This window comes from Orcinus orca, chromosome 19, assembly GCF_937001465.1.
Source record: "Orcinus orca chromosome 19, mOrcOrc1.1, whole genome shotgun sequence".
Classification (NCBI taxonomy): domain Eukaryota; kingdom Metazoa; phylum Chordata; class Mammalia; order Artiodactyla; family Delphinidae; genus Orcinus; species Orcinus orca.
The window spans coordinates 29,146,480-29,259,536 of record NC_064577.1 but is presented as its reverse complement, the minus strand read 5'-3'; the positions used below and the strand labels follow the sequence as shown (position 1 = coordinate 29,259,536).

Here is a 113,057-nt window from a genome sequence, read left to right as displayed (position 1 = left end):
GGGCTTTAGGCTCAGGCAGTTTCCTGCTCCCTGGTGGAGTGAGCTTCAGTTTCCTCATCTGGGAAATGGGAACAATAGTCCTACTTACCTCTAGGGGTTGTTCTGAAAAGTAAATGAGCTAACGCATTCAAAAGTGCTTGGATGGAGTTATTGTTCAAAATCGATTATTCTTTGTAAGTATTTAACTAGTCATTTATCTAATGACTCTTACCCATACGGGAAACGATGTGGCCAGTCCTTCTGGGGGATTCGAAGAAACCTAAGGCCAGGGGTGTGCTGGCAAACTGGCTCTGGGGAGTGGGGGAAGCCCTGATTGGCAGCATTTGATGCTTTCTGTGGTTTAAATAGTCCCATTATGGCCAGTTTCAAGCTACTGGCCGTTTCACAACTTGGCTGGCAAAATTCCGAACAATCAGCTCTGGAGAGCAGGCCCCAGCCCAATGGGCTTTCTCTCTAGTTAGCAGATGACACATAAATGAAAAGTTAACAATGGTGGCTCACAGATACACAGCCCAGTCCACAGATGGCCTATCTAGAGGGCCTTTGAGGGTGACATTCACTTCCAGTGCAGACACTGGGGCTGCCGTGCGTTGGGAAGAAGGAAGGGGTGCAGGCTGGCTTTTTATCTGGCCATTCAGGAGCCCACAGGCGTGATGGCGGAGATGTGTTCCTGGCAGTTTGGGTTCCAATGGCGCAGAAAGGGGGTGTCTCAGGGGATCCAAGCCCTGGGCTCTGCCTCCCTCTATTGTAGTTCTATCATCTGCACTATGAAGGCACGGGTTTGTTTTTTTTTTTATGTTTTGGCCGCGTGGTTTGCGGGATCTTAATTCCCTGACTAGGGATTGAAACTGGGCCCCCTGCAGTGGAAGTGTGGAGTCTTAACCACTGGACCGCCAGGGAATTCCCAAAGGCAGGGTCTTGAATGCACATCCTGGCTCAGAAATCCTGGACCCCTGACTTTAAAAAGTTATCTTTTGGGAGCTTCCCTGGTGGCGCAGTGGTTAGGAATCCACCTGCCAATGCAGGGGACACGGGTTCGAGCCCTGGTCCGGGAAGATCCCACATGCCATGGAGCAACTAAGCCCGTGTGCCACAACTACTGAGCCTGAGCTCTAGAGCCTGCGAGCCACAACTGCTGAGCCCACGTGCCACAACTACTGAAGCCCGCACGCCTAGGGCCCGTGTTCCGCAACAAGAGAAGCCACCACAATGAGAAGCCCGCGCATTGCAACGAAGAGTAGCCCCTGCTTGCCACAACTTGAGAAAGCCCGCGCACAGCAACAAAGACCCAGTGCAGCTGAAAAATAAATAAAAAACAATTATCTTCTGGAATCCAATTGCTTCATAACAATATTTTTATTATTGAAGTTTAGTTGATTTACAATGTTGTGTTAGTTCCAGGTGTACAGCACAGTGATTCAGTTATATATATCTATTCTTTTTCAGATTCTTTTCTCTTATAGGTACTAAAGATTTTTTAAATTAAAAAAACGTTAGCATTTATTGAGCCCCTGCTGTGTGCCAGGAACTGTGCTAGGGCTTTACATAGCTTGTCCAACTGAATGTTCAGACAGCTCTTTGCTGTTCTCATGTTTATTTATAGAGGAGGAAACTGAGGCTCAGAGAGAATGAGGAAATTTCCCGAGACGCACAGATAGTAATATAAGAACTGGGCTTAGGACCTTGTTCTGATTGGCTCCAGAGCCTGATATGCCTTTTGCCTTTGGAAGCTGGGGACATCCTGCATATAAGTACATATCAAGTGAGGTATACAGAAATTTATTCACACAATAAGACTTCTGAGAAAAGAAGAGCCAACTGTGGGCCACAGTTCTCAGAGGCGGCTTCATGGAAAAGGTCAGATTTCAGCTAAGTGGGATTGACCTCAGCACACAGGTGTGACACAAACCAGGTTTTTTATGCGCAAACACATGAGCTGGAATGACAGCTGTTTTCAGGGTACGAGTGGTGTTTATTGGGACACAGAGGGAGAAAAGGGCTCGGGGATAAAATATCTGTCTTGTGTAGGGTAATAGGGAGCCACTAAAGGTATACGGGCAGTAACACGATGACAGGTGTGTATCAGGAAAGTTAAGCAAAGAGTGATTTTTAGAATGTATGAGAGGAAAGAGGGCCAAGATGCAGGAAAAGCAGAGAGGAAGCTGATGAAATTGCTAGGCCTCTTTTTATACACAGATAGCATCTTGGACTATAAAAGGTAACAGTACATGACGAAGCAATATAATAAATATACACCTCATGGTACATGAAAGAGATCTGAGGCTTCCAGCAGAACCACAACAGTAAGTGGTATCTCCGTTTATTACTCTGACAGGCTCAACACATGATCTTTGAAGTGTCCCTGATGAAGATAGTAGGTGTCACCTAAATGAACAAGCAATTAGCTCAGGAATAAATGTGTCTTTGTAAACGGAGTCACGGAATTGGCCAGTGCTCAGACTTTAGCAGGGATGCACCGTGAGTGTGTATGTGACACTTTTCACCTGCTTGCTAAGAATCTGATCTAACCCTCGGTGGTGGGTCTCACCCCCTTTCCTCATCTGCCCTTAGGTTCCCGTGCCTGGGAGGAGATGAATGACTGATCTGACCTCAGCTCCAATTTCAGGGGAGTAGAGGGAGTGTGTAGGGAGACTCCAGCTGAGAGAAGTTCTGTGGCTTCCTTTCGCCAGCTGGAGCTCAGGATTGGATAACTTCCACGGCAGGGTGGTTTATTGTGTGTGGGCACTGGTATCACAACAGGTGAACACGTGTTTGTGTTGGATTTCTGAACTTATTCCTTGAGTTGATTTGTCCTCTTATACCAGCTCTAGAAGTCAACCTACCTTGCAAAAAAAGAAACCAAACCAGCAATACGGGTTTCCCACAGCGAGGCCCAGTGCACGAAGCCTGGGATCCCTGGGTTCTGAGCCAGGCTTCCACTGGCCTGGCCTTGAGAAAGTCCCTTCCCCTCCCCAGGCTGTAGCTGCCTCATCGGTCAGGTGAGGGAGCCTGGACTAGACGGTCTTCCAACTTCTTTCAGATCTGATGCTCCAGCCAGGACTCGTGTTGTCAAGAAACCCTGGGAGAAGGAAGAGAATTTGCTCTCAGTTTCTCCCTTCGATTTTCTAAGTAACCGCAGTTGAGCATAGAGGTGTGGAGGCTGTCACCATGCTGCCTCTTCCACATTCTGGTTTCTCTGGGTAGCAGGAGACAGATGCTGGGCTTTTTGCCTGCCTGAGTGTTTCCCCAGGAAGAGCAGAGGGGGCAGCGGATCCAAACTGGGCTGAAATGTTAGTGGCGCCTTCTTTCATGCTGATTTTATCACACAGCATGTGTGGCCCCAGATGGGGCTGAGCTCAAAACCAGAAGAAGGGCAGGGAAGTGAAGGGAGAAGCGAATGTACAGAAACGAGCTTTACGGGCTCTAGTGTTTGATAGAAACAATCTGGGACTAAAGTAAAGCAAAATAGAACGAACTCTCCTAATTTCTTTAAAGGAATCCTTGCATGGGATTAATGTCCCAGGTCTTCCATTTCTCCAAATGCCAGATGCCTGGGCAGCAGGGCTGCAGCCAGGGTGAGGCACCTGTGTGACACTAACAACGAGTGCCAACTTCAAGGTCCCACCCCAGGCACCTCACCCCACCCAAAGCCACACCAGTGTAAACACTGTCTTTCATTTCAATCTTAACTTGAAAAGTAGATTAAGAAGTTACAAATCCAACTGTAGTCTGAACAGTTCTCCTTTGTTAGGGTCACACAGCTGAGCAGGAAATTAACAATGAAGAATTCACCCTTGGCAAGAAGCGAAATGTGAAAGGCCGATTGCTGATTGCCTAATGGGCAAGGTTATTTTCCTCAACAGAGAGCCTTAGGTCGTCAGAGGAACCGTTTGCTGGGTCTCAAAACACTTAGGCTCAGGCCCCTCTGTCAGCGTCAGCGTAGCACACTGATCTGAAGCAGGATGTGAAATTCCCTGCTTGTGCTTTTAGCTTTAATCCATTTAAGCCATGAGCTTAAGATCAGGGGCTGTGTGTTGTGACTGGGCCCATCTTTTGGATACTCAGAACAGCCGGGGCTCTAACCTTCCTGTCCCCCCTAGCCCAGGCAGAAGGGCCAAGCCAACAGCCAAGAAGGGGCCTGTCTTAGCTCCTTCAGGTTCCCAAGGTATTCCCTGCTCTGCTGCCTTAGGAGCGCTGTGCTACATACAGAGCAGCGTCCATCAGCTCTTCACCTGCAGGCTCTCTCTCCCTCCTGATACAGGAATCTGTGCAAATCTTCCAAATGAATGGATGTGTTACAAAGGTGGAAAATGCACATCTGAGCTGAAACCGGGACAGCCAAAATGAACAAAATTAAAAGCTCAAGGGGACTAGCTGACCTAGAAATTACTCATCCCTCTGTTCCCCTCCCCACAGCCTTCTCCTTTCTCCCTTGGACCCAAGGTTGAGAAGAAGGGCGAAGACCTGATAAAATAGGTAGCTTTTACCTCCCTGCCTTCCTCGGATGCTTAGAGGAAACCCCTGAGACCTTTAAACGCAGGGCTCTCCGCTGGGCTGCATCCACAGCGTGGAAATGGATAGGACGCCTTGAGGCTATTCGCCCAAAGGATGCATGGCATTTGCATGTAATTTCCCTATGCGCTCTGCGCCACCCCTCCCCAGACCATTCGTTCAAGTTAAAAGTATTTTTATGGCTCTCTTGATGGGAGTCATTTCTGGATTTTTCCTCTTGTCTGTGCCATCTTCTCCCTCAGGGCCTCTCCTTGGCCCAGATCTCTGGCAAGGGAGTCAAGAGGCACCAAGGAAGGACCTGGGAGGAATGCAGTGGCGGCTCTTCCAAGGGTTTGCTTATCTCGCTTGCACCCTGAGCACCGGTAGAGGTTTTCTTTTCCAAAACTGTAACATTATGTGATTAGTAGACGGTGGGACTCTAATTCAATTCACAGAGAGTCTCTTTGAGCTAGAATTTTCCCTCCTTTTCTCTTCTGTCTCATGACCCTAGGCAGGGACAAGAACAGATCCTTGCAAGCAACGGGATGGCGCTGTCTCATTGAGCCACAACCTGCCTGGCTCTGGCTGGGACAAAGAAACCTGAAGACGTGGGTAAACCCATTAAGGGGATGGTGCCCCCTTTACCAAATGCTGAGGGCAGGAAGGACAAAGCCTTCTTAACAGGGTCTAAGATTATAAGACATTTTACTCTGTGAAGTGCTGAAGGCCTTCTGCTTTGAGGCGGTTCTAGATGACTTGTATTTTCCCTTTACCCAATAGTTACAAGGTGGGCCTATGTGTGGTGAAAGGAGTATCCAGGAGGTCCCTTCCAAAGGTATGTCCAAAAGCCTTCTAGTGATGAGGGTCGAGGGCTTGGGGGGAAGGATCTGAACTCCTCTAGGGAGACCTGGTACTTGGGAGAGGCTGCCCATCCGCTCGTCTGGGCCAGGGACTTGCCCTGTCGCTCAGGCCCTCCTCGGCATCAGTCGAAAAAAATGACAGGGATGTGTTCCTGCCTTCCTGGGGACCTTGGAGAAAACCAAGGCAATTGGGCGTCAGTATCTTCGTCACCAGGTCTGAAGCTGAAGAGAGGGCGATGAAAACTACAAAAGACAATCAGGAAAGAGACTCTCTGGTATGGCTTTGCAAACCTAATCAAGGGAACTCGAGGCCCCAAACTGTACTGTGTGTAGAGACGCTCTTGAAATCATGTTCTAGCAGTTGAAGTTCTTGCTGATCAGTCCACCCTCTCAGAAAAAAACACCAGACACACACTCAAAAAAAATAAAAGGTTTAAAACACAAATGTCTGTAATTAAGCTCTGGAGTGACGTCTTCTGCCTGTCCAAGCATCCCACTGTTGTTGGGTGTGTGCTCTCATCCAGAGGAGCCCCTGCTCTGCCTGGCCCACTCGCGTCCCACTGCGTCGACTCTCCTCGCTCGCAGGGCTTTCCAAAGTTTCCAGAAGGTGCAGAGTCCGGGGTTGAATGTCTTGATCTTCCTTTGGCTTGATGGTCCCCTAACTTCAGGACTACATGAGCTGCCCAAGGGACCCATAAACAGAACATGTATAGCTTTCTGCGCTTTGAAAGGAGCTAAGTGACAGGGACGGCGACCTCGTCCTAGCGGGTCCCCAGCACTCACCAATCTCCCCGCCCCCTGGGAGCCCCTTTGGGGCTGAGGCTCTGGGGGCGGGAACCCACCCGAACTGCCCCGGCTGGGAGACCGGGGCGCCCCTCTGCGGGGTTTCTGACCACTGGCTTTGGCAGATGCTGAGGGGTGGGGCTGGAGAAGCCTTCCCCCGGGCCGGGAAGCCGCGTGCGCCTTTCGGATGTTGGGGGACAATGGTGACCAAACTCCCGGCCTCGGCCTGGAGCGCGGCGAGGAGGCGGCTCCCGCGCGGTCACCTGACGGGGTCAGCGGGCTCCGCGGGGCAACGCATCCTCGGCGCCTTCAGCCCGCGGAGGGCCGCGAGCCCCGGGTCGGCCCCGCGCGCCCGGCCGCCGCTCCGCCGCGTCCCGCTGCCCATTGGCTGGCGCGGCGCGGCGCGGCCGCTCCCGCCCCGCCCCGCCATTGGCCTTGGCCGCCGCGGTCCCCGCGCGCGAGCCGCCGCTGACATCACCAGGCCTGAGGCGGCGGCGCCCCCGGCCCAGCCCGCAGCCCCCCTCGGCACAGGCGCCGCCGCGGGGCCCGGCGGAGGATGGTGCGCGGCGCGCCGGGGGCTCCTCGCCGCCAGAGCCGCAGCACCGAGGCGGAGCCGTCCGCGGCGGGCAGCCGACCACCGCATCGGGCGCGGGTCGAGCGGCCGCGGTGAGGCTCCGAGGGCGGCGCGGGCGCAGCAGCCATGGGGGCCCTGACCAGCCGGCAGCACGCGGGCGTGGAGGAGGTGGACATCCCGTCCAACTCCGTGTACCGCTACCCGCCCAAGTCCGGTGAGCACGACCCAGGGCCGGGAGGAGGTCGCGGTGCTCCCGCGCGAGGGCTCCGAGGGTCCCGGGGACGCAGAGGCCGACGTCGCTGCAGAGCTATCTCGGAGGGTGGGAGGTGTTGGAGGAGGTCTGGAGGGGTGCTTTAGGGCCCTTGGCCGGGTCGCTGGAGTGGGCAGCCCTTCCGCCGGGGGACGGGAGCGGCCCCCACGCAGTCGGTCCTGTGACAGAGACGTGCGCTCGGGGCACTGCGGCTCCCGAGGGGCGGGGTGTCCGCGGCGCAGGCCGGGTTCCCGCTGGCCGCAGCGCTGCATCCCTTCCTTCCCGCCCGGTGGTCTGTTCCCCTCGGGAGCTGAGGGTTAGGTCAGGCGGGCTTGGCATCCGAAGCAGGCGCCTGTGCCAGGTGCTGGCCCTGGTGGCCTCCGGAGAGGGAGGGACAGACACAGGTTTGAATTAGGTTTCTCAAGGGAAAGCTCCCGTCGCCTGCTGGAGGATGGAGGCCGAAAATGCGTTGGCTGTACTGGTGCTTTTTAAGAGGCTGTCAGAAGAAAGAAGGTGTTTAACAGAAATGTTGAGGAATCTAGTATCAGAGTCACTCGGGTTGCCGCTTTGCCAAAGTAGTGGCAAGCCTGGTTTTTGGAATGAGGATAGCTCTGGGACAGGGCACAGGTATTTAAAATGTAGAGAAGTATTATGTTTGTTTTCAGAATCATTAAAAAGATGAATGTCTCCAGCCTCTGGTTTGTAGCATAAATATTGGAAGTGTAGGAGAATTTTGACAGCACAAAGAGGATGACTAGTGGATCGAGCACCAGCCAATTCTGAACTGCTGGCACGTGACCTAACTCTCTGCTCTTTATTTTTCCTTGCTTTTCTCAAAACTTCTGGGGACCCATGGCTATCATCTTCTCTTTGGCTAGGACCTGATGAGGATTTTCGTGATCTTGGAGAGATGTCAGAATTGCAGCAGGAGAATAAAGACATAGTAATGAGATGAGCTGGTTTCTCAGCAGTCTGTCCAGTTTGTGCCAGCCCAAAGTAGGGACCAGACAATGAACCTGCACCCTGCAGAGTGCCTGCCAGAGCTGTGTTGCTCACTGATTTGTGCCAAAGAGTGAATCCTTGCAGAGATGAATATGCTTACGAGCTTGCTTTAGAACAGTCTAAGATAAAGCCGTGCATCATTGGTGTTTTAATAAAGCTCTAGCTGATTATGACTATAGGAAACCAGGGCTAAAGGAAGCATGCATTTTGCTTTTTAGTAGACAAAAATATGCACAAGTATTGTGGATTTTTCTTTTCTGAAATCACTTAGCTTTTATTGCTCAGAATATGGAGCAGGTTTTGCTGGCTTGGAGTTTGCAGTAGAATTTGCTGCCTCAGAAGAGTATTCACCCCTCCTTCACTTATGGGAATAAGCAAAGGTAAATCACTGGAGGGCTAGTCCTCAAAGGATATTAATACAAGTATGAATGTTGGATGGTGGTAATCAAAGGATAATGGACCAAACTAAAACTTTTCTTAACCAGCACCCTCCATACCTACAGTCTTAAATCATCCTCTCCACTCTATCAATCTTTTAAAAGTTTTACCTAATGGTAACTCTTTTTTTTTTTTTAAATAAATAAATTTATTTATTTATTTATTTTTGGCTGTGTTGGGTCTTTGTTGCTGCGCGCGGGCTTTCTCTAGTTGAGGCAAGCGGGGGCTGCTCTTCGTTGCAGTGTGCGGGCTTCTCATTGTGGTGGCTTCTCTTGTTGTGGAGCACGGGCTCTAGGCACATGGGCTTCAGTAGTTGTGGCCCACGGGCTCAGTAGTTGTGGCTCGCAGTCTCTAGAGCGCAGGCTCAGTAGTTGTGGTGCACGGGCTTAGTTGCTGCGCGGCATGTGGGATCTTCCCAGACAAGGGCTCGAACCTGTGTCCCCTGCATTGGCAGGTGGATTCTTAACCACTGCACCACCAGGGAGGTCTCTGGTAACTCATTTTTAGTCAGAGCTTTTGCATGAGAGAAATCTTTGTATCAAGTGGACCAAATTATGTATGTTTAAGATAAACCACGGAAAATAGGAATCAGAACATTCATGTCCCAGTCAGCAAATCTTTGTGTACGTGAAAATATGCTGTAGTCTAGAGGCATCTCCTGTCCTTCATCTGATCTTTAGATTCACCTGACTCTTTATTGGATTATAGCATTTTATTTTATTTTTTTAAATTAACTAATTAATTTATTTATTTGGCTGTGCCAGCTCTTATTTGCCGTGTGCGGGATCTTTGTTGCCGCGTGTGGGATCTTTGTTGCTGCATGTGGTATCTTTAGTTGCGGCATGCAAACGCTTAGTTGGGGCATGTGGGATCTAGTTCCCTGACCAGGGATCAAACCCAGGCCCCTTGCATTGGGAATGTAGAGTCTTAGCCACTGGACCACCGAAGTCCCTGGATTATAGTATTTTAGACCCAAAGGAACCTTGCAGAGAATTTGGCCCCAGACCCGTTCATTTCACCGGTAAGAAAATGGAGGCCCAGAGAAATGAACTGGTAAGGCCAGGGTTACCCAGCAAGTTAGTGCTCTTCTTACCAAAGCCTCTGCCTTTTTCAAGGAATTGAATTTTGAACTTGTCCTTGATGGTTTGTGGAATGGAGGCTATTCTGCATCAGAATTGAGACAAAACTCAGAGGCCTGTCTCCCTGTCGAAAAATCAGACTGGGTTGATTTTGAGGTCTCCCTATCTTGAGTACGGAAAGTAGAACAAAGCAAATAGCAGAGTCAGTTTTCTCCAGGTGACTAAACTGGCTGAGCTGAGACCGCCCTCTGGCTCAATGGAAAGTCTCTGTTACTCGATGGCCTTGGAGTAGTTGTTTCAGCAAGCACATGGTCATCTGTCCCTGTAATGATGGTCACAGTGCCCAGAAGAAATTGCTTTTTCTTTCTTTTTTGTTTTTTGGCTGCATTGGGTCTTCGTTGCTGCGCGCGGGCTTTCTCTAGTTGGCGGCGAGTGGGGCTACTCTTCATCGCGGTGCCCGGGCTTCTAATTGTGGTGGCTCCTCTTGTTGTGGAGCATGGGCTCTAGGCAGGCGGGCTTCAGTATTTGTGGCACGCAGCCTCAATAGTTGTGGCACACGGGCTTAGTTGCTCCGCGGCATGTGGGAACTTCCCGGACCAGGGCTTGAACCCTTGTCCCCTGCGTTGGCAGGCGGATTCTTAACCACTGTGCCACCAGGGAAGTCCCTCTTTTTTGTGTTTTTAAAGGAACCCCTTAGTTTTGTATGCACATTGAACTAGAAGCATTTAAAAAGTATTGAGAACAGCCGATTTCATGTTGGAACTTGGGTTTACAGCTTTTTTTTCCTTTAATAGAGATAGGTGAAAATAAAATAGCCTAAAATTACTTAGAATCATTTTTTTTTTTGAATAAGTAATATGGTCACGTGGTTCAAAGTTTAAAAGAATGAAAAGGCGTACAGTGAAAGTCTAGTTCTCACTGTAGCTGTTCATCCACCCAGCTCCTCCCCATACACCTCCCGTACATACGTAACCACTTTCTGGAATTCTTCCAGAGTTTCTTGTGTAAATACAAGCATAGCATGCTACTTAGACTGCTCTGCACCTTGTTTTGTATTTGTTTTGTTTACTTTCAAACATATTGGAGATCTTTTTATATTATCTCCATATTAGAGAGGGTTTTTTTTTTTTTTTTTTTTTTTTTTTGCGGTATGCGGGCCCCTCACTGTTGTGGCCCCTCCCGTTGCGGAGCACAGGCTCAGGATGCGCAGGCTCAGCGGCCATGGCTCACGGGCCCAGCCGCTCCGCGGCATGTGGGATCTTCCCGGACCGGGGCATGAACCTGCGCCCCCTGCATCGGCAGGCGGATTCTCAACCACTGCGCCACCAGAGAAGCCCTTAGAGAGGGTTTTTTGTTGTTGTTCTTTTTATTAAAAAAATCAACTGTATAACATTCCTTTGTGTGCACATGCTATCAGTTTTTAACATAGTCTATTGGTGAACATTTGGGAGTGGTTTTTTTTTTTCAGTCTTTTCCTATCGCAAACAATGCAGCAATGATTAATGTTATACATATGTTCTTAGGTGATTTTGGGCTTTGTTAATAAATACATAAATATTACTCATTTAAATAGCAGAAGGTATGATGGGAGTTTGTTTCTGTAGAGTATTTCTACATTATCATAGAAAGCTATTTATAGCACTGTTCTGCATTTGGTCGTGCCTTCGTAATTTTTCAGTTGGAAACCATACGTGCTTTTAAATCCTTCTCTGAGATCTTTGCGTCTTTCAAAGCCCATGATCGTTGGTTCAGCAAAGTTAGGGCTTTGCTGAGGTGGTTGTTTTTATGCGTGTAGGCCCGACTTTTGAAAGGGGTCCCCATGTTGATATGAGTCATTATTTCTGTTTTCTCTGTCTAGGAAGAAATAAGCATACTATAAAGACAATTTAATCCATTTTAATTCAGTACCTGATAAATCTAGTTCATTTTTCTCTTACATATTTGAGCAAATTGGAAAATAGGAGTAATTCGTTTTGCTCAGGTGTTAAGAGGGAAACCTATTATAAAAATTCAGAATGGTAATCAGAGTCCTGAGCAGCTAACATCATCATCTTCCAAATTTTTGTTGTACACATATGCTTGTCAAGTGGGTCTGTCCTAGGGCAGACCACATTTCTAAAGCGTGGGTACTGAGCCTTTGCTTATCAAATAGTTATAAAAGTTTCTCTTAGCTTTTAGGAGCATCAGGTAAATATGTTTCGAAACCAGGGGCTTTCAAAGATGGAACTTACTGCAGAATAAAGAATTATTTGGTTTTGGCACATTTTGATTGGTACGTTGCCTAAAATTAAGTAGGTTTCTGAAATTCATAGTAAATACATTTAATACCATAAAAAATGTAAAGGTTCTTCCATTTAATGATGGAATCATCAAGATCAGGAGTTCAAATGCTAGTATTATTATTTTTTTAATAAGTTTATTTATTTAATTTATTTATTTTTGGCTGTGTTAGGTCTTCGCTGCTGCGCGAGGGCTTTCTCTAGTTGCGGCGAGCGGGGTCTACTCTTCGTTGCAGTGCGTGGGCTTCTCATTGCCGTGGCTTCTCTTGTTGCGGAGCACGGGCTCTAGGCACGTGGGCTTCAGTAGTTGTGGCACGCGGGCTCCGTAGTTGTGACTCACGGGCTCTAGAGCACAGGCTCAGTAGTTGTGGCGCACGGGCTTTGTTGCTCTGCGGCATGTGGGATCTTCCCGGACCAGGGATCGAACCCGTGTCCCCTGCATTGGCAGGCGGATTCTCAACCACTGAGCCACCAGGGAAGCCCCAGTATTATTTTTGAACACTTAAAACGTGGTAATTCTTCTACTTTCGAAACCTCCAGTATTTTTGCTTTATTTGTACTTTACTTCATTAAGAGCAGACTGATTTCTTTCACTTCTTGATTTTGTCTTGTGATTTGGGGCCTTTCACTTACTTATATGATGGTGGTTGTGTTCTTTTGTTCTTGAGCGTCTCTTTTCTCTTTCTGTTTATTGCCATCAGTGCACATTCTTGGGCACCTGCTACGTGTTTATCATGCGTTGTGCTGTGCACCAGTGTATAGATTCTGATCCTGTGATCTTGATGCCTGTGGCAATCAGCAGGATAGAAGCCCTCAGAATCAACTTTGTAATTCATGATGTGGGTCACAGAAGGGAGGATTAACAATATAAGCTCTTTGATGGCTGTATCAGCCAGGGTTCTCCAGAGAAAGAGAACCAATGGGAGATACATACATATAATTGGCCTCCATTATTGTGGGGGCTGGCAAGTCTAAAGTTGGTAGGGCAGGCCAGCAAGCTGGAAGCTCAGACAGGAGTTGACATTGTATTCTTCAGTCTGAAATCTGTAGGACAGTCTGCCAGATGAGAAACTCAGGCAGGATTTCTATGTTAGTCTTAAAGCAGAATTTCTTTTTCTCCAGAAAACCTCAGTTTCTGCTCTTAAAGCCTTCAACTGATTGGATGAAGCCCACCCACATTATCAAGGGTAATCTATTTTACTTAAAGTCAACTAATTATAAATGTTAATCACATCCAGAAAATATCCTTGCAGCAACATCTAGATTAGTGTCTGGACGAACAGCTGACCACCACAGCCTAGCCAAGGTGACATAAAAATTAACAGTCATAGTGGCTTCTTTTTTTTTTTTTTTTGGCCATACCCCGCAGCCTTATGGGATCTTAGTTCCCCAACCAGGGATTGAACCCACGCTCTCAGCAGTGAAAGCACAGAGTTCCAACCACTGAACTGCCAGGGAATTCCCAGTGGCTTCTTTTATTTATTTTTTTTATAAATTTATTTATTTATTTATTGGCTGCATTGGGTCTTCGTTGCTGTGCGCAGGCTTTCTCTAGTTGCGACGAGCGGGGGGCTACTCTTCGTTGTGGTGCGTGGGCTTCTCATTGTGGTGGCTTCTCTTATTGTGGAGCACGGGCTCTAGGCATGCGGGCTTCAGTAGGTGTGGCATGAGAGCTCAGTAGTTGTGGCTCACGGGCTCTAGAGTGCAGGCTCAGTAGTTGTGGTGCACAGGCTTAGTTGCTCCGCAGCATGTGGGATCTTCCCAGATCAGGGCTTGAACCCGTGTCCCCTGCATTGGCAGGCAGATTCTTAACCACTGCGCCACTAGGGAAGTCCCCCCAGTGGCTTCTTATTTCAACAAGTTATTCTTGCTAAATAGGTGCTGAGCTCAAGTTTTTAGTTTCTGAAAGCTCAAGTTTTTAGTTTCTGAAAGAAAACAAGTTATTCTTGCTAAATAGGTGCTGAGCTCAAGTTTTTAGTTTCTGAAAGAGTGCTTGTGCTGGGAAAACATATTTTTAAAAGTCTAAAAATTGCAGTCTTTAAAAATCATTATTTAAAAATTATGCTCCTTCCTGGACTTCCCTGGTGGTCCAGTGGTTAAGAATCCGCCTTCCGATGCAGGGGACACGGGTTTGATCCCTGGTCGGGGAGCTAGGATCCCACATGCCGCGGGGCAAGTAAGCCTGAGAGCTACAACAAAGAGCCCACATGCCGCATGAAAGATCTCGTGTGCCACAACTAAGACCTGATGCAGCCAAAAATAAAAAAATAAAAATTACACTCCTTCCAAAATTTCAGTGCTTATCATCTAGTATCAAAGATAGAATGCAGGCATACAGAGATAAATAAGAATACAGAATATACCATGACCAGGGATCTATCTCAGGAATGCAAGGTTGGTTTAATATCTGAAGAATCAATCAGTGTTAATACACCATATTGGTAGAATAAAGAATAAAAACTACATGGTCATCTCAATAGATGCAGACAAAACGTTTAACAAATCCAACACCTTTTCAAGATGAAAAACACTCAGCAAACTTGTAATAGAAGGGTACTTCCTCAATCTGATACAGGGCATCTACGAAGAGCTCATAACTACCACTCTACTTAAAGGTGAGATACAGATGCTTTCCTGCTAAGATCTAGAAGAAGACAAGGACGCCTGCTTTTGCCATTTAGTATTAACTGGAGATTCTAACTAGTACAATAAGGCAAAACAAACAAACACATTTTTAAAAAAATTTAAGGCAACCAGATTGTAAAGAAAAAAGTGAAACTGTGTTTATTCATAGATGACATGATCCTGTGTATAGAAAATACCAAAGATTCCACAAAAAAACCTACTAGAACTAAAAAATGAGTGAGGAACATTGCAGATACAAGATCAGATCAACACACAAAAATCAACTGTGCTTTTATATACAAGCAATAATCTGAAAATGAAATTAAGGAAACTGTTGCCATTCCCAGTAGCATCAAAAAGAATACAGTTCTCAGGAATAAATTTCACATAGTAAGTATATGATTTGTACAATGAAAATTCTAAAATGTTGCTGAGATTGATGCTTTAACTAAAAAAGTTTAAAGAGATCTAAATAAATAGACGTTTCATGTTCATGGAATGGAAAACTCAGTATTGTTGAGATGCCAGTGTTCTCCAAATTGATCTGAAAATTGAGTACATTTTCTGGTAAAATCCCAACAGACTTTTTTTTTTTTTTGCGGTATGCGGGCCTCTCACTGTTGTGGCCTCTCCTGTTGAGGAGCACAGGCTCCGGGTGCACAGGCTCAGCGGCCATGGCTCACGGGCCCAGCCGCTCCGCGGCATGTGGGATCTTCCCAGACCAGGGCACGAACCCGTGTCCCCTGCATCAGCAGGCGGACTCTCAACCACTGCGCCACCAGGGAAGCCCTCCAACAGACTTTTTTGAAGAAATTGACCAGCCAATTCTAAAATGTATGTGGACATTCAAAGGACCTAGAATATCCAAAACAATTTTGAAAAGGAAGAACAAACTTGGAGGATTTTCACTACCCAATTCCAAAAATTACTATCAAGCCATGGTGTGGTATTGGTACAACAAGAAGCATATAGATCAGGGACTTCCTTGGTGGTCCAGTGGTTAAGACTTCACCTTCTGACACAGGGGGTATGGGCTCGATTCCTGGTCGGGGAGCTAAGATCCCACTGGCTTGCTGCCAAAAAACCAAAACATAAAAGAGAAGCAACATTGTAACAAATTCAACAAAGACTTTAAAAATGGTCCATATCAAAAAAGAAAAAATAAAAGAAACAGCATGTAGATCAATGGAACAGAATTGCAAGCCAGAAATAAATCCTTGTATTTACGCTCAGTTGATTTTGACAGAAGTACCAAGACAATTCAACAGGGAAAGGATAGGTTTTTCAGCAAATGGTGCTAACACAACTGGATATTGACAAGCAAGAAAATGAACTTAGACCCTTTCTCCACATGACCAAAAATTAACTGACAATGGATCACAGAATGAAAATACTACCCACAGAATGGGAGAAAATATTTGCAAATCTTATGTATGGTAAGGGATTTATATCTAGAATATATAAAGAACTTGTACAATTCAAAAAACAAAAAGACAACCTGATTAAAAAAGGAGCAAAGATCTTGAGTAGACATTTGTCCAACAAAGATATACAAATGGACAGTAAGCATGTCAACAATGAAAAGATGCTTAACATCATTGGCTGTTAGGGAAATGCAACTCAAAACTACGGTTAGATAATACTTCATATCCATTAGGATAGTGATAACTTAAAAAACAAATAGTAGGGCTTCCCTGGTGGCACAGTGGTTGGGAGTCCACCTGCCGATGCAGGGGACACGGGTTCGTGCCCCGGTCCGGGAGGATCCCACATGCCGTGGAGCGGCTGGGCCCGTGAGCCATGGCCTCTGGGCCTGCGCATCCGCAACGGGAGAGGCCGCAGCCCGCATATCACAACAAAACAAAACAGAACAAATAGTAAGTGTTGGTGAGGATGTGGAGAAATGGGAATTCTGGTCCCCTGCTGGTGGGAATGTAAAACGGTACAGTTGCTATGGAAAACAGTTTGGTTTTTTTTCCAGATTTAGCGCTACAATCTTTTATAACCATAGAAGGTAGCTGGAAATACTAGATGCTAACAGACAATATGATACATAACCCCTGGGGTAGGAGTCAGCAGGGAGTTTGACAGAGACCACCTGTTTAGACTAAGAGCCTTTCAGTGGATTGCTAGATGGATTGGATCTGCTGCTTCAGTTGTGAGCGTTCTTTGATGGTGACAGAGCAGGCGATGACAGGCCTGGAGACCCCACCGGCTCGCCCCAGGGCCTGCCTGGAACGCACAAACACACAGGGCACGTTCTTGTCCTCACATAGCAGTGGGAGGTGCAGCATGATCTCCAGGGGCTCGGCATCTGCAGCCATCGCAGTGAACTCAGAGATGTCTCTGTTGAGGGTTTCGGTGGCCTCACTGGCTCCTTTTCGAAGCTGCTTGTAGTTACATGATGGCTGAATGAGGTCCAGTAGTTTCTTGGTGAGGTGGGCATCTGCAAGAGGGTAGGCCTTCAGATTTACATCAGCCTCAATCTTGGCTCCAGTTCCATGGTATCGTCATTGGTCAAGGAGCACAGGCGATGTCAGAGTTGGAGCCCTCACCGCTGCAGAAAGCTCTATGGAAAACAGTTTGACAGTGCCTCAAATGTTCATTACTTCATAACTCAGCAATTACAGTCATATGTTACACACACACACATAATATATATATGCCCAAGAAAAATGAAAAAAAAATCCACACCAAAACATGTGCTTGAATGTTCGTAGCAGCACTGGTCGTAATAGCTAAAAGGTGGAAACAACCCGAATGTTCATCACCTGGTGAATGGAACAACTGATAAAATGTGGTACATCCATGCAGTGGAGTGTTACTTGGCAACAAAAAGGAATGAAGTATTGATATTTGCTACAGCTTGGATGCAACTTGAAAAGCACTGATGTTAAGTGAAAGAAGCCAGAGGCCATATATCGTGTGATTCCATTTATATGATGTGTCCAGAAGCGGCAAATCCATACACAGAAAGGAGATTAGTGGCTGCCAGTGGCCGGGGGAGGGGGAAATGAGAAGTGACTGCTAATGGGTTTCTTTCTGGGATAATGAAAATGTTCTGAAATTAGATAGTAGTGAATAGTTGCATAACTCTGTGAATATACTTAAAAAACCATGGAATGGGGCTTCCCTGGTGGCACAGTGGTTGAGAATCTGCCTGCTAATGCAGGGGACATGGGTTCGAGCCCTGGTCTGGGAGGATCCCACATGCCTCGGAGCAACTGGGCCCGTGAAGCCACAACTACTGAGCCTGCGCGTCTGGAGCCTGTGCTCCTCAACAAGAGAGGCCGCGATAGTGAGAAGCCCGCGCACCGCGATGAAGAGTGGCCCCCACTTGCCACAACTGGAGAAAGCCCTCGCACAGAAACGGAGACCCAACACAGCCCTAAATAAATTAATTAATTAAGAAAAAAAAAAGTAAATCCTATTAAAAAAAAAAAAAAAAACCATGGAATGGTACACTTTATTTTTTTTTTTATTTTTAACATCTTTATTGGAGTATAATTGCTTTACAATGGTATGTTAGTTTCAGCTTCACAACAAAATGAATCAGTTATATATACACATATATTCCCATATCTCTTCCCGCTTGCGTCTCCCTCCCTCCCACCCGAATGGTACACTTTAAATAGGTGAATTATATGGTATGTGAATTATAGCTCAATAAAACTTTTTTATTGTTACTTTTAAAAATATTTATTTATTTCTTTGGCTGCTCTGGGTCTTAGTCGCGGCATGTGAGATTTTCGTTGCGGCGTGCAGGATCTTTTAGTTGTGGCGTGGGGATCTAGTTCCCTGACCAGGGATTGAACCCAGGCCCCCTGCATTGGGAGAGTGGAGTCTTACCCACTAGACTACCAGGGAAGTCCCAAAGCTGTTTTAAAAATGGACCTAAATGCAAGAGCTAAAACTATAAAACCCCTAAAAGAAGACATAGGAGAAACTATTTATTCGTTTCAGATTGGGCAGAGTTCTTTGATACATTGCCAAAAGCAAAATCCATAAGAGAAAAAACTGATCAATTGGATTTCTTCCAAATTAAAAATGTTTCTACTTCAAAAGACAACATTAAGGAAATGAAAGGACAAGCCACCTTCTGAATGAAAACATTTGCAAAACACATAAAGGATTTACTTCCAGAATATATCAAGAACTTTTTACAGCTCAGTATTAAGAAGACAACCCAATTTACAAATGGACAAAAGAGTTGAATAGACATTTCACCAAAGAAGATACAGGAATGGCCAATAAAGACATGGAAAGATGCTCAGCGTTAGTAGTTATTAGGGAAACACAATTAAAACCACAATGAGTAGCACTTCAAAACCACTAGGAGAGCAACAATGAAAAAGACAATATCAAATGTTGGTGAGAATGCAGAGAAATTGGAATCCTTGTGCGTTGTAGATGGGGATGTAAAATGGTAACAGCCAGTTTGGAAAAGAGTTTGGGAGTGTCTTAAAAAGTTAGGGACTTCCCTGGTGGCACAGTGGTTAAGAATCCACCTGCCAATGCTGGGGACATGGGTTAAAGCCCTGGTCTGGAAAGATCCCACATGCCGCGGAGCAACTAAGCCCGTGCACCACAACTACTGAGCCTGCGCTCTAGAACCCGCGAGCCACAACTACTGAGCCCTCACGCCTAGAGCCCGTGCTCCACAACAAAAGAAGCCACTGCAGTGAGAAGTTCATGCACCACAACGAAGAGTAGCCCCCGCTCGCTGAAACTAGAGAAAGCCTGCACGCAGCAACGAAGACCCAACACAGCCAAAAATAAATAAATAAATAGAAAAAGTTAAACATAAATTTACCTGATGATCTAGCAATTGCACCCCTATGAATCTATCCAAAAGAAATGACATAGATACACACAAAGATATGTATGCAAATGCTCATAACAGCATTGCTCATAACAGCCAAAAAGCTGGAAATAATCCAAATGTCCATCAGCTGGTGAATGGCTTAACAAAATGAGGTATATTCATACATTGCAATACTATTTAGCAGTTTAAAGGAACGAATTGATATATGCTACACGATGCGGGTTAACCTCAAAAACATTGTGGTAAGTGAAATAAGCCAGATACAAGACGATGCATTATTGTGTGAGTCCATTTATACGAAATGGCTAGAAAAGGCAGATATGTAGAGATAGAAAGCAGAGCAGTGTTTACCTAAGGCTGGGGATGGGAGTGGGAATTAGTTGTAACCTGTCATGAGGGAGAATTTCGGGGTGGTGTTTTCAACTGGATTGTGGTGATAGTTGATTGTAGGATGGATGAATTTTATTCTGTGTATATTATACCTCAATAAAGCTGTTTTTAAAAATAACAGTACAGGGCTTCCCTGGTGGCGCAGTGGTTGAGAGTCCGCCTGCCGATGCAGGGGACACGGGTTCGTGCCCCGGTCCGGGAGGATCCCACATGCCGCGGAGCGGCTGGGCCCGTGAGTCACGCCCGCAGAGCCTGCGCGTCCGGAGCCTGTGCTCCGCAACGGGAGAGGCCACAACAGTGAGAGGCCCGCGAACAGCAAAAAAACAAAAAAACAAAAAAACAACAGTACAGAGTGGTTTATGCCAATTGAATAAAATAAAGAGAAGAGCTTCATCATTAAGGGTGGGGCTCTTGAGAGCTAATGGCCTTGAAGGTAGACTTTGAAGGCAGGTAGAGCTCTCCAATAGTCCAATGTGGAGAATAGTATTAGTAGTGGGTAAAGGTTGCCGATGGTATTGATAGATACAGAATTACAGGTAGGAGCCAAATTTGAGAGGAAGCAAATGGTGTTTTAAGGAAGATTTATCTCTTAGAGGGATAGGTTGTGGGGAGAAAACACTGGAAGCATAGAGACTTGCTAGGAAAGTTACCTGGTAACTCACTGTAATCAAACTTGGAAAGGGCTGAGGTCTTGACGGGGTGCTTTGCACGAAGCACATGTTCACGGTTTTTGTAGCTTTGATGCCTATACTGTTTTTAGCTTGGGAGCCAGAGAAGTGAGGCCCCGTTGACAGAAATTGGGAATATGGAGCAGAAACTGCTTTTGAATTGATTCCCAAATGTCGGCCAGGGCTTTACCGCTCCTCAAAATCTAGGTAGATTTGGGACTTCCCTGGCGGTCCAGTGGTTAAGACTCCACGCTTCCACTGCAGGGGGCGTGGGTTCGATCCCTGGTTAGAGAACCAAGATCCCGCATGCAGCACTGTGTGGCCTAACTAAATAAATAAATAATCTAGGTAGATTAGACAGAAACCCACCTATTCTCCCAAATCAGAGTACAGACTTCTGATGCCCCCTCAGAGATTTCTGTGAATTCCCAGGTGACATGTTATGACCATGTTGGCCCCGGAGCTCCAGCTTGCTGTCTTGGCCTCATAACAAATGTAACATCGGTCCATTATTCAGTTTCTCCAAAAAATTCCATTCACATAAATTATTCGAAGTGTGGATTCTAGGGCTTCCCTGGTGGCGCAGTGGTTGAGAGTCCGCCTGCCGCTGCAGGGGACGCGGGTTCGTGCCCTGGTCCGGGAAGATCCCACATGCCGCGGAGCGGCTGGGCCCGTGAGCCCTGGCCGCGGAGCCTGCGCGTCCAGAGCCTGTGCTCTGCAACAGGAGAGGCTGCAACAGTGAGAGGCCTGTGTACCGCAAAAAAAAAAAAAAACAAAGTGTGGATTCTAGTAAAGATTTGTAGGGGGATGATGAAGTTTGGGCTTACATTGGAGAAATACAAACTCCCTAATTGTATGTCAACTAGGGAGTTTTACTGGCTCTTCAGCTCACCAATCCCGGCCTTCCTCTGTCTTAATGTCTCTTTTCCTCTTACCTCTCCTTTTTTGGACTCTTCTCTTTATTATTTCCCCTGAGAAAAAAAACAACTTACTGGGACTTCCCTGGTGGTCCAGTGGCTAAGACTCTGTGCTCCCAACGCAGGGGGCCCGGGTTCAATCCCTGGTCAGGGAACTAGATCCTGCACACCGCAGCTAAAATCCTGCATGCCACAACAAAGATCCCACATGCCACAACTAAGACCCGGCGCAGCCAAGTAAATAAATAAATGAATAAATAAATAAAACAAATTACAAAGTAGTTTGAGTGCCATTAACAAGCAACAAAAGCACCCATACTTTTGGCGTGCCATTCTCCATTCTAAGTAGCTCGTGAATGTATATTCCAAAAAAAAATCAAGCCTTCCCTAAGAGGAGTTCTGGTGCCAACTCTTAAGATAAAATGCCTTTCATTCCACCTCCTTCCAGAAGAAAAGGTTATTCACTGAGTTTGAGGCAAAGAAGGGATACCCAGGTAAAAAGATACGGCAGGTGGTTAAAGATTTGGACTGAAACTCCAAAGAAAGATCAGAGACAAAGGTTTGGGAGTTGAGGATGGCAAAGGAGGGCCAACGTGTACTAATTGCCCGCTGGGCCTAGCCACCTGCATAAATGTTATCTTATTAGATCCCAACAGCAATCTTTGGAAAGGGGTATTATTATCTCCATTTTACAAATAAAGAAGCCAATGCGGGACTTCTCTGGTGGCCCAGTGGGTAAGAATCCATGCAGGGGGCCTGGGTTCGATCCCTGGTTGGGGAACTAGATCCCGCATGCATGCCACAGCTAAGAGTTCGCATGCCGTAGAGAAGATCCCGTGTGCCGCCAACTAAGACCCGTTGCAACCAAAATAATAAATAAAGCCAATGCTCAAAAAAGTTAAATGATTTGTCCTAGGTCACACAGCTAGTAGACGGTGGCATCAGGATCAAATCCAGCTCTGTCTTAAGTCAAAGCCTTTGCTTTGATTCTGTGAGGAAGAGAGAGAGAGGAAGAATGAAAAAAAAAAAGCAGAGGATGGGGCTCTTAGAGACATATCCATGTTTGGGGCTGGGTGGAAAAGTGGGGCAAGAAGAAGAAGACTCAGAAATTCGTGTTGAAGTCTTCTGAGCGTTCGTAAGGTGAATGAATTGTGGGAAAAGACAGTTGGCCTCTTTGGTATTCCAGAGAAGAGTTTCAGTGCAGTGGTGGAAACAGTTGTAAAGATTTGAAGGGAAAAAAAAAAAGATTTGAGGAGTTGTTGGATGTGGGGTGGGAGTAGACAGAGGATGAACTGGTGGATGGATGGATGGGTGAGTGGGTGGGTCTTAAGGCAAGGCAGATGGAACTTGTTTTTGTATTTGTTTTTTTAGTCAGGGAGGGAACACATTTGTAGAATGAGGCAAGTGGCCAGCGGAGAGAGGGGAATAGAAATCTTGAGAAAGAATGATGGTTTTTGATGAGGTCTGGAGGACATAGAGGCAGTTGGGAATGAGAACCCAGGTGAAGAAGTTAACCTTGGAATGGGGAAAAGAGGAATATCTTCTTGAGACGGGAAGAAAGTATGAATAGAAGTATGGGGAGGTTGTAAGGTGATGAAACTTTTGTAATGGAGAAGGGTTTGGGGGTTTTTTGGGGGGCTGCGCTGTGCGCGGCATGCAAAATCATAGTCTCCAACCAGGGATCGAACCCGTGCCCCCTGCAGTGGAAGCACGGAGTCTTAACCACTGGACGGCCAGGGAAGTCCCTGGAGAAGGGTTTTGAGGGAGTGCCACAAAAGAAAAGGAAGACGGGTAGAGGGGTCAGGTTTGGGGACTTGAGAATGTGGGAAAGGTTTGGGTCCATTGATATGTGCCTTGCTGTAAATACTGTAAAGCTACAGTTGTTAAAACTATATTGTACTAGTTCAGAATAGAATAGAATTCAGATCTAGGTATATATAGCATGATAAAAATAGCATTTCAAATTAGTGGGGGAAATGGAATAGTCAGTAAATGGTGTTAGTAAAATTTCCTATTTGGAAAAAAAAAAATTCTTATCCCATACAGTCCGTGAGGACAAATTCCAGATGTAAAAACAATCAAATAGAAAGAAAAAAAAAAAAAAAAAGCAGGCAAGCAACATAAACTAGAAAGAATAGGGAGTGTTTATCAGTAGGGAAACAGTTAATTCAATGTGGGCACTCATTGGGATTACAGTGTAATGGTTAAGAGTACACACAGGCTGTGGAATAAAAATAGCTGGATTTGGGGCCTGACACTGCCTCTTACTAGCTGTGTGACCTTGGACAAAGTACTTAAACTGTCTGTGCATTCAATTCCTCTTTGGTAAAATTAAAAGAAAAAAAATTAGTAACACCCACCTTATAGGATTTTGAGGGATAACCTATATAATACTTGTTAGTACAGCACTGGTATAGAGTAAGCCCTCAGTCAGAGGTGGTTATTATGTAGTCATTAAGAACAATGAGGTCGGGAATTCCCTGGCGGTCCAGTGGTTAGGACTCTGGTGCTTTCACTGCTGAGGCCCGGGTTCAGCCCCTGGTTGGGGAACTAAGATCCCGCAAGCTGCTCGGAGCGAACGGGTCAAAAAAAAAAAAAGAACAATGAGGCAATGAGGTCAATCCATAAGTACAGACCTGGAACGATGCCTACAGTACATTAGGGAAAAAAGCAACATGCAGATCAATATCCCAATTAGGTTAAATATCAAAATAAAGCAAAACAGAAAACCTGAATGTGTTTATATATGTATAGGAAAATCTGGAAGGCTGCAAACGGATTGTTAATAATGGAGTTACCTTTCATAGTGTTGGATTATTACTTTTTAAATTACGTACTTCTTTGTATTATTTTTTTTTTTGCCAAAGACAGGTATTACTTATATAATTTTAAAATTTTGTTTATTTAATTTATTTTTGGCTGTGTTGGGTCGTGGCTGCTGGGTGCGGGCTTTCTCTAGTTGTGGCGAGCAGGAGCTACTCTTCGTTGCGGTGCATGAACTTCTCATTGCAGTGGCTTCTCTTTTTTTTTTTTTTTTTTTTTTTTTTTGAGGTACATGGGCCTCTCACTGTTGTGGCCTCTCCCGCTGCGGAACAGGCTCCAGACACGCAGGCTCAGCGGCCATGGCCCACGGGCCCAGCTGCTCTGCGGCATGTGGGATCTTCCCGGACCGGGGCACGAACCCATGTCCCCTGCATCGGCAGGCGGACTCTCAACCACTGCGCCACCAGGGAAGCCTGCAGTGGCTTCTCTTGTTGTGGAGCACGGGCTCTAGGCACGTAGGCTTCGGTCATTGTGGCACGTGGGCTCAGTAGTTGTGGCTCGAGGGCTCTAGAGCACAGGCTCAGTAGTTGTGGCGCACGGGCTTAGTTGCTCCGCGGCATGTGGGGTCTTCCCGGACTAGGGCTCCAACACCTGTCCCCTGCATTGGCAGGTGGATTCTTAACCATTGCACCACCAGGGAAGTCCCTATAATTTTTTTAAATAAGTGAAAAACATGAATAACAAAAGCAGCATTGTAGCATTAGAATTGACTTGAACAGTTAGAGATGTTTAAATACAATTTTGTTACTTTCCTTTTATTTTTGTGACCTTAAGCTTAAAGTATGTTATTGAAATGCCATATAGATGAAGATTTTTCAAATATATGAAAACGTAATAGGATTTCCATAGCCAGTTTTTCCATAATTTTTTAATTTATTTTTTAAATTTTTTCCCATATTTTAATTTTGTATGAAGTTATTTTTAAGTACAATTCCATTTTCTACAATAATCAAGGATATAACTCCATTGGTCCAAAAGTAAATAGGTGAAGATTAGTATTTTTCACTTATAGGCAGGATATCTAATTTATTTTACTGTGACCTCAATTTTTAAAAAAATACCAAAAGAAGGGAAGATTGATTAGAGATCTTGCAATAAAAACTCCCAATTAGCATGAGATAGTGACTAAAATCCAAAATATATTTTGCTTCATCTTTTACTCTATACAAATTATCACAATTTTATTGCTTCCTCAGCAGCGTCTTTGAATTTTGTTAGTTTTATAAAATATAAAGTTTCAAAAACCTTAAAATCTTTGATTTGGAATCATGCCATGACAATAAATAAATTGCTATTACCTAGAGGCCTAAACAGTTGGGTTTTTTCCCCTAACCCTTTTTCTGTAGACCAGCATATTTCAGTAATATCATAGATTTGGAAAGAAAAGTTATTTTAAATTAGAATAAAATTAGAGTTTCTGTTTGTTAACATTTAGGGAACCCTTTAAATACAGAGTTGTAGAAAGACGGGAAGGAGGTTTAACTACCCTTTATTGCGTGATGTGGTAATACATAGTGGTTTGGTGGCAAATGTCCGAATATCTCACTGGGACAGACATAAATTCTGGAATTCACTGAGCAACACTGAATTTCATTGTGATGTTAGGAATATGCCCTAATATCTTAATTCACTGGGTAAATTATTTAAGTTGGTGAATTCTAAGATTTTTCTCTTTGTTCTCTTGCTGAGTAACAAATAGTTGTATTTTTCTTCGTGGATAGTTGAAAAAAGAATGTGAATAACTCCTTAAAAGTTTTTATATTGATTACCTATTGAAATAATATTTTGGATATATTGGGATATTGGAATATCCAACATTGGGATAAATAAAATATATTCAAATTAATTTTGCTTATTTTTACTTTTTAAAAATGTGGCTATTAGATAATTTAAAATTACATATGTGGCTTGCATTTACGGCTCATGGCATACGTATATATTTTTTTGGCCACGCCACGCGGCATATGGGATCTTAGTTCCGGGACCAGGGATTGAACCCACTCCCCCTACAGTGGAAGCGTGGAGTCTTAACTATTTGACCTCCAGGGAAGTCCTGTGTTAGCATATCTTTGTTCAGTGCTGATCTGGAAGAACAGTACTAGTGTAATTTTCTTCCCTTGTAAGTAATTTGATTTTTGTTTGTCTAGATGCCTGTTTTTCTTTAATACTTCTTTTAAAATACTGAAAAAATATTGTATTAGCACTGGTCATTCTGGGCCATACGTTATGGTTGTTTTTTTTTTTCTTGATATTTATTTTTATCGTGGTTAAAAATACATAACAGTAAACTTACCATCTTAACCATTTTCAAGTGTCCAGTTCATTAGTGTTAAAATCTCTAGAACTTTTTCTTCTTGCAAAACAAACTCTGTACCCATTAAACACTAATTCCCCTTTTCCCCTCCCACTCATACCTTTTGTTTTAAATATAATTTGGTTAAGAAATTATAGCCAACTAATAATGGAAAGCTTGCAAGATTATCTACTAGTCATGTGTGTTTTTTCCCATTAGCAAATAGGCAAAGAAGTGTTTTAGTGCTGTTCTTTTTCCCCTCCCATTTCTGATTTTAGAGCGCAGTTCACACTAAGAAGCAAAAATGTGTGCAAATTGTCCAGAAGGCATTTTTTTTCAAGGATTGTTAGTGTGTTTGGTGTTCCCATCTGCTGATGTGGCCGCTCTCGGTCGCTGTGCCCTGATCCACACCTCTGGGCAGCCTGGGCAAACAGGCAGAATGCTTTAGCTAGGCTGCAGATAGCAAGTTTGCTCTCTCTCTAGTCTAACTGGGGTTATTAGCGAGGTGCATTTCAAAGAGAGGAAAAAACAAAATTTCGGCTGTCTTAAGTTTAATTTTCCTTTTACCTGATGGTAAGTGCACCAAGGAAGATCAGCTTTTCCCAGGAACTTGGCATTGACGCTTCTCCTGAAATGAAAAATCCCCTTTTCATTTGTGGATTATTGACCTTAATTTTAGGTCTTGGTATATGTGTGCTCTTGATTTCTAATGCCAGGCAAGGCTACAGTTAGCTCTGCACTGCTTTCTGGATAATTTCTTTTAATGTCACAGCTCCCCCCAAAAATGGCATTTCCACTAGAACACTGTCATCTTTAACTCTTTAACCCTGAAGCCATTAGTGCTCTTCTCTTGCTAGGATCAAATCTCCGTGGATTTCATTGTCCCCACATCCCTCACCTGTGTGTCCCACATTGAACTCAACCTGTACCACTGCAGACACCAAACCTGCTTCTCCAGGTTCTTTATTCATGATTTGGGCAAGCCATCCATCCATCCATCAATGTAAACATCTTTCCCTTTTCTAATGTCACCTAATGTGTAATAAATGTATAATGTCTAATGTCTAAAAAATATATTTTACTAAGGTTCAACAGTAAATGACAGATTCTTTGAGATGGCTGCCTCTGCTTATGGCAACTAGGCACCTCCCCTCTCTATAAATTATGCACGTGGAAAATAGGGCTAGTAAGTGCTAGACATAAATAATTGATAACCAAGCTTTCCTAAATGATGAATCGCAGTGTTGTATCACTGCAGATGGCTGCCCTGTGTGTTTTCGTTCTGATGGGTAACTTTCAAGGGTTCCTCAGTGATTGCTTTGGTTTTGGCAGCTGTTACTTTCAAATAATGTTTTCCTGCCTGTTATTTAATGAAAGAACTGCCTCACTTTGTGGCGAGTGATTTTATCCACGTGGTTTTGTTTAATAAGTGTTTCTAGACTAAAGCAGCTCCATGTGTAGAAAATCCAAAAAATGAACATTTGGTTCCGTTCTTCTGTTAGAACATTCTTCTCTGTCTTCCTCGCTGTGGCTTCTTCACAGGCTGAAAGTGCTGAATCTCGTTTTTTTTTAGAGTTTGCTGTATACCTAAAACATTGAAACACTTACCCGAGCCGTATAACACGTAAAGAAGACTTTTGCCGATTCATCAGTTCTTTTTTTTTTTTTTTTTTGCGGCACTTGGGCCTCTCACTGTTGTGGCCTCTCCCGTTGCAGTGCACAGGCTCCGGACGCGCAGGCTCAGCAGCCATGGCTCACGGGCCCAGCCGCTTCGCGGCATGTGGGATCCTCCCGGACCCGGGCACGAACCCGTGTCCGCTGCATCGGCAGGCGGACTCTCAACCACTGCGCCACCAAGGAAGCCCGATTCATCAGTTCTTTGTATTAATCTAAGAACTGGGGTGTATGAGAGCATCGATAAAGTATGTTATGGTAGGAGTCGTTCACTTTGAACAGCTTGCCTTTGTGGGGGAATTAGATTATAGAAATGTGGCTTAAGAAGCATTTTTTTTTGCTGGAAGGGGTGTGGTGAAAAGGGAACCCTTCTGCACTGTTGGTAGGAACGTAAATTGATACAGCCACTATGGAGAACAGTATGGAGGTTCCTTAAAAAACTAAAAATAGAACTACCATATGACCCATCAACCCCACTACTGGGCATATACCCAGAGAAAACCGTAATTCAAACAGAGTCATGTACCACAATGTTCATTGCAGCACTGTTTACAATAGCCAGGACATGGAACCAACCTAAGTGTCCATCAACAGATGAATGGATAAAGAAGATGTGGCACATATATACAATGGAATATTACTCAGCCATAAAAAGAAATGAAATTGAGTTATTTGTAGTGAGGTGGATGGACCTAGAGTATGTCATACAGAGTGAAGTAAGTCAGAAAGAGAAAAAAAAAATACCGTATGCTAACACATATCTATGGAGTCTAAAAAAAAAAAATGGTTCTGATGAACCTAGTTGCAGGGCAGGAATAAAGAGGTAGGCATAGAGAATGGACTTGAGGACTTGGGGTGAGAGTGGCATTGACACATATACACTACTGAATGTAAAATAGTTGGCTGGTGGGAAGCAGCCGCATAGCACAGGGAGATCTGCTCTGTGCTTTGTGATGACCTAGAGGGGTGGGATAGGGAGGGTGGGAGGGAGGCTCAAGAGGGAGGGGATATGGGGACACGTGCATGCATATGGCTGATTCGCTTTGTTGTGCAACAGAAACTAACAGTATTGTGAAGCAATTATACTCCAACAAAGATCTATTTTTTTAAAAAAAGCATTTTTTAATTGAAGTATAGTTGATTTACAAAGTGTTCATTTCTGCTGTACAGCAAAGTGACTCAATTATACATATACATACATTCCTTTTTCTATTCTTTTCCACTATGGTTTATTACAGGATATTGAATATAGTCCCTTTGCTATGCAGTAGGACCTTGTTGTTTATCCATTCTATGAAAAGCATTCGTTTAATCATCAGATTTGGAAAGTGTTCCCAGATGGAATGTGCGGTGTTACCTAAGCCTCCCTTGGTGACTTAGTGCCATCAGGTCCTGGCACGGTTCTTCCTTCTATCTGGATAAGGCAGATGGGGATTCTGACCCTGACTGCTGATCGCATCTGGTTAGTGTAGAGTTGAAAATAGCCCTGCCTCCTGGCTGGTCAAGGTGGGGCAAAGAGAGCCTGTGTGACTGATGTCCCTGTAACCTTGGCCATCAGCACTGCTAATGAACTTGAGACTAGGGTTTGTGTATGTGTCTGTATCTTTCATAGCACTAAACCTGTCCAATTAAGCTACATAATCTATGTGGTAGTTGGTAGGTAAAGCCTGGGACAGTATTATTTAAATTTGTATTTTCCTATTAAACAATCATTTTGAAACAAATATGAAAAACAAAGAGCCTTCACTGTGGAGGGTTATGGAGGTATACACATAGGTAGGTAGGTGCTGAGACTTCTGTGTGTAGTATGAGCTGGCTTATGACAAATCTAGGCAAAGAAACGTACGTGTGTATGCATGCTGGTACCTGCAGTTAAGATTCCTGAAGAGGTGGAGAGCAAAGAATAACCGCTTCCAGTGTAAGGAAAAAAATCAGGAACAAAACACATATATATGTTCATTAACATACATATACCATAGATATGTTCATACATTACATGTTCATGTGCATTGCGGGGCCTTCTGGTCTTTTGCTTCATGGTATCATGGGCAGATCATGGTAAAGATTCAATTAAGAATGTCACAAGGAATACGGTGATCTGTTTTATATTTGGTGTCTTGGGTTCTCACTGCTATGATTTTGTTTGTTTTGTGCCATTATCCCCAATCAAGAGAAGAACATTTTCCTAGGGTTAGAAGCCGCTCTAATTGTTTGTTGAAGGGCTAACCTTTTTTTTCCGCATCAGCTTTCTCGCTTGGCTTAACTTGACTGGTTTCTGTTTGATTTTTCTGTCTCTCGCCCTCTAGGAAGCTATTTTGCCAGCCACTTCCTTATGGGAGGAGAGAAGTTTGATTCAACTCATCCCGAAGGCTACCTGTTTGGAGAGAACAGCGATCTGAACTTTCTGGGGAACAGACCAGTTGCGGTATGATTGTAATCCGTTTACATCCACGCGGGGCTAAGTGGCCCAAGTCAAATGGTCTTGTCAAAATAAGTTTGTAATTGCTGGTTCAGCAGTGTTTGTAGCTTGGTCTGAGTTGAGAGGGGCCCTGGGAGCCAGACCGCAGCCTCTTTGAGGGATCAGGGTCTCCTGGCACTCGAGGCCGCCCCGTGGAAAAGTACAGAGTCTGCCTGAGGGCGAGGACAGCTCACAAACCCCAGCTCTCCTAGGGATCTGAAGCTCTGCCTAAATGCCACCTCTGAGGACTGCCCTTGCCCCGCCCCTAGCTTGCCCTCACCTTGCTTTTCGTTCCTCTTCATAGCACTTAATACCATATAAGCGCTTTTATTTCTCTGTCTCCTCCTGTTTAGTATCTGCCTTCCCCATCAGAAGGTACATTTCACAGGGCAAGGGCTGTCCGACTGCTGCATCCCAGCACCCAGGACAAAGCCTGGGGCATTACGATAAGCCCTTAATAAAGATCTGTTGAATGAATGACTCAGAAAGCTCCCCTTGATATCTGACCTGCTATCAGACTGTCTCTCTCTCCATTCATTCAACTCATTCCATAAACGTTTAGGGAGCACTTTCTCTGCACCCAGCCTGAGGCGTTGTAATCATAGCTTCCATATGGCTATTGAGTGGCTGCTGTGTGCTAAGGAAGACCCTAGAGACTTCTCAGGCATTATTCCTAATCTTCACAAAGACCCACCTGACAGAGGATTTATTATCAGTCCCATTTTGTAAGCGAGAGAAGTGAGGTTGCGAGAAAACTGAGGTTCCGAAAGATGAACAGCGGTAATAGCCTTTATGAAGTGCCTACTATGTTCTGGGCCCTGTTCGAAGTGCTTTACAGAAAGTTTTCCCAAAGTCACATAACTAGATCTGCCTAGCCAGAGATCCATAACCTTTCCACTGCTTCTCATTGCTTCAAAATATCCTGCCTTTCTCCAGAAACTCCTAGTTTAGTGGGGCAGACAAAACATAGGAACGGGAAATGTTTCAGCAGCACCCAGGGTCTGAAGGGATGGGGTTCTGTAGGGATAGGGAGTGGGGGAGGAGAGCGGCAAGGGCAGATGCTTCGGTGCTGGTGTGGAGAACAAGGCCTTGGAGGATGGCTGGGTTTTCACAAGGCGGGTGGGAAAGGGGCTTCCCGGGAGTGAGGTGCAGAGCACAGGCCTGAAAGCATTCACGTTTCTGTTGAATGGGCAACCATTTACTGAGAAACTACTGTGTACCAGGTACTGTGATAGGCGCTGGGGATACAAAGCTGAAATGAGCATGGTTTGTTCCTCCCCTGGAACAAATAAGGAGGCCAGTCTGGCGGGAGTGGACCTTTCCTGATGGCGAAACAAGATTGGAAAGGTAGGTGGGGACTCCATTACCTCCAGACGTTTTCCACTCTCTCCTGTAGGCTCTGGGGAACACTGAAGGTTTTTAGGCAGATAAGTGCCCTGGAGAAATTATTTTGTTTGTTTGTTTGTTTGCTTTTTAGGAAGGTTAATCTGGTGATGATCTTCCATCTGGAGCTTTAATTGAAAAACGTTGTTGTTGGTGGTGATGGTTTTCATTGTTTTCTTCCTTTCTATCTGGGGTGACAGTCCCCCTCTTCAACACCTTCTAATTCTTAGTCCAGTAGTACTTTAGAAAATACCAAGTCCTTTCTGCTTCAGATTCACTTCTGACAGCTCACACTTACCAAATGTCTGTTCTCTGATTTTGCTGCTACTACCTTAGCCATTAGAGTGGAAAGATCTTTTTTTTCTGATGGAGCCAGATAAGTACTCTTCCTCATTCACTGAGAGTCAGCTTATGCCTGGAAAAATGCCCTTTCTTCTCACATGGACTTGACGTTTGTGTCCATTTCTTCCTCCCTTTTTTCTTTCCTCTGGTGTCAGAATAGTTCATGTACTTTAAAAAAGTGTAGTTGTTTTGTTTTTTCACCTTTTCAGGCCATAAAGATTATGTTATTTTTTTAGTTTTGGCTGCTTTGGGTCTTTGTTGCTGCACGAGGTCTTTCTCTCGTGGCGGTGAGCGGGGGCTGCTCTTCGTTGTGGTATGTGGGCATCTCACTGCGGTGGCTTCTCTTGTTGCAGAGCTCGGGCTCTAGGCACGCAGGCTTCAGTAGTTGTGGCTCAGGGGCTCTAGAGCGCAGGCTCAGTGGTTGTGGCGCACGGGCTTAGCTGCTCTGCGGCATGTGGGATCTTCCCGGACCAGGGCTCGAACCCGTGTCGCCTGCATTGGCAGGCGGATTCTTAACCACTGCGCCACCAGAGAAGTCCCAAAGATGATTTTAAAACAAGGGAACACTTCTTTAGGTTCATTTTGAGGTTTCTGCCAGCTAACGAACCTTCGCAAAGCTTAACCGCCTTGTTTACACTTCTCTGTGAGCCTGTGAATGAATGAGCTCTTCCAGGAGCACAGGAGAGCAGACTTGACCTTCACTTGCAGGCGCTCTCCCGAAGGAGTATCAACACTGGCCGTTCTGTTGTTTTTATGAAGTAATCATTAACTCTGCTTCATGTTGCACAGAGCAAATGTTCTCAAAAGACATCATGATTTCATGTTAAGGAAGGAAATCAGGGTCACTTCAAAGAGGGAGGTAGAAGCAGAGAAAACAGAAGAAATGTAGCACATTTCCCTTTGCTTTCCCCCTTTCTTAGTTGATAATAATAATAGCTAACATTTATTGAACACTTACTGTTTGCCAGGCCCGGTTGTGCTAAGCTCTCCGTACGTGTTCTCTCGTTGTGTTCTCACCCTAACGAGTAGGGTCCTGATTTGACAGATGAAGAACAAAGAGACACAAAGAATTGAAACAAAGATCGCAAAGCCTGGAAGTGACTAAATCAGGATTTGATCCCAGCAGTCCAGCTCCAGAGCCTGGGGTCCTCTGCCCTTTCCTGCTGGTCAGGTGAGGTGCACTCAGGACCCCTGCGCGTGTCCTGTCTGTGAGTCTGTCTAAGTAGATCATCAAGTGAGGTTTGTGAGATATGGAGAGACAACCATCCGAAAGTAGCCAGCATGGCCATGACATGTTCTCCTGTGTGCCTCTTGACAGAGTCCATAGCTGGTGTGTAATTCCACCTGCTGACCTGACCTGGGGAGTTTGCCGTTACCGCAGGTCAGCTTGTTTAGGGGAAGGCCCATCGATTGAAGGTTGACTGGTCGCTTGAGTTCTGCAGAGCTGACCTCTACTCTCTAGTAACGTATCTCGGTGTCGGTAAATGGGCGTCAGGTTGCAGAGGAAAGCAAACAGCCTTATAAAGCCATCCAGCAGCTTCAGGCAGGAACAGCACCTCTTTCCAGAGAGATGGGGACAAAATATGTTGAAATACATTATTAGATTAAATTATAAATGCCATAGACTTCCTGGCTTCTGGGTCTTGTTTTTCCTGTCATTTCTGAACGATCAGACTAAGATGAGTACCATTCAGTTATCGCTCAGCCTGTAGTTTTTACTGGAGCTGATCTCCCACTTAGGATAATCATCAAAGTCAAATGTATTATCAAGTCTTCAGGTCAGATTTAAAGAACCAGAGTGTGTGTATATATGGAAGGATGGTTGAAGAGAGGTTGGAATCAAGATTGGAAGTTTTATGTACCTTAAACTCTTTGCAACCTTGGCAAGTCCATCACTCAGGCTCTCAAATTACCCACTTGTAAAGTGGAGGCAGTTCTGACTTTATAGGAATGTCATGCTTGAAAAATGCGTTGCAACTGCTGGATGCAAAGAGGTATGGAGCAATGTTAGCTGCACTCACTAGGCTTTCAGGTTGGTTATTTCTGCAGTTACTGATAGTTCTGGGTGGAGAGAATACCCACTGGTTTTTAAGCAACTGTCTTAAGTAGTGAACAGGGCTTCTGAAGGGCTTTCTGCCCTGGTCCCTATATAGAGGAGATAAGATGGTTGTGTTTGTACATCACAGTTGAGTAAAGGCCATTCCTCCCTTTCTTAGGTGGCAGAAGAGCTGGTGCTGATTTTTTTGGTCCTTTATTGCATTAGATCTTAGTTTGTTGAGGTAAATTACTGCTAAAACTCTAAATTATCTGGAGGCTTAGTGACCTTAGGATTGTCAGATATCAAGTGTTCTCTTGCTCTCCGGAGTTCAGATCTCTCCTGTCATCTGAGAGGAAGCAGCTGAGTTTTCGTTGGGCCCCTAATACTCCACAGCCTCTTGTGTGTTTGGTCGCTTCTTCCTCACGCTCCCTACAGCCAGGCTGCACAGCTGGTGTTAAGAACCAAGGCGCACAGAGGTGGGCTTTCCTTCTTCCTCTCATAGAGATGTACCCCAAAGTTGTGCTTAAATCCAGTTGCCATAAACTGAACCCTTTTATTCACATATGGGCAGGGAGAGCAAGTTAGTTAAAGGAACTTGGCGGTATATCCATTTATGAAGCAGGCTTTTACACATATAGAGCTTTGTGTTAGCCATGGTGCCGTTTATTCATTCAGTAAATATCTGTGAGTCATATATTGTGCTCACAACGGGGAATGCAAAGGCGAGAAGGACTTGGCTCCTGCCCCGAGGAGCTCTGGCGGAGTGGGGTGGGCAGATTGCCCCTGACTGTGATGGGTCGTGGTAAGTTCTCCGAGAGAGACAGGGCCAGAGTAATCTGAAAGCGCAGGGGAGTGGGGATGCCCTCCGCCCAGGGAACTGGCTCTGAGAGAGGAGTCCTGGAACCTGGAGTGATGAGCAGGACTTCCTGGGTGGAGACTGGGAAGGTCATTAAGGCAGAATTAACAAGCACTGCAAGGAAGCACAAAGATGCAGAAGTGCACATCGGGCTTCCAGAATGGCAAGTAGTCTGTAAGGACTGGATCGTGAGGGATGTTGGTGGGAGATGAGGTTGGAAAGACAAACTGGGCCCGTGTTCGAAGGGCTGTGAATATTGTACTGAGAAGCTTATCCTTTCCTATGGCAGTAGAGAAGGTCGTAGTCATGAGTGGCTTTGCCATTGACTAGCTTTGTGGTGTAGGTTAAGGTATTGGCCATCACTGAGCCTCTGTTTCCCCATCTATAAAAATACCCATCTTGGGGCTTCCCTGATGGCGCAGTGGTTGAGAGTCCGCCTGCCGATGCAGGGGACACGGGTTCGTGCCCCGGTCCGGGAAGATCCCACATGCCGCGGAGCGGCTGGGCCCGGGAACCATGGCCACTGAGCCTGCGCGTCCGGAGCCTGTGCTCCTCAACGGGAGAGGCCATGACAGTGAGAGGCCCATGTACCGCAAAAAAAAAAACAACAACAAAAAACCCATCTTGGGAATTCCCCGGTGGTCCAGTGGTTAGGACTCCACGCTCTCACTGCTGCAGGCCTGGGTTCAATCCCTGGTCAGGGAACTAAGATCCCACAAGCCACATGGTGCAGCCAAAAATTTTTTTAAAAAAGTTTAAAAAAATATCCATCTTGCTGGAATATTTTCAGAATTCAAATAATGACAACTCTTGTGATTTGATTTCCATTTTAGAAAGTTAGCTCTTTAAATCAACTCACAGTGTAGAGTGGATCAGAAAGGGAGGAGATTAAAGAGACCAGTTAAGAGGTCGTAGTTTTAGTTAAGAATGAAAAGTACCTGAACTAGGATAGCGGCATTAAAAAATAAGGATGGTGGGTTTCCCTGGTGGTGCAGTGGTTGAGAGTCCGCCTGCCGATGCAGGGGACATGGGTTCGTGCCTCGGTCTGGGAAGATCCCATATGCTGCGGAGCGGCTGGGCCCGTGAGCCATGGCTGCTGAGCCTGCGCGTCTGGAGCCTGTGCTCCGCAACGGGAGAGGCCACAACAGTGAGAGGCCCACATACAGCAAAAAAAAAAAAAAAATAAGGATGGTGCAGATTCAAAAGTTGTGGGCAGTGTGAGTTGAGGGAAGGGGAGAAGTTGAGTCAGAGGACACGGAGGAGGAGCCCCTGGGGGCAGCTACCACTTAAATGGGATGCTCTGCACGGGTTTTGTCTGCAGGTTGGTTTGTGCCCAGGCCCCAGTGTAACCAGACCGGTTGGTCACAAGTACCCCAGTATCTACTGCCTTGGAGCCTGTATTCATCTGCCCAGGCTGCCGTAACAAAATACCACAGGCTGGGTGGCTTAAACAACACATACTCACTTCTCACAGTTCTGGAGGCTGAGAAATCCAAGATCGAGGTGCTGGAAGACTGGGTTGCTGGTGAAGGCGCTCTTCCTGGCTTGCAATGACTGCCTTCTTACTGTGTCCTCACATGGCAGAAAGAGACTGGGAGTTCCCTGGTTGCCTAGTGGTTAGGATTCCGGGCTTTCACTACCGTGACCTGGGTTCAATCCCTGGTTGGGGAGCTGAGATCCTGCAAGCCGCACGGTGTGGCCAAAAAGAGAAAAAAAGAGAGAGACTGATATCTCTATTTCTGTTCTTATAAAGCCACTAATCCCATCTTGAGGGGCCCACCCTTATGACCTTATCTAACCCTAATTACCTCCCAAAAGCCCCATCTCCAAATATAGTCACATTGGAGGTTGGACTTCAACGTATGAATGGGGGAGGGGGACATGAGTCCATAGCACAATGTGAAGTCCATGGAAGGAGTGGGCCTCTTTTCCGAGTGAGTGTGTGTGTGTGTGTGTGTGTGTGTGTATTAGATTGGATTTTTTGCCTTTTGTCTGCTATCTTCTTTCCTTCTTCCTTCCATTATAATTGTACTACAACTGTTTTTGTTTTGGGCATTCAGTTTGGCAATATTTAGTAAATTTTCAGCTGTGGCCCAGCTATTTCACTTCTCTGAGTGTCCATGTAAAGGAAAAACATACTCCTGTGTTTCCTCTGCTCTCAGTATTCTACTGCAATGCTGATTCACATATTTAAACTTAATTAATTAATTAATTAATTTTTATTTATTTTATTTTTGACTGCGTTGGGTCTTCGTTAGCTATGCTCCGGCTTTCTCTAGTTGTGGCGAGCGGGGGCTACTCTTCATTGTGGTGCACAGACTTCTCCTTTCAGTGGCTTCTCTTGTTGTGGAGCACGGGCTCTAGGTGCACGGGCTTCAGTAGTTGTGGCACGCGGGCTCAATAGTTGTGGTGCACTGGCTTAGTTGCTCCACGGCATGTGGGATCTTCCCAGACCAGGGCTCAAACCCATGTCCCATACATTGGCAGGCGGTTTTTAACCACTGTGCCACCAGGGAAGTCCCCTGATTCACTTTTTTTTTTTTCCGATTCACTTTTTATTTATTTATTTATTTATTTATTTATTTATGGCTGTATGCGGGCTTTCTCTAGTTTTGGTGAGCAGGGGCTACTCTTCGTTGCTGCATGCGGGCTTTGTTGCTGCATGCGGGCTTTCTCTAGTTGTGGTGAGCAGGGGCTACTCTTCGTTGCAGTGCGCAGGCTTCTCACTGCGGTGGCTTCTCTTGTTGCAGAGCACGGGCTTCAGTAGTTGTGGCACGCGGGCTTAGTAGTTGCGGCTCACGGGCTCTAGAGCACAGGCTCAGTAGTTGCGGCACACGGGCTTAGTTGCTCCACGGCATGTGGGATCTTCCCAGACCAGGTTTCAAACCTGTGTCCCCTGCATTGGCAGGCAGATTCTTAACCACTGGGCCACCAGGGAATTCCCTCCTGATTCACTTTTGACACCAGATGTGTGTGGGTTTTCCACACGTCAGGCAGGAATTGTTAAATAAATTGTAGTGTGTCTATACTATGAACTGGTATTCAGCCAAAAATAAAGTAGAGCTGTATCCACTGAGGTGAAAATATATCTATGACCACATCGTTTACCAAAAAAAACCAAGTTCCTATATATAATGTAGAGTCTGGTTTCATTTCTTTATTTTATTTTATTTTATTTTATTTATTTTTTTTTTTGCGGTACGCGGGCCTCTCACCGCTGCGGCCTCTCCCGTTGCGGAACACAGGCCCCGGACGCGCAGGCCCAGCGGCCATGGCTCACGGGCCTTAGCCGCTCCGCGGCATGTGGGATCCTCCCGGACGGGAGCACGAACCCGTGTCCCCTGCATCGGCAGGCGGGCCCTCAACCACTGCGCCACCAGGGAAGCCCTATTTTATTTTTTTAATATTTATTTATTTGGTTGCACTGGGTCTTAGTTTCTGCAGGCAGCCTCCTTAGTTATGGCTCACTGGCTCCTTAGTTGTGGCATGTGAACTCTTAGTTGCGGCATGCATGTGGGATCTAATTCCCTGACCAGGGATTGAACCCGGGCCCCTTGCATTGGGAGCTCGAAATCTTAACCACCACGCCACCAGGGAAGTCCCTGGTTTCATTTCTGATAAAAGTAACAGTGTATAAAAATATATGCGTACATTTATGTTGATATTTACAGGTGCATAAAAATACATGAGCACAATGCATCTTAACCTGTGATGGGGTAACTCTTGGGGGTGCATCAGTGAGGGGAGGTACTTCCTTCATATTCTTCTATGTTGTTTGAATTTTCCCCAGTGAACATGGTTTCACTTTTTAATTAAAAGCATTTAAATTTTTTCTAAAAATAGAGAAGGGATTACTGCTGAGCACAGGAAGGAAATAAAATATATAGAGGAGAATATATAGAGGTAGGAAAATTAAGGAAATTCATAGAATAATGGTTTTAATTTTTTTTTTAATGAACTGCAAGAAGGGTGTGGTCTGCTGAGTGGTTACGGGCTTGTGGAAAATGAGAAAAACATCAGAATAAGCATGGAGAGGGATGGAGCGTCAGCCTTTGGGTGTCAGGCCGCGATGGTTCAGCTTTAGAAACGTCAGATTAGGTGTGGATGTGGCCTGCTTTTAACAACCTGAGAGTAAAAGAAAACCCAGATTATAAAGAGCTAAACTAGGAAATAAATATTCATACTTTTAAAAAAATTATTTATTTAATTTATTTATTTTTGGCTGTGTTGGGTCTTAGTTGTGACATGGGAACTCTTAGCTGTGGCATGCATGTGGGATCTAGTTCCTGGACCAGGGATCGAACCTGGGCCCCCTACATTGGGAGCACGGAGTCTTAACCACTGCACCACCAGGGAAGTCCCAGATTTCTTTTTTTTTTTTAATTGCTCCTTTCTTAACTGCATATTAGATCTACTGCATTGCTTAGGGATATAAGACAGGGATCATGGTTCTGTGTGTCTGGTGTGTAGGCTTCAGGGTATAGTTTTATGGATTAGAGCTATAGAAAGGGGTTGTAATGTAGCCTGAAATTATGAGAGAAAGGAAAAACAATTCTCTGGAGAAGAAACTTTGCTGGAGATGATGAGGAACAAGAACAGTGTTTAGTAGCTGTTGACCTAGTGGGTTACCTTCCCGATATAAGAATTTCAAAATCAATTTGGAATATAAAATTATGCACTGGGAGAACAAAGGAGAGAAGGAGAAAGAAACAGTTTCTTCTCCGTTCTTATCATAATTTGCTTTCTGTCCTAGTTGAGAAGATAGTTTTCTTCGATAATCATGAGGCCATGACCGCGTTGATCTCCCCCCGCCATTACACAAATCATTGATTGGTTAACTCATTCAGTCATTCCTTCATAGGGGTTCATTTGACTGAACCCCTATCATCCTCCAGGCTCATGTTCAACACTAGAGATACAAAGATAAAATGAAATCCCTGCCTGAAGGAACTTACTTTATAACCAGGACATATGCACGAGTTGGAGGAGGGGCCGAAGAGCAAAGGCAGAGAAGCATCTAACCAAGGTGACAGCTCTGCTCTACAGATGATTCAATAAAATTAAAGTATAGGGTCCAGAGGGTGCAGGGGAGACACAGCAAGAGATAAGGCTGTGGATCCCGGCCTAGACCAAGGGGCCTTGTGTGCCTTCCTGCAAACTTTGGACGTTTATCCTATAGGCATGGGGAACCATTCATGGGGTATAAACTGGGAGTCATTTAATATACATTTTGAAAGCTCACTCAGACGACAATGTAGAAAATCAATTAAGAGATTATTATTATTACGGTTGTCCAGATGAGATCTGATGAGGTCTGATCTCAGGTTGCAGCTGGAATAATGAAGAGGGCCCTGATCCGTGAGGCAGAATCAGTGCTGGTAACCAACGTAAGAGGCAGAGTCTAGGCTTTGGTACTCAGACTGTATCTCCCGGGCCCTCCCAAAGGGTACGGCCAGGTCATGGGATTCCCTGCTTTATGTGCCAAACCCATTCTAGCGTGCCGGCTCCTTCAAACCTTTTGGTCTTTGCTTCCAAAGACGTCTGTGCCAGTTCTGGAATCACTTAGTGTGGTCCATTGCTCTTCCAAGCTCCTAAGAGGCCCCCTCCCCCAGCACCTATGAGACCCAGGCCTTGGCCAGGGTGTTAATTTTGAGTCATGAGAGGATGTCCTCGGGTCAGCAGCTCCTCCTCATTCTGCTCTCTAGGCCACACCCATGGCCAGCACCCTGAGGACCCACACATCCTTCCAGCTCCTGCCAACACGTGCGTCAAGCCGGTCCCCTGGGATGTTTGGAATAATAACTCCTCCTCTCTTAGCCGGCCCAGCTGGCCCCGAGTGAGTGATGCAGCCAGGAGGAAGATGGGGGCAGTCCATTGTAGGGCCAGTGGTGTCCTGGAAGAGGCTTGTCTGGTTCGAGACTGCTGCCGTGGTCTTCAAGCAAGGGGGATTCCTCTATTTTCCACTTTGCGGGCCCAGAGAATCTGGGGTTCACAGTTCTCAAGTAAATAGATACAGACATCCCCATCTCAGGCCTTAGAGTTCACCCTTTCCAACAGGGCCCTGACTTTGACGTAGGAGACTTGCCTGGGCTGAGTTCAGCCTTCTTAGAGCTGCCACCCCTAAGCGTCAGGTCCTGAGCCCGAGGGAGGTAAGTGTCTTTAGGCTGGCTGACAGTCACACTTGGCTTCAAGTAGCTGGTGGTTGTATCCGAGACTGTCTTTTTCCGTTTTCACTGGGCAGACGGCTCTTAACAACAGCCACCCAGTTCCACAGTCCTTCTCGTGACCATTTCTTCTGCACCTCCTGTACCAGAGACGTTAAACCAGTCAGTGCGTCCCCAGCCACAGGTCGCACTACTACAGCACCCCAGGGGCCGTCACCCCACTGATGGGTCCACGTTGCCAGCTGGCTGGTAAGCGACCCACCCCCAGAATTCCACCTGCTGAAGCCACTTCCGTAGGCAACTTCTGATGCCACCTGGTCTAAGGCAGACTCTGGAAGCAAACCTGCGCTGGAGATTGTTGTGAAAACTCTTTATTGAAGAAGTGCTCTTTGGAGAAGGGGCGTAACGGAAGCCAGACGGGGCAGGGGAGCAAAACTAAGCAGCAGTGTGGTCTTGGCACAGACTTGCTCCAGCCTGGCCCTTCGGGAAAGCTCTGGAGTACAGCCTGCACCACAGACTCCCCCCATCTCGAGGACAGGGGGCTGGCCTTTTGTACCCCTCGCCGTGCTGTCGCGAACATTCTATTGGGTTGGCCAAAAAGCTCGTTCGGTTTTAAGTGAAACTGAGACAGTGTTCATGTTCACGAAGGACTTTATTGAACAACGAACGTACTCACTACCCGAACGAACGCAATATTGTGTGTATTTTGTTCGGCACGTGTACGCGTATTTGTAGGAGTGCGCCCACAGTTGGCATTGCTGGGGCGCACAGCACACTGTAGAAGATACTGCCAAGCAGTTTTCCAAAGCAACGATACTAATTGTACTCCTATCAGGAGTGTTTGGAGTCCCCGGCACCTAGTATTTTCCATCTTTTTCATCATAGCCCTTCTGGTGGGAGTGCAGAATTAACCTCCATTTTCCTGATGACTCATGAGGTTGAGCACCTTTACATATATTTATTGGCCGTTTGGATCCCTCCTTTGCGAAGCGTCAGTTCAAATCTCTTCTCTTAGCTGAGCTGCTTTTTCTTTCTTAGTGAGGAAATAATAAGGAAAACATGAGTCCTTTCTCAGGTAAATACATTGCAAATATCTTCTCCTAGGCTCTGCTTGCTTTTCACTCTCTCTTTTTAAAAATCATTTATTTATGGAGTTCCCTGGCGGACCAGTGCTTAGGACTCAGTGCTTTCGCTGCTGTGGCCCGGGTTCAATCCCTGGTTGGGGAGCTGAGATCCCACAAGCCGCACAGCGTAGCCAAAAATAAAAAATGAATACTAATTAATTTATTTTTATTGAGATACAATTGACGTAGAACATTGTGTTAGTGTGAGGTGTACAATGTGTTGATTTGATAAATGTATATATTGCAATATGATTACTACAAACGTGTTAGCTAACACCAGCATCAGGGCCCGTAATTATTATCTCTTTTTTGTGGTGAGAACATTTAAGATCTAGTCTCTTAGCAACTTTGAAGCTTATGCCTTTTCACTCTCTTCCCAGTATCTTTAGTTGAACAGAAGTTCTAAATGTTAATATAGTCCAATTTATCAGTTTTTTCTTATATGGTAGCACTTTTTGTATCCTATTTAAGAAATCTTTCAAATACCAAAGTCATGAAGATGCTCTGATTTTCCTCTAATAGCTTTGTTTAACCTTTCACACTTAGGCTTGTCATCCATCTGGAATTGATTTTGGGGTGTGCTGTGAAGTAGGGACCAAGGTTCTTTTCCTCCTTTTTCTTTTGTTTAAATTGACCCAGCACCGACCGTGGAAAAGACCATCCATCATTTCTCACGGCACTGCAGGATCGCCTTTGTCATAAATCAGGCGACGGTAACTAGTTTCTCCAGTGAAGAATCCACTCATGTCCAGCCTGGGGGTGGGGGACAGAGGGGAAGGGGTTGAAAGTCTGACGGCCGGGTTCCAGGAGATGAGCGGGGAAGGGGCTGTGTGGTCTCAGCAAGCCTCCGTATGGAGACCTTGACTTAGGCCCGTGTTTTCAAAGAGCTCCCTTGCCCTTGGTTGTGCCCGGTGTCCCTGGGACTGTCAAATCCTCTGATTGATAAACGTCTTCTCTTAGAGAGGGGACAGGTGGCCTCCTGGCCACCTGGCGTCTGGGAAAAGATCTCAGAGTCGAAATGCTCTTCATTCAGACCTTCCCAGTCTCCTCTTTCAAACCTCAGTGTACCCCGCTTTTATGACGACCTGCTGCCTCCAATTCCTAAGCCTTTCTGGGATTCTGGGCATAAATATGTTTCTACTGTTTCGAATTTCAGCCTTTTCTGTTCTCCTAAATCAGCTTCCACTTGTCTGTGTGTGATACAGCTTCCAATTATTTATTTCCTCTCCCATTCTCTCTGTTCTTGTGGTTTTAGACTTTTTTTTCTTCTCTTTCAATCCCTTTGCTGTCATTTCAGTGGGAATTCAGAGGGAGCAGAAGTCAGTACAAGTGTTTAATCTGTTGTGGGCGCTGGGAGGTCTGTCCTAAACCTTTGCATTCATTTCTTCACATTTTCAAATCTGTGCTGATGGGAGCTGGGAAGCACTGTTTGACTTTAAATTCTCTATCATTTCTTCAAACTACATCTCAAATTTTTTAATAAATTTATTTATTTTTGTTTTTGGCTGCATCGGGTCTTTATTGCTGCACGCGGGCTTTAGTTGCGGTGAGCGGGGGCTACTCTTCGTTGTAGTGCGTGGGCTTCTTATTGCGGTGGCTTCTCTTGTTGCAGAGCATGGGCTCTAGGCGCACGGGCTTCAGTAGTTGTGGCATGCGGGCTCAGTAGTTGTGGCGCTCGAGCTCTAGAGCACAGGCTCAGTAGTTGTGGCACATGGGCTTAGTTGCCCCACGGCATGTGGGATCTTCCCGGGCCAGGGCTCGAACCTGCGTCCCCTGCATTGGCAGGCGATTCTTAACCGCTGCGCCACCAGGGAAGCCCTATACATCTCAAAATTTGATAGCTAACCACTTATATATCTAATATGAAATATAAGATATAATGTAAAATAATTTATTACATAGAGTAGAGAGGGAATGAGTAAGCAGTATAATTGGGGCTTTGAAATTATAGGGCAAGGATTTTCTGTGCGTAAAAATTTTAAATTAAAAAAAAAAGCTGTAATGTGACCTTGTTTTGTGCTAGAAGGTAATTTGCAATTTCCCTCGCTCTCGATTTGCCAGGGAACTCGAAATTGTCCCTTTTTTTGCATTTATACGTTCTTTGTACTCCGCTTCATGTTAGCCTGAAGTTGTGTAGGAAGCTCTTGAGTGATTCTTAAAGAATTCAGTAAAAGTTCAGTATTTTGCCAGGCACAAAATAACTCACTGTGCGGTCAAGCCAAATCTGATAGGCTGGAAGGACATTCTACTTTTTAGCTTTTTAGCTTAACAGAATTCTCTTATTAATCTATATTATTAATATAGTTCTCTTATTAATAAAGAGAACTATATTATTAAATATAATTATTTATAGATATAAATAATATCTATAATAATATAGATATAAATCTATATTATTATATATATATTATATATATATTATATATATTATATATAATAATATCTATAATAATATAGATATAAATCTATATTATTAATATAATTCTCTTATTAATCTCTTATTAATCTATATTCTATTTCAGCTACAGTAATTTATGTTTTCTTTTAATACCAAAAGCTCAACCAAACCAGAAGGAAATCTGGTTGTGTCTTGTACCATACGATCATGGAGGAAGGAACCCGGATATTCCATAGAGAGACAGTTTAAAATAAGAGGTCTTTGTCTTTGGATGTAGAAGAGCTGCTTCACAGCTCACGAAGACGCCTCCTGCGCTCTGTAGAGTTTGTGAAGTCATCCATGCTGCAGTGAATGTTGCCGCCCTTTGCACCCATCAGACCCTGTGTTCTCCCCTCCAGATATACACGAGGGGCTCATAGGGCAGCTGAACATACGGTGATCTGTGCAGAGTTCAGTGAGGCCTTTGGCTATTTTATTTAAGCATGGAAAGAATGTGTCTTGTCATTCTGGAAAGGACAAAACTGTAGGGATGGGAAACAGATGAATGGTTGCTAGGCACTGCTGGGTGCAGGGAGGGGTTGGCTGCAGAAGGGAATGAAGGAACATTGTGGGGGGATGGAAGTGTGCTATACCTTGATTACAATGGTGGTTACAGAGCTGTATGCGTTTGTCAAAATTCATAGAACTGTACACTAAAATGGGTGAATTTTACTGGCTGTAAATTACACCTCGATAAACCTGACTTTAAAAAAAAAAAAAAAAAGGAATGTCTTGGAAAGAAGGAGTGGTTCACAGACATGCCAGTGCTCTCTGTGGCCTGGTGTCCACGTGGCCCAGGGAGCCCCTGCTTATGGCCATGTACCAACAAGAGGCGGTGGACGTGTGCCCCAGATGCCGTGTGTGCACGTGGCAGTAGCGGGGGGGGCCAGGGGGCGGGTCAGCATTGCTTCTGCATCAGCAGCCCTCAGCCAGAGGGGTCAATCCTAGTACCCCAGCAGCAGGGAAAAACTATAATGGAAAAGAATATTAAAACACGATTGTCTATATGCATAAAACGGAGTCACTCTGCTGTACAGAGATTGGCACAGCATTGTAAATCAACTACGCTTCAATAAAAAGGTAATAAAATAAAAAACATAAAAACACATGGCAATCTGTTGTTTAGTTATTTTGTGAGTATTAATTGTGCCAACGTGCCATTCAGGGCAAATATGCACAACCCAGATGGTCACCATGGGCACACGCTGTGCTCTTCTGAAGACCTTATTCATATATTCAGTCTACACATACCTAGTTTTATCTTTTATGTGTGCTGGTCTAATCACTCTGGGTGATACAAAGATATCTCTAACCTAGACTTTGCCCTCAAGCTTATAATCTCGCAGGAAGCTCAGACACTATATACACACAAAGAGGGAAGTGATAAATGAAGTGTAGACAGAGCTTCCAGAAGCTCTGAGAAAGGAACTTTACTTTGTGACATAAGTTTTGCTGACTTGGAAAGTACTGCTTGAACTTTTGGTTTGTTGTTTAAGGCTGTGTTTCTTAACAAACCAGGGCACAAAGAACTGCTGCGGTTTTCAACAGTGAAACTAAAGCATCTGTGTTGTAGGAAGTTCCTCGACATTTCTTTGAAACCTACTGAAACTTAAGTGTGCACACTCTCACCTCTGTTTCCTGTTGTCAGGGTCCGCCCCAGCTTACGGGAAACTATATGTATTGGCGTTGCATTTCAAAGAAAAATTTGGTTAACTTTTTCAGCTTTTAAAGAGATGCATAATGGCCTTAAATTGTAATGAAAGTGTTCTTACAAAAGTCTATAAAAGTCAAAGACTTCTGGGTCAAATAGCCTGGTTACATGTAAATAGCATCCCTGAGCAACACACTTATTTGACTCAACTAAAATAGTAGCCCTGACTATTACAGAAATGAATCAGGCATATGCTTTATCTTTAGAAGACAGCTCTGACAAAGCGAGCTTTGCGGTAAAGGTTGCTATAATTATAGAATAGAATGTAGTCCCATATTTTCCATTTATTAAAAATTTAAATGCTTTTAACACCAAAGGTGCATATCCTCTGTTAATCCATACTGTTAAATATTTTTTAAAGAAAGAAGGGGAGAGGGCTTCCCTGGGGGTCCAGTGGTTAAGACTCCGTGCTTCCACTGCAGGGGTCACGGGTTCAACCCCCTGGTCGGGGAACTGAGATCCCCGCAAGATGCGTGGCGTGGCAAAAAAAAAAAAAGAGGGAGAGTTAGCTCAGGCACTTAATAGAAGTAATGAAAATAATAAGTACCAGTGGGTAACATTTACAGTCTACAAAGTTGTTTCACAGTTAACAGTTCAGCTGTTGTCTCTCAGTCCCAAACCACCCACTAACCTGGGCTGGGTAATGCTGGGGCAGGGACTCTTCGGCCAGGTTTCTCCATTTCCAGGCTCTGCCAACAGAGGGCGCCATAGGGTCTGCAGGGCTGGAGGAAGAGAAAGGGTGGTACCCAGAGACCAGAGTCCCACCCCCAGGGGGCCTCTAGGCTGATAGCCCCCACCTCTCCCCTTGATTCCCTCAGCCCCAGGGGTTGTTGCCGCTTCCTGAGGTGACTCTGTGTCAGCTCGGTGTCCCCTTTTTGTGTTTTGGTTCTCCGGTGCCTGTTTAACCAGTTCGATTAAATTCTCTGTTAAAATACCTGGTGTGGTTTGTTTTGCTGACTGGACTAATACAACCTTTATTTTTATTTTTATTTATTTATTGGCTGCATTGGGTCTTCGTTGGAGTGCGGGCTTTCTCTAGTTGTGGCGAGCGGGGTCTACTCTTCGTTGTGGTGTGTGGGCTTCTCACCGCGGTGGCTTCTCTTTGTTGCGGAGCATGGGCTCTAGGCAGGCGGGCTTCAGTAGTTGTGGCGGGAGGGCTCAGTAGTTGTGGCTTGTGGGCTTAGTTGCTCCGCGGCATGTGGGATCTTCCCGGACCAGGGCTTGAACCCGTGTCCCCTGCATTGGCAGGCAGATTGTTAACCACTGTGCCACCAGGGAAATCCCTAATACAACCTTTAATCTCACAAATTATAAGGTAGCTATTATCAAGCACATTTTACTGGTGAGGAAATAGAGACTTAGTAGGGTACAGCAATTTGTGTAAAATTGCACAACCACTAATAGAAGGGCCAAGACCTACACCTTCCACTTTGGGATCCTTTGCTCTGCATTTCCTCTCAGCACTTCTCTTGCTGAACTTTTTTTTTTTTTTTTTAAATACTTAACAGAAGAATTGCAAAGGTAGTAGGGAATTCCCATATTCCCTCTCTGATGTTAACGTCTTACACAACCATGGAGCATGTATCCAAACTAAAAATTAGCATAGGTACATTACTATTTTTCAAAACTACAGATTTTATTAGGACTACACCGGTGTTTCCACTCATGTCTTTTTTTAGTCCCAGTTACCTTTGGTTGTCACGTCTCCTTCATTTCTTCCAATCTTTAACAGTTTCTCAGTTTTTCCTTGTTTTTCATGACCATGACAGTTTTGAGATGTACTAGTGAGATATTTTGTAGAACTCCCATCAATTTGGGTTTTCTGATGTTTTCTTGTGATTAGACTAGGGTTATGGATTTGCGGAAAGAATATCACAGAGGTAAGTGCCCTTATTACATCATATCAGAGGCACGTAACAGTTCATGACATGCTCCCAGTGATGGCAACCTTGATAGCTTAGTGAAGGTGGGGTCTGTCAGGTTTACCCACTACAAATCTTTCCTTTTCCATAATTGATTTGTTTAGAAGCCAGTCACTGAATCCTCTTGCTGAACTTCCCACTTAATCCTGGGGCTGTGCTTTCTTGGCACATTATTAAGTAGTGCTTAAAGAATCTTTGAATTGGCCAGGCTGAGAATTATAAACCTAGGAGCCAGACTAACTGTGTTAGGAGATATGACCATGTATTGCTTCTTGGGAAATCATTATCTGTTTTGCCGTCTTTTTTCGCACTACGTTTAAACTTGGAACTTGGCTCCTTTTAGTCTCAGAAAGCTTATGGTTAATGCTAGGACACCTGTTTTTTTCTTGATGAACTGGAATCACTTCTGACAAGCCTGTAAAGATGCTTAGAAGCCCAGGGTCTTAATAGCATGCAGGAAATCAGTAAAAAGAGGAAGAGCCGTAGAGAAGTGTTGGCTGAGAATAGGAAAATCGGAGATGTTGAAGGATGTGGTTAAAGGAGTGAAGACTTACAAGGATGGACTGAGAGGTGATAGATGACTGGTGGAGGGACACAGAGATGTCAGGTAGGAGGTCAAGGAAGGGATGAGGATGGAACACAGGATGAGAGAGAAGCCAGTGACGTGAATCAACCTTGGGCTTGGACTCTGTGCATGATATATTGTAAATACTTGTATTTTGTCTCTGAGATTCACCATCTAGAACATAAGAGTTATACTTCTAGCTCTAGATTTCATTACAGACAGACTTTAAGTGAGCTTAGACTTTAATATATTTAATATATATTTAATATGTAAGCCAAAGAAATTAGTTCAGTTGGTTTATATAACCTTGGCTACTCACTGCTATTTTTTAAATTTATTTTTGGCTGTGTTGGGTCTTCGTTGCTGCACGTGGGCTTCCTCTAGTTGCGGCAAGAGGGGCCTACTCTTCATTGCGGTGCGCGGGCTTCTCATTGCGGTGGCTTCTCTTGTTGCAGAGCACAGGCTCTAGGCACGCAGGCTTTAGCAGTTGTGGCGTGCGGGCTCAGAAGTTGTGGCTCGCGGGCTCTAGAGCACAGGCTCAGTAGTTGTGGCGCACAGGCTTAGCTGCTCCCTGACATGTGGGATCTTCCCGGACCAGGGCTCAAACCTGTGTCCCCCGTACAGGCAGGCGGATTCTTAACCAGTCCAACGCACTGCTATTAAGGAGTGAGTGAAGAATAATCAGAGCTCTCAAGACTTTTGGAAGCTTAGCAGGGCAAAGTGAAACAGATTGGTACCTTGTTAAATTAGCTGCAAATTACAGATCTTTTTTTAAATTAAATATTTATTTATTTATTTTTGGCTGTGTTGGGTCTTAGTTGTGGCACGCGGGATCTTTCATTGAGGCATGTGGGCTTCTCTCTAGTTGTGGTGCGTTGGCTCTGGAGTTGTGGGGTGCTGGCTTTGTTGCCCCGCAGCATGTGGAATCCTAGCTCCCTGACCAGGGATCAAACCCCCGTCCCCTGCATTGGAAGGCGGATTCTTAACCACTGGACCACCAGGGAAGTCCCTACAGATCTTAGTATTAACAATTTAGAAATTAAAACTATCATACATATGCTATAGGGTTTTTTGTTTTTGTTTATAAACAGCAGTAATTTTTTTAATTTTTATTTTATTTTTATTTATTTATTTATTGACTGTGTTGGGTCTTTTTTTATTTTTACATCTTTATTGGAGTATAATTGCTTTACAATGGTGTGTTACTTTCTGCTTTATAACATATAGGTTTTTATTTTATGCTATTTTGTTCTAGTTATATGGGGTTTCCATATCTCATGATGAGCTAACCAAAATAAAATCTCATTAGGGTTTTTGAATTACTAATGGCCTTCTTCCTGGGCCTAGGGCTGTATCTGCAAATAGGTAGCTTAGCCAAAGAAACTGACCTTACCTGGGCTTAGAATTCTGTATTTGATTGGCTTATAAACTTAAATGTTTCTGTATTTCATACTATTCTTTTTCTGAAGCTGAGATTCCTAACATAGCAGACTTCAGCATATTTTTTTTAAGATTTATTTATTATTTATTTATTTAATTTATTTTTGGCTGCATTGGGTCTCAGCTGCGGCACGCGGGATCTTCGTTGAGGCGTGCGGGCTCTTCGTTCTGGTGCGCGGGCTTCTCTCTAGTTGTGGCGTGCGGGTTTTTCTCTTCTCTAGTTGTGGTGCACGGGTTCCAGAGCACGTGGGCTATGTAGTTTGCAGCACGTGGGCTCTAGTTGAGGCGCGTGAGCTCAGTAGTTGTGGCGCATGGGCTTAGTTGCCCCGTGGCATGTGGGATCTTAGTTCCCTGACCAGGGATCGAACCCCCGTCCCCTGCATTGTAAGGTGGATTCTTTACTGCTGGACCATCAGGGAAGTCCCTCAGAGCGTATTTCCTTCCAGAAATATGAGATGGAGACTTGAAACTCTTGTAATTGATCTTGGCTCTTACAGAGATAGTTTTAGGGTCAGTATATTTCAGGAGGGGCACAGGTGGGCAGCTTGGAGTTTTTCAACTTGAAGACCAGCTTACAGTTTTTAGTTTTTAAAATATAGACTGAGGAGGACTTCGGTCCACTTGCTCTTCTTAATAACTGGCCTACTGAAAACACCTCTGTTAAATAAAATGACTGGAAAACTAATACTTGGTGGCATTAGAACATTCATATGCTTCTTTGGAAAAAATATATATGTTGTGTATTTTATTGTTTTAATTATTTTTTAATTTTTTTAACATCTTTATTGGAGTATAATTGCTTTACAATGGTGTGTTAGTTTCTGCTTTATTGTTGTGTATTTTAAAATACCTGTTTTAGGGCTTCCCTGGTGGTGCAGTGGTTGAGAGTACGCCTGCCAATGCAGGGGACGTGGGTTCGCGCCCGGTCCGGGAAGATCCCACATGCCGCGGAGCGGCTAGGCCCGTGAGCCATGGCCGCTGAGCCTGCGCGTCCGGAGCCTGTGCTCCGCAGCGCGAGAGGCCACAACAGTGAGAGGTCCGCATACCGCAAAAAAAAAAAAAAAAAAAAAAAAAAACCCAAAAATAAAATACCTGTTTTGGCTGATACTGGTGTTTGAGCATATTCTTTACCTACACTATTAAGCATCTCAAAATCTCTTACTTAAAACTGGATTCTTATTTGTGAGCTGGGTTACCAGTCTCCTGACCAGATGAAATCTGGAAGTCAGGCATCTAGAATGGGGTGCTGGTCTGAAAGGAGTCGTTTCTCTGACCATTAGTCATTATTTACCAACTTGCTGGAGGGAAAAGATGACAGTGTCTGCTTTACTAAAAGCCCTTTTTTCCCTTTTAACTCTCCTTAAAATGAGCTGGTGTTAGTCAGAACCCTTTGTATCTAAAAGCAGCTCATCTTCAGAAAGATACTTTTATTGTAGAAGCACAGGATGACTGGGTAGTGTTTTATCCCGATGGGAGGGGCTTTCAGTCAGGGGAACCGGAAGTTGAGTAGGTTTCACTTGTCGTCAAAGCAGCACACGTAGCCCTGGAGGTGCATTTGATGTCAGCGTGTACGCAACCTGTTGCCCGGTCTGAGTACTCCTGAACGATATGAGTCAAGACCCAAACCATAAGTAGAGGGAGGAAATGGGTCTGTGACGGTTGTTCACAGAGACCAGGGCGATTTTGTGATGGGTGCTTTGCTCTGCAGTGGATCCTTCATGCTCTTGTTATCAAAGAGAACTGGTTAACTGGGCATACTCGTAGTAGGGTTTAAATATTTTGGAAAGATCAACCTTAGAGGTGATGTCATATAGCCAGGACATTGGTCCCATGTGCACCCTGCCAGGGGACCCAGCGGAGGAGTTAACAGACTGTAAATAGACTGCCATCTTGAGTGGATTCCTTTGGTAACCAAACCTGAACACAGAGCATCTTTGAGTTAAGGTCATCATGTGACACCCTCGTGGTATCTCCCTCACATCTTTGATTTGAGTGGAAAAAATGTCTTTTCACATCTTGTCAGCTTTGTGGTCACCAGCCTTTCTACATGGGTGATTGACTCCCCACGAGGATTGGATGGAAAATTAGTGAAAAGGGGTTTTACTGCTGTAAATATAGCTCATTGATGTTTTGGTGGACAGCAGGCACAATACAGTCTGTCCCAGGGCTACAGCTGGTTAAATAGGCAAATTTGTATTCATTTCACATCATTCAACCGGAGTAAACTGTTCTCCCTGATGTGGATCTAAGAAAATGTTATAAAGTATCACAAGTCTAAATATATCCACTGGTAAGTCTTGGACACACTACATAGCTGAGAAGAGGGGAAGTAGAGAAAGCTGAGAAAATAACCAGGCATCAAATAAGAAGGAACTGAATTTTAAATATAAAACCCCTAAAATCTATAAAAGCAAGCGCTTATGTAAATGAGTGCTGTAAATGAGCTATTCATATGATCCCAGATGTTGATTTCCATATTAACTATTATTTCTTTCTCTGACACAAATATTACATGTCTATGTGTAAAATGAGTACTTTTCTCTTTTAGTCATAAATTGCCTAAAAATAATTTCCTTTCTCTTCAGAGGCAGATTTTTGGCATTTGGGGCTTTTTTCTTCTTAAGTAAAAACTGCATTAGGCCATATTCATTTGTTTTTCTTTTACATCACCCCCCCTCCTTTTTCCTATTAAGTTTCCTTTCAGGGAATGTTTATTGCATCATTGTTTGTAATATTGAAAACTGGAAGCAGAGCAAGTGTTCACTGGTAAAAGATTAGTGAATACATGGTGGTCTGAGGTAGACGTCTCTAAAAAGGAACCAGGGATCCTTGGAGACATGATCAATTCCAGGGAGGGGACAGAAAAACACAACATCAACTTGGATTATCTTGTGGTGCCAGAAAGTAAGGAAGTGCTCAAAAAGTGATGGGGCAAGTCAAAAGGACACAGGAGCCAACTGAGGGAGTTCCCAGTGGCCAAATCCAGGATGCTATGTGTGTATATGGTCAGGCCTGAATCTAATAGCAAATGTTAGCAAATTATGTACCTTAAAAAAAACCTTTTTATGGAAATTAATTATTTATTTTTATGAATGGGTTATAGGTCCTTTTACAGACTACTGGGAATTACCCAATAATTTACAATTGAAGTAAGATCCTTTTATCGCGTATGCACTGGGACCATATTTTCTACAGCAAAAATGTGAGTGCAGACATGGGGGGTAGTTTAACAAAATACTTGAGATTAGAATGGTTAGAAAATCTAGGATACATGGTTGATATATACATACATATATATGTGTATATGAGTATATACATATGTGTACCCCGCCACACACACACACACACACACACACACACACACACACACACCCATATCCGGTCTATCTGAACCGGCAGTTCCACATTTGGCCGCTAAGTGGCACTTTGCTGGTGTAAGGAAAACTAACAAGGAAACTGACGAGCACCAGGATAAAAGGTCAAAGAGGCGCTTGCTCTGTATTCATATGAGCCTTGATCGCCAACCCCCTGGGGCCCATTGAAAGAGTTCCTCTGGCTGAGTGGGTACTATACCCCCATCCTGGGCTTGAGGTGCTTGGGATTTAAATTATTCTGAGATTTAGGCTTATTTCAGCGCGGACACAAGCAGGCCGGTCCTGGGCGGGGGCGGGGCGGCGGGGGAGGCGGGGGGGCGGGGGGGGGGCGGTTCGCTGCTGGTACCTGAGTGCAGGGCGCCAGATGCAAGCTCTGTTGTGGGCCCCTTACAGGTGGAACTAAGAGAGGCGTGCCTGGTCCATCACCGAATCCAGGCTAGCATAGCGCTCAGGGCATAGTGAACATGTTGAATGAATTGGTAGATGTCTTTGTTCTTCAAAAATAATTTAGAGGAAAAACCACCGTACTTTAGGAATATCTATCAGTAACACATATTGGAGCATCTTGGGCAGAAGGTAAACGGTGATGAACATCTCCCCTGCTTCTGCTGACGTTCTCTGACGTCACACCCTGAATATACCTTTGTATCTTCTACAGGTGCTGTTAGCTCTTACAGACAAAGGGAATTTGTCATACAGTGCTCCAAGAAAGCTTTCCTCTGAGAAGACCTTAGATACTCCTGTTAAAATTTAAAACGAGTGTGGCATTAGATATGCTGTTGTATGTACTGCTGCCTAAGCATAAGGGTGTAATCCAGAGAGTTTCGACCAGCCTCTAGAACCTGAACAGGATTCGGTACCTTTTGCAGTGATCGTTTAACGTTCAGACTCTCTCTACACTCTACTCAGGTACCTGGAACACTCCTGGGATCAGAACAACATGTAGCCTTGCCCTGCTGTAGCCAAGGCAGCTGCAGGACAAACAGTGTGGCTTTTGGATTCAAATCCTGGTTCTGCTACTCATTAGCCCTGAGACCTTGAATAATTACGTGAATCTTTTGAGTCTCAGTTTCTTTATCTGCAAAATGGGGGTGTTAATACTGATATTCTTCATTTATCCAGTCAACGAACATATTTCTTGAGGTCCTCCTTCATTTCAGACTCTCCTCCAAGAGCTTACAGACTGGTGGGCATGGCCGACATGTCTACTAGTGTTTAGAATATTAAGTAAGAATGTATCTAAACCAGAGCTCCATGGTAGTGATGATAGCACAGGACATGTGAATGCATTTGCTGCCACTGGACTGCGTGCTTAAAAATGGCTAAGGTGATACATTTCATGTTATATATATTTTATAAATGAAATAAAGTAAAATGAAAAAAAAATCTAAAGAACCCAGCGTGATGCCCGGCCCATAGTAAGTACTCAGTAAACGTTTCCCTATGTTCTCTTTTTTCATGGATGGGCATTGGCAAGCTGTCATTGCAACAGTTACCCGAATTTTACCCCATTAAGAGGGCTTTCTTCTGGCAGCATTTCTGCTTAGATGAATAGAGTGGAGGGACCTGAGCCTTAATTCTCTGTCAACACATTACTGACCCGGCAGGTTTGGGCCACAAGTCCCTGAGCAGACCCGATTTCATTCTTTGCACATTAGTCTTTATAAGCCTGTCTTCATTATGAAAAGTGAAAGAGAATTCTGGAAGCTGTTTTTAAGGTCCTTAGTAAGGTGGTGAGAGTTTATTTACTCCAGGATGTTGTCTGAGAAACGGGAAGACGTCTCCTAAGCCCATACTGAGCTTGAGGCAAGAAGTGAGGATACGGCTTGCAGAAGGCCTGTGGGTCCTCCTCCATCTGTGCGCCTGGCGGCATGTTGTGTGCAAGACAGAAAAGGCCATTTCTCCCCATTTACTGGCCTAGTTATGCCAGAGCGCTTGCATCTGAGAAAAATAAATTCTGTCTGACCTTTCTTGTCATCACTCACTCCCTAATGAGGTACAACTGGGGCTGAGAAAATGACGGTTCCAAGGTCATAAGAAAGCAAGTGGAAACTGTGGATGTGAACTGAGAAACGGTTATTGATGCTGTTCTGAGCACAGTGGAGTGACCGGTGAGCGGCTCCTTCGGGGTGGTGCTTGGACCCGAGTCCATCCTGACCTTCATCTCCTTCGGTCCCAAGAAGATGTTACTTTGCTTTCATGTCACACGTATCTGTTAGCATAGGAGTGAAATCTCTGGTCTTTAAGTGAACTAAGATACTTTTTCTTGCTCTAAATATAATACAGTAATGGTGCATGTGTTAAAGAGGTACTGTAGGCAAACAAAAAAGTTCATCAGTGCCTTGCTAAGAAAAAAGAATGAACAAAGACATAGGTTAGTGTTTTCAGATCTTTTTTTTTTTTTTTTTTTTTTGCGGTACACAGGCCTCTCACTGTTGTGGCCTCTCCCCTTGCGGAGCACAGGCTCCGGACGCGCAGGCTCAGCGGCCATGGCTCACGGGCCCAGCCGCTCCGTGGCATGTGGGATCTTCCCGGACTGGGGCACGAACCCGTGTCCCCTGCATCGGCAGGCGGACTCCCAACCACTGCGCCACCAGGGAAGCCCCTTCAGATCTTTTAATAACTGGTACTTCAATCCCTTCGTCATCTCTAGGTTAAGCAGCTGTATCCAGGAGTATCTTAGAGAAAGATGGAGGTAGAATGTATTCAAACCTCAACTCTTCTCCCTAAAACTTGTGGGACTTTGGAAGGTGATACTGAACCTGTTGCTATGTCAATGTCCTTATCTGCAAAAAGGGAAGAACTATCTCTCCCTCACAGGATTGTTCCAAGGATAACTAAGATAATGTATGTAAAGAGCTTAGTATAGTGCCCGGCACCTAGTAAGTGCTCAATAAATGATCGTTTTAAAAGCGAAGACCACAAAGAAGCTTAGAGTCACGGTGGGCTAACCTGGCCTAGAGAGGTAGGGGAGGCGACTCTAAGAGCAGATTATTTTCTTTAGTTTGCCTCTGTTCCTGCTGTCTCCTCTGTCTTCCCTGTCATCTCTGAATTTACAAATTACGTTTATCCTTCAAGATCCCAGATCAAATACCACCTCCTCCATGAAGCCTTCTGGATTACCTCAGCCAGAAGCGATCACTTCCTGTATCGTTGCCCTTTTTGTGGCATTTCTGTTTAGTGTTACAGTTATTTGTGCAACTATATCATCTTCCTTATAATGCTGCTTCCTGAAAGAGCAGGACCTTATCTTTTCCACTTTAAGTCTTTCTTTACACCCAGCACTGAGTGTTGCCGGTAGACTCTGATTGGGTACGTGAATGGCCACTAAGGCAGAAGCTTTGGTAGGTAAGAGCCTACAAACAGGATTAGTTTCTCCGAAACAGATTTTCAATGGTTTTCTTTTGGCGGGGCAGAGGGTAAAGAGTTAAAAATGTAAGTGTGGATTTATTATACTGTAAGGATAGTTTATGTATATAAACAATTGATCCCACGGTTGCCTTTCCCTGAGCAGCGAATAACTTGTGTTCCATTGCCAGTTATCATCAAATGTAATATTCTAAACGGAAGGTGAAGAACACTAACTCCCCCCCACCCCCCGCCTTCCTTTTGTTTTTTTTTTTTGCGGGGGTAGGGAGGATATAGAGGGGAAAGGGCAAAGAGTGAAGGGAAAACCTCTGGGGTTTTTTTGAACTCAGGTAGGAGTTAAGGATAACTCCCAAGTACCCGTGCAAATGAATATGATTAACTTCGCTACTCCAGAAAAAAATTTTAATCCCGAAGTCATTTATTTTGGCTTTAGAATAGACAAGCATTTGTGTTGAGTTTTCCTGCCTAATTACTTTTTGCTTAAGCTTATTTAAAAATTGTTTTAAATTCTTTTAGTGTGACAGCCCAGCAAAGGGGGTGGGGTGTGTGTGGAGAAATGGGCCACAGATGGGATCTGAACTATAGGATTTCAGCTTTCCTGTATAAAAGCCTCCTGATACGCTGCAAGCAGGAGGGCAGAGTTGCAATCAGCTTTTCCGGAGAACAATTTGGCAAAATAGTTTTAAAAGTCTTAAAAATATGCTTACTCTTTGATCCAGTAATTCCACTTCTAGGAATGTCTTAAAGAAATAATCAAAGAGGCACGCAGAAATGTAGGGACAAAGCATTCACCACGACATTTATATCAGGAAAAAAAAAAAAAAAAGTAAAACCAACAGAAAACACTGAATAATGTGGAATTGATTAAAGTAGGCCCCTGTCTCTAATGTGTGTAGTTATATTGTCAAATTATAGGCTTTAAAACATTTGCCACATCTTTCTAAGTGAAAGAGAGACAATAAAAGAGTAGGTACAGTTTGAAACAGTGCAGAGAGATAGAGCGGGGGGAGGGAGGGAGGAGGTGGGTGGGTGGATGGATGCCTATCCCAAAAGACACATTCTGCAAATGTTAACTTTGGTATCACTGAGTAGTGAAATTATGGCTGGTTTTGTACTTTTTTGTGTTTTTCAAGTTTTCTGCTTAAACGTGTATTGCTTTGTAATCAGAAAAACCAACTGTCATATATTTTAAAAGAATATATGTTTAAGGTGAGAATTCCCTGGAGGTCCAGTGGTTAGGACTCCACACTTCCACTGCAGAGGGCCCAGGGTTCGATCCTTGGTCGGGGAACTAAGATCCCACAAGATGCGCTGCATGGCCAAAAAAAAAAAAAAAAAAACAGAATATATGTTTAAGGTATCAGTGAAAAAATAAAATGTTGCTACACAATACCCACAAAGCAATAATCTGAATGCACAGCTGATAGTTTGGATTAAATGTATTTTCTTAAGGGTCACATTCATGCACATGAAGTATCAGGGATCACAATACACAAAATCAGACGTACCATAGGTTCAATTATGTTTCCCAAGTAAAACAGCAAAAATCTGGGAAGACACAGAGTTTCATGTGGACGTTCTGTTTTCTGAGACCCGCACGAGGGGGTAGACTCTTCAGAGCTAAGAGGACCACGGTTTTGCAAAGCTCCAAACACTAGTAGGTCTTCTGGGAATCATATGTAAAAAATGTTTCCTGCCCAAATGACGTTATAAGAATAGCGGGAACATTTTAAATCACTCAATCTTCTCACAGCCGTTCCCAGTGAAATGTTTTACTGTGTCCCCTTTCTCATCTCCTCATTGTCATCAACTCACAACTCCAAACCCACATGTTTAAACAGGGAAAGAGAGTGAAAGCGTGAGGTAAGTGATGGGCAACCACAAACCTTTGATGACCCCAAAAGAGCTCTTTGGCTCACGTTCTTTTAAGAAAACTCTCCTTTATATGATCAGCTGCGGAGGAAATTTGTTCTTCACTGTTTGCAGACCTCCACTCTGTACACATGATGGGGTTCTCTTGTGTTTGCAGTTCCTAAATTCCTCAGACACCATGTGGCTTCACTGAAGGAAAATCCTTGCAGGTCCGGCTCCCCGTTGTGTAAGGTCAGGTGGAAAAGCCTTTTGTGATTAACTCGGCCACCGTGTGTCCCTTGGTATTTGGAACTTCAGTGGGAGTTTTTATTAGGTGTCCGCATTTTGAATGCTGACTCACATAAGCTTCATCTAATGGGAAAAGCAGATAAATGTAGCGCTTTGGACACCAAGTCGGATCCCAGCTCTCCCAGTAGCTGTGACCTCGAGCACGTCCCCTTACTATGGTTATCCGTCTTTCTAAACACAGTCTTCTCCCACTTTGTTTCCGACACAGTTTCCTTACGCTGCCCCTCCTCCCCAAGAACCAGTGAAGACTCTGAGAAGCCTGATCAACATCCGAAAGGATACACTAAGACTCGTCAAGTAAGTTCAAGTTCCCAGCCGGCGGGGGCCAGGTTCCAGGGGCCCTTCTTCGTGAAGGGGCAGCCGACTCCCCAGGGGACCCACAGAGCGGTTTCTGTCAGACCCGGAGCCCGGCCTCTAGGCCTCCGGGCCGTGGGCTGCTGGCATGAGGGGTCTCCGCACCTAGATTGTTCAGAACTTTCTCTGATAGTCAGTGTTTGGGAAGAACTTTCACTCTCCTGGAAGCTGTCATGATTACCCCGATTTGGTGAACCTTCCAGAAAAAGAACAGTTGGAGGAGAAAGTGAATTCTGCAGATACCTCGACAAGCCTGTGTGAAGATGGGATGTTTGAACTTGGTGCAGGAAATCCTTATTTTATTGCCTATATTTCCTTTGTAATTTATTCTTAATCTCATGTGCCCTTCCTCTGGTGCACTGGGTTTGTTGTTTAATCACCACTGTCAGTACTAATTATCATCAGCATCTGTCTTCTTTGTGCTGTCCCTGAGATAGCACAATTTTTTTTTCTTTTTTCTTTTTTTTTTTTTGGCTGCATGGCAAGGCTTGTGGGATCTTAGTTCCCTGACTGGGGATTGAACCCGGGCCCCCTGCAATGGGAGCACGGAGTTCTAACCCTGGACCACCAGGGAAGTCCCAGAGGTAATGTGATTTTTAAACAGATGCTGCTCTCCAGATAGCAAGTCTGTCTACTAAGACTCACTGGTTCCCTGGGGAGACAGATTTGGTTAGGGCAAACCAGAGGTCCCACATTCTTCTCAGTTGACAAAGGAAGATGACTCGGAGAGCATTTTATGCTTGTATAGATCAGGGAGTTTATTTCTCTCTGATCATCTTTTTAAAATACAACCACTTCGGGGACTTCGCTGGTGGTCCAGTGGTTAAGACTTCCAATGCAGGGGGTGTGGGTTCGATCCCTGCTCAGGGAGCTAAGGTCCCACATGCCTCGAGGCCAAAAAACCAAAATATAAAACAGAAGCAATATGGTAACAAATTCAATAAAGACTTTAAAAATGGTCCACATCAAAAAAAAAAACTTAAAAAATAAATTTTTAGGAATAAAATATAACCACTTCATTGAGATATAGTTCATATACCATACAGTTCATTCATTTAAAGTGTACAATTCAGTGATTTTTTTTTTTTTAGTATTTATTTTTTTATTTGGTTGCACCAGGTCTTAGTTGCGGCAGGCAGGCTCCTTAGTTGTGGCATGCAAACTCTTAATTGCGGCATGTGAACTCTTAGTTGCGGCATGCACGTGGAATCTAGTTCCCTAAGCGGGGATCAAACCCGGGTGCCCTGCATTGGGATCGTGGAGTCTTATACGCTGTGCCACCAGGGAAGTCCCCCGATTCAGTGATTTTTAGTTATTCACAGAGTTGTGCAACCATCACTACTATCTAATTTTAGAACATTTTCATCACCCCGAAAAGAAACCCGATACTCATTATTACCCGATACTCATTATTACCCGATACTCATTATTAATCATCCCTCATTTCCCCCCGAAACCCCTCTTCCCGGCCTAAGCAGCCACTAATCTGTTTTCTGTCTCAGTTTTTTAATATTTTATTTGTCCCTGAGGTTTTCAACTGCCTCCCCAGCCGCTCACACCCCCGGGGTCAACCCTGGGGACGGCGCAGCCAAGGGGAAACTCTTTTGCTGCAGAAGAGTCTGCAGCCGGCCGGCCCCCCTCCACCGGGGAGTTCCTGCCGCAGCAGGATAGATGGAGGCTACTGAGGCCTCAGGAGCCTGCCAGCTGTCAGCTGCTCCGGCTACTTGTTTCTCTCATCACATATGGTCTGCTCGCGTATTTGATGGAGATGGATTCAGGGGTCTGAGCCCCCTTGAGGTCCTGGCCTCGGATGTGGCAGCCTGGCTGCAGCTCTAGAATAAAATGAGGCAACTGCTCTGAGCTTCTGGTTCTCACCTGTAAAATAGTGAACCAACCTTACCTTTCATGGCTGTTGTCAAAATTAAAGGGGATAATGAAAGGGAAAGCACCTGGTGATCAATAAATGTTAAGATGAAGGGTGAGTTTTGATTTTATTTTTTCTGAGATGGAACTAAAGTAAATTCTGATTCTCAGATTTCCAGGTAAAGATGGAGGATTGAACATGTACCTTTGCTTCCTCTCCAAACCCCACTAAACAATAATGAGTATTTTTAAACAGCACAAATCCACAAAAATTGGGAGAGTGGGAAAGGAGCAACGGCAACAAAATTTTAGAGGCTGGGGCTTCCCTGGTGACGCAATGGTTAAGAATCTGCCTGCCAATGCAGGAGACATGGATTCGAGCCCTGGTCCGGGAGGATCCCACATGCCGCGGAACAGCTAAGCCCGTGTGCCACAACTACTGAGCCTGCGCTCTAGAGCCTTCGAGCCACAGCTACTGAAGTCCACGCGCCTAGAGCCCATGCTCCGCAACAAGAGAAGCCACTGCAATGAGAAGCCCATGCACCGCGACAAAGAGTAGCCCCCGCTCGCCGCAACTAGAGAGCCCACACACGGCAACAAAGACCCAACGCAGCCAAAAATAAATAAATTAATTAATTAATTTAAAAAATTTTAGAGACTGGAAACAGGTGGTGAATGTTAAATAACTTACTAAACCTGAGAAATCAGGATCCTGAACAAACAGAAGGAAAAGCTGAGAATCACCAGTTTGTACTGTGGTTTCCCCCAGAAGGCTCAGGAATTGGCAGTTCCAGGTACCTCTGGACATCTTGGGGGTCGGGGTGGCTAAAAGGAGGGAGGTTAGTGGAAAGTCTGCTTGAGAGGTATTCAGATCCCCCCTCCCTTAGACTACACAGCCAGAACTGCCCTCCCACACCCTGGCAAAAGGCTGGCAGACGATGCTCACTGGAAAAGTTCAAACAAAGAATCTCTGGACTTGGGGGACCGAGGCACAGCTAAGGGCTGGACTCAGTACTGAAATCAGGGGGTTAAGTGAATTCAGAAACGTTGGATGCTGAGCCCTCCAGCCTGCCCCCCAACCCCAACTCTAAGCCCAGAATGCCAGCAGTCAGGCCATTGTTAGAAGAGAGGAAAACTGTTCTTTGGACAATCAGACGCCCCCAGGTGGGAAGACCAAAGAGATTGGTTTTGGAGGTCCCTCTCCTGACCCAGATGAGTCCCCAGGGAAGCCTAGCATCCCCAAGCCCCACCGTGCACTCAGTTCTCATCAGGATTTTATTATTTTTTTGGCCGCGTGCCATGAGGGATCTTAGTTCCTTGACCAGGGATCGAACCCATGCACCCTGTAGTGCAAGCGTGGAGTCCTAACCGCTGGACCGCCAGGGAAGTCCCCATGGACCACAATTAGGGGGTTTAAATGTCTTAGTATGAGCAGACAACCAAAGATTCTCAGATGTATAAGGAACGCCTATCGTATGAAAGACAATTGTAAAACAAGCCAACAGGGGGAAAAAGTGGAAATAAAAACTGCAGGAAGAGGAAACCTTGATTTGTAGCCTCAGAGACATAGAGAAGATACTGCCTTCTTATTTCACGGACGCAGTGACACAAAGCGTTTAGCAAACAAACAAGGCTCTCAGAGCTTAAAAACGTAGAAATGAAAAAACCAATAGAATATCGGAAGAAAAGTTGAAATGTTCTAGGAAGTGGAGCATAAAGGCAAAGCTATGGAAAACAGAAGAGGAAAGATACGAAGAATAGAAGGTCCAACAGCCAACTAATGGTTCCAGAAAGAGAGAATGGAGAACATAGAAGGAAGGAATCACCAATGCCGTACATAATTTAAGAGTTTCTACAAAGGTCCACCGAGTGCTCGACCCTGGGAGCTAAAAGATAACGCAGCAATGCTCTGAAATGACTTTTTTAAAGTATTTATAATCCAGAATTCTTTACTCAGCCAGACTTTTTTTTTTTTTTTTGGCCTCGTGGCTTGCAGGATCTTAGCTCCCCAACCAGGGATTGAACCCGCATCCTAAGCAGTGAAAGCACCGAGTCCTAACCACTGGACCACCAGGGAATTCCCTCAGCCAGACTTTCAATGACGTGTGATTGTATAATAAAATCTCTCGAAAAGTTTATCCCTCCAACACACCCTTTTCCAGGATGCTACTGGAAGTTGTGCTCCAGCAAAAGGAAAGTGTAACCCAAGAAAGAGGAAGCCAGGAGGTGCAGGAAGCATGCGATTCTCCGGGAGAGAGGCAAAAGGGACACACAGGGAGATGGGACAGGGAGATTCCAGGGTGGCAGCCGTGTGCAGGTACGGAGGGATCAGGGTCCAGATGGAGCAGGTCAGAAGGCTCCATAAGTGTCCTGCTCAAAAAGACAAGGTGCACAGAATACCTGGTACGTCTGAACGTCGAGATGTAGACAGCCAAAGAGTTTGAATTTGAATTAGTGACTAGTGCATAAAAGACTAAGCAACTGAAAAAAAAGCAAAATGAGCACAAGCTCTAAGAAAAACTTACGCAGGAAAGGAAAAATTATTAGAGATTACTCTGTGGCTGAACTGTGAATAATGTTGATGGACTCACAGTCGTATAGACGAAGATGTCCTGAGCTAACAAAATCATGGTGTATCACATGGTGGAAGGGGTGTCTCAATATGGAGCAGAGTGAGGAAAGAGGAAGTCTCATTTCCATAGTAGGAGGTCAATAGATAATGCCTAAAACTGAAAAATTAACATGCAGATAAATGCCAGAATGGTCAGCTACAGAGGTAAAGGCAGTTTTCTCTAAAGAAGAGGAAAAGGGACAGAAAGAGACCTGCTGGTTTTTTGTCACAAGCCTTGTGGAAACTATTTAAACTATGTGATTAGTAACTTTGATTAAAATTAAAAACTTTTTTTTGTAAAGCCTGGCAAACGCACAAGGATGTTTACTGTGGCACCGTGAAATATCAGAAATCCCCTAAATGCCCCCGATAGTGGTAACAAAGTGCTCTGCCGTCATTCAAAATGAGGATGGAAAGTGTATGATCACAGAGGGAAGCCCACAATACGTTCAGTTAGAAAAAGAAAACAAGGGACATCCCTGACGGCGCAGTGGATAAGACTCCTCGCTCCCAATGCAGGGGGCCTGGGTTCAATCCCTGGTCAGGGAACTAGATCCCACACGCATGCCACAACTAAGGAGCCCTCGAGCCGCAACTAAGACCTGGTGCAACCAAATAACTAAATATTGAAAAAAAAAAAAGAAGGGAATTCCCTGGCAGTCCAGTGGTTAGGACTCTGCACTTCCACTGCAGGGGGCATGGTTCCATCCCTGGTCAGGGAACTAAGATCCCACAAAAAAAAAGAAAAAAGATTACTTTTAAAATATTAATTTGCTACTCCCAAATGCTGAGTCTTTGTGGTTTTCTAGATGTGCCGAGGAAGTGAAGACCCCGGGGGAAGAGGCCGGCAGAGCGAAAGTCCACTACAACGTGGAGTTCACCTTTGACACGGATGCTCGGGTGGCCATCACCATCTATTATCAGGCCACCGAAGAGTTCCAGAATGGGATTGCCAGGTAAGAACAAAGGACCAGGGGAGCCACATCCTTCCTAGACAGGTTAGGGTCTGTGCCTGACGTGCTCACCTGTGGAGGAAAACATTCTTTTTCTACACCCAGGTGAGAGCTGGTTCCTGAATTTGGATTTTCTTCTACACAGCCTTATTTTTTCACCTTTCCCCTTCAAACTATGTCATCTTGGTACAGTGACAGATAGCAGCATAGTCCTTCAGGTCGCCATGATGCTGTTAAAAATCTATTAAGCTACCTTTCTGTGGATATGCGGGTTGAATAGATAACTTTAATAGCATTACCAAGCAAGGGCAAAGGAAAGAGATTATAAAGAAGATCTTTTCTTCTCTTTTCTCTTCCACTCTATACTGAGAACCTGTTGATAACCGAGAACAGGCATGAGACAGAGGAAACTGTCAGTAACTTTTGCTTTGCGTCCCACTTTGATCAACAGCTACATCCCCAAAGACAACAGCCTGCAGTCAGAGACGGTGCACTACAAGCGTGGGGTGTGCCAGCAGTTCTGCCTGCCCTCCCACACCGTGGACCCCTCCGAGTGGGCTGAAGAGGAGGTGAGCTGCTGGCTGGCGGAGGGGCCCGGCCACTGGGAGAAAGCGCAGGGCAGGTTCTGCCCACAGACCCACAGGGCGTGGGAGCTACGCAGGACCCTGGCCAGCAGCAAAGGATGGGCCCGGGTACTCGAAGGCCACGCTCCCCTTCAGCCTTGTAACGTCTTCACGCCCTGGGAAGGATACATCTAATTTTTCTATCCCAGAGTAGCCCATTAACCCAGGATATTTTGAGAAAGCCGTGCCCAAAGGAAAGACCTGCAGGTTAGAAGCCTTTACATCTAGGGGACTTTTTACAAAGAGATTGGTGGCCTTCAATTCTACGGACTTAGGTCGTTAACCAGGTTGATGGAAGAGGAACAGAGATGAGGTTCAGGCTTCCTGACGAGACCTCCCTTTTCTGACGGATTACTGTGCCCTTTAAATGTGTTAAGTCCCTTGTGTTTTTTCTTTTTCCTTTTCTTTCAGCTTGGCTTTGACCTGGACAGAGAGGTTTACCCATTAGTGGTCCATGCTGTGGTGGATGAAGGAGATGGTATGGGCGCTTCCTGTCTTCTTGGGCTGCACACGTGCCCGTATGTAGCATGCAGGCCTGGCAGCGGCTGAGGCCTCAGAACAGCACGCCTCCCCCGTGGGTATCAGGCAGTTCCCACATCCCCACGCACTTTTTCTCCCACGCTTCTCGGGCAACGAGAGTCCTACTGGGTGACGTAACCTGCCCCTTCCCGTGACAGCCAGAGGGTTCGTGTTGCCAGACTGTGGGACCCGGGGAAGGTGAGTGGAATCGAGGTGTGTTGTGGGCTTTCTTCTTCTTCATCCATGTGCCTTTATTTGTTTCAGAGTATTTTGGCCATTGCCACGTCCTGCTGGGCACTTTTGAAAAGGTCAGTGGGTAATGTTACAGGGCCTCACTTTGGTACATGTTGCTCTGTCTTTCCTGTGAGGACACGTGGATCCCTGTTCGCTGGCTGCCTGGGCTCGGCAGAGTGGGTCCAGCTCCGAGGCTGCGCAGGGAGCTGGGGGAAGCACCACACCGGGGGCTATGCCACCAACTTGCTGCATGACCTTCAGCTCCTTAGGCCTTATTTCCTCTTCTTTTTTTTTTAATATTTATTTATTGGCTGCGTCAGGTCTTATTTATGGCACTCAGGATCTTCGTTGTGCTGCCAGGGCTTCTCTCTAGTTGTAGTGCATGGGCTCAATAGTTGCGGCGCTCGGGCTTAGTTGCCCCACGGCATGTGGGATCTTAGTTCCCTGACCGATTCTTAACCACTGGACCACCAGGGAAATCCATCATTTCCTCTTCTTAAAGAAGAAGGGCTAGACTATGTGCTTGAAGACCCTTCCTGTATTAGGAGTCTGTCATTCCACACTGGCAGGGTAGGGGGGAGCTGGGGGCGCCTCCAGGAGGTGTGTAATTGAGAGAAGTAACAAAAGAACAGCTGATCCTCGTTGCCCTCCTTCATAACTGTGTATTTTCACTCCAGCACACAGACGGGACTTTCTGTGTCAAGCCCCTCAAACAGAAACAAGTAGTAAGTATTCGAGGGCCAGGGACTGTTGGTGTACCCCCTTCTCTCTCTCCACTCTTTTGCTAAAGCACTCTTCTTTCCCTTCCACCACCACCCCCCTTTTTTTAAATCAAAGAAGAAAAGCAAACAGGGAATGCTTTTCTGTGTTGGAAACTACTTGGGTGGCCTGAAAGGAATACTGATTTTTGGTATCTCTGTTGTTCCCGAATTGTTGGTGGTGAGGTAGCCATTATCTGAGCAGGGGACTTTAGAAAATGAAAGGACAAGATTTATCTCCTGACTTTAGGTTTAGGGAGAATGTTTTTATTTAAAATGCCAGGGTGAGAGACATTTCCAGCTAAAGGATAAAAGTATTGGGATCCAGTTCAAGGCCAATTGGAGCTCTTGGCGTAATTTATCCCAACATTCCTTTTCTCACATTCCAAGTTTGCTGGCCATCTGCCCCCTTCCAGAATGATCAGGCAAGTTATGCATATGTTGCTGGAAGTCCTAACCCCCGCTGTGTGCCAGCACTTTCCTTCCACTCTTGCAGAGGCAGGAGGAGGGTCATGGAAGACAAGGAGGGGAGAGGTGTCAGTGGCATTGCCAAGGGAAGGTGTGTCGTCACACAAGGGTGTGGAGCAGTCGGGTGGGGGGCAGGGTAGACCTCGGGTTGAGATGCAAAGAAAGCCCCCCCCCCCGCAGATGGGTGACAGATATCTGAAATTCTACATCATTCATTCTTCAGGTATTAAGTGCTCTCCACCCTTAATGAGGTCAATAGTAGTCAGTAATACTTTAGTATGAATTTGTTGATAATGTCCTTTCCAATATAATCACTGTGTTATAAAGCAAGTTTTAAGAGAGGCAGAGGAGATAACAGATCCTGAGCCCAGGGTACGGCCTGGAAAGGCCTGGCCTCAGTGAGTTGCCTCATGGGAAGGCCTGGTTCCCCAGGACTCCTGGATGGGATGGAAAGGCTAGGGTAGCTCAAGGGAAATGGTTTATCTCTTCTTCTGTCGCTAGATTGGCATCAGCAACAGCCTTTGTCAGACTGGAGAGTGGGATGCGACATCGGTGACAGGCTGGGCCTTAGGGGCAGGGATAACTGGGACAGCGTGGGGGGCAGGGGAGAGGAGTGAGCAGGCGTAAAGAAACAAGGGAGGGGCCAGCTTTGGCACCAACATGGCCCAAGCTAGTGGGAGTCAAACGGGGCATTGAAGTTGAGGTTCTCATGTTTTTTGGTTTTTGGGGGGTTTTTTTTGGCTGTGCTTCGGGGCTCGCGGGATCTTAGTTCCCTGACCAGGGATTGAACCCAGGCCCCCTGGCGGTGAGAACGCTGAGTCCTAACCACTGGACCGCCAGGCAGTTCCCAAAGTTGAGGTTTTAAGGAGCAGGGCCAACAGAGGTCATATTTTGCTGCGTGTTGGAGATGGGGTGGCTCCGTGGCCCTGGAGGGGGCGCAATCGGCCCCTCCTTCAAGGTCCTGCTCTCTCTTTGCTTCTGCATTTTCCCTTCCCCTCTTTTCCTTGCCCATTTCTTCTCTTTCTTTCCCATTCCCATTGCTTCCCGTTTGTAATGTCTAAACTTAGCTTTTATTATTACATAGCCAATGCTTCTGACACGTGGTCTTCCATCCTCTTCCTAGTTCCTGCCTTCCTTGACTGTCCGTTATAGCGACCTGCAGTACGAGTGTTACTGTTGTATTTGCGCACGTTCCCTGTTGGGCATAAGGGCGGGTGAATGAAGCATTTGATTTCCGTTCCCCTCCCAGAGAGAACACATTAGTAAATAAGAGCTTCCTTTACTCTTCTAGGCCTTTGATGTTTTTCATTGTGAATCAGTAGTCCTTGGTTACCGAAGGAGGTTGGGGGGTGGGGGGTGAGTTCCCACTCATCTCTCGGTGGAACCAGCCTCTGCCCTTGAACTTTTCCATTGGCTCTTCAGGTGGATGGGGTCAGCTACCTCCTTCAGGAGATCTATGGAATTGAAAACAAGTACAACACGCAAGAGTGTAAGGCAAGTTCCCACCGCAGTTCTGAATGTACTCTTCCCAGGAGGCAGAGTGAGAACTTCTCTGATCCAGCCAGGATCTAGGGACTTAGCATGCCAAGCTCTGGAATCCATTTGGTCCTAGAAGGGTATTCCTTCTTCCTCGTTTCAGATGATTATACTTATATAACATTGGAAATGAGAATATAGGCTGGTTTGGATCGGTTCTTCGGCAGGGCTCTGCTCACTCAGTTCATTGCTCCCCACTTCCCTGGGTGGCCTCCTGGGCCCCTTCAGCTCCGACTTTCAGACAGGACCAGATCTCAGCCTCAGAGGACGAGCTTGAGACAAACAGTTGCCAGAAGAAGTGAAACTGAGTGTGCCAGTGCACTTGGTAAACTACCAAGTTCAACGTAGTTTACCAAGTGCATTGTCTCAGCTCTGCAGGCAGGCAGCCTTCGAAAGAAGGTGTGTGACGTGAGGGTCTTTGTGACACTGGCTAAATTTCTGTCCCCCGGCCAGGTGGCTGAGGATGAAGTGAGTGATAACAGTGCCGAGTGTGTGGTGTGTCTCTCAGACGTGCGGGACACCTTGATTCTGCCCTGTCGTCACCTCTGCCTGTGTAACACCTGCGCCGACACCCTGCGCTACCAGGCCAACAACTGCCCCATCTGCCGACTGCGTAAGCCCCGGAGGCCCTGCTGGGTCCCCGAGGTCAGCCCTCGGGGGGAGAGGGGGTCGTGGCTTCTGTGCGGGCTCTGGTCCATCCTGACTTCTGCATCACCGTGTCCTGATGGCCTGTTTTCTTCTTCACAGCCTTCCGGGCACTGCTTCAGATCAGAGCCATGAGGAAGAAACTGGGCCCTCTGTCCCCAACCAGCTTTAACCCCATCCTCTCATCCCAGACATCCGACTCAGAAGAGCGTTCAGTAAGTTGGGCTTCTTCCACCTTTTGTCCTTCTTCACGTGACTTTGTGGCAAGTAATTAAACCTTGGCGTTCTGAAGTACTGAGTAAGCTGGCCGAGATCATGTTGTGTTAAAAACCAGCCAATAGTACAGTGGAAAATGAGGTTCTGATCATTAAAAGCTCCCCTTTCCACCTTGGGGACTCAGCGTCCAGTTAACATTTACCATCCCTAGAGCTGTCAGCTTGCTGTTTCACTCCAGTGTCCAGGAGGATGGGGGTGGGGATGGGGTCCAGCTCTGGAACACCCACAAGCAGAAACAAGGGGATGATTGTTTGGGATTTACGTACAAGTTACCATTTTTATCTGAATCCTCCGAGAAGGTAACTGTTTTTTTTTTGTCTTATTTCGTGACTTCAGGGACTGGGAGCCACGTAGATGAAATAATTCACCTCTGTCTCGTGGTGTAAGTGATGGTGTCAAGCCTCCACGCTTTGTAGTTATAGACCAGAAGGTCTTGTCTTTAGGTTAACACGCTAGTGGAAGAGATTAATTACCAATTATTCACTAAATGGTATTGGAATGATTAGGTAGTGCTTTAGGGAGCAACAATGAGTTTAGCACTTCAGTTCTTACCAGATGACAAATTCCAGGCGGAGTAACTAGTTAACTGCACTAAAAACAGAGCAAGCCAAACATTAAAAACCTAGAATAAATTGTAGATGATTCTTTAGTTGACTATGGATGGGAGAGGGCTCTCTAAGCTTGAAAACAATGGAATGCTACCAAAAAAAGAACCTGTAGATTTTTTTTTTTTTTTTTTGGCCACGCCGCGTGGCAGGTGGGATCTTAGTTCCCCGACCAGAAATCAAACCCGCACCCCCTGCAGTGGAAGTGCGGAGTCTTAACCACTGGACCGCCAGGGAAGTCCCGAACATGTAGATTTTATCGCATAAAAATTTTTTTTTTTAGATGTGTAAAAGATGACCAAAGTTAAAACCAAACAGCAAATCAGCTAAAGAAAAAAAATGTACTCACAACATTTGCATCAGAGGAAAGGCTAGTATCTTTACCATAACTCACTTGAATGAAATAGTAGCTAAATGGGCAAAGGATATATAAAAAATTTCTCAGAAGAGGAAACATAGCTGGTCAACAGTCATTTTTTAAAAAGTCAACCACGTTAAAAATCAACAACATGCAAATTAAGATGAGAGACCATTTTTCACCTTTCACCTTTAAAAACTTCCTTTTTTAAAGATACCCCATGCTGGCCAAGAAGCAATTAAAACAGGTAGTCTGTACTGCTTGTAAGGGTGTAACTAGAAAGATCACTGAAAATAAACAAAACAGCTGTATATATTAAGAGCCTTAAAAACATTTGTACTTGGTAATCTAAGGTCTTAGAATTTAATACCCAGAAAATGATCTGAGAAAAAGAGATTTATGCACAATAGATGAACAGATGTTCATCAAAGTGTTGTTTACAGCAGGAAATGGACACAGCTAAATAGCCAACACCAATGGAAGAGTAAGGAAATGTATGGTATCTATGAAAAGGGTTGCATGTGAAGGAAAATATTTATGTTCCGTGAGGTAAGCGGGGTATAAAATTATCATTAACACATTGATCACAACTGTGGAAACAGTACAGAGGAAAAAACACTGGAAGAAAATAACACCAGAATGCTAACAAAAGTTATCACTTTGGGTGATTTGATGGTTGATGACTCTTTTCCTTCTTTCCACTTTTATGTATTTTCCAAATTTCCTGTAATGAACATATATTTCTACCGTAATCGGAAAAAATAAACAGTATTAAGAAGAAGTTCATCAGTAAGCAGCGTCAAGGAACACGCGGTTCTCTGATAATTTATCTTTCTTCTGCTTCTAATACAGCTTCCCTTTGCCAGAGCCCCAGACTAGATGTAAAAGAAAGCGTTTTTCCAACGCAGAGGAAGAAACAACGCTCATACCATAAAAGGAAGAGTATTTAATTAATTTCCCAACCTGTCTCTGATTCCCCTAGTCCTCAGAGAACATTCCACCGGGTTATGAAGTGGTATCTCTTCTGGAGGCCCTCAATGGGCCCCTTACCGCATCCCCGGCAGTCCCCCCACTCCACGTGCTTGGAGACAGACACCTCTCGGGAATGCTGCCTTCCTACGGCAGTGACGGCCACCTGCCTCCTGTCCGGACGCTCTCCCCCCTCGACCGCCTGTCCGACTGCAGCAGCCCAGGACTCAAGCTCAGAAACAGTCTCTCCAAGTGAGTAGCCAGCATGCAGTAGTGTTGGCCCTGGGGTCCTTGATGAGGTGCTTTCAATCCATCTTTCACCTCCTCGGTGCTGGCTCGAGTCCCAAGTCCCAGGGCAGTGTAGACCCTCTGGGCTGTTCCCAGAGCTGCTCACTGCACTGAAGACCTGGGCTAGCACCTGAGGGGTAGTTATCCCATCCCTTGGGAGAGGAAAATAAGATGGTACATGGGTACTTAGGAGGATCCAGACGGACGAACCTCTCATGGGTTCTGTTGTGGGAGGAGAGTATGGGGTATAGGGACGATGACAGCGTTAGGGTCATTCAGGCCCCTGGGAGCATCCCTTAGTCTGAGGACCAAAGAGACCTTGTGATCTGTGTTTCTTAGGCGTTTACATCCAACTAGGAGCAAGTCATAATAAGCTTCCGCGGCAGAGGAAAGGAAAGTATTTAACACATGAAAATATTGAAACCCTAAACATGTCAGTGGTTTTCCCCCAGTTCAGACACAATTGTCTGAAAGAGCTAAAGGTAAAACTCCGATTTTCCGACGCCCAGAAGAGGTCTCAGACCCTCTGGTGCCCTTTCTCACGTCCCCGCTCCTTCCTAAGATTTAGGTTCCCCTCAGGGCCCTCTTCTCCCTGTGATGTCTGGTTAATGGGAGTGCGGGCGAGTTCTGTTCTTTAAGGGGCATTGGCTGCAGCTGCTTCTCCCTCCGGGCTTATGCAGGTCCATCTCCCAGAATTCTTCTGTGCTGCACGAAGAGGAAGATGAGCGTTCATGCAGCGAATCCGAGACGCCCCTGTCGCAGAGACCGTCAGCCCAGCATCTCAGAGAGGTGATGTGCAGTGTCCTTCCTTGTTTGGTTTTGGACTCCAGGTGCTCTGCTTCCTGCCTGCTGGCCTCTTCCGGCCTGTCTGCTCTCATTCATTCATCAAACGCCCTTTGAACACTCTCTGAGACAGCAGCAAAGGTGTCACCAGACTCAGTCTTTTATCAGTGTACGGGGCCTGTGTTACTGACCAGGCATATGATCCTTTATGCAGAGGACAGCAGCAGTGGGGACACACAAAAGTCCTGCCCTCCTGGCACTTACAGGCTTCATGGTTGGGGTGGGGTGGACACAAAAGACAGTCGGTACAAAACGTATGTGTCAGGTGTTACCGGCGATCCGTGTGTCACGTAAGGGTCGGGAGGCTCGCTTTAAAAAGTGGTCCATGGGGCTTCCCTGGTGGCGCAGTGGTTGAGAGTCCACCTGCCGATGCAGGGGACGCGGGTTCGTGCCCCGGTCTGGGAGGATCCCACATGCCGCGGAGCGGCTGGGCCCGTGAGCCGTGGCTGCTGGGCCTGCGCGTCCGGAGCCTGTGCTCCGCAATGGGAGAGTCCACAACAGTGAGAGGCCCGCGTACCAAAACAAAAAAAAAAGTGGTCCGTGGACAAGGGGACTCCCCTGGCAGTCCAGTGGTTAGGACTCCGTGCTTCCACTGCAAGGGATGTGGGTTCGATCCCTGGTTGGGGAACTAAGATCCCACATGCCACGCAGTTGCAGGTAAAAAGAAAAGTGGTCCATGGGCAGAGGAGGTGAGATGAACTGGGAAGATGTCTGAGGAGGGCGGGTTCTGGACGCAGGCGCAGCCGGTGGAAAAGCCGGGCGGCTGAGTGGAAGATGGGATCCTCTACCCTGTGCGCCTCTACCCTGGCTTTATGTAACAGAGGTCAGCGGGCTGTCGAGCCCATCCCTGGTAAGGCGGTGGGCTAGGTGCAGCGGAGCATAGGGAGGTGAAAAGCGGTCCATGTCCTGAGGAGCTCATGGTCCAGTAGGAGACAGGACATGTACATGAATAACAACACCACACCTGGCACATAGGTGTTAGTAAGTGTTTGTTGAATGAGTGAATGAATTTTAACCAGAGAAAGGAAGTGCTCCCAAAACAGAGACACTGACGTGCTGTGGAGGATCACGCTAAGTGGAGGGAGCCAGAAGCAGTGTGATGGCGGGGCAGCGTTTGAGCTGAATGTCAAAATTTCTTAGACACGAAGAGACAGGTGAGAGAAACATTCCTGGCGGCAGGGACAGTACACGCGAAGCACGGAGCAGAAGTGGGGGCCCTGAGCAGGCCAGTGGTACAGTGGGAACGTGGCTTCACGAGGGCCCACCTGGCGGAGGTGTGCAGACTGGATTAGGCAGGAGGCAGACCAAGCCAGGCAGGAGGGTTGCCTGAACCAAGTTTTTTTTTTTTTTTAATTTATTTATTTATTTTGGCTGTGCTGGGTCTCCGTTGCTGCGCGCGGGCTTTCTCTAGTTGTGGCGAGCGGGGGCTACTCTTCATTGCGGTGCGTGGGCTTCTCATTGCGGCGGCTTCTCTTGTTGCGGAGCACGGGCTCTGGGCACGCAGGCTTCAGTAGTTGTGGCACGAGGGCTCAGTAGTTGTGGCTCACGGGCCTAGTTGCTCCGCAGCATGTGGGATCTTCCCAGACCAGGGCTCGAACCCGTATCCCCTGCATTGGTAGGCGGATTCTTAACCACCGCACCACCAGGGAAGCCCACAAACCAAGGTTTTAAGAAAAGAAGACCTGGAAGAGGAACACAGGCTGTAGAGAGAGAATCCGTAGGCCTTTGCATCTGCCCTGGGGTGCACGGAGGTTGCGAGCCCAGGTGACTGATGGGGGTGCCGGGCGCGGGCTCGGGGGCAGGCGGTGTTTGTATTAGATCCATCGAGCTGGAACTAACCCTCCATCCCAGAGGAGAAGCCCAGCAGGTACCGGGGCCTCCGCCGGTTTTGTGTTCTCTCCCTTCAGAAGGAGAGCTGTTTGTAGTCCTGGGGAAACCTGGGGTATTCCCGTGTCACAGCTGCTGGGTGACCTGTGTCACCTGAGCTGCGGTCTTTGTGTGGCTCCAGCAGCTGCTGGGCCTCGGGCAGGATGTGCTTGCCCCCCCCACCCCACACCCCCACACCCCCCCACCCCCCACCCCCCACCCCCACCCCCCCCAGACAGCCACTCAGGGTCAGGGCTGCATAGAAGTGATGAGAGGAGGAACTGGCCCTCCCTCTGCATGTCGCCTCCTGCCGCCCTGCCCCGATCTCCCCCCTCCCAGGCCCCCCGCCCTGACCCCGCCCTGCCCCGATCTCCCCCCTCCCAGGCCCCCCGCCCTGACCCCGCCCCGCCCCGATCTCCCCTCTCCCAGGCCCCCCCGCCCTGACCCCTCCCCTCTAACATGTTTGGTGCTTACTCCTTTGCCCCCCAGGAATGTGGCATCACCCCAGAAAGTGAGAACCTGACCTTGTCATCGTCAGGAGCTATTGACCAGTCGTCCTGCACGGGGACACCTCTCTCCTCCACAATTTCCTCCCCAGAAGGTACGCGAGGGTGGGCGGGAGCAACTCCAGGTCCTTGCCCGTCAGCCGAGTCCGTAGTGCTTCTAATATTTCCTCCCGGATGGACTGGGGAGCAGCAAATTAATACCTAAGCAGCAGACAGAACAGGCCCCGGCTTGAGAGGAAGTGAGACTCACTCTCTTGCAATGAGAGGGTGGTCTAGCGGCTGAGCTGGGGGAGAAGCAGGCATCTCACTCCCAGTCCTGCTGTCGTAAGGTTTTCTTTAACATTATGACAGGGAAAAGCAAATCCCTCATCCCTGAGGTTGAGTTTGGAGCTCTAAAACGTAAAGGAGCCAAACCTTGGAAAACCTTCCATCTAAACCCTATTTGGTGAGGGCAAGGCCAGGCCGCTGGTGTCCTCACTGCCTGGGTGCAGCGAGAGAGCTCTGCCCCCAGTCCTCTCACAGCAGCCAGGCCTGACCTCCGTGTCCTTCCTCCAACTCCTGTCTCCAAAGACCCTGCCAGCAGCAGTCTGGCCCAGTCGGTCATGTCCATGGTGTCCTCCCAGATCAGCACCGACACCGTCTCCTCCATGTCCGGCTCCTACGTCGCCCCCGGCACGGAAGAGGACGGGGAGGCTCTCCCCTGCCCCCGGGCCTCCAGCAGGACCCCCTCAGAGGAAGGAGAGGTAAGAGAGGAGCATGGGCTCGCCCTCGCCGCTCTGCTCTGCTCTGTACTCGAGTCCCAAGGAGCTCAGTCCAGGGCCTGCCAGGGAGGTCAGCAAAGCCCCGCAGTGCTCGGGAGGGGGGCCCCGGAAAACAGGGTACCGTGTCGTTGACTCAAAGGCTCCCTCAGATGTGATCTTCCGTGTGGTACCCCTTCTGTCCTGAGGACTTGGTTGGGGTTTGCTGCCAGGCGAGCTGGGTAGGAGGGCCGGGGGCATCTGCACCTTGACTTCTGTCGCTCCTTTGCAGGTGACACCAGCGACGTCTCCAGACTGCAACTTCGCGGGCCTCGCCGCCGCCGCCGAAGAGCAGGATGCAGAGGTGAGAGCAAGGTGGACGCTGGTGCCCCCTCCCCGGTCAGAGGGACGGCCGGTGCCGCAGAGGATGCAGATAGCATGGGGGCCGTTCTGGAAGAAGCCTTCCAAGGGGGCGCACTTGGATCTGTTAGAGCTAGGGTGCAGAGCAGAGGGACTGTCCGATTAGCAGAGGGCGCTGGCCTCAGCGTAGTAGGCGTGGGGTGAGTTCTAGAGGGAAGTCTTCCAGGCCAGACCCTTGAGAGGGTGTTTGTCCTCCAATTCACTTAGTATTTACCTGGGACAGGCATCTCACGTCTTCCTGGCACTGGGGGACACCAAGACCGAGTGACATGGCTTTTGCCTGCCCACCCCCCACCAATCCACCCATCCCAGAGCTCCATCTGATGGAGGAATCAGAGTTATAACTCAGCGTGAGAAGTGCTCTGACGGAGGTGTGGCCGAAGTATGTGGAACGCCCCGCTCACAGTGGGGACTCTACAACTTTCTCTTGAGCCAGATGTTCTCAAAGGAGCATCTGGATAGGGTTGGGGATCCTAAAGGATTTCTGGAAGTTTTATGATCTCACGGTTTGCTTTTTCATTTGACAACTTTTATTTCCACCTGAGAGAAACAGTGTGAGCTGAACTATGACCAAGGGTATTCCTGACAGTCCTAGGGTCCCTCCGTAACGTGCCTCAGACCTGGTCCCTACAGGCCGATCCTGCCTCGCCCAACAAAATCTGCCTCTGCTGGGCCTCCCAGCCATCTCACACCGACAGGAAATGTATAGACACCATGAGGGTGACTAGTTCTGTCTTCTGACGATCAATAGACTCATTTCACTGCTTTCTGGACTCATAGTGCCTTCCTTCTGTCCTAGGGAAATGATGTTCTAGAAGAAGAGGACGGATCACCCACACAAGAAGATGGTAAAAGACCTGGTCTTTTGCTCCCTTTTATTATATTTCTTTCCCGGGTATTGTCTAAAGGGTACAGAAAGGGGCCCTGGTGTGACTTGGTGGCACTGCTCAAGGGTGTGGCTTTGGGGAAAGGTGGTCTTCTTGGTGGAATATCAAAGCGAGCAGGGTATCTGAGGACCTCAGCACCCTTCCCGGCTCTCTCTGGGCCTCTGAGCCAAGGCTACAGAAGATACATGGAGTTCTCCATTTACGTTGAGTAGGTCCTGAGGCTTCTTGGGCAACTCCCATCACCTTCCTTCCTGCTTCAGCTTCTCAGCTGAGTCTCACAGAACGGCTCTGGCAGCCCCAGAGTTCAGCTGCAGCAGGAGAACAGCTTCCTCCCCTTGGGGGAACCGACTGTTAGGCAGTAGGTTTTCCTGCCTTAGTGAAGAAAACGGCTGATGTTACAGTAGCAGAAGGATCACAGCCCTGGCGGCACAGCGAAGGTGAGGTGAAGAGACGTCAGCAGCTCAGCGTAGACTAGTGTTTGTAGGCTGTTGGAACGATTCTCTTTACCATCTTCAGGCCTCAAGTATATATTTTTTTAAATTGGAATAGTTGGTTTACAATGTTGTGTTAGTTTCTGCTGTCCAGCAAAGTGAATCAATTATGCATATACACATATCCGCTCTTCTTTAGATTCCTTCCCCATACAGGCCATTACAGGGTACTGAGTAGAGTCCCCTGTGCTCTACAGTAGGTCCTTATTAGTTACCTATTTTATATATAGTAGTGTGTATATGTCAATCCCAATCTCCCAATTTATCCCTCCCCTCCCTTCTCCCCCCCATAACCATAAGTTTGGTTTCTACCTCTGTGACTCTATTTCTGTTTTGTAAATAAGGTCAATTATACCTTCAGTCGGAAGAATTTTGTTTCTAGTAAGCCAAGAAGCGAAGGAACGACCTACAGCTAGAGCAAGGAAGCAGGGGGGGCGGGCTGGGAATCCCACCTGGGAGTGCAGGAGCAGGCATCCCAGGAGCCGGTGTCTCTTCCCTCTGCTCCTCTGAGGTGCCTCCGCAGAAGGGCAACCTCCAGAGCAGACCTGGATCCCAGCCGGGATGCAGATGGCATGCTAGTCGCTTCCGCTTTGGCCCTGGCAGTTGCTTGGGGGGCGGTGTGGTGTGCAGGGGGTGCGCATGCACACTTGACCACTCTCTCCTGGCCAGGTAGTGCCGGAGGAGGGGTGGTCGCCCAGGCTGTGCCTCTGCCGCACGCGTGCGCCAGCCAAGCCGGGGTTGGGCGCCGCCTCCCCTCGGTTGATGTCTTCAGGGCTCAAGGCTCCGAGTTCTCCATTGTGATTGTCGCCCCCCCATAGAATATTTGCTTCTAAAAGGCACAGGGCAGTACGTGGTTTCCACCTCACATTCCATATGTGGTTTCCGCCTGACATGCCATACGCAGTAGATGTATGTTTCTTCCTCTCCCTTTCACCAAGGAAACAAAGCGGGGCGGGGGGCTTGAAAAAATAACATCTAAGACTGTCCGCTTCCCATCTTACACGACTGTAGGTTTCTGGTCAGCCCCTTAAAACATACTCAGAAGAGCAAATTAAGTCTCAAAGAAAATAAATCATAATTTTGCGAACGAAGCGATTCTTTGATTTGAGGTGCAAAATATGGAACCCAAGAGCTTTAATTGCCGTTTTATGTATTAGTCATTTCGCAGAGTCTTGTGGTCATGAACACACCCCACGTCCACCAACAGACACAGGCCGGAGCCAGGGTCGCTTCCCCCGTGGCTCTCCTAGCTCTTCCAGCCTGGCTTAGCTCTGCTCTGGGCCCGGGTCTGCGTGTCCGTATCCCACAGACCTCCCCAGGGTCTGATTTCCCAGGAACGAAGGCTGGAAAGGGGCCAGTTAAGGAAACAGAGCAGAACAGAGCGAGAACACAAACATACCCACACAGTTTCCTTTATTGTCCACTCTTTACCCACGTAATTATTGTCTTTTTTTTAACATATGATTTGATTTTTTTTGTGTCCATCCTTAAGATTTTTATTTTAAGGACAGCAAAGCAGAGAAAAACACAGCCAGGCCCTCTCTAACTGCCTTAACTCCGTTACAGGCCAGAGGACATTCGCATTTCTAGGTATGGAGTGTGACAATAACAATGACTTTGACATCGCCAGCGTGAAAGCACTGGACAATAAGCTGTGCTCTGAGGTCTGCTTACCCGGTGAGTGGCAGTCTGCTGAACATGAACTTGGTGGGAGACGCTCCCCTGCTCGCACCCCTGCTCTCACCCTGGGACACCCATCTCCTGCCCTACAGTTCCTGCAAGAAGGCATGGGCTTTGCTAAGATGCTGGGAGCCAGTTGCTGAAAGGAAGTGAGGCGGCCTCGGGAGAGTCCTTGGGCAGAAAGCGACTCTGCTCTAAGCGAGACTATTTGGGCATGAAGAAAGGCGCAAAGATCCCTCCAAATCCTTCCGATTTGGCCTGACCGTGCCCCCTCCATCATGATCTTGCAGATGCCATGGCAGGGGGCCTGGTCTTGTTTCCATCAACAGGCAGTTTAAGGCAGACACGGCCTCTGTGAGAAGGTCTTGGAAAGAGAGCCTGAGCCCTTGAAAAGGGAACCTGTAGCTCCTCAGAGGAGAGTGTTTAGTTAGGATCAGAGAGGAATTTCAAAGCCAGCGTCTTATAGACTAGCTCTGTGACCCAGTGAGCCCTGGGCTACCACCAGTTGCCTTGTGCTCCCTAGATTTGGATCCCAAAGGAACGATCAGGGGTCGAGGGTGACTCTTCTCCCTGGAGCCCTAACTCTATAAATTCGATCAGGGCCGTCAACATGCCCCTTATTCCTTCTCATGACACTAAACTGAATCTGGGATGAGTTCTCAGGAGGAGCCCGCCTGTCAGCCACACTCTGGGCACTGACGTCCCTCTGCTCCGTGCTCACCAAGGGCTCCACCAGCCATGGCTCTAAAGCCACGTCTTGCCCAGTGGACTAGGTCGAAATTGCCCCTCCTGGGTTCACGGCAGAGACTGCCTTCATGTTGCGTGGTTTGTAATCTCTTAAACATGCCCTGGACATGTTTAAGCTTCAGGACAGCCACGTCTCGTCGTGGGTCCAGTGCTTTACTCTCTCGGCGACGTGGCTACAGGTGCTGGAGGGACACAAACTCCTGTGGTTGCCACTCTCCATCAGCTTGCAAAAGACCCAGGTCCTCACCCCTCTGGCCCCATGCAGGCTTGTGGTGGAGGAAGCCGTAATCCCTGGAGACACCTCCCACGGCCTTCCCAAGGGCTCTCCGGTCCCTTCCCACTTAGCGTTGACCCAGCCAGGCCTGGGCCAGAGCGGCTGAGGTCCAGGGTGCACTTCACTTCCTGCCTTCCCACTCTTTACCTGGCTTCTGTCTGTCCATTTGTTTCTCATGTCTTTTTGCCAAATGTACGTCTGTCTGTCCAGTTTGTTTATTTTGAAACTCATTTATGTTATCCAGACTTCGTGTGAAAGTTCATGTTCACCCACACCCAACCCCAAGCTTGCTGGGCGTGCGCACATCCGAGGGGCTCTCGCTGAGGCTTCCATTCCTAACTGGCAAGAGCCTGTATTTTAATATGCTGAAATTTTCCAGGAAAGAGAAATATTTGTGAGAATAGATGAATCCCTGTTCCACAAAAGCGGGGATGCTTCTGTGGCAAAGGTTACAGGCAGGATTTGTTTTGGTCACTAGTTGGGGAAGATGACATCTCTGCCCTCACTCCGCCCTGTGTCTGTGGCAGCTGTGCCGGCCAGCCGCTCACTGGACTTCAAGAGAGGAATCTAGGCTCCTGCCTCCCCCCAGCGGCTCCCCACCAACCCCCGTTTTTTGGCAGAGAGAGCTACTGGGATTGTTTCAGCCACCCATGCTGGTGGAAGCTGACCCCAGGCCTCTGCTTCCTCCTGTCCCTAACTCCCCAGGCCTCTGCTTCCTCCTGTCCCTAACTCCTTCCGGCCAAGCTGCTGGTCGATGTTTATTCCACTCTGGGATTGCGACAGGGGAGTGAGACCTGGAAGGAAAACAGTGCCTGGGCTTCCTTACGGTGATCTCGGGAGCCAGCCATTCTCAGATTAAACTGGCTTCACCCTTCAGGCCAGACGTGAAACCCAATGACAGTGGCGGCTGCCGGAAGAGGGACTTGAGGGTCACATCGTAGCCTCACCCCGAGGTCTCAAGGACTCTTACGGAGAAGGAAAGTGCATCTGCTCTCTTGGTAAAATGTTTCTCGGGTTCTGCTGTTAGCATCACACTGGTAGCAAAGTGCTGGGGAACTCTCTGGAAGCATCTGTCGGGTTAATGACAGGAGTATCCACTTTGGTAGGTCCCGTGGAATCAACAGGCCTCACCACGCTCAGCTGTAAGTTCAAAGTTCCATCCTATGACTGAGGTGCCTCAGGCTGGCTTGGCCGTCAGGACAGCTTCTCAGGCACTTGGTCCCCCTCTCCACGCTGTTTCCCTCCCCACACGGATGCCACTCCCCTCACGGAGCGCCCACAAGGAGGGAACCCAGGGAGCATCCCATGGTCCACCCTCCCCAGGCCCACACGTGCTCTGCCAGGAGCCCCAGCTGGCGGCAATGATGGCTCAGGTCCCCATTCTCGCTGCTCTCATCACCCTTGTGGGAGTGACGCTGAGAGAGCACCTGTGTCATTCCAGCCCCTCTTCCCCTAAGAAGCCTCTGGGTCTTCTTTGGCCCCAAGACCAAGGTCGGGGGGCGATGGTATGTTCTGAGATTGTTCTGCAAGGTTCTCAAAGGGAGGAAATCTGAGTTGACCATTGTAGGTGGTGAGCCGATTAGAATTGCGAGGCCGTGCTAGGTAGACGGGGCTCCAGGGAATCTGATGGAATATCACACAGGCGGCAGGATAGTGGTCAGGGGACCAGTGACAATCCTGTGAAAAGGCTCTGGGGAGTGTGATGGGAAAAAGCAAAGGTAATTTGGGTTTATTAGTGGAAATACAAATTGTGTGTGTGTGTGTGTGTGTGTGGTACGCGGGCCTCTCACTGTTGTGGCCTCTCCCATTGCGGAGCACAGGCTCTGGACGCGTAGGCTCAGCGGCCATGGCTCACGGGCCCAGCCGCTCCGCAGCATGTGGGATCTTCCCGGACCGGGGCACGAACCCGTGTTCCCTGCATCGGCAGGCGGACTCTCAACCGCTGCGCCATCAGGGAAGCCCGATACAAATGTTTTTAAATGACGGCATTGGACGGGAGTGGGCATACCGATGAAATCTAAAAGTACTTATGGAGGGCATTCCCTGGCAGTCCAGTGGTTAGGACTCAGCACTTTCACTGCAGTGGCCTGGTTCAATCCCTGGTCGGAGAACTAAGATCCTCCCAGCCACTGCGCAGCCCAAAGCAAAACAAACAAAGAAAAGTACTTATGGAGACCTGAACTAACCCAAGACTAAGACGCCACTAGGAAGGGTTACGCTTCGCAGATACTAAGGAGAAATCTGAATTAACTTTCTCTTTTCCTGGAGAGAAACTCTACAAGATGGTGGAACTGTTACAGACCTTAAATTTAATTAGTGGCTGGGCAGAGGCAGGAAAGAGCTGTGCGGAATCCCCCTAGATGTGCTACCCAAACCTGCCTCTAGAGGTCTCTTCACGCCCCCATTTCTGAGCCTGAGGATGGAATTAAGTGGGAACCACCTTTCTCTACCTCCCGTGAAGGATTGTGAATCTCCAGGCCCCCTTTTCTGGCTGAGGTCTGGACGGAATGCTAGCACCCGCTCAGGAAGTCCTCCTGCGCCTTCCAGGCTTACCTTCTGCATCCAGGATGCGCGGAGCGGCAGGGTTTTGCCGAGGGTCTGGCAGAAGCCTTTTTAGAGGAAAGAGCACCACCGACTGTACCAAGAAGCCGGGAGAACAGAAACTTCAGGTCTGAGTCTTGAGGCTGCTTCAGAAGGAGCCAGTTTTCAGCCCTGGCTGAGAATCTGGACCGGTGGTGTTTGTAGCAAGGACTCATGAATTAAGAGCCAGGCAGTCTGGCAGCCAGTGGTGGTGGCGGCGAGGCTGTGGCAGTGTTTTGATTTGACTGTGTGTGTGTGTGTGTGTGTGTGTGTGTGTGTGTGTGTGTGTGTATGTATGTGTGTGTGTGTGTGTGTGTCTTCTCTCCTGTTTACCATTTGCTTTTGGTCTTTCCTACCAAACAGCTGCAGTTCCTGAGTCCTGCCCCATAAACACTGAGGAATAAGTATGAGATCTACCAAATGAACGAAAAACTTATTTCATCTGGGGGTTCCTAACTTAAAAGGGCAATCTTGCCTGCTCTTCATCCTGTCACCCTTAGAGGGGAAAAGCACTGTGGACCCATGTGCCGGACTCCGGTGCCCCCAGGGAATAGAGATCCCCACATTCCGTCTGGCTGTGAGAGATACCTAAAAATTTCCTGTCCCACTCACTCCCCTTCCCCTGGGGTCCACCTCCACAGACTATTATTAGAGCCTTAGGATGGATTATCGCACCAGGACATTTATGGGAAATACACAGTCTATACCCACTTAATCCTAGTGTTTCTGCCATTAAAGGGTTTCGTGTCTTGGGCTGGCCTAACCTGAAGCTGACCCCAGACATTCGTGAGTGGCCTCCCTCAAACGTGACGCAGTGAGCCTCACGCCCACCCTCCAGGGTCGGCCAGCTCCGTCCACGAACTGAGCCCTCTGATGGGCCAGGCATGGCTCTCGGCTCTGCCCGGGAGGAGATCACAGTGTGATGGAGGGTTCAGCAGTTTCCACACGGCATGAGAAATTGGGTGGTGGTTCAGGCCGGTGGGGGGGGAGCACTTCGGAGCACGCTGGACCCCATCTGGCTTGTGGGGGGGCCTTCTGGGGGCAGGTGCTGGGAGAGGCAGCTCAGCAGTCCTCGGCCAGAGGATGGAAGGCTTTCCCCAACCTCAGGGGGTTAGGGTTTCATTCTATCCCTTCAGAAGGGGCATCTCGCTGCACTGGAGGGAATGAATCAGATGGAGCCAGTCTGTGGGCTGGAAGGACGACTGGGGGGAGATGACTGTGGCCTGAACAAGGCCTGGGGGGCGGCTGGTTGTCACGCACATTCTATGAGTCAGGCGCCCTGCTCACCGCTCTCCCATGTCGCCTCACTTAGTCTCACAGCACCCCTGGGGGGGGGGGGTAAGTACTCGTCTCCCACCATCTGATGGATGGGAAAACCAGGGCTCCAAGTACAATGACCTGCCCAGGGTCACACAGTCAGTACGTTACAAGCTGGGGCTGTACCCCGGTTTTCTGACTACCGGTTTAGACATTACTAGAGCTTGAACAAGCAGGAGGTCGTAATGGATTGGATACAGAGCACAAAGGAGAGAGAAGCACCGAGAGTGGGTTTCCAGCAGGGGCAGCGGGTGCTTCTTGTGCAGGAACTGCAGTACAAGGGGGGAAGATGATGAGTTTTGTGGATGGTACCCGGGGGACCCCAAAGCTCTGGAGCTCATGTCTCCTGGGGTTGTTGACACCAGCTGATAGCAAATCCCGGTGGGCTGTTCGGGTGCAGAAAGAGAGGAACAGGCGCCACTCTGTTCTCCCCCATGCCATTTGGTCCCTGGCACCCTGCTGGGCAGCCCGTCACTTCCTGCCCCACCCTGGCCCCCACAGCAAACACTAACTCTGAGCCCAAATTAACACACTCTTCTCCCTCCCCTTCGTCTCCTCCTGCTCTCATGAAAGTCTCAGCCAGACTCAGTTTCTTTTCCTGTAACACTTAGGCAAACTTCAAGACCAAATAAAGACACAAAAGTGGATCCTAGGGCAAAGCTCACAAAACAAGGACCATCCTGCATGTCCCTCCATCAATGGGCCACAGTGGCCATGACTGTCCCTAGCCCAGTGGGCGCCAGTGCTCCCAAGTTTCACGTGCTGTGGTTTGCACCCTGTGGGAGTTCCAGGTAACGCGCGTCCTGCCAGTTTTCGTGCCAAACTCCCGGACTGTCCTGCCAGAGACACCATCTGGACCAAACCAAAGGTCCGGTAACCTTCCTTTCCTCTTCTCAGGTGCCTGGCAGGCTGATGACAACGTGGTCAGTCGTCGGAACACGCAGCGCCGACGCCTATCTTCTGCCAGCCTGGAGGACCCTGAGAACAGGCTCTGCGTGTGGGGTCCTTTGGCCATCTGAGAGCCCTAGCCCCTGAACCAGGGCTCTCCTCCCGCCCTCGCATCCCATCCTGGCCTCATGGCACCACTGACCTCCCAGGCCTCCTCAGCAAAACACATGGAGACTTTTTAGACCCACGTGAAAGCTGGATGCTGAGGGCACCTGCCCCTTCTCCCAGACTCATCTTCCACAACCGCGATCCTTCCTCTCTCAGAAGGGACCGGAAGCGTCTTTTCTCTTTGTGGGCTAAAGCCACTCAATGAACTGCAGCTCATGAGACCCTTTGCAGAGAGTCTCTGGAATGTTTCCACTGCATCTTGACCTTCAGGTGGAGCTGTGGTCCACAGACTGGTTATTTCTCGTGCATCTTTTTTTCTCCTTAGGAGGTAGACCAAGAAGACTCAAGAGTTTGGGTGACTTCATTATAAACACCCATCTGGCATTTTCTAGTCTCTGGGACATCATAACCAATCTGAAGCCTGCAGTTTGGGGTGGCGTTGGGGGATGACTCCTGTGAGAAGGGAAAGCCATATTGCACTGTAAGTGGGGTTTCCCTCAAAATGCGTTAGGAGCTCCTTTCTCAAGGACAAGAAGCAGTGGCAACCACCAGAAGGTCGGTTGGGAAAACAGTTCTTGCTTCTGGTAGCAGAGGCTGTGCCTCGTGTGTCTGTCTGCTTAGGAAGGAGGCATTGAATCTGAGAATCCCTCCGTTAAATGATTACCTACCGGGGAGTTATTTATGATCAAGTGCACTCAGGAAGGCCTGGGGCTCCATCCTAAGGTGACACTGCAAAGGTATTTTTGACGCCCTCTATGTACCAGGCACTTGTTAGGGACCGTCGTATATTATCACGTTTCATCACTACCACCCTGGCAGGTGGCATTCTTATCCCTGCCGCCCCCGTTTCCACCCCACTTTTCTTAAATAGTTGAAGAAATAGTCTGAGAGAGGGGTGGACCGGTGGTTCTCGTCTGGTGCCCAGGAACCCCAAAGGAGGTTGGGGGGAGGGCTGAGCTGGGGTCAGTGGTGGTCTGGGAGGCTCCCCACCCCACCGGTTTTCCTCCCCTGTCCGCCAGATCAGCTGAGCCTGATGGGGGGAGGGGGAGGTACTGCCTTCCATAGGCTCATTAGAGATTTAGAGATATTGTTCAAACCACATGTCCACCCCACCTCAGTCCAGTGTAGGGCATATAAATAACAGCCTGAAACAGCAAGACCGTAAGCTGTTGGGTATTCGTCTCTCAACACTAGTGTTATCAATGGATTCCTCATAGCTCTCTGATAGATGCATTGTCTGTTGGCTTTTGGAAGAGGTGGTGGTTTCGTGGAGCATGAGATTGAGAAGCAAAGTGGGATCCAACAGTTTGTGAGGCTGAGATGTGACGGAGTCCTAGGCTATGCCCACCATGATGGCCTGAATTAGTAGTTGGAATTGTTGCCCAGAAGTGCTTTTCAGGGTCCTTCCCAAGGCCTCAAAGAGAGCCCAGTGCCGGGGGGTCTTTTGCACCTCCTGTGTGGCTTCTTTGCCCTGCCAGGTGGATGGTGACCCTCACTGCCTGGTGGTTGTGATTCACATCCTGCCCTGGGGGTGGGCAGGGGGAGGCCTGTGGTCCTGACAGACACTACATGAGCCAAGCCTGAATCTCAGCTTCTGCCTTGAGTTCCCGTGTCCACCCGCTCTGAAATCCTGCAGTGGACTCTGCTGTTTCAGGCCCCATTTAATGTCCTTTCTTTCCCCGAAACATTCTTACAGCCCCTTTCACATTGAAGATTCGAGCAATAACCCCACTTCCTGATTTCCTTGAAGTCTGAGCCCCAGAAACACGAGGGAAGGGGGCGCTCCCTTAGCCTGGGCTGGTGGCATACAGATCCACCTCCTCTCCCGGCAGGTAGTATTCACAGTGTGGTGTTACCTGAGATGAAGGAGATGCAGGTAAACAGACGCCACGGTGGCCAGGAACCCTAAGAGGAAGCCATTGTCTTCACCCTTTCTGGAGGGTCTGTCTTCTCCCAGGAAGAGGCTCAGAGAGATTCCTCAAGGCCTTGGTTCCATAACCAAGACATACCCGGGTGAGAAATGGCCTTTCACTCCTGTTTCTCAGACAGTTCCTGCTCTCTCCCCCATCCCCTCACCTCTTTGCCCTCATTTAGCTCTTTGGCGAACAGAAATATCCCATCCTAAAGGGCTGGGATCAGGGAACAGGGCTCAGAGCCTGGTCAGGGAACAGGGCAGCTGCCCCAGTCATCATCTGGAGATGGTCATGTTGTTAGCAGTTGACCCAGAGAGAATATGACGGGGCCTGGCTTCTCACACAAGGACACAGACTCACCGGAGGCCTGGGGCTCCTTCCTGCCACACTCAGGTCGGAGCTCACCTATGAGCTCACTTCCGAGTGGTGCGGCCATCCCAGTCTTCTCACAGAGCCCTTTTTCCTTCTCCTCCCCAGTCCCATCCCACCAGAGGTCATGCCCACGCTGGGGCATCTCCTGGGCACGGATCCACACGCGTTAAGCCATCTCACCTGGGGAGAGTTTGTGTCCTGTTCACCTGACCTTGGCATGCTGGTTGCTCACTTTGCTTTAGGATCTGCACACCTAGTGTGTGTAAATATGTGTGTACTGTTGTGCCATCTGTGTACCCCTCACTCCCTGGAGTACACTCGTGGGCACACTACAGTGGGGACGTCAAGGATGCAATATTTATGGATTGCTGCATGATTCTTAAAAATGAATAAAACTGTTCACAAGGGAAGGAGAGCTGTTAACTGCGCAGTTGGCTTATTTGTGAAAGTTTCTGTCCGACTTTCTCCAGCAGGCTTTTAATACTTTTACTCAAGACAAGCTGGACATGGAGGAGTGAGAGAGGGCAAGGGGTAGGGAAAGACATGTTTCTGGGTGGGAGTTGGTGTACCATCCCCCGGGCACAGCTCCTGCATAGAGGCCTGATAAGGAGCCCTCACCCCCACCCCCTTCAACCGGAGAACTTCCAACTGCAGCTCCTCAATAATTGAAGAGCAGGAAAGCTGGTGACTGGAGGGAGGCTGGGGGAAGGGAGGAGGAAGGACCACAGTCCACCGTTAGTCCGTCACTTGAAGGTTGGTGAAATTAGTGGGGCAAATGACCCCAGTAAGAGAATTTGGCAAGTCCACGGCTTTTCTGAGTTTCACCCACCAGCTCTGCTTCCTCGGCTATCTGGAAAGGAGGGAGAGCACTTCCGAAGAAGCCTCTGGAATGTCAGCTTCTGGGAATCTTGCTGAGGCCGGGGCGGGGAGGGAGCGCTTACCGGGAAACACTGGATTACCCTAGCCACCTTGGGGTGTCTGCGACCGGGGCTGCGGTTTCTGCGGACCTGAGCGGCAGGTGGCATCGGAGAGTCAGACCTGCTTGCGGGCACCAAGACGACACTCGGTCGGGAGACAGGGACAGGCCGCAGAAACGTGAGATTGCCACTCGCAGCCCAGAGGAGAGGAAAGGAAACCCCCAAGCATGCACCCAGCCTTGGCCCCCGCGCCACAGGCTGCGTCCCAGGAGCCGTCGACACCTCTGAGCAGCCCAGATGGGAAGTGGGTGGGGCGGAGCACGGTTCCCGCGACCTCTGCGGGAGCCCCGAGCCGCGCGGCTCTCCGAGCTCTGCGCGGGGCCCTCGGGCGGGAATGCGCGGAGCCGGGACGCGGTGGCGGGTAGGGAGCTGGGTGGCGCGGGAGAGGGCGGCCAGGAGTTCGTTCGAAAAGAGTTACCGCCTGAGAGAGTGGTAAGAGCCCGCGGTCTCCTTGGAGACACCCTGACCAATGGCAGAAGCGGAAGCTGTTTATATGGGCGGGGCGTCGCCATGGCAGCAGGAGAAGCCTTCCGAGCGGCTACTTAATGCCGGTCCCCGGGCCGCTGGCGTTCAGACAGGCGCCGTCGGGCGTTGGGGGCGACGAGGATTACTGGCTGGGCCCTCGAGCTGGGGGCAGAGAGCCGCAGTGGGGGTGGGCGGTAGGAGGAATTTCTTCGAGAACCTTCCTTTGGCCCGGGCTGCGCTCTGAGCCAGGTAAGGGACGGGGAGGGCTGCAGGCCGTGGGAAGGGAGGGCGTCGGTACCAGCCCGCTCTCCCATCCGTCCCCGACGGAAGTGGTGGGCCCGGGGACTGACATCAGAGGAGTTTGGGGGACACTCACTTCCCGCCCCCTTATAACTCTCTGTTTTGTTTCCTTCCTTCCCCTTGATCCCCATCCTATTATCCCTTTTCAAAGAACAGACGACCTCCCCCGCCCCCCGCCCCGTCGTACTGCCCTCCTGGACTCTCTCGCCCCATTTCCATTTGTTGTGGAGGGAGAGAGGGGGGTTAATTTCCCGCTTTGAGGGAGAAGGGGGTGGCCTCGCGTGCCCCTACACTATTCCCTCGTTTGGCTAATTAAGTCGCCTCTAAAAGATCAAAGAGGAAAAGAGCGAGGCGAACCCCCGTGTGGGTCGGACCCCCGGGCACAGCTTCTGTTTCCCAGACCTCGGCAGTAAAAGATCCTCCCCAGCTGCAGGAACGATTTTAGTAAGAGCCTCCCCCCCTCGCACACACTCTTCCCTCGGGAGTGAGGAAAGAGGGCTCAGTTCCCGCTATGGTCCCCGCAGGCACCACATTCAGCTCGGAGGAGGCTACCCCCGCATCGCGGGATGGAAGCACGCTTCCGGGAGGCTGTGTAACTGAAGCCGCGGGAGTCAGCGGGCTGGAGAGCTCGGCGGCCACCCTCGGCTCGGCTCGTGGATGTTGACCGCCCCCTCGGAGAGTCCCCGCAGATATGGCGGAGAGCTGGCTACGCGTCTCGGGAGCAGGGGCATCGGAGGAGGCCGGACCGGAAGGCGGCCTGGAGGAGTCCGACGCCCTGGATGACAGCCTGACCAGCCTGCAGTGGCTGCAGGAATTCTCTATTCTCAACGCCAAGGCCCCCGCCCTGCCTTCGGGGGGCACCGACCCCCACGGCTACCACCAGGTGCCAGGCTCGGCCGCGCCGGGGTCTCCCCTGGCGGCCGACCCCGCCTGCCTGGGGCAGCCGCACACGCCCGGCAAGCCCACGTCGTCGTGCACGTCGCGGAGCGCCCCCTCGGGGCTGCAGGCCCCACCTCCCGACGACGTGGACTACGCCACCAACCCGAACGTGAAGCCGCCCTACTCGTATGCCACGCTCATCTGCATGGCCATGCAGGCCAGCAAGGCCACCAAGATCACCCTGTCGGCCATCTACAAGTGGATCACGGACAACTTCTGCTACTTCCGCCACGCTGACCCCACCTGGCAGGTAGGGGAGGCCCTCCCTCCCTCCCCATGCCCGCGCGGACTGGTCTCACGTCCCAGATCCGCAGGCCAAGTAGGCGCGGTACAGCCAGGGCCCCGAGAGAAGGAAGGCCGTCGAGGAAGGACCTCAAGGGAGCCCAGTGCTTGGACTGCTGCCCCTTTGACTTCAGAGAGGGAGGAGGGAGGATGTTCAGAGGGCTTTAGGGGTGCCGACATAGAGGTTCAAGTGGAAAGAACTTGTCACTCATCCAGCAGGCTCAGCCCAAAGACCAGGGCTGAACTATGCGTGGACACAGCCCCCCAGGGTAGGTTGATGGACTGAGGGACACATTTTTGTCTCAAGTCCTAGAATTCCTAGACACTACCCTACTCAAGGTCAGTTTGTCAGGGCCTGACTGGAAGCAGAGCATCGTTCCCGCCAGGCTCTGCATCCTGCCTGCTTTCAGTTGGCTGGAGGGGGTCTGGGAGGGGAGAGGGGCGTGCTGTGGGGTGTGAAGGCCAGCTGTGTCCCAGTGGAAGGGCTACGGGGCCTTCCTAAAGCTGCTGTGCCAGCCCCCCCCAACCCCTCCCTAGTTTCCTGCCTACACGCCTCCCCCTCTTCTCATCAACCTCCCTGGGGGGACAATTACCTCAGCCAGGTGCTTTCCACAGGGGCTCCTGCCTCCCACACTGGCTTCATGTTCCAAGTCTCCGGAACCTGGCACAGAGCAGCCAGGGGGCCCAGGCCACCGTGTAAACATCCCAGTCTTGCCAGGGGGCACTACTCACCTGCCGGCCCCACTGACCAGGCCCCAGACCCCTGTGCCCCAGCGTGGTTTGGGCTGTGCACCCAGGCGTGAACAAGGCAGGATGGTGATTCAAGGCTGGGCACACACTGCCCTGAGCATCTTCGACCATCAGAATCAGGGGCTACTTGGGGACAGAGACCCTGAGGATGCACAGATCCTTCCCTGCGGCACAGGGTCACAGTTCCTGTGGTCACGGCTATTCCACGTTTGCTTGGGCCCTGACCCTGGGGCAGGTACCATTTGTAACCTTGGTGAGAAAGCAGAGACCCTCCACCACCCCCCACCCTACCCCAAGCCTGAGAGTCCCCAGGAATGAGCGCTATGCTCTTGGCTGGGTAATAATCAACTGAGGCCTCAGAGCCTGGGGTGGGAGGAGGGGGACATGGGGGGTGAGGGCCCAGGCCAGCAGCCGGCTCTACAAACAAGGAAAGTCATCAGATCCTCCCACACTTCATCCCCCCACACACACACACACCCTCACACCCACTCACTCATTTCACAAACAGAGAAGGCCAGCCAGGCCCAGGCAGAGGGAGATGGCCGTCCAGGCCCTGGGGGAGCCAAGGCCTTTGGCCAGAGGCCGCAAGCGGCGGGGTGAGGGAGGGAGGGCAGGACAGGGTGGCACTGAGAGCCACCCTGCGGCTCAGGGCTCGGATGACTGAGCAGGCAGATATCCTGGCAACAGGGAACAAAAGCCCCCGACAGCACTCCCAGCTCCTGGTGCCCCGTGGCTGGTGTCCCAGAGCCTCCCGGTCGGAGCAGCGCCTCTGTCTCCCCTGCCCCCATCGGAGGGAAGGCGGTGGCAGGACTGGCAGTGGCGCTAGGAACCCCCCCATCACTGACCCCACCTACTCACCCAGCTGTCTTCCTTCTCTCCTATCTCCCTGTGTCCAGAACTCCATCCGCCACAACCTGTCCCTGAACAAGTGCTTCATCAAGGTGCCTCGGGAGAAGGACGAGCCAGGCAAGGGGGGCTTCTGGCGCATCGACCCCCAGTATGCCGAGCGGCTGCTGAGTGGGGCCTTCAAGAAGCGGCGGCTGCCCCCAGTCCAAATCCACCCAGCCTTTGCCCGCCAGGCCGCGCCCGAGCCCAGCGCCGCCCTGTGGGCCGGGCCACTGACCGTGAACACCGAGGCCCAGCAGCTGCTGCGCGAGTTCGAGGAGGCCACTGGGGAGGCGGGCTGGGGTGCGGGCGAGGGCAGGCTGGGGCATAAGCGTAAGCAGCCGCTGCCCAAGCGGGTGGCCAAGGTCCCGCGGCCCTCCAGCACCCTGCTGCTGACCCAGGAGGAGCAGGGCGAGCTGGAACCCCTCAAGGGCAACTTTGACTGGGAGGCCATCTTCGACGCCGGCACGCTGGGCGGGGAGCTGGGCACGCTGGAGGCCTTGGAGCTGAGCCCGCCGCTGAGCCCCGCCTTGCACGGGGACGTGGACCTCACCGTCCACGGCCACCACATCGACTGCCCTGTTACCTGGGGGCCTCCGGTGGAGCAGCCTACCAACAGCCTGGACTTCGACGAGACCTTCCTGGCCACATCCTTCCTGCAGCACCCCTGGGACGAGAGCGGCAGTAGCTGCCTGCCCCCCGAGCCCCTCTTTGAGGCCGGGGATGCCACCCTGGCCTCTGACCTGCATGACTGGGCCAGCATGGGCGCCTTCTTGTAAGAAGCCAGGCCCTGCCCCACCTCCAGACAGCGCCCAAGTCTGGGCCCAGACTGCCCCCCCCCCCCAGTGCAGGCCCATGGACACCCTACCGCCCAGGCAGGGGCTGGGCCCGGTCACCCCGTGAGGCCACACGGCCCCCAGCCCAGGCCATCCTCAGATTCTAGTCCAGCAGGCTGAGAATTGGGGCCCAGAACCAAAATTGCTGCCTCCGCTGCCCAGTCCCCCATACACACAGTGTTTCATTGATCCACTTCTTCCCTGCCCCAAGGACACGCTAAGGGCCCTGCGCTATGAGAGCTGCGGCTTGGAGGGGCCCTGGCCAAGCTGGAAGCATCAGTACAGGTCCCGCCCCAGAGCATCTTAGCTTCGAAGCTTCTCTCTCTCCTGCTCTCCTCCCCAGGTCTCTATCCAGAGAAAGTTCCCAGGTACAACAAATGCTGATTAGGTGACTGCAAATTAACGCCCTAGAGGCCTCTCCCGGCAGAGCTTCCCTGGGGCTGGGGCCGGCAGTATGTGAGGCGCAGCTCCGGGGAGTGGGGAAGAGTGAGAAGACAGAAACGAGGCCGGGGTGCTGGTGGAGCCAGGAGATTTTCTAAGGCCTCTGGGGTCTTCTGGCTTCATCCCTAGAGGTGGGGCAGAGGGTATATATCCCTAATATTTGAGCCCAACGTGAGGCTGAGAGCAGCGGGGAGTTGGGGTTCTGGGGGTCAGGGGCTGGGGCAGCCAAGCTGCAGAGGGAAAGGGGACAGACAGACTAATGTAGTGAGTGTAGCTATAGCTGAGGCTTAACTGGGAGGGACGCAGTGCTTGCTAGAACTACCGGGACCAGGAAGCGGGGATGGCCCTGTGCCCTTGCTTGTACTCCTGTGGGGGAGTATCTTGCTCCACCCTAAGCCCCCTGGGCTGCATTCCACATCCACCCTCCTGCCCCATTGGGCAATTTAACCTTTTTCATGGAAAGTTATTTACAATAAAAAAATTTTTAAAAATAAAGTTTTAAAAAATCTCAAAATGAACCTGCTTGCAACTTTCTCTGGGGAAAAGCATGGGCCAGTTTTGGAGAGGCCAAGGCCCAAGGGGGAATGGCTGGGAGGAAGATGGGAGGCACCAAAGGCCTGCAGAGTGCCCCCTGGTGCACTCCCCATGATCTCTGGGTCCCCAGAGAGAAAGGGGCTGAGAGGCAGTCCTCGAGGGTCCCCTGCAGCCAGGGCCTCGGCACCTCTATCTGTGCAACGGGGAGACTGTACCCACAGCCCCCAGGAGCAGGCGGCAAAGGAGGCACAGCCCTCTCCCTGGCCCTGGGGACTCACAAAGGCCGAGCTTGCCCAGGGCTCGGTTCACGTCCCCCACCTCGCCCACCTCGAGGGCCTGCCCAGGCTCGCCTGCGGTCCTCGCCTGGGCCTGTGTCCAGCTCCTCCCTCCCTTGGTCCCTTCCTGAAGGGACAGGGTGTGAGGTCAGAGGGCCCCAGCCCCTGGGGCCCCACTTGCCACCCTGGGGTTCATTAACCCCGCCCAGCACCTTCCTTCCAATGCAGGTTGGGGCTGAGGGAGGCCATCAGTGAAGACAGAAGACGGGGTACCTAGACCCTACAGCTCCAGCCTGTGAGGAACCGAAGTACCAGAGTTCTGATGGGGAAACTGAGGCACAGCAAATATGTGACACCCAGCAGGCATCTTTCAACCCCCTCACCCCAGCTTTGCCTGGAACCCATCTCTCCCCCGAGCCCACACCTGGCCCCGCCAGCATGCCCTTGTGGTGCACAGCCTCTTCCCCCAGCATTCACGCGCGCGCGCGCGCGCGCGCGCGCGCGCACACACACACACACGCACACACACACACACACACACACAGGCACTGTCCTACACAATCCTGCCCAGCCTCCACGGGCCCCTTTCTCCTGAAGCCCCTTTCTTTCCTTGCACTGGAGGCTGGCTCCAGGCCAACCTGGCATTCCCCCGCCAACTTGCTGCTTTCACTTGCTAATTATTCCAAATATTTCAGAAGGGTGCACACACTGCAGGGCCAGCCGGGTTGGGGCCTTACCGAGCTCAGGAGGCAGCCCATCCCCTTCCCACCGCTCGCTGAGGAGGCTGCCCCAGCCTCCCTCTGAGACTCCCTTCACCCCCTAAGCAACGGCTCCCTCCCTCTCCCCACCACCCACCGGCACTGGGGGAACATGGGGGCTCCAGCCTCTCCACTGGTCCCCGGGATCAGCCTTCAGCCCCCCGCCAAAAGGGGTCTACCCTGGATTGACAGGTGGGGCCTGTCCCTGTCCCCCCTCCTCACCCTCTGCCTGGGCCCATGCTGGGGAGGAGGGGCAAGGTCAGGGGCTGGCAGAACTGCCTGCCAGCTAAGGAAAGGCTGAAGAAGCTTCTGGCTGCCAGGAAGAAGCACCAGGAGCTCCTGAAAATCCCCATGCCTGGGACTAGCGTCTCTGGGGGTGGGACCCAGACACTGGCACTTTTAAGGGTCCGTGGATGCTGCCAACGAGCAGCCAGAGCTAAGAGGGGGCTCCGAAGGGGCCGGAGCACAGGGCTTCACACACCCCTTCAGCAGGCAGCGTTTGGGGGTTGGCGGTTGAGGGGGCGGGAAGCGTGAGTGGATCCTGTCCCTCCTATTCACCCCTGCCCTGGCCCCTGGCTGGGTGGCTTTTTTAAAAAGACGTTCAGTGACTCCGTGTTTATTTATAGATTCAATGTAATCCCAGTCAATATATATTTTGCACCATTAACAGTAAGTTGCAGACAGGATGCCCCATCAGCACTAGATACTTTAGCGTGTATTTCCTTAGAACAAGGACACGCCTCCATAATCCTAGTACCACCAACCATCACAATCAGGAAATTAACATTGACCCGGCAATCCCATCTAACCGCAGGCCCCATTCACATCTTGCAGATCACCCCAGTAATGCTCCTCTCCATTCCAACACCCCAGTCCAGGACCCCGTGTTGCACTGAGCTGTCCTTTCTCTTTTGCACTGTGTGGCTTTGAGCCCACGTCTCAGTTTCACATTTCCTTCGATCTCCACTTTTGAAGTGAGAAGCCCTTCAGCCACTTCACCCTCAGGTGTGGTACAGTCCCTTCCCAGAGCAAGAAGCCACCTTTCTGTCTCTTAACTTTCCACCTCTTTCCTCCCCTCCCTCCCCCATGTATCCGCAGCCAGGAAAGGGATGAGGGGGAAAGGGCAGGAAGTCAGACTTTGGGGACCCTCCCCGTCTGCCCAGAGTACATCCTGTTCCACGGGACAGGCCACCCCCAGCTCCAGTGACTGGAAGGCCCCCGGGATGGGATTCCATGCTGGCCTGAAGCAAATGCACCAGGCCTCCTGAAGAGCTGAGCTGAGGGCAGGAAACACTCTTCTGCCCGCCTCTGCCCCCCTCAACATACTGGGGACCCAGACTTGCAGAAGGAGGCAGGTGAGCTGGAGGGCAGGAAAGAAGGTCTGTGGGGGCGGGTGGGAGGAGACGGTCAGGAGTCAGGCGAGCTTCCATCCCGGGCTGAGGCCCAAAGGTAAACAGGTGTATTTGGACTCCCGGCAGGGGGGAGTGGGCTGGCCCTGCGGGGCAGGCCTGGGCCTGTCAGGGGTGGGGCTGTGGAGAGGGGCTGCATTAACAATGGGGTGAGAGAGTGGCCCCAGGTCCCGCTGACATTCTTGTGTGATGAAGAGGAAAACACAGGTGACAAGGGAGGGGAGGCACTGGGACAGGGGAGGGCGCTTTTTGAGGCCACCCAGGCTGGGCCTGCGCTGGCCAGTGTGAGCCAGGGAGGTGCATGGAAGCCCTGGGGGGTCACCTTCCTCCTGGGGCACGTGTGTGCAGCCCACTCTGAGGCTCCCAGGTGGGACAGGTCAGAGGCTCCGTGACTGGAACGCTCGGGCCTGAGCTTTCTCTGTGAGTGCAGGAGCCGGAGGGAGCAGCTGAAGGGTCGGGTCCCCCAGAAGCCAACCAGGCTGAGTGGCAGGACAGGGGAGGCGGGGTACACATTAACCAAGGCGGGAGACGGGGCCGCAGGTCTCGCTGCTGCCCGCCCCCCCCACCCTCTCCAGCTCCCAGCAGAGCCCTGTCACCCAGATGCTGATCTGAGGGCAGGACAGCAGCCTGGGTCCAAGCCCCAGACTCCTTTCTCCTTGAAGGAAGCAGCTCGCTGAGCTCCCAGGAAAGCAAGAGTTCCAGGAACTGGGGAGCACAGGCTTGCATACATCCCACCCTACCCACGGCCCCCAAGACCCTTTGAAGCCACAGTGGATTGCCGGCAGCCCTCCCAGGGCTGCTGTTCGCCCAGGGAATTAAGCTGAGGCTGAGGGGCTGCCAACTGTTCTCTCCCCTTCACCCAGCCACCCCTCTGGGCTCTGCCCAGACCGCCCTGCGCCCCGCCTCCTGCCTCAGTCTGCATACCAAGCCCTATCCCCGGCCCGGGTGCTTCCTGATGCCCCCAGGGGTGCAGAGCATTCAGCCAGGGGGGCCTCTGAGGAAACCCCATACTGCCCTGTTCTGGAAACAATTAAGAGGCCCCCCTTGCTGACTCTGTGGGCTTGGGTGAGGTAATAGAAGAGGGAGGAGGGCCCTGAGTGCCACCTGAAGCTTGAGTGGGACATTTGGCTGGTGCGAGCCAGGGGAGGGGGGAGGGAGAGGGGATACGGGACAAGAGGGAAGGGCTGGAGGGCAGTGGGAGAGGCCTGGCCTGTCTCACTCTCATCTGCTCCTCTGGTCCCCAACTCTCCTGGAGCCTAGGCCCTAGGAATAAGGATCACAGAGGCCCGAGATGCAGGGTTGGTGTGGGGAAACCAACATTCAACCCCTTCACACACATATCTTTTATTACCCCACCCAAGTCCACAGGGTCAGCAAATGGCCTTTGACATGTTTGCACCCGACAACAAGGTCACCAGGTCAGAGCTGTGCCCAGCTCAGCTGTCCTTGCTGGGCCCGCCCCACTGTGCACCACGACAGGCCCTGGGGCCATTGAGCTCGACAGCTGTGGAGCCCAGCTACTCAGGGTCCAAGCTGGGACTGGGAGCTCTGTGAAGGGCCCGGGAGCCCCTGCTGCCTGCTGTTTGGCTAAAGATGAAGCCCGGCCTGATGGAGATGGCCCGAGAGGCTGGGCCCAGAGCTGGCACTGTGCCACAAGGCCGGGTGGGCTTGGGCCCACAGTTCAAGGCCAGTTTTGGAGAGAAGGGTGGGGTGTCCAGGTGTGGCGGGCGGACCTCACAGGGGGCTGGGGCTCAACCCCCAGCCACATTCCCCGGCTCTATTTCATGTGTGGGTTCTATTGCGAGGGGGATTAAGGGTCTCCCAGGCAAAGAGGAAGAGAAACAGCAACTAGGCCCAACGACCTCCATGCAGGGAGAAGTGGGTCACGAAGAGAGGGCAATCCCCACCCTGGCCCCCCACCCAAACGCTCAGCTCAAAGGCCCTGCCACCCTTGGGCCCAGGAAGCTTTTATCTGAAGGACAAGTCGCCTCCCAGACCCCTCCACGAAGATGACCCGTGGTGACCTCCAAAGGGACTTGGGAAGAGACAGGTATAAGTGACAACCAAAGACGTGGCTACAAAATGAAAATGAATCCCACCTAGAGAAATGGAGGGCAGCGTGAAGCAGTGGAGAGACAGACATTTGTTGAATGCACAGGCCACGACTAATCCTATGAATCAGTAAGCGAAGTGGAACCATTTGGGGGAGGGGGGAGATGACAATGGCGTTAGTCCTGTCCTGTGGGGGTCACCCCAGGTTATGCAGTGGAATCTGCTGGTGAACAAATACGATGCTCAAAACCGGAAGGAGATAGAGCCAGGACTAGGACACAGTCCCAAGGGACCTGGTGAAGGTAAAGGCTGCAGCCCAGGTGCACAGACTCTTCCAGAAGGGAGACCAGAGAGGAGAGCAGAGAGTAAGGAGCCTGGAGAAGGGCCACCATTAGGGCAGGAGGGAGCCCCCTCCCCCACCCCCTCCCCCCCTCCTTGCCCCCTACACACACCTACATGGACGCACCTGTTCCTGGCTGGCCCCGCCCCACGGAGCCTGCAGTGAGAGTCAACAGGCCAGAGTGGGCTCCGGAAGGAAGGAAGCCAGCCAGCATTCGCCCAGGGAAGGCCTGTGGCCTCCCACAGGGCATTTCATTAGCAGGACAGGGGTAGAACCCAGAGTCTGAGGGCAGGCTGCCAACTCCGAGCTCAGATCAGGGTGAAAGGAAGGAGAGGGCGGGCAGTGGTGAAGACAGGACCAAGGGAAGCTGTTTTAAGATGGGGTGACCTGCGTGTGCTTGAAGGAAGGAAGGGGCTAGCCTGGGGAGAGGGTGAATTGCAGATGCTGGGGAGACGGGATGCTGGGAGAGCAAGGACGGACCCTTCTGGTGGCAGCACAAGGCAAAGGGTCTCAGAGGAGGTAGGAAGGGAGAGCTCTGCCCCAGCTCAGGGCAGCGGTCACTCTGCAGTGCCTCTTGCTTGCAGAGCGAAGAAGAAGGTGGCAGGGCGGGGGTGGGGTGAGGAGTAGAGGGGGCGGGGGCTGTGCCGGGATGCACAAGAAGATTGTGGGGACCTCTGGTTCCCGCTCCAGCTAGAGGGCAGCGCAATGGGAGTAAGGAGGGAGGAGAGATCTGGAGGGACATGGGAGGGCACTCAGGAGCCGGGGACACGAAAAGGAGGAACGGGAACAAGGGGAGGCCAGCCTCGGCCCTTGAGACTCTGCAACGGGCCAGCCCCGCCGGCACGTCTGCCTCCAGCTGGCAGGACTCAGGGGGATTCCCAGCTGCGAGGAGGAAGGCCAGGGTCCCAGGTGCTGGAAACCCTGGTCAGTCATCACCTGGTTGCTTGGTCAATGTTTCCTTTCACCTGTGGACCTGAGTCTGCGTGGCCACAAAGATGGGTGAGATCTGTTCTTAGAGAGATTTCCCAACCCACTGAGCTGGGTGGCGGCGTGGTCTTGCCAGGACAACTCTCCAATTTCACTCCCACCATCATGCAGAGGGGTTTTCTCAGGGCTCGGAGGCCACAACAAGAGATGACTGGGGACTGGTGGCCGGCAATGCCATCATCCCGAGTGGGGAATGCAGCATGAAAGAGAAGGGAGAGGGGGAGTTAGGCTGGGGGTACAGAGAGTTTGAAGCACACGTGGCACAGTTGAGGGGTGGCTGAGAGGCTTCTGGGTAATGAAGGATGGTTCTAGGAGACTCAGCTTGGAAAAGGAACCACACTGTGTGAGCAGAGCCCAGTCAGCCCCTCCTGGCCCCTCCACTCCGCAAGCAACAACCACTAATTCGATTTCTATCGCCATAGGTCAGTTTTTCCTGTTCTAGAATTTCATATAAATGGCATCATACACTTTTACTCTGTGTTTGGCTTCTTTCACTGAACACATTATTTTTGAAATTTAACTACGTTGTCACATGCACCAGTAGTTTGTTCCTTTTCACAGCTGAGTAGTATTCCATCGGATGACTATAGCAATTTGTTTATCCGTTCTCCACTAGATGGATACCTGGGCTGCTTCCAGTTTGGGGCTATTATAAATGAAGCTGCTATGAACATTCTTGTACAAGGTTTTTTGTGGGGTTTTTTTGTTGTTGTTTTGGTTTTTTTGCTGTACCACACAGCACGCAGGATCTTAGTTCCCTGACCAGTGATCGAACTTGGGCCCCCTGCAGTGGAAGAGTGGAGTCTTAACCACTGGACCGCCAGAGAAGTCTCAGGGTCTTTTTGTAGTAGGGCTTTAAAAAAAAAGCCTTTTGATTTGAATGGCGCTTGGGAAGAGAAGACATAAACATGTGTGGCCCAGCTGCCATGCTTCTCTGGACCATGCTGAGTTGATTCTTAAAAGGGTCAGCAGGGGTATTCAGCAAGATGCAGAGAGGACAGGAGTTACAGGCAGAAGGAGAGGAGGTGGGAAAGGGCATGCAGGTGGACACCCGGCTGGCTGGCTCAGTGCAGGGGAGGGTTCGTGGGACTCTTCTCAAGTACACTTCTGGCCACGTCACTCATCTGTTGAGAACCCTACAATGACTTCCCTCGCCTACAGAAGACTCCAAACACCATCAAGATCCTCCCCTGCTCGCCACTCATCTTCCCACCTACCCCTCCCTCCGTGATCAGTCACACTGATGTATCGCCCAGAATCACTGTTTCCTCCCTCTGTCTCCTACCCCTGCCCTCTGCCCTGCGCGAACACCCTCTCACTCTCCCCCTTCACCTACGTAACTTTTCAGGACCTAGTTTCAGGGTCCCATCATGAGTCCCCAGCTGTGGTCCCCCAGCTGGAAGGACCCTAATATCCTGGTAGAACTCACACCAACCCTTTCCGCACTTCTGATTGAGAAGGCAGTTGGTTACACATATTGGGGTCCCCAGATTGGTACCCGAAATGAGGACAGCACCAGCGGGGACATATCCTCACGGAAGGGTGGGGCAGGCTGGAGCAGTGTCCCCAGCCAATGGCTCTGCCTCCAGCTGGCCAGAGCTCTGGAAAGCCCACCCACCACGGTCCGCTCTTGACCCTGAGCCCTTTTATTTGGTGGATCTAGAACTCAGTTTGGGGGATGACCTCCATCACTACCCCTTTTCCTTCTTCACCCCAGCAGTCTGTTGCATGACTCAAGGTCAGAGGACAAGTTCTGGGGGTTCTGTCCTCCTCCTGCCCGGTGCTCATGCCTTTCCCCTGCTGCCAGCACAGACTGCCCAACTTGGGGCTCCTGGCTGCTGTCTGGAATTCAAGTTTGTTGGGGAAAGTCTTGGGCTGAGCCCTGAGCTCCAGGAGCCCACCACATCAGCTGGCTGGGCCTCTGGCAGACCCCAGGATCTTCAAGCCCAGACTCCGGGGGATGAAGGGGCAACGCTGGTCTGTTTGTTCCCTCTGCGGGAGCGAGGGGGTAGCTGGAATGGTCCTCAGTCATAGAGGCATAGACCTTAATCTGCAGGAAGTATTAGGAGCCTTCTGGTGTCTGCAGAAGAGGAAACTAAGAGAGAGGACCCAGCTCTGAGGATGTCAGCACAGATGAGGTTGGCTTCTCCTGGGCTCTACTGGCTGGGGGACCCATCTGGACATCGGCCGCCTCTCCACCCACTGCCGCCCTCCAGTGCCCTTTATTTCACCATGTTGGCAGCATGGGCCTCTCCTGCTGGATTGGGAGCTCCAGGAAGGCAGAGGCAGTGCCTGGTTCTCCATGGCACCTGCCAGGAGTTGGGAGTGGCACATGGTGTGTGCTCAACAGAGCATGGCGGAACGGATGGTGGGGGTGGGAGTGCACGCCCCATTTCTCACAGTGACTTAGATCCAGAAGCCAGCACTCTGACCTGGGCAGACAGTGGAGAGCCAGAGGAAAGGCAGCTCAGCCTGTCTTCCCTGCCCTCAGGGACCCCAGGCCTTGACTCCCAGCTCACCCCTCTTCCTTGGCCTTATTAAAAAGCTCTTGCTGAAGATGTGATTGTGTGTGGTGCCCTGCCGGTGGTGTACACTGAGAACCGCATTTGCCTGTCACCGGTCTCTGTGCTCATTCACTCATTCAACAAATCTCAGACAGATGGGAAGACCCTTCCATTGGGTGTGGAGGGCAAGCACACAACAGAAGACCAAACGCACAGAGCAAGTGGGTCCCAAGAGTGCACCAGGGGACTTCCCTGGCGGTCCAGTGGTTAGGACTCTGCACTTCTACTGCCGGGAGCCCGGGTTTGATCCCTGGTCAGGGAACTAGATGCCATGTGCTACAACTAAAAGTTCACATACTGCAACTCAGGATCCCACAACTAAGACCCAGCACAGCCAAATAAGTTAAAAAAAAAAAAAAAAAAGAACTAGGGATGTAATGTACAACATGATGACTCTAGTTAACACTGCTATGTGATAGGAAAGTTGTCAACAGAGCAGATCCTGAGTTCTCATTGCAAGGAGAATTTTTTTTTTCTTTTCTTTTGATTCTATTTGAGATGATGGATGACAACTAAACCTACTGTGGTAATAATCATTTCGCAATACAGTTGACCCTTGAGCAGCAGGGGTTAGAGGAACTGACCCTGGGGCAGTGGAAAATTCACACAGAACTTTACAGTTGGCCCTCCCTATCCACAGTACTATTGTGTACTACCGTAGTATGTACTCACTGAAAACAATCCAGGTATAAGTGGACCCCCAGAGTTCAAACCCATGTTGGTCAAGGATCAACTGTATGTGTAAATCAAACCATCATGCTGTATACCCTTTGTTTTTTGGGGTGTTTTTGGCTGCACCGGAGGGCATGTGGGATCTTAGCTCCACCACCAGGGATCGAACCACACCCCCTGCATTGGAAGTGCATAGTCTTAACCACTGGACCACCAGGGAAGTCCCAACACCTTATACAGTGACGTATGTTAATTATTTCTCAATAAAACTGGAGAAAATAAATTAATTTTAAAAAGCCAGCAGAAGGGGTCCAGTGCACCCTGCGCAGGCTGCGAGCCCCTTAAGACACGCTGCCCTCTCTTTCTCCCCCTGCCTACAGTAGCCCCTGGGGTTAATGAAAAAAATGATTGAACCTGCCCCTCCCCACAAAGATTCACCTGCCTGGCAGGAGGGCCTATGTAAGGGCGCTTCCAGGCCCCTGCCGGCAGGCAGAGGGAGGATGCGGGTGGGTCCATCCCTGAGGCTGGGGTCTCCACTCCCCCAAGCCCAAGGCCAGGCGGGGCAGGGCGCTCTAGGCGCAGAAAAAGCGCTGAGTCACGTTCCGGGCACGCGACACCCAGAGAGAGGGGCCTTCCGGGAACGGGGCTGCGGGGACGCGAGTGCGCCCGGGGCTGCAGGGTGCGGGGGCGCGCAGGCCGCCCGCGTGTGCGGGGCTGCGGGAGCGCGCCCGGACCGGCGGGGGCGCGCGGGCCGCCCGGCTACCCGAGAACCGCAGCCCGGCCGCCGGCGTCCTCGGTTACCAGGAGTTTCGGGGCCGGAGTGCGGTGGGTGCCGGCGCCTGGCGTCACCGCTGCCCGCCGGCCCGGACCGCCCCTTCCGGGGCCCGTTTGGGAAATGGGGGGAGGGGAGCCCCGCAGAAAGGCCCCGAACGTCGGCCCCAGCCACCCTGTTAGTGCCCCTCTTCCCGCAGGTTCCCTTCTCCGTGTCCTCTCGAGTTTTGTCCTCATTTATTTGCTTTCCACGTTCCTCTCCTTTTCAGGGCCCCATTTGCTCCCGCCTTTTCTGTTTCCATCCATCCACCTGCCTTTAGACCTCTCTCCTCATTTCCTTGCACCCCCGGACATTCTCGGTGGTGGTGGGGAGGGGCGCAGTAGAAAGGTACCGGTGGGCGTCGGGCGCCCCCTCGCGGCCCACTTGTCCCGGCCTGGCCTCCGGCCTGGGAGGGGACCGGCCACTCGCCACCCCCCAGCCCCCACCCCCTACCCGCCCAGGTCTGGGGTTCAGGTTCTGGGTTAGCGGGAGCCGCGCGCCCCCAGCGGCACAGTCACATCCTCAAAACCCACTCTCCGGGTTCTGGAAAGTGGAAAGCGGCCTCCAGAAAAAGGGACCTTGAGACTGAAGGTAAGCAGGCTGGGGAGAGGCGGATGTTGCTGCTAGCTGAGGTAGAAGGAAGAGTAAAGTCTCTGTTTTTTTTTTTTTAATTTTTGTTTTGCTTTCTTTTTTTTTAATTTTTAAAATTTTATTTGATATTAGAGTATATTTGATTTACAATGTTGTGTTAGTTTCAGGTGTACAACAGAGTGACTCCTTTATACATATACGTATATCCATTCTTTTTCAAATTCTTTTCCCATGTAGCTTATTACAGAATATTGAGTAGAGTTCCCTGTGCTCTACAGGAGGTCCTTGTTGATTATCTACTTTATGTACAGTAGTGTGTGTTTGTTAATCCCAAACTCCTAATTTATCCCTCCCCGCCCCACATTTCCCCTTTGGTAACCATGAGTTTGTCAGTGAGTCTGTTTCTGTTTTGTAAATAAGTTCAGAAAAGTCTCAAAATTCTTCACCCATTTTTCCGTAGAGTTAGCACAGGGATGTGCCGGGAAGTCTGCAGTTTGAAATGGAGGGAAACGTGTGTTTTAGGACAGGGGCAGAGGTGGGGGAATCGAGCCAGGAGTAAAGGGACAGGGAGGGAGCAGTAGCCACGAGGAATCATCAGGCCTTGGTGGACTGGGCCTCCCCAGCCGGCCTCCTGCCAGGCCTTAACCCTGGGATCAGAAGCAAATCCCTGCCGTCCTCCAAGCCCCACTGATGAGAGTTTTAAAAGAGTTTAAAAAGCGAATGGGAAATTTTCCCTCAAGTGTCGGTCCCCCTCCAAATCCAGGCAGTGGAGAGCCTCTTGCCTGGCGACCAGGATCCCTGATGTCCTGGAGGCAAAGGCTCACTAGGCCCAGGGACAGCGGCAGGGCTGTGACACGCAGACTCCAGCAGCAGGGAAGTAGCTGGGTGCCTCCTTGACCCACACTCCCTCTTTGGGACCCGAAAGGCTGAGTCCTTCAGGGTCTCCCCAGGTGGGCTGGTGGCTGTGGGCCTAGAGTGTTCCAGCTGGTCCCAGGAGGGTCATTCTGATGTACCTGTGTGAGCCAGCCTGCCACATGATGAAGGATAAAAATGGAGCATCTGCTTCCTGGCTCTGGCACCTTCCAGACACTTCTGTGCACCTCGGTTCCCGCTCCCATGAAAACAAAAATACTCACCTCCCCCCGCAGGACACACAGGTGGTTGTGAGGATTCTGGGAGGTGACCATTTTAAAGATTCAGCATGGTGCCGGCACATGGTAGCGCTCATACCTCAGGCTTACTTCCTGGTCTGTAAAATGTGGTCAGTGTCACTCGTGTGTTCCCCTCAGCCAGTGCCTTGTGGCCTCCGCTCTTTAAACAATCCATCAGCATTTGGCTCTCACTACGTCTTTTTTCCTTTAATTGAAGTATAGTTGATTTACAATGTTGTGTTCGTTTCAGGTGTACAGCAAAGTGATTCAGATATATATATATTTTTTTCTTTTTCAGATTCTTTTCCCTTATGGGTTATTACAAGATATTGAGTAGAGTTCCCTGTGCTATACAGTAAGTCCTTGTTGGTTATCTATTTTATGTATAGTATTGTGTATATGTTCATCCCAAACTGCTAATTTATCCCTCCCCCCTTTCCCCTTTGGCAACCGTAAGTTTGTTTTCTATGTCTGTGAGTCTGTTTCTGTTTTGTAAATAAGTTCATTTGTATCATATTTTAGATTCCACATATACCTGATATCATGTGGCATTGGTCTTTCTCTCTCTGACTCCACTTAGTATGATAATCTCTACATCCATCGATGTTGCTGCAGTGGCATTATTTCATTCTTTTTTATGGCTGAGTAATATTCTATTGTGTGTAGAATAGATGTATACCACATCTTCTTTATCCATTTATCTGTCGATAAACATTTAGGTTACTTCCATGTCTTGGCTATTGTAAATAGAGCTGCAGTGAACATTGGGGTGCATCCTTGATCTTTAAGAATGACCTTAGTGGATGGGACCAGGGCCAGGCCACTCAGGATGCTATCGGTGACTCAGGACTGTTTGGGGGGCAGACAGCAGGAGTTGGTGAGGTTCCAAAGGTGCTAGATAAATCAACAATTTGGATCTCAGAACACATTTCTAGGGGAATTCCCTGGCAGTTCAGTGGTTAGGGCTCTACGCTTCCACTGCAGGGGGCACAGGTTCAATCCCTGGTCGGGGAACTAAGATCCCATAAGTTGCGCAGCACCGCCAAAAAAAAATTTCTACGCAGAAATCAATTTACTTCCTAATATACTCGAGCTATAGCTGGAAAGGCCAGCCAAGGAATGTCTGAGGTGGGCACTGGTTAACATCCCTTGAGCACCTGCTGTGTGCCGGGCCCTTTATATTTGCTGTGTCACTTAATTCCCGTGAAATGTTATTCAGAGGGACGCTCCCTTGGCTGAAGTCACATGGCTCATGGGTGGCAGGGCTGGGAGCAGATGAGCCCCATCTGACCTCACGCCTGGTTCTCACTCCCCCTCTCTGTGCCATTATCGCCCTGGCTGTGATTGCCACAGGGGTCAGCCACCACGTGGAACACACTCCTATGGGAACACGTGTCCAAAGCCAGACCCCCACCTGCTCCACAGACCTCTCCTGGCACCTCCCCTGGGTAAGGGGACAAGTGAGGGTGGGAGGCTGGGGCGGGGGTCCCCAGAGGGGCAGGAAGGGTCAGTGATTCTCTTCAGCCACATCTCTGTGGGATGTTTCTACTCCTCCTGAGTGTGTGGCTGTAATTCTCAGGGCAGATAGTCTCACGGTTGCCTCAAAAAAGTACACCTGCCCTCCTTCCCCTGCTTGCCCGTTCTGGAACACACACCCGCCAGTTTCTCTCACCCTTTTGGTCCTCCCTCCAGGCCCCTGCTCCTCCCTTGCCCTCCTGGATTTAGCTGTCGCACACTTATCTGTTCCTCACAGATTGGTTGGGCGTCCTCTCTGTGTCAGGCCAAGGCTGGGTGCTGGAGACAGCCCTTTAGAAGGCTGGCCCAGGGTCTTCCTGTCACCTGGCTTTCCTCTCGCTTTTGTCACTCAGCTGTGAAGAACGATTGCTTCATGCCTGCCTTTGATCTGCCTTCGGCAAGGCTCCCGTGTCCTGGTCACTCCTCGCTCCAGCTCTTGCCTGTGAGGTCCTTCTTCTTGGCGTGGCCGCTGAACAGGCTCCGCTGGAAGGACTGTGGTCCAGCCTTCCAGCCCTCCCTTTCCAAGCTCACTTTGCCTCAGTCCCTCAAGCAGGCATGGATCCCCAAGTGATGTCCCAGCCTTTTTGAGGACCTTCATTCAAACCAGTTTACTCTGGGGACATTCAATTTGCAGTTGTGAAAATAATGTTAAAGCTCACCTGAAAAAAATAAACAAAATTAGAATATCTAAGAAGTTTTTATTGATTAAAAAAAAAAGGCCAAGAAGGAAGGGTATGTCCACCAAAAATTAAATTAAATATAATTAAGTCATAAAGCTACATTACCTTAGCTGGTTTGGTACTGGTGCTGACCTAGGTAAAAGCAGTTCATTTGAATAGAATATACCCCACATATCTATGGGGAGTTATTTATGATATAGGTGGCATTTCAAACCAGTGGTTGAGTAATTATTGAAAAAAATGATATTGGGACAGTTGGGTATCCATCCAGGAAAATATGCAGATGGCTCAATGTTGTAAACATTAAAAAAAAAAAACGAAGAAAAAAGAAGAAATTAGTAGGAAAAAAACAGGAGCGTTTAAAAAAAAAAAAGAAAGAAAGGGCTTCCTTGGTGGCACAGTGGTTAAGAATCCGCCTGCCAGTGCAGGAGACATGGGTTCGAGCCCTGGTCCGGGAAGATCCCACATGCCACGGAGGAACTAAGCCCACGTGCCACAACTACTGAGCCTGCACCCTAGAGCCCGTGAGCCACAACTGCTGAGCCTGCGTGCCACAACTACTGAAGCCCGCGTGCCTAGAGCCTGTGCTCTGCAACAAGAGAAGCCACCACCATGAGAAGCCCGTGCATCGCAATGAAGAGTAGCCCCCACTCGCTGCAACTAGAGAAAAGCCCGCGTGCAGCAACGAAGACTCAACGCAGCCAAAAATAAATAACTAAAATAAATAAATTTATAAAAAAAGAAAAAAGCTTAGACCAGGGTAAGCCTTTCCAAGCAAGACACAAAACCAAAAAGCTATAAAATAAAAAGTCTGATAAATATGAATAAATTAAAAAATTAAAACTCTAGTAGAAAAAACTCAACAACAAAAAACTAAGCCATAATAACGAAAAAGGAAAAAAATTTTTCCACATAAATGTTAAAGGCTAATTTCTTTAATATATAAAGAATTCTGAAACATTAATATGGCCATTAAGCAAGAAAGATACTCAACTTTTATTTTTTTTAATATTTATTTATTTTATTTTATTTTTTGGCTGTGTTGGGTCTTCGTTGCAGCGTGCGGGTTTCTCTCTAGTTGTGGCACGCGGGCTTCTCTCTAGTTGTGGCACACGGGCTCCAGAGCACATGGGCTCTGTAGTTTGCAGCACGCAGGCTCTCTCGTTGAGGAACGCGAGCTCAGTAGTTGTGGCACATGGGCTTAGTTGCCCCACGGCATGTGGGATCTTAGTTCCCTGAACAGGGACGAACCCCTGTCTCCTGCATTGTAAGGTGAATTCTTTACCATTGGACCACCAGGGAAGTCCCTCAACTTACTTTTTTAAAAAAAGATTTTATTTATTTATTTATTTTTGGCTGCGTTGGGTCTTTACTGCTGTACGCAGGCTTTCTCTAGTTGCAGCGAGCAGGGACTGCTCTTTGTTGTGGTGCACGGGCTTCTCCTTGCAGTGGCTTCTCTTGTTGCAGAGCACAGGCTCTAGGCACACAGGCTTCAGTAGTTGTGGCACGTGGGCTCAGTAGTTGTGGCACTCGAGCTCTAGAGCTCAGGCTCAGTAATTGTGGTGCGCGGGCTTAGTTGCTCGGAGGCATGTGGGATCTTCCCGGACCAGGGCTTGAACCCGTGTCCCCTGCATTGGCAGGCAGATTCTTAACCACTGTGCCACCAGGGAAGTCCCTCAACTTACTTTTAATTGAAGAAAAAAATTGAACATGAGATGCCATTGAAAGATTTTTTATTAATAGACTTTATTTTTAGTGAAGTTTTATGTTTACAGAAAAAAATTGTGCAGAAAGTACAGAGTTCCCATATGCCCCTTCTTTTCTTATTGCATTAGCTAGGATTTCTAGTATGATGTTGAATAGGAGTGGTAAGAAGAGGACATCCTTGCCTTGCTCCCAGTGTTACAGTGAAAGCATCTAGTTTCTCACTATTAAGTATGATATTAACTCTAGGTTTGTTGTAGATGTTTTCATCAAATTGAGGAAGTTTTTCACTATTCCTAGTTTGCTGAGAATTTTTATTGCAAATGGATATTGGATTTTGTCAAATGCTCTCGTTTTTCGCATTTGTTGATATGATCGTATAATTTTTCTTCTTTAGCTTGTTCATGTGATGGATTACCTTAACTGATTTTCAAATATTGAACCAGCCTCGCATACCTGAAATTAATCCCGCTTAGTCATGCTGTATAATTTATTTTTATACGTTGTTGGATTCTATTTGCTAACATTTTGAGTATTTTTGCATCTGTATTCATGAGCGATATTAGTCTATAGTTTTTCTTGTAACATCTTTCACTTTTAGTTAAAGACATTAGTATTAGGGTAATTCTGACTTCGCAGAATAAGTTTGGAAGTATTCCCTCTGCTTCTATTTTCTGGAAGAGATTGTAGAGAGTTGGTATCATTTCTTCTTTAAATGTTTGGTAGAATTCACCAGTAAAACCATCTGGGCCTGGTGCTTTCTGTTTTGGAAGCTTATTAATGACTGATTCAATTTCTTTAATAGATATAGGTCTATTATCTATTTCTCCTTGCGTGAGTTTTGGGAGATTGTGCCTTTCAAGAAATTGGTCCATTTCACCTAAGTTATCAAATTTAGGGGCATAGAATTGTTCACTGTATTCCTTTATTATCCTTTTAAAGCCCACGAGATCAGTAATGATGACCCGTATTTCATTTCTGATATTAGTAGTTTGTGTCTTCTTTTTGTCTTGTTTAGCCTGACTAGGTTATCAATTTTAGGTTATCAATTTTAGGTTATCAATTTTATTCATTTTTTCAAAGAACCAACTTTTTTTTTTTTCTTTTTTCTTTTGGCCGCTCCATGTGGCAGTGAAAGCGCAGAGTCCTAACCACTGGACCAGGGAATTGCCTCAAAGAACCGACTTTTGATTTTCTTGACTTTCTCTGCTAACTTCCTGTCTTCCATTTCTTTTCTTCTGCCTATTTCAGATTTAATTTGCTTTTATTATGCTTGTTTCCTAAGGTGGAAGCTTAGATTACTGATTTTAGATCTTTCTTTTCTAATGTATCTATTCAATGTTATAAATCTCCTCTAAGCACTATCTTCCCTGCATCCCACACATTCTTATAAGTTTTATTTTCCTTTCCATTTAGTTCAAAAATTAAACATGAGGGACTTCCCTGCTGGTTCAGCGGTTAAGACTCCACACTGCCAATGCAGGGGGCCCGGGTTCGATCCCTGGTCAGGGAACTAGAGCCCGCATGCCGCAACTAAGAGCCCACATTGCCACAACTAAAGATCCCGCATGCCACAGTGAAGATCCCGCTCATGGCACTGTGCTGCAACTAAGACCCAGAGCAGCCAAATAAATAAATATTTAAAAAAATTAAACATGGTATGCCATTTTTCATCTATCAGATTGGCCAAAATGTTAAAGCTTGATGACATTTAGTGTGGGCTAAGGCGGTATAAGGGAGTGTAAGGCACATCTGTACGTCGGTATTGGAAATATAGACTAGTTCAACCATTTTGGATGGTAATTTGTACGTATCTATACAAATGTAAATGGGGTGTACATTTTGATTTAGCAATTCCACTCTCAGGAGGCTGGGAGCAGAGTGTATGTACGTACAGGGGGCAGAGTTTGCAGTAGTAAGATACCTGGGAACACCCTAAATGTCCAATAATAGAGACTGCTTCAATATGTAATATCTATTCAGTGAAACACTATGCAAAGGCTATGCAAAGCATACACGCTATTATTGAAGGATGGTCGAGGTGTACTGTTAAGTGGACATGCAGGCTACAAGAATGGTATGTTTAATGAGATAGCATTTGTGGCTTTTTTTTTTTTAAGGATATTAGCGTATTCTGTTTATAATAGGCTTGGATTTGTATGGACACATCTGGAGAGTCATAACTGAGGTTATTTCTTGAACAGAGGTGCTTGGGGCTGAGGGGGAGGAGGGCACTTTCTGTTCTTCACTTTATACCTTCTTTACAGTTTGAGTTTTTTTTTTTTTTTTTTTTTTTGCGGTACGCGGGCCTCTCCCATTGCAGAGCACAGGCTCTGGACGCGCAGGCTCAGCGGCCATGGCTCACGGGCCCAGCCGCTCTGTGGCATGTGGGATCCTCCCGGACCGGGGCGCGAACCTGCGTCCCCTGCATCGGCAGGCGGACTCCCAACCACTGCGCCACCAGGGAAGCCCTACAGTTTGAATTTTTAACCTTAAATTAGTATTACATTTAATTTGAAGAGCAGTTTTAAACCCAAATTGCAGATTTGAGCCCACAGGTGGCTTGAAGGACACTAAGCATTTCCTTTGCTGTCTCTGCCTTATACGAGAGCATGAGAAAGGCCGCCCATCCCTGGGCTTTGGGCACCCTGGTCCTTTCTCTCATTTTATATATAAGAGGATTTCAAAAGGAAAAAAAAGAAAGAAAGAAAACCCTCCTGACCACTCTGTCAGATGGCACTGTTGATGGCTGGCTGGTGGTTTCTAAATGAGGAAAAAGAGACTAATTTTAATCACTACAGAAAAAATGAAGATTTGTTTTCTTCCTTTTTTTGTTTTTCTTTTTTGGCCATGTGGGATCTCAGTTCCCTGACCAGGGACTGAACCTGAGCCCTTGGCAGTGAAAGTACAGGGTCCTAACCACTGGACTGCCAGGGAATTCCCTAGATTTGTTTTCTTAGAAGTGTTTTTATAGAAAGGTAATTTAAACTCACCATCTTTAGAAACTAGAGAAAAAGAATCATCCATCTCCTCTGCTTGCCCCTTTAGTATTTTGTGGTGTTTTCCTGACTTTCTT

At 48.6% G+C, this 113,057-nt stretch overlaps 2 protein-coding genes, 1 long non-coding RNA gene and 1 pseudogene across 11 annotated transcripts; 3 read left to right on the top strand and 1 right to left on the bottom strand.

Moving 5' to 3' along the window:
- The first annotated feature begins 6,586 nt into the window (after window positions 1-6,586).
- On the top strand, window positions 6,587-88,486 carry RNF157 (ring finger protein 157). 9 transcript variants are annotated; one of them, XR_004486371.2, is made up of 20 exons: window positions 6,587-6,922; window positions 30,278-30,396; window positions 59,523-59,611; window positions 64,952-65,098; window positions 65,547-65,664; window positions 66,130-66,196; window positions 66,502-66,545; window positions 67,149-67,196; window positions 69,120-69,191; window positions 69,687-69,846; window positions 69,981-70,093; window positions 72,100-72,338; window positions 73,055-73,163; window positions 75,573-75,684; window positions 76,160-76,332; window positions 76,619-76,690; window positions 77,546-77,594; window positions 79,691-79,801; window positions 85,334-85,513; window positions 85,620-85,739. XR_004486371.2 is itself a non-coding variant. In XM_033438563.2 (19 exons), exons 1-19 carry the CDS (start codon window positions 6,835-6,837, stop codon window positions 85,739-85,741), a joined length of 2,052 nt encoding a protein of 683 aa, XP_033294454.1. In that variant the 5' UTR covers window positions 6,591-6,834; the 3' UTR covers window positions 85,742-88,486. The 9 variants fall into 9 exon arrangements, 7 of the variants coding, with proteins under 7 accessions (XP_033294456.1, XP_049557978.1, XP_012390594.2 ...); XR_004486370.2 differs by lacking the exon at window positions 85,334-85,513 and adding an exon at window positions 88,169-88,486 and having other exon boundaries at window positions 6,591-6,922; window positions 85,620-87,791; XM_033438563.2 differs by lacking the exon at window positions 85,334-85,513 and having other exon boundaries at window positions 6,591-6,922; window positions 85,620-88,486.
- Window positions 16,484-16,885, bottom strand: LOC105748276 (NHP2-like protein 1; annotated as a pseudogene).
- A 966-nt stretch (window positions 88,487-89,452) lies between the features above and the next one.
- FOXJ1 (forkhead box J1) lies at window positions 89,453-94,132 on the top strand. Its single transcript, XM_004275505.3, has 3 exons — window positions 89,453-89,754; window positions 90,330-90,994; window positions 92,673-94,132. Exons 2-3 carry the CDS (start codon window positions 90,497-90,499, stop codon window positions 93,438-93,440), a joined length of 1,266 nt encoding a protein of 421 aa, XP_004275553.1. The 5' UTR covers window positions 89,453-89,754; window positions 90,330-90,496; the 3' UTR covers window positions 93,441-94,132.
- A 10,078-nt stretch (window positions 94,133-104,210) lies between these two features.
- Window positions 104,211-108,990, top strand: LOC117203606 (uncharacterized). The gene is made up of 3 exons (XR_004486472.2): window positions 104,211-104,931; window positions 106,381-106,437; window positions 107,951-108,990. It is a non-coding gene; the product is annotated as an uncharacterized LOC117203606 (long non-coding RNA).
- Window positions 108,991-113,057: the final 4,067 nt, after the last annotated feature.

Bases quoted from the DNA above. Each gene is read 5' to 3' on its own strand.
- RNF157 (XM_033438563.2), top strand. From the start codon at position 6,835: ATGGGGGCCCTGACCAGCCGGCAGCACGCGGGCGTGGAGGAGGTGGAC. The intron at 30,397-59,522 runs GTATGATTGTAA...TTTCCGACACAG, and splicing joins TGGGGAACAGACCAGTTGCG to TTTCCTTACGCTGCCCCTCC. The intron at 69,847-69,980 runs GTAAGCCCCGGA...TCTTCTTCACAG, and splicing joins CTGCCCCATCTGCCGACTGC to CCTTCCGGGCACTGCTTCAG.
- FOXJ1 (XM_004275505.3), top strand. From the start codon at position 90,497: ATGGCGGAGAGCTGGCTACGCGTCTCGGGAGCAGGGGCATCGGAGGAG. The intron at 90,995-92,672 runs GTAGGGGAGGCC...CCCTGTGTCCAG, and splicing joins ACGCTGACCCCACCTGGCAG to AACTCCATCCGCCACAACCT.